The following is a 104,258-nucleotide window of genomic DNA, read 5'->3' on the forward strand; positions in this document are numbered from 1 at the left end:
ACGAAAATGCCATCTATAACGAACGATTTGCATTCCGTATTTAAAATCCTTGTCTGGCAAACAAACTTTTCCGTGGATTTTTGTCCGAAGGGAGTTGGTCAGACTTTTGTTGCCGAAAAGTTTGCCCGTTTGCAGAGCGAACTTTTGTCCGATGGAGCGTACACACGGTCGGATTTTTTGTAAAACTTGCTCATTTTGGAGTTTGTTGGCAAAAAGTCCGACCGTGTGTACGATGCTTAAGAGAAAGTCGATCTTAATATGGATTAGCCGCGTGTTGAAAATTAAACTAAAATACGAGATTACGAATGACCGCGCCGCAATGTATTTACGAAAGTACAAAATTACGAATCCATTAAACGAAAATTATTATCTAACAAAATTACGAATTTCGAATCAACAAAAATAAATTAGACAGAATTACGAACCAGTCAGTATCAATGAAAATAAAATTGTTACGAAAATACGAACGGGTTGGAATAGGAAAACTTGCGTCTTTACGAATCTACGGAACGAGATGAAACAAAACAAAAAAAAATAATTTGTTTTTGTTGTGCACATGTCTAATAATGAACGCCCTTAAGGGGGAACAAAAATAGCAATAAAAAACTAATAGGGGATCTAATCTCTCACCACTGCATAAAAAAATGTAAAAAGAGATTTGGATCAAATACACTTTCAAGGAGTACATTTTTCCCCAGGTATAATGCCACTTTTTATAAATTCCACACTTTGGCAAAGGAAGGTCAAAATGTATTTGGCATAAAAGTCTTAAAGGAGTTGTAAAGGAATTTTTTTCTTCACCTTAATGCAATCTATGCATTAAGGTGAAAAACATCTGATGATGCCGCCCCCCCCCCCCCGACCCCGTTTTACTTACCTAACCCCTCGAAAGTCCCGCGTTCGGTCCTGAGATCCTCTTCGCCGCTCAGCCTGGCCGCTGATTGGCTAGAGCGAATGGATTGAGAGCAAAGCAGCCATTGGCTGGCGCTGTTGTGAATCACATCCAATGACGCGGCGCGCCGAGGGGCGGGGCCGAGTGATACAGTGAATGGCTATGGCCGTTTGCTGTATCACGGGAGCGCACCTGCAAGGACGCATCACCATGCGAGCTCTCTCGCATGAATGTAGTGAGTTCTTGCGGGGAGGACCAGAGACAGCCACCGAGGGACCCCAGAAGACGAGGATCGGGGCCATTCTGTGCAAAACGAACTGCACAGTGGAGGTAAGTATGACATGTTTGTTATTTTAAAGAAAAAAAAATCCTTTATTGACCCTTTAGTAAGACTATAAGAAGGTGATTGTTCAGTAAAAGCCACATATACGTAAAAATGTGCAAAGGAATTATATATATTTTTTGCACTACTGTACATTTTTTTGTATTGTGATGGCTGTATTTTACTAATACTGGCCTAGTAAAATACACTTGCTTTTCATATGCTTTAAGTATTTTACCTTGGAACCCGGAGTGAAGGGACGCACCCAACTCTTTCTTTCTTCTTTTGTCTCCTTCTTTATTTTTGAATTGTCTTGCTATCAGTTCTGTAATGTCATGTGGGAAACATTTTGTATAGGATGCTGCCAGGAGACCAGGAAATTCTCCCCAACTACGCTACATTCTTGATTACTATGTTTTAGAGATTGTTTATTAGGTTGGGAACGCTGATCTTATCGGATGCTGCATCCTGGTTGTAACCATTTCATGATAATTATTTGAACGTGAACGTTTATATGATGACTTAAACTTGTAATAAAGTATTGTAAAACTTAGAGGATAATGGTCATAAAGTTGTCCATGCAGATTGATTTTAGAGCTAGCTGAGATACCAAACAATGTCTATAGCCGTATAGTATAACCTGCTTACATTTAGGGGCCTAAGAAGGTTGGCAAAAAAAAAAAAAAATTCTACATATGGCTACACTTTGCATTTTACCTGTTTTCAAATGTATAAAGATTTGAAATATACAATTTAAATGTATGCAGTGAAAAATACATTTTATCTGAAAGCTCAGCAAATAGATGGACATTATACAAAGAAAAGCATTGTTTTTTTAATGAACTGTCTTAAAGTGGTTATAAAACCTCACATATACCCAATGAAGTGACTGGCCTCAGGTGATATGCAGAGATTAAACAAATTCTCCTACATAAGTTGTACCTGTTTATTTGCAGCCTTCTCTTCTCTACATCCGGTCAAAGTGCAGAATTTATACAGCTTGTCAGAACTTTAAGAAAGCAGGGGGGCAGAGAGCTGAAGTTACACTCTGCAGGTCTCAGTGAGATATACACACCTTCACACAGCACGCAGGAACAGAGTCGAGGCTGTCAATCATAGGCTTTGTGTTGGAGATCCCTCAGACATGGAGCTGCGGCCCCGCCCCCTTTCTCAAATCATTAGCTGACTGATTTTGATTGACAGCAGCAGGAGCCAATGGCACGCGCTGATGTCTCAGCAAAATGGTAGGGGAGTCCCAGGCAGCCGAGACACTCCTGCAACATTGCTGGATCTAGATGGACCTCCGGTAAGTATTAGGGGCCTAACTCCATCCAGAGTGGGGGAACTCTAATAAAGGAGGTGTGTTACTGGCAAAGTCACAGGTGAAAACAGATAGAAAACATCCTCAACAAAGAAAACTAAGCCGCCCGAAGATCCTAGCCAACCGTCTGGCATCCTTCATCAGTCGGTACATCCACAAAGACCAGGTCGGGTTTATACCAGGAAGACAGGGCCCGGACCAGGTTAGACGGGCTGTAGTTATTTCCCTTCTACAGTCCGGCTGGGACCAAGGCCCTAAACAGGATGGAAAGTTGCCCTCTCTTGACTTTCACAAAGCTTTTGACTCGGTGACCTGGCCTTACATTTTCGCCCTCCTGGAGCGCTGGGGATTTGGCCAGCGCTTCATGGGGGTGATCCGGGCCCTCTACTCCGCCCCAAAGGCTATAATACGCCTACAGGAACTCCACTCACAGCCCTTTACTATAGCCAGGGGAACTAGACAGGGCTGCCCCCTCTCCCCCTTAATTTTTGCTATTGCCATTGAGTCCTTGGCGGTCGCTCTGACCCAAATATCCTGGGAGTAACCTGTGGCCCGCAAACTCATAAATGTGGTTTATATTTGCTGACGACATTCTTTTGTTTGTCACCTCACCGACCACGACCCTCCCTAATCTATGCAAACTCCTAAACATTGTTTCCATCATCTCAGGCCTCAAAGTAAATGATTCCAAATCTCAGGCCCTTAACGTCTCCCTCAGACCGGAAGTAGTTTCAGCGTTGCAAGGCGCATTCCAGTTTGAGTGGAGAGGAGATTCCATTAGGTATCTGGGGATCAACCTCACAGCCAAAATTGAGCATTTGTATCCATCCAACTTCCCTCCCATGTACCGAAAGCTTGCGTCTGACCTTGCGAACTAGGACAAAGGGACTTTGTCATGGCTGGGGAGGATTCATTCGGTAAAAATTACTCTCCTCCCCAGACTACTATATCTATTTCGATCCCTCCCCAATAAAACTTGAGAAGGGACCACTTAAAGTCCTTTCAAAGCAAGGTTACCAAATTTGTCTGGGGGGGATCAGGCCACAGACTTCCCCAAAAAACTATTTTTCAAACTAGGATTTGGGGTGGGTTGGGACTTCCTTGCCTCCCTTGGTACTTCCAGGCTGCTAGAATAGCGCAATTATCCACTGTCTACTTCAGATTCGAAAAGCCTGATTGGGTTGGCATTGAGAGACAGACTGTCCCAACGCATACCTTAGACTATCTTCTGTGGACACCCTGCAGGGACCGCCCCTGATATTATCTCCTATCCTTTCACAAACCTTGTCTCTGTGGGACAAGTTGAGATCTGTACCTTCCCTGACCTCAGAAAGTAGACCCCTGGCACATATTTTTCACAACCCTGACTTTCTGCCGGGCCAAGACATCAAATCCTTTCAATGATGGCTGGGCAAGGGGCTGTATCGCATTGGGCACTTCTTCACCCCCTCTGGCCCGATTACCCAGAAATTCTGTGTTTGGAACCTAGACATGCCAGGCCACGGAGGGGGAGGGACAAGTGCCGTCAGATTACAAACAGGAGAATTTCTTGTTTACTCGTGGCCTCTTTAATACAAAGTCCCGCCTCCTATGATGAACAGTCATCCAATGGCATCCCAGGAAACAGGACTTCCTATTACAGACGCCGCCGAGTAAACAGGAGATTCTCTTTATGTAATCTGACAGCGCACGTCCTGTCCCCTCCGAGGCAGCGCCGATAAATACGGTATATATCTTTTGTGGCCCCCAGGGCACAGGGCATATGTGAGGCTACAATGGCTTTATATATATATACAAATCCCCAGGGGGGCCATATTAAATCACCAGGGGGACCACAAATGGCCCCCGGGCCGGACTTTGGACATGCCTGCCTTAAGTGGAAGGATCCTGCAGTATAAAGACAGGTTGCACACAGACTTCAAGATAACCAAGTTAATGCTTTCCTTAAAGTGGATGTAAACCCCAAAAAATGTTATTTATTTTTTGATGTCACAATGTAGAGTATAAGATTTCCTATCATCTGTGCCCAGTATTGCCACACAGAGTTAATCCAGCTCTGAGCAATCCTCTTTTATTGTTCAGTGAAAATTAACAGACTTCCAGATAAAACCCTGTCTAAATAAAAAGTCTGTTCCTCTCTCCTTGCTTTGAGTGACAGGTTATTTACATATCTAGCTTGGACATGTTTATCATATGTTATGTTATGTTTATCATAATATGAGGTGATTCACAGTTCATTGTATATTACCAGGATGTGTTATGTGGGGAGGGGTGGACTTCTCACTTTTCATACTGTGGATCACCTCAATTTTTGGGTTTACATCCACTTTAAAGGAGAACAAAAGAACATGAGTAAACAGTGATACTCTATTTGCAGATCCCTGCAGTATCAGTGGCAATTTTAGAGTTTTGGCAACAGCTAGGCTGCAACGTCAGATAGACCTGTGTGAGCTCACAGCAAGGGGGTCTCCTTCAACAAAACATGTACATTAAAACGCCCTCTTGCCAAACCTCACCCAGCTCTCGCCTTTCAATACAATATAAAACAGTAGAACGGATTAAGTATAACGTATTAAAGAAGTAGAACTGATTACTCGGCCAGCGAGCAATGCAACCAATATAGTGAGTATACAACTCTAACAGTTAGTTCGTAAGTGTTATGGCTATAACTAATTAGAATGGCCTCGTGTCCCAGACCAAACTTCAACACAGTCCCCTGCTAACAGTTCGTGCACTTGTTCGGTGGCATGCGGTGGGGCGCTAAGAACAACTTGTACTCCAGTAAGGTAATAGTAAACTGATAACGTTTCCTGGATAGTCAAACCAATAAAATGGATGTCAGCGATCCGCCCTTCCACAAACAAACAGTACTTTCAGGCAAGTGCCCGTCTCACCCAACTGGTTTAGGCCTTGTCCCTTTACGACACACCGTCCAGTCGATCAGCAGGCTCCGGTCCTCAGACAGGTCGCAGGGTTACTGGGATCTCGTCCGATGGCCCCAGTAGAAGCTCCGTCTCTCTGTCTCAAGCCCACTCCGCCCGGGCGTATGTAGGCCTCAACTGTGGCCTACTCCCCGTGGAGAAACTCCCGCAGAGTCCTCCTAGGTTAAATAGGCGGTCCCGAGAGAGCGCGCCAAACATGTCCTCTCCCTTAAATTACCTCCCTTTGCGGGCGGTGCGTAAAGCTAAGCATCTTGGGATTGCACAGCTGTTCTCTGGGTAATGCAGTTCATTACAGGCCAGGGCAAATGGAGTCTCTTCTACTGAACTCAATTCCCCAACATCCACTGCGGTACCAGAACAGAATGTAAACAGGTGGCTGTAACCCAACTCAACCACTGGGGGGAGCTGGGATCCTTCATGATCAGCAATCGTAGTCTTTGTATCAGATCAAAAGGGTAATACCCGCTACACACAAATGTTTTTTTTTTTTTTTTAAGTTACAGTGCTACCATAAATAAATAAGCGAATTACATTTGAACCTATGCAAAAAATGCATGTGAAAAATATGGGTGGGAATTTTAGGTAACATTTTGCTCTTTGGATAGAACTGGTTCCATGTTATGAGATGTATGCCTAATTTTACACGTGCATTGGTTTTACATTCTTTAAAAAAAAAAAATAATAATAATAATAAAAAAAAAACTGTTTTACACTATGAAGTCTCTCCTTTCCTGTTTTTAGTATTCGTTTGCTTTCCAGTTGTGATGTGGTGAGTAAATATTTTCCCAGTTCAACATTTGACAGACAATGCATTAGGCATTAGGAATACCTTTCTGCTGAGATCCATGAAGTGCAGTTGACTCACTTGTTAAGGCAAGAGGTCACTCATGTCCAGTGAGTGGGGGCAGAAGTCCAGGGTGCCCAGACAGTGCACAAGGTTCACAGATTTTCAGTGTAATTCAGACTTTGCACCATTTTTTTGGTTTGGACTACACAGCACAGAGCACATTGATTTGGACTTCATTATGCACTATTCTTTGTATTTTATTGCAATGTTTGTGCAGTAATGGTAAAGTGTGATGCACATAATTGAAGACCACATTGAGTTGTGGATTATTTATATGATGTCATGAAAAATGTTCACATGCATTAATTGCACAGGTTCATTTGTTTTATTCACTCATTTATTTGTGGTAGTGCTGTAACGTTTTTGAGTATTAGTGTAAATGCCTAGGCATTCCTCACCACAGTAACCACTTTTGATATTGTTTTTTGGGTAGAATGGGAGATCCCTTATCACTTTTAGACCATTTTTTGTTTTTTTAGTTTTTACTGTTATCTCTGTCCTTAAAGGGATTGTAAAGACAGACGTTTTTTTAACCTAATGCATTAAGATAAGAAGCTTTCTGTGTGCAGCAGCCCCCCTCAGCCCCCCTTACATTTACCTGAGGTCCCTCTCTGTCCAGCGATGTCAAATGAGTGTCTCAGTTCGAGATTCTCCCTCCTGATTGGTTGAGACCATTGGCTCCCACTGCTGTCAATTAAAGTCAGCTAGCCAATCAGGGGAGAGAGGGGGTTTGGCCTGGGTCAGGACTCTGTATCTAAATGGACACAGGGAGCTGTGACTCGGCTTGGGTGCCCCTATAGCAAGCTGCTTGCTGTGGGGGCACTCAACAGGAGGGAGGAGCCAGATCACAGAAGAGGGACCCGAGAAGAGGAGGATCCGGGCTGCTCTGTGCAAATGCACTGCAACAGAGCAGGTAAGTATGTTTGTTATTTTTATAGGAACAACAAAGAGACTTTACAATCACTTTAAAATGCATCTCAAGGGGAGAAAAATGTACAGAAACATACTGGCTGGTCTGCCAGAGACACATTCAGCTCCAAATTTACCTTTTGCAGGCTGTTAACACAGTGCCTTTTCTGGACTAAAATAAATAAATGGTGTCAACCTTGCCCAGTTATCTTTTGCTAAACCACAGAATTCCTCTCACTCTCTCATCTCCACAACATCAGGGGGTTTGTTTTGTAATCCAGGATAAAAAAATGGTTGGACTCCTTGAGATAGCAAAGGAAGTGTGCCCAGGACAAGGGACAACTCTGAATTTCTGAAAGGATCAACAGGTATGTCACGTGATGAACTTATCAAACATATATGACAAAACATTTTCAATTATATATTAACAGCTCAAAAAGGAGCAAGTATAGGAAGGTTATTGTTAGCATTTATATACACTTTATTGGGAGATATCCATTCATCATCTGACATAGGGATCACAATCGCTGGGAAAGAAAATTAGGGAAATCTCTCCAATACGGTCTCAATCAGAAAAAAAGCTGTCATAGAACTTTATCTTTTCCCACTATACTAAAAAAAATAGTTCCTTTCATTACTGTCTGTGACCCCATTAGAGTAATTTTCTTCAGTTTTAGTCCTACTGGTCATTGTCACTGGCTCGGTAAGCAAAAGGGAATCTCCAAGGAACATAAACAGAAATAAAACATGAACAGACTATCTAACAACTTCCCATCCTATTAGAAAATGGCTGGGGTTTCACTTTGAATGGGCTGATACACAGTAAATACACCGTGTCTTGAATATAGGAACAGCCTGTATTCTATGACAGCATCGGTATGCCTCGTCTAAAACTCTATAATGAGGCTGTATCTGGAACACTGCGTACAGTCATGTGTTGTGTGTGATTCATGGAATATCAAGCTGTCAGCTACAAAGGAATCTAGAAAGTTCTTTAAGGATACACAAACATGAGATCACGAGTATGTTTTGTACATTTGTATTTTCAACTCCTCCCTGAATACCAGCGTCTATATTTTTCCTGCATGTTTAAAAGAACAGTCACATGGAAAAATAAGGGAATATGCTAAATGGGGAACTTTTGGGATAACCATCTTTGTAATGTACCATTTCAATGTTGTAGGTAATGCATTAGACTAAATATTGTAAAATGTTATCTCACTTGACTAAACAATTGGTCAAAATTACAGTTACCTGCAAATTTTATTTTGGTCTATTTGTTATCTGGAGAAGAAAATGGCAACCCACACCACTATCCTTGCCAAGAAAACCTCATGAACAGAAACAAAAGGCTAACATATATGACACAGGAGGATGAGTCCCCCAGACCTGAATGTGTCCAATGTTCTACTGGTGAAGAGCGAAGGGAAATTTCAAATACCTCCAGAGCCAATGAAATGGCTTGGCCAAAGCGACAAGGACTCTCAGCTATGGATGGTAGGAGTGAAAGGAAAGTCTGATGCTGTAAAGAAGAATACTGCATAGGAACCTGGAATGTATGGTCAATGAATCAGGGTAAGCTGGATGTGATCAAACAGGAGATGGCAAGATTGAACATAAATAGGAATTAGTGAACTAAAATGGATTGGAATGGGCAAATTAAACTCAAATGACTACTGTATCTACTACTGGGGACAATAATCTCTCAGAAGAAATGGTGTAGCCCTCATAGTCAAAAGAGTGAGGAAAGAAGTACTGGGGTACAATCCCAAAACCAACAGTAAAATCTCAGTGGCAAACCACTCAACCTCACAATAATCCAATCTTATGCACCAACCTCTGATGCTGAAAAAGCTGACGTTGACCGCTTTTATGAAGATCTACAACACCTTTAACTAACTCCAAAAACTAACTCCAACATTGAGACTCTCTCATAATAGTAACAGCAGAGGAACATCACCAACAGAGATCCCTGGAAGTATAAATACAAAATAAATGCCATAGAACTTTAGAAAATAGATTTTAGCAATTTAGTATTATAAATTACATCTCTACTGCTTATTATTTTCATGCTATGTCTCCTAAAAGACTGCAGCTTTACATATTTTGAAATTTGTTTATAGAAACCATTTCTATGTAACTAAAAATGAACAGAATTATTCTGTTTGTCAGTCGGAGTGTTTCAATGAAAATAAATGTTATTTTTTTTTTTTTAATTTAGCGATATTGATATGTACTTATATATTTCTCTTTTACTGCTTTGCTTATTGCTAAACTACATTTCAATCTCATGCTAGAGTTGAGATATACTTGCTTTAGGGAGCAGTTAAGCATTGCAGATACTCGCTGTACCTTGCAGATAAGAGCCAAAGTTCCATATTTAGATTATATCTGTGATTTCCCTGCTGTCTGTGCTTCATAAGCCACCGGATGGGACACTGAGATGACAAGTAAAAAAAAGTGACCAATTGTTAGAGCCATATGGTTTGGAATGGTGTTATTACATTGTTAATGAACTAGTTGGAATACTCCAGTCTCCACTTATAAGTTCACATATTTCATATACTGTTGGGAATAGCCTCTTTTTAATGCAAACTTCATAAAATTTAACCAGTTTTGGTACATGTGGAAATGCACTTTTGGTATTTTGAAAGTTCTTTTATTAAATTCACACCCTTCACATCTTCACAATACACTTCTCTTATTCTTCTCTAAAGTTATGGTGGCGAAGCAGCACCCAGCATTTGTACCTTGTCTTGTAATATCTCCATGCAGAGCAGCAAAAGTGAACTGGCAGGAAGAGAAGAGGCTGTAGGATAAAACATCACTAGGGCAGGACACCACAGATAGTAGGAATACTCTGAGAGGGGTTCACTTAAAAGAAGGGGTTATATTGCAGTCTGTGTGCACACCGGGAGATTTTCTACCCATTGCTGTCTCAGAAGTAAGTGAGGGGAATCTCCCCACAGGGATTTTATTGTTAATTATTATTAAGATTATTATTTTATTTAAAAAATGGTTCTATGCCTTCCCCATTCTGTCAAGATAGCACCTATGTTTTGGCCTCAATATGGTTTTAACCAATTTGAATGCACGATGTGCCATAAAACTGGCTTCCATGCATAACTGTATTTTGCACATACAGTAACTCTACAATGCTTTGTTAAATAACCTTTCTAAGCTGAAAACTGCACCCATGTAATCGTTAAAGTATATCTAAATGCAAAATGTATTTTTCATTTTGGATGGAATAGGGGAGGGTTTAAACCACTATCAGTTTTTCTTTTTTGCCATGTGTGTCACCTTAGGGATATTTTCCTTCACCCCCTGTCCTGTAGACTCAACATGAGTAAATGGATACCTTTTAAATTTGAAGGAATTCCCCTCTTATACAGTGGTCACTGAAAAAAGTGTCCCCATTGTAAGATTTCCCCTCTATTCCTGTTTTTGGTGGTAACTCAAAATTTAGGATTTACCCTTAGGCCTCGTACACACGACCGTTTTCCTCGACAGAATCCATCAAGAAACCTGGTGGCAGAGCTTTTTTGCAGAGGAAAACGGTCGTGTGTATGTTTTTCATCGAGAAAACTGTCGAGGAACTCGACGAGAAAAAAAGAGAACAAGTTCTCTTTTTCCTCGACGGGAGTCTCAATTTCCTCGTCGGGCTGGTTTTCGACGAGAAACACGTTCGTGTGTATGCTAAGAAACCCACGCATGCTCAGAATAAAGTATGAGACGGGAGCGCACCTTCCGTAAAAGTAACATTTGTGACGCTGTAACAGTCTGAAAAGTGCAAATCGTCTCTTAACCAACTTTTACTTAACACGCAGTAACATGAGATTAGCAAAAGCAGCCCCAAGGGTTGTGTCAGTGGAATCAAACTTCCCCTGCCGTTGTATGTGTTGTACGTTACCGCGTTTGAGAACGAGGAGATTTGGTCTTGACAGTGTGTACGCAAAGAAAGCTTGTCAAGTTTCTCCACAAGCCTGACAAGGAACTCGTCGAGGAAAACGATGTTTCATTTACGACGATTTTTATTTGTGGGGGGAAAAGGATGCAAATTTCATTTGGGAACGGCATTGCATGAATTGTCAGTTAAAGCAACTCAGTGCCAAATTGGAAAAATTACTCTGGTCAGGAAGGGGGTAAAATCTTCCGGGGATGAAGTGGTTAAACACATTAATTTGCTTTACAGTCTACTTTTCGTAGCTTGTATACTGACACCCACCATCTTGCCTAGAGGGAAGTGACATCACATAATGGAAGATACACAGATGGAAGAGCTACATCAGTCTATGTAGCACTATGCACCTTCCCTAGACAACAGCAGATAAATTCAAAGACAATGAGCCCCTGAGGTCCTGCATGCCACCTGAGGCTTGTACATATGCAGTGCCACTGCCTAGGAAGATTATTTTACAAATGTTCATTAATGCATTTTTGTTAAGCATATCTCCAAAAAAACAAAAAGCATACAATACATAATTTGTGTGGTTACTAATGTGCTTTAAATAAACCTTATAGTCTTCACATAGGCATGGCCAAACTAAATGTTAACCTGTGCAAGAAGGCCACTCAGCCATTATCCTTTATATATGCTTAATCTCTATCTATCTAAGATATATCTCCCTAACAAGCATATTATCATTTGTGGTATTGTGGTATGCCTATGTGTTCATAAATAGATGTTTAAAAGTTTTAGCCTGAAGCATGTTTACTTCCTACTCTTATAAGTTGTAGATGACATCACAATGATACCTATTTGCCACTACACCCATTAGTCACATTAGTAATAAAGAATATGGAAACAGTACTGCATATTTCTTTCTTATGCAAGGACCCTATTTAAAAGTGTAATTATATTAATTTTCTTAGGAGCAGTATAATTACTTTATGGAGCACTTCTAGAAACAAACAAACCTTTCAAGTTTGATAATTTTTTTTTTGCAAATGCTGAAATGTGGCACACTTTAAAAGTGATCTATAATTGAAAGCAGGCTTGTTCTATAATGAAGAAGCAGTATGCAAAGTGAATTATCCTATGTCGGGGGTCAGCAACCTGTAGGTCGCAATCTACCAGTAGATCGCAGACAGGTGACTGGTAAATCGCGATCTGGGTTTGCTGACCCACCATTCCAGAGCATCAAACAGAATGCAATGCTTATCTATCTATGAGATATACAGTAAGTAAATAAATTATTTATACAGTGGAACCTTTGATTACGAGCATAATCCGTTTCAGGAGAATGCTTGTAATCCAAAGCACTCGCATATCAAATCGAGTTTCCCCATAGAAGTCAATGGAAACAAAGATAATTTGTTCCGCATTGACTTCTATTGCATAAAATACAGCACGTGGCCAGAGGTGGGGGGAGGGGGCGCCGGAGAGACCCAGAGAGACTCGTAAATACTCGGAGACTATCCGAATGCAGTTGGAAACACTCAGGAACTGAGTATTTTGAGTGTTTCCAAGTGTTTCTGAGTATTTCCGAACGGCTCTGAACGTTTATTTTCAGTGACAGTTTGTATAATGATCACACTGTATATTATATTGCAGAGTAGGTTCTATTTTGATATCTATATGTGTTTATTACGTTTTTTTTTTTTTTTTTTATTTTAACCACTTCCATACAGGGCATTTTCAACCCCTTCCTGCCCAGACCAATTTTTAGTTTTCAGCGCTGTTGCACTTTGAATGATAATTGCGTGGTCATGCAACACTGTACCCAAATGAAATCTTTATGTTTTTCCCCCCACAAATAGAGCTTTCGTTTGGTGGTATTTGATCATCTCTGCGGTTTTTATTGTTTGCGCTATAAACAAAAGAAGAGCAACAATTTTGAGAAAACACCATATTTTTTACTTTTTGATTTAATAAATATCAATTTAAAAAAATAAAAAATCCTCAGTTTAGACCGATACGTATTCTTCAAAAAATCACAATAAGCGTATATTGATTGGTTTGCGCAAAAGTTATAGGGGCAGATCCTCGTACAATTGCATGGGCGCAGCGTATGTGAGATACGCTACGCTGCTGTAACTTACTTTTTTAAACTTTGAATCCACAAAGAATTTGCGCCGTAAGTTGCGGCGGCATAGTGTATCTCTCGCGGCGTAACGGTGCATAATTGAAATCGGCGAGTAGGGGGCGTGTTTCATTTAAATGAAGCGCGTCCCCGCGCCGAGCAAACTGCGCATGCGCCGTCCCTAAATTTCCCACCGTGCATTGCACTAAATGACGTCGCAAGGACGTCATTGTTTTGACGTGGACGTAAATTATGTCCAACCCTATTCACGGACGACTTACGCAAACAAAATAAAATATTTTCAAATTCGACGCGGGAACGACAGCCATACTTAACATTTGTATAAAGGGGGGAACTAATCCGCAAAACCAACCTAACCATGGGCAACTGAATAATGGTATAATTAAAATAACAATACTAAAATAAGAAAGCAGCAGCCACTACCAAAGCAGTGCTCACGCACCAAATGACATATGTAAAAAGGGGGGTGTAATGGCGCTTGCCAGTGGAAGAATATAATAAAGTAAATGTCAAATAACGCACAGCAACGTATGGATATTGACCAATGGATCCAATAAAATGTGTTCCACTCCTACTTTCCTCAAAAGCCCTTCATGACATCCACAACTAAGATGTGAAGGGTGGGAATAGTGAGATTGATGAAATTTAATCGGGGTCCACCTGAATAATAATTCAGGTGGACCCCGATCGGGTCCACCTGAAAAACAGACAGGCAGACCCAGTCTGTCCGATCATGTAAAAGGATCCTAAGGAGGGCTGTACCCACCAAACCAGGATTTCAGGTTTGTGCACTGAATGGATGAAATGGATTGAATGACGATGGCCAGCTGAATTACCATAATACACCCAATGAACAATTTTATATCCTTTCCTTGTGATGGAAAGCAGTTAACACCTTCTTGCCCGGCCCATGGTAGATTGATGGCAAGGGGGTGCTTTACCATCCTGACTGGATGTCATAGGAAGTCCTTAACATCACGCCGCTCGTGCGTGACCCCGGGGGGCATGCAACGCAGTGATCATTGGTGAGCTGTGTCCCTCAGACACAGCGCATCATTGATCAGGGTAAAGAGCCGATGACATAGGCTTTTTACCATGTGATCAGCTGTGTCCAATCACAGCTGATCACATGTAAATAAATGCCGGTTATCGGCTTTTCTTTCCTCAGCGCTGTTAGTGTCTAAGCAAAGGAAAGCCAATAACTGGCTTCCAGTTACAGGGGAGGTTTACACTGATAATCAGTGCCACCTCATTAGTGCCCATCAGTGTAAACCTACCAGTGCCAATCAGTGCTCATCGATGCAGCCTCATAAATGCCCATCAATGCAGCCTAATCAGCACACATCAGTGAAGAATAAACATTTCTTATTTGCAAAAAAAAAAAAAAAAAATAATTAAGAGATATATGTTTATCTTTCAAAATTGTCTGTATTTTTTCATTTGTTTAGCAAAAAATAAAATACCCAGTGGTGAATAGATACCAGCAAAAGAAAGCCTTATTTGTCTCAAAAAAATTATAAAAATTACATATGGATACAGTGTTGCATGACCACGCAATTGTCATTTTAAATGTTATAATGCTGAAAGCTGAAAATTGGCCTGGGCAGGAAGGGGGTGAAAGTGCCCTGTATTGAAGTGGTCAAAATGCAGCCCGGGAGCTGACACCCCCAAATAATTTGTGTTAGCCCCGCTACATTAACGACTGTAACGACTTAACTGTAATGGACTTACAGGGTACTTTGTGGGTGAATCCTACTGATTATGTAAGTAGAGTTACACAGGCACTAAATATAAATCTGCTGCCTAAAAACAGTAGCAGATCCAGTATAACCGGTATTACTGCTCTGTGAATACGGTTATTATGTATCCATTAATACATCCAGAAGCTGCGTTGGGAAAAATGAATAAGTCAGCATTAAAAAATGTGTTTAGGAATTTCACAAGCTCTGCTTGAAGTATATGTGTCGGGTGATCCATGTGATGTTGGGTACAGTATGTTGTGTGTTTATTATCTACACACTGTACTGTACAAGGATCCACACCTTGGTACAGTGATGAGACTGAAAACTGCAGCTTGAGGGACATATTTTTATAATTACTGCAGAAACTGTACTGTTCATTTATGAAGTAACTTGTAATATGATAAACACGTGGCACAGAGCCCCTACCTACTCCTATACAGATACAAGATGAGGCACGCAATGCTTTCTAATGAGAAATTTGTTTAAAATGATCTGTTTGATCTCGCAATAAGTTGGTAACTACAAATAATATGTGGCAATGACTTTTTAGACTGGAAGAAAGCTACAATTTATAGTCTAAGGCCCCTTTCACATTAAGGAGTTTTTCAGGCGGTACAGCGCTAAAAATAGCGCTGCTATCCCGCCTGAAAAACTCCTTCACTGCAGACTCAATGTGAAAGCCTGAGGGCTTTCACACTGAGGCGATGCGCTGGTGGGAGACCAAAAAATCTCCTGTCAGCAGCATCTTTGGAGCGGTGAGCGGAGCGTAAACCGCTCCTTCACCGCTCCTTCCCATTGAAAACAATGGGAAACCACAGCAATACCGCCCACAATGCGCCTCTATAGAGGCGCATTGCGGGCGGTATTAACCCTTTATCGGCCGCTAGCAGGGGTTAATACCGCTAGCGGCTGATTCCCGCAGCAATCCCGGCGGTATAGCGCCGCTATTTTTTGCGGCGTTATACCGCCACCACGGCTCCCGACCCAGTCTGAAAGGGGCCTTACTGTTACAACTCTTAGTTTATGTCAAGAGCTGATTTTTTTCCTGAACAAAAACACAAAAACGGCTTAAAAAAAATAGTCACTGCAATTAATCTTTAGCAATATATACGGTATATTTTATATTTTAGTCGCCACCTTTGATTCCCCAAGAGTTTGTATCAATGACCAAATGCAGCTTGCTTTCAGTTGCGTTCAAATTGCATTTCAGAAGGGTTGGAGACACTTCTGAGATCATGTAGACCTCATACCCACAGACAAAATTAGGCAAAATATGCCTAGCATTTAAAACATGTTTTCTAGAAAACCCCCTACAATCCAGTTCAATTTATTAAAATCTAAATTATCTTGGATCATGGTTAATGAATGCCAACGGCGGCCCTGAACAATAAACTTTCTTTCTTTGACAAAATGTGTGACCCTTGGATTAAATACCTTTCAGATGCCATATGAGATGTACATACTGTAGTATCTTTCTCCTTCACAGGGTGCACTTCTTCCTTTGTTCCCTTTTCTCCTACTTTCTATCATTTCTTTTTGTGTTTTTGGCCCTCTGACCATTTGTTGTGATGTGCTGTAAAACATGAGCCAATTTTAGACCTGCCCTTGAGGGGTGCAGTGCTGGCTGAAGGTAGCCAGGGGCACAGTTTGCTATAATTGGCCCTTCACTTATTATGTGTGTTACATGTGGATGGGTTGACTAACCCTAACAGCTCTGCAGTATCACCCCACCCCCCCCCCCCCCCATCTCATAAACATCACTGGTGGGGTGGGGCATGATTGGGCTTGAGTGCATGTATTTTCATTGTTTTCCATTTTGGTTTCTCATAATCTGAGTGAAGAAAATTGTGAATATTAAAACATTTTGACATTTCACTTTGTTGCGAAGAAAGGTACCTTGGTATGCAATAAATATACACAGTTGTTGTTTGTGTACCTGGTGCAATTTGTACCTTGTTGAAAATTTCAATAAAAATCATTGGAAACGAAAACCAGTAAAGCCAGAATGAAATAGATTGTGAGAAACTGTAAAAAACATGTTGTTTTCCACAGCTGTGAATCCATAGGTGGAGATCGTACAGCTAGCCAAGTGAATAGCTGTATGCCCCAGTGCTCGTGTCAATGATAATGCTTCTGTGCATCAGCACTTACCTGTGCATGCAATGTATTTTACCAAACACAGAAGAGTTGCAATCAGGATATTACGTTGTATGTGCATGCACGGGTAAACGCCAATGCAGAGAAGCATTGGCACTTACATGAGTACAAGGGCGTACAACCATTCACTTCTATGGCTAGCTGTAGGCCCCATTTGTGGCTCCCCAGATGCAGGAAAATAACACTTTTTTATGCTAGGCCTATTTCATGCCCATGTGCATGAGGGTTTAGAATTCACTGACAGGAGCATGTGTTTACCAGCTGACCGTCTTTCTAAGCTCATCAACTTGTTCAAGGTTTTTTTTGCGTTCCAATTAACTTGCATCACGAAAGAAGAAATTCTGATGCAAAAAAAATACTGTGTACACAGGCTCTATACGTGAAAACAGTTAAAATATTGCTTCGTTTGAAAATGGGAAGCTTCACCAGCCTTTTCCTGTACTGAATGCCTCACTGCTTTTCCCGGATAGAAGTCAAATGTGAGGCATCCCCTGCAATAGGATCTTTATATTTTGCTGAAATATTTTATATGGCTATATGAATGAAGATAATGTTTCTTTCTTATTACAATGTTGAGATTTTCATCTAATGATAATGTAAGTATTTTCCTCACATTCCTTCATTTCCCCATCAGTCTGAAAAAATATATAGATAGCCAAGCATCTTTTTTTCTGAAGAATAAATGTTCTCTTTTCACATGTGTGTACATTGTTTTGAATGGGCTGGAAGTTAAGCTAAATGCACAAAAAACATACCTACATTATTTTCAATGAAGCAGTGCACCGCTGTGCTGGCTTTGTGTGTTGTGGTGCACTGAACTGTAGATACATACAGCAACTGTGGATGTGTGTTGGGGCTCCACTCTAAACTAACAGGGCCGCAAGGCACATAGGCCATGTGCAGGGGTGGACTGACAACTCATAGGGCCCCCGGGCAATAGAAGATTATGGGGCCCCCTGGGCTTACAGATGGCCACCACGCCAGGAGGCAGTGCAGAGGCAGGGCAGCTAAAATCTCAGGATTTTCACATCAAAAGCATGTCGGTTTTGGACATATCAGGGACAGATGTAAAAAACACAGATTTTGACATACTGTCCCTGGTTTTATTGAGCCTGGCAACCCTGATGGGGCCCCCTAGTGGCATGGGGCCCTCAGGCAGTGCCCGAGAGCCTCAATGGTCAGTCCGCCCCTGGCCATGTGTTATTGTGTTATTGAAACTTATAAGTATTACAGTAAGCCAGCCAAAGGCAAGATTGGACAATTAAATTAAACTAATATAGGGGCTGTCATTGAAGAATGCCAGGGAACTAGGATTTGGACAATAATGCCTTGTACACACGCTTAGTCTATGCAGCACTATGAAAACCTTCCCTAGACAACTACAGCAGTCAGCAGATAAATTCAAAGACAACGAGCCCCTGAGGTCCTGCATGCCACCTGAGGCTTGTACATATGCAGTGCCTAGGAAGATTATTTTACAAATGTTCATTAATGCAGTTTTTTTTAAGCATATCCCCCCCCCCCCAAAAAAAGCACACAATACATAATTTGTGCGGTTACTAATGTGCTTTAAAAAAACCTTGTAGTCTTCACATCCAAACTACATGTTAACCTGTTCAAGAAGGCCACTCGGCCATTATCCTTTATATATCCTTAATCTCTATCTATCTAAGATATATCTCCCTAACAAGCATATTATCATTTGTGGTATTGTGGTATGCCTATGTGTTCATAAATAGATGTTTAAAAGTTTTAGCCTGAAGCATGTTTACTTCCTACTCTTATAAGTTGTAGATGACATCACAATGATACCTATTTGCCACTACACCCATTAGTCACATTATTAATAAAGAATATGGAAACAGTACTGCATATTTCTTTCTTGTGCAAGGACCCTATTTAAAAGTGTAATTATATTAATTTTCTTAGGAGCAGTATAATTACTTTATGGAGCACTTCTAGAAACAAACAAACCTTTCAAGTTTTATAATTGTTTTTGTGCAAATGCTGAAATGTGGCACACTTTAAAAGTGATCTATAATTGAAAGCAGACTTGTTCAATAAAGAAGTAGCAGTATGCAAAGTGAATTATCCTATGTCGGGGGTCAGCAACTTGTAGGTCGCAATCTACCAGTAGATCGCAGACAGGTGACTAGTAAATCGCGATCTGGGTTTGCTGATCCACCATTCCCGAGCATCAAACAGAATGCATTGCTTATCTAATTATGAAATATACAGTAAGTAAATAAATGATTTAAACAGTGGAACCTTTGATTATGGGCATAATCCGTTTCAGGAGAATGCTTGTAATCCAAAGCACTTGCATATCAAAGCGAGTTTCCCCATAGAAGTCTATGGAAAAAAAGATAATTTGTTCCGCATTGACTTCTATTGCATACAATACAGCACGTGGCCAGAGGTGGGGGGGCGCTGGAGAGACCCGGAGAGACTGAGAAATACTCGGAGACCATACAAATGTAGTTGAAAACCCTCGGAAAGGCTTGGAAACACTCAGGAACTGAGTATTTCGAGTGTTTCCAAGTGTTTCAGAGTATTTCCGAACGGCTCTGAACGTTTATTTCCATTGACAGTTTGTATAATGATCACACTGTATATTATATTGCAGAGTAGGTTCTATTTTGATATCTATATGTGTTTATAAAAAAAAAAATTGTATTTTTTTTTTCTTAAACACATTGAATTTCTTTGGATGTGAATAAGGCTTCTTTCACATGGGGCAGATCTGTCCGAGCAGAATTCGCCTGTTCAGCGGGGGATTTCTCTGCTGATACCCCGCTGAGCAGGCAGATGTCCTCCGCTGTGCAGAAATTGTTTATGATTAAGCACAGGTTGGATATGTGAAACGCGTCTACATGACAAGATATCTGGTGACCCTGGTGTATCCTGGTGATTTTTAATAAAGACACAGGGCCAGATCCAGAGAGCAAGTACACCGGCGTATCTACTGATGCGCCGGCGTACTTTCAAATTTCCCACGTCGTATCTTTAGTTTGAATCCTCAAACCAAGATAAGACGGCATTTGGGTAAGATCCGACAGGCGTACGGCTTCGTACGCTTTCGGATCTTAGATGCAATACTTCGGCGCCCGCTGGGTGGAGTTCACGTAATTTTTCGCGTTGGGTATGCAAATTAGCGATTTACGACGATCCACGAACGTACGAGCGGCCGTCACATTTTCTAACGTCGTCTGTAGTCGGCTTTTTCCGGCGTATAGTTAAAGCTGGTATTTTGCGGCGTATAGATAGAATTGCCATGTTAAGTATGGCCGTCGTTCCCGCGTCCAAATTTTTTTTTTTTTCGTAAGTCGTCCGTGAATAGGGATGGACGTAACTCACGTCTAAGTTAAAAAAAATGACATCCTAGCGACGTCATTTAGCGCAATGCACGGCGGGAAATTTCGGGACGACGCATGCGCAGTTCATTCGGCGCTGGGGCGCGCTTCATTTAAATGAAACCCGCCCCCAACCCGCCCAATTTGAAATCCGCCGCCAATAATACACTACGGCGCCGTAACTTACGGCGTGAACTTGCTGAGGATTCGAATATACGCCAGGTAAGGTATGGCGGCGTAGTGTATCTCTGATACGCTGCGCCGATCCAAATGTATGTGGATCTGGCCCACATTGTTTGGAACCTTTGGATGTGCAGCTATTCTTCCTTTTTCATTCCAAGTATTCCATGGAGGCGGGCCGGGGCTAGCACTCCTATTTGGTTACATTTGGGTCATTATATATACCTGGAGCAGCAGATTCCTTCTTCCTTGCCTCCGCTATGCAGAGCAGACAAGGACACAGCCCACTCTTCTCTATGGGGCAGTCTGATGGAAACGGACTGCATGTCCATTTCCATCTGATTGTCATCCGATCCGACCCGCTAGAAGGATGGCAAACGTATCGACATACATCTGTTTTCAGCTAGTTTTTGTTGGATTAGATGCCAGGCGGGTGTCAGCGGACACATGTCCACTGACATCCGACCTCCTCATAGAGGACAATGGGTGACCCGATTGGGTCCACCTGAAAAACAGACAGGCGGACCCAATCTGTCCGATCATGTGAAAGGGGCCTAAGGAGGGCTGTACAGGCAAAAGCATAAACTTCAAATATACAGTATATATACACTATTTATACACTTTAATGAATAGATACATTTTAGATAATCCCTTGAAGCCACCACCTTGGATTACCTTTGGTGATATCCATTTTTATTAACAAAATAAACTACAGAAAACAAAATGACACGCCCGCCCCAATCTGTATATTATATCAGCATTGGAATGCATGGATGCACACAAATCAGAAAAATTTACTTTGTATGCAGAAAATCAGTGACAGTTTCTTAGGCCTCTTCCACACTGGACATTATAAAAATGGCAGTAGCATTAGCTGTAGAATGATGCGTTAAAAACGCAAGTTTTGCTGCGTTTTGCAGCGTTTTTTTATTAGCATTTGCGTTTTTTAGCAATACTTTACTCCCACAAAAGCTTGAGGTTTAAAAACACTCATAAAAGCTGGATAGCCTAGTATTTCAGCGTTAGAGTATTTTTACAGCTGAAAAACTCCTCTTCAAATGCAGTAGTTCTGGGGGAGGTTTTCAGCCTGAAAACGCCCCCCTGCCTAAAAACGCTGGTAAAAGTTCATGGACACTTAGGATAACATAAACTAAAGCAAAAATTGTGAGCCACTCCAACCAGTTTATTCCTAGCAAAGCAAAACATGCACTTAGGGAACACTTCACTAGACATTGCTAGATACTTAGGCCCAGATTCTCTAAGGGCTTACGACGGCGCAACGCAATGTGCGCCGTCGTAAGTCCTAATCTTGCCCGTCGTATCTATGCGACTGATTCTAAGAATCAGTTACGCATAGATAACCATTAGATCCGACAGGCGTAAGGCTCTTACGCTGTTGGATCTTAAATGCAATTTTTTTCGCTGCTAGGTGTCGCCTCCGTCGTTTTCCCCGTCGGGTATGCAAATTAGCAAAATACGCGAATTCCCGAACGTACGCCCGACCGACGCAGTGAAGTTACAACGTTTACGTTTGATTTGTGACGCGTAAAGTTGCCCCTGCTATATGAGGGGCAACCAATGTTAAGTATGGCCGTCGTTCCCGCGTCGAAATTTAAAAATTTACGTTGTTTGCGTAAGTCGTCCGTGAATAGGGCTGAACGCCATTAACGTTAACGTCGAAACCAATGACGTCCTTGCTTAGGCATTTAGCGCAATGCACGTTGGGAAATTTTAGGGACGGCGCATGCGCAGTACGTTCGGCGTGGGAACGCGCCTAATTTAAATGATCCACGCCCCCTACCTGGATCATTTGAATTAGGCATGCTTGCGCCGGAGGATTTACGCTACGCCGCCGCAACTTTACAGGCAAGTGCTTTGTGAATCAAGCACTTGCCCGTAAAACTTGCGGCGGCGTAACGTAAATGAGATACGTTACGACGCCGCATTTTTAAGCCATTCTACGAGAATCTGGCCCAAAGTACTGCACAAAAATAAAATATAAACAGTTTCCAACATCTACATTAAATGCATCTGTTTTTGTTGCAAGTATTTTCAAACAAATGTGAAACCAGGCGCCTCTGCAAAGTGTGGTCCCTAACCCTAAACTGTCTGGGCCCATTCACATTTGTGCATTGTGGTAAAACTTCTTAAAACAATGCATGGCAACTGGTGTTCTGCAGTGGGATACATTGCATTACATTACAGTGGGATACATTGCAGTGACAGTTATAATGAATATTGTGTAATGTGTTGTGGTGTTCTGTTTTGCCAAAAAGTCATGTACTGTGGTTTTTATTGTCCATTGCCAGGTGAAGAAAAAGAGAGCAGGTATACCTTGAACAAAGCCTCATCCTTACTTAAAGGTACACCAACATTCAAATGTTCCAACTTGCTCAAAGCAGTTGAAGACCCTCAATGTCTAAATACAGCAATGTTCGTATATTAAATGCAAATAAAAATAACAATATTAGTGTGAAGTCGTAATTGGCTTTGTCCCACCAAACCAGGATTTCAGGTTTGTGCACTGAATGGATGAAATGGATTGAATGACGATGGGCAACTGAATTCCCATAATACACCCAATCAACAATTTTATATCCTTTCCTTGTGATGGAAAGCAGTTAGCACCTTCTTGCCCGGCCCATGGTAGATTGATGGCCAGGTGGTGCTTAACCATCCTGACTGGATGCCGTAGCACGTCCTTAACATGACGCTGCTCGTGCGTGCAGGGCCGATCCGCCCTATAGGCTCACTATGCAAGCACCCCCCGCTTCTCACTTTAATGTAAGATGTAATTTCTGACAGCAGAACACCCCCTCCCCCCACTTCTCAACTTTAATGTGACATGTCACTGTCAGCAGCGCAATCCCCCCCCCCCCCCGCTTCTCAACTGTAATGTGAGATGTCATTTCCTGCAGCCCCCCCATTTTGCTTAGGGCCCCAGGGAGGTCAGGATCGGCACTGCGTGCGTGCCCCCGGGGGCGTGCAACGCAGCGATTGTTGGAGAGCTGTGTCCCTCAGACACGGCACATCGTTGATCAGGGTAAAGAGCCGATGACATAGGCTTTTTACCATGTGATCAGCTGTGTCCAATCACAGCTGATCACATGTAAACAAATGCCGGTTATCGGCTTTTTCTTTCCTCAGCACTGTTAGGCCGCTCACACACGGTCGTTCCAAACCGATGAGAATAGTCCGACGGACCGGTTTCATCGGTTCACCGCTGAAGTGGCCTGATGGTCTGATGTGCGTACACACCATCGTTCCAAAAACCGATCGGGTCAGAACGCGGTGACGCCAAACACACGACGTGCTGAATAAAACGAAGTTCAATGCTTCCAAGCATGCGTCGACTTGATTCTGAGCATGCGCGGGTTTTGAACCAATGCTTTTCTGTACTAACCATCGGTTTGGACCGATCGGGCAGCGGTCCATCGGTTCGGTTTTGTAGCATGTTTTACAATTTTGGACCGAAGGAAAACAGACTGATGGGCTATACACACGGTCGGTTTGGACCGATGAAACTGAACCTCAGTCCATTCTCATCAGTTTTGTGTGTACGGGGCCTCAGTGTCTGAGAAAAGTTAAGCCAATTACTGGCTTTCCAGCTACAGGGGAGGTTTACACTGATAATCAGGGCAATGATCATCAGTGCAGTCCCATTATTGCCCATCAGTGCAGCATATCAGTGTCCATCAGTGCAGCTTATCAGCGCTGCCTATCAGTGCCGCCTCATCAGTGCCTATCAGTGTAGGGTTGCCACCTGTCTGGGATTCACTCAGACAGTTCCCTTATATTAGAGTCCTCAGAGTTCTCCTTACATCAGACAAGAAAACAAAAAAGGGAAGCGCTACCTAAGTGCAATATGTCAGATACTATGTTTAATCTCAAGAGAAATGCACTTACAATACACAATTACAAAACGGGCTCATCAGGGTCTCATGATGCGGGTGCGTTCTGGTCTCAGGTCCATCTGGATCTACGGATCTGCAGGCAGGGAGAGAAATCCATCCTGTGGCCACCAGGAAACAGCTAGGTTCAGCATGGAGGCGCAGATGATCACTTTACCAGAGAGCGGGACCAGGGAGAGCGCCGGAAGGAAGGTGAGACTAGAAACAACAAGCTACGTGCTCGGAGACAAGTTCCTTCTACAGGCCCCCTTAAAGTGCAAGGGAACTCTGCAAGTTCAGATGTAAAAGGGGAACTCTGTGGACTCTGATGTAAAGGGGAATTCCTGTGATTAACTTCATATGATTAGAAATGTTATTTAATTGCAACATATATGAATAGTTTATACTATAAAAAAAAAAATTGCTGTGCGCCGCTAAAGTGTTCGGGTTTGACTAGAAGAAAAGGTGGCAACCCTATATCAGTGCCACCTCATTATTGACCATCAGTGCCCATCAGTGTAACCCCACCAGTGCCAATCAGTGCTCATCAATGCAGCCTCATCAGCACACATCAGTGAAGAAGAAAAATTACTTATTTGCAAAAAAACAACTAAAAGGGGGTTTTTCTTTCAAAATTGTCTGTATTTTTTCATTTGTTTAGCAAAAAATAAAATACCCACTAGTGAATAAATACCACCAAAATAAAACTTTATTTGTCTCAAAAAAAGAAATAATAAATAAATTGCATGACCGCGCAATTGTCATTTAAAATGTGACTGTGCTGGAAGCTGAAAATTGGCCTGGGCAGGAAGGGGGTGAAAGTGCCCTGTATTGAAGTGGTCAATATAGGCATACCCCACTTTTAAGTACACAATGAGGTTTATTTACTAAAGCTGGAAAGTGCAAAATCAGACGGTCCGTGTTCATCCGATACCCCCATAGGGGAGAGCGGATATCTGACAGGGCGGTCCCTGCATAGTGTGCGGGGACCACCTTGTCATCTGCCGGCTCAGCGGGGATCAGCGGAGCATTCCCCGCTGAGCAAGCGGAGGTTCACGGGGTGGATCATCACGGATCCGTCCCGTGTGAAAGGGCCCTTAAACAGACGTTAAATATAAATCTGCTGCCTAAAAACAGTAGCAGATCCAGTATAACCGGTATTACTGCTCTGTGAATACGATTATTATGTATCCATTAATACATCCAGAAGCTGCGTTGGGAAAAATGGATAAGTCAGCATTAAAAAATGTGTTTAGGAATTTCACAAGCTCTGCTTGAAGTATATGTGTCAGATGATCCATGTGATGTTGGGTACAGTATGTTGTGTGTTTATTATCTACACACTGTACTGTACAATGATCCACACCTTGGTACAGTGATGAGACTGAAAACTGCAGCTTGAGGGACATATTTTTATAATTACTGCAGGAACTGTACTGTTCATTTATGAAGTAACTTGTAATATGATAAACACGTTGCACAGAGCCCCTACCTACTCCTATACAGATACAAGATGAGGCATGCAATGCTTTCTAATGAGAAATTTGTTTAAAATGATCTGTTTGATCTCGCAATAAGTTGGTAACTACATATAATATGTGGCAAGGACTTTTTAGATTGGAAGAAAGCTACAAACGTATAGTCTACAATAACTGTTATGCCGCGTGCACACGAACGGATTTTCCGTTGGAAAAAAAACGGATGGTTTTTCCAACGGAATTCCGCTCAAGCTTGGCTTGCATACATACCAAACTCCGACCGTCAGGAACGCGGTGACGTACAACACTACGACGAGCCAAGAAAAATTAAGTTCAAGGCTTCCGAGCATGCGTCAAATTGTTTCCGACCATATGTGTTTGTTTTTCACGTCGGAATTCCATACAGACGAATGGATTTTCCGATGTCGAAAAAAACATGTTCTCTATCTAAGTCCGTTTGAATTTCCGATGGAAAAAGTCAGATGGGGAATACACACGGTCCGAATATCCGATGAAAAGCTCCCATCTGACTTTTTCCATCGGAAATTCCGACCGTGTGTACAGGGCATTACAACTCTTATGCCTCGTACACATGACCATTTTTCTCGGCAGGAAAAAAAACGAAGATTTTCCCAACGTGATTCCTCTCCAGCCTGACTTGCATACACATGTTCATGCAAAAAAAGTCCAACCAAAGCGCGGTGACGTACAAAACGTACGACGGGACTATAAAGGGAAAGTTCCTTTCAAATGGAGCCACCCTTTGGGCTGCTTTTGGGCTGCATACTTGATTCTGAGCATGCACGTTTTTTTCCCCCTTGGAAAAGCATACACATGACCAGACGGGAAACACAACGAGAAAAAAGAGAGCTGGTTTCAATTTTTTTGCGGGCATTTTTTTAAGTCGAGAAAACTACTAGGGAGCATACACATGACCAATATGTCGTGAAAACCAGTCGTGTATACAAGGCATTAGTAGTTTATGTCAAGAGCTGATTTTTCTCCTGAACAAACACAAAAACGACTTAAAAAACTACTCACTGCAATTAATCTTTAGCAATATATATATTTTATATTTTAGTCGCCACCTTTGATTCCCCAAGAGTTTGTATCAATGGCCAAATGCAGTTTGCTTTCAGTTGCTTTCAAATTGCATTTCAGAAGGGTTGGAGACACTTCTGAGCATGCGTTTTTTTCTCCATCGGAGTTCCATACAGACGAACGGAATTTCCGAAATTTTTTCCATCAGAAAAAAAGAGAACATGTTGTCTTTCTAAGCCCGTCGGAATTTCAGAAGGAAAAACTCAGATGGGGCACACACGGTCGGAATACCCAATGAAAAAATTCCGTCTGGCTTTTTTTCATCGGAAATTCCGATCATGTGTACAAGGCATGAGATTGCCTCAGTTTTAGCAGCCTGTATAAAATACTTGAAATGTATGCGCGGCTCACCACGGCTCACCACCATCGATCAATAAGAAGTAAGAATGGCTGCACACCACAGGAAAGTTCCAATGATTTTACTCAACAAAAAGCAAATGACAGCCAACAAAGACAGAGTATCCGAACCCAGGAGGTGACGCATTTCACACTGACCACACTCAAGGTTTGAAGAAGCACTGAGGTCAGTGTGAAACGCGTCACCTCCTGGGTTCGGACACTCTGTCTTTGTTAGCTGTCATTTGCTATTTTTTTAAATAAAATCGTTGGAACGTCCCTGTGGTGTGCAGCCATTCTTTTCTTCCTGCCAAAAACTGATGACATCAATAAGGCGTAATTATGAACAGTGGGATATTTTTCTTTGGGAAGATACATAAAAAGTCCAGTAAAGAGACAATGTCAAATTGTTCTTCGGCTGCATATATTTTCTAAGACCACGTACACACGGCCGAGAAACTCGACGGGCAAAACACATCGTTTTGCTTGTCGAGTTCCTTGTGAAGCCGCCGAGGATCTCGGTGAGCCAAATTTTCCCATTGCCTTCAAAGAAATAGAGAACATGTTCTCTTTTTGGCCCGACGAGATCCTCGTCGGTTTCCTCGTCGAAAAGTGTACACACTACCGGTTTCCTCGGCAAAAAAAAAAACCCAGCAAGCTTCTTGCTGGTTTTTGCAGAGAAACTTGGCCGTGTGTAAGAGGCCTCAGTGTATTACAAACAAATTACTGGTGTACCACATTCATTGTAATCTATTGCAAAGTGCAGAAAAGCCAAAGGTACACTGCGTTGCACCCGCAATGTGGGTAAACCGCAGCGCATCAGTGTGAAAGCAGTCATGGACCCCTTTCACGCGGTCCGTCGACCCTCCATTCACATCCAAGGAGTGGCAGATGTAAACCGACTTGTGTTCTACCTCCAATCCGATCCTGCTGTGTCCATGTCCATATGCAGAGCGGACATGGACCTGCTATCCGCCCCCTCTGCTGATTGTGACCCGCGACCAGTTACCAAGTCGCTTAAGTGGCCATTGCGCTTCAAAAGGTTGGGCACCCCTGCTCTAGAGGCTCTCTTTTCATTTCTACACCATATATGCACTGATGAGCTGAATGGTAATGGCACTGGCTCTTATCTGACCTCTGGGGTACAAGTTACTGCTTATTGCTACTACCCCATAATTAGATATATACTTATATTGAATGGGTTTGTTAGGGCATGGTTGTAATGTAAAGTATAAACACACACCTAATATAGTATATTTATTGCCAAATAGTAATGGTATGTTTGACACTATAGGACATGCCAACACTGATTACATAAGATACTGCCATACAGAATATAAAAAAAAAAAGCAATGTATATCCCCCCATGGCAGCATACTTTTTTTTAATCATATTATTTATTTATAGGAATAAAGCATCCCTCAGAGCAGTAAAATACGAAATAAGTGCAATATCTCACAGAAGACAAACATTATACTTTTTTTACTCTCCAAATTTATTAGTGAAAACTGTCCTGGGTGACACATTCATCTGGAATTATGTTGTCTGGATGCTTAACCTGCCGTGCTAGAAACATAAAGAGGCGGTGCTTCACCTGTGTGTATTACACCAACTATGTAATTAATAATATCTTATTTAAGTCGGCCTCTCAGTCATTTGTCTTCAATGTAAAGGAATATTCTCTTGCCGACTCTTCGAGACTGAGCACAATTACATTACTGGACTACTACTGATGAGCATTCTACTTGCATGGAAGCACGGTCATCCAGGGTAAGGTTAAAATGTTCATCTTTTTCTGCGGTTGTGCGCCTGCATTCTGAATTGGGATCTTGTGGTACTTACAAAATGTTGTTTGTAGCAGTGTTGGTTACTGGCTGAAGCTCCATTCACTGTCAATGTTGAGGTTTGATTGGTGGCTTGTTATATTTTTCGAGCTATTTTCTGTTTAGTTGTGCCATAAGGCAGTAATACAGGTTATGGATAAAGTGATGGCTTTTCAACTATTGATGTCTCTGCTCCCTGTCAGCTACTGGTGCTTATGGCTTGTCGGTGTTCGTAGGAACTCCATGGATTAAATTATGCTGAACAACCTGTAGGCTGAGACCTCAATTGGTTATATTAACCAGATTTTGGGCCTAAAAATAAATAGATCCCACACTAAATCTAGTAGGTACTATTAAAACCACAATTTATCTATGGTACCAGGCTAGTAGTGGCCTACCACTTTGGCCACAACATAAAGAAATTCAATTACTAGATAAATTATATATTAAAGTAACAAATATGACCATTACAATTGCCGTTACATTTATTTCTTCATATTGAAAAAATTGCAATGTTGTCCTACATGACTGAAAGGGGAAATTTTAAAATGTTTGTTTCTTCTCAGAGCAGCAGTGGAGGTAGACTCTTAGGCCTCGTACACACGGCCGAGGAACTCGACGTGCCAAACACATCGAGTTCCTCGGCCAGTTCAGCCCTGAAGCCGCCGAGGAGCTCGGCGGGGCGAAAGCTCCCATAGAACAACGAGGAAATAGAGAACATGTTCTCTATTTCCTCGCCGAGCTCCTCGTCGGCTTCCTCGGCCGAAAGTGTACACACGGCCGGGTTTCTCGGCAGAATTCAGCCAGAAACTCGGTCGGAAGCTGAATTCTGCCGAGGAAACTGGTCGTGTGTACGGGGCCTTTAGGGTATGCAAGACTGAATAGGACAAGAACCTTTCAGTTAAATGTAATCCAATACCATGTATGTGGACCAGGACATGTGAATAATCTATCTGATTAAAAACACCACTACATACTTTACTGCCATTAAAAAACGGATTAAATAACATATTAAAGCATAAAATCTTACCATTAGATTGTGACTTGTGTGGGAACCCTGAGGCCTCGTACACACGACCAGTTTCCTCGGCAGAATCCATCAAGAAACTTGGCGGGAGAGCTTTTTTGCAGAGGAAACCGGTCGTGTGTGTTTTTCATCAAGGAAACTGTCGAGGAACTCGACGAGCCAAAAAGAGAGCAAGTTCTCTATTTCCTCAACGGGAGTCTCAAATTGGCTCGTCGAGTTCCTGGTCGGGCTGGTTTCCGACGAGAAACTCGTGTGTGTGTATGCTAAGAAACCCGCGCTTGCTCAGAATAAAGTATGAGACGGGAGTAAAAGTAGCATTTGTAATGGAGATAACACATTTTTCAAGCTGTAACAGACTGAAAAGTGCAAATCGTCTCTTACCAAACTTTTACTTTTACGCAAACACATGAGATTAGCAAAAGCAGCCCCAAGAGTTGTGCCAGTGGAATCGAACTTCCCCTGCCGTTGTATGTGTTGTACGTCACCGCGTTTGAGAACAAGGAGATTTTGTCTTGACAGTGTGTACGCAAAAGCAAGCTTGTTGAGTTCCTCGACAAGCCGAACAAGGAACTCGACGAGGAAAACGATGTGTTTCGCCCGACGAGATCGGGGGTGGGGTGGGGTGGGGGAAGCATTTTATTGAATTAAAGTGGGCCTGTCTGGATGAAGTCCAGGGACAAATTTTTGTCCCAGTCCAGCCCTGGTAAAATAGTTCTGAGGACGCAAGTGCTTAATGGTCCTTAATGGTCCTTAATGGTGCTTAATAGTCCTCCACATAAGCAACTATTTGATGGTTGCAATGTTAATAAGAAAACAAATTTTATTAGCTTACTTTTATTAAGCAGTCGTATTAGTTGAGTGATCACTGCTGTGTTTGTATGGCTTGTACCAAACATTCACTACGTCCAGTGGATGGATAAAATCATAAAATATGTGAATGATTGAAAATGGTTTGAAAAAAGTTTATTAAAAGCACAGAAAACTTCATCAGCACATGTGAAATATTTTATTCATGGAGGCTCATGTGTGGGCACATGTGACTGAATCACTTTAAGCAGCTAATAACAAGATCACGAGTACAGTTCATTGTCACACTTGTAAAATTAATCCTGCAAGTGCTTCCTTCTAATTACAGGTTTCAAGTATACGTAGGAATTACACTGTAATGCATACATTTATAACATACAATCTTACTAATATAAACCGCAGGTAAGGTTAGTACACAGACATCCGCAGTAGCGCAAGTGGGCGAAACGCAAAGTCAATAGGTATTTTTCTGAGGTCTCAGCGGGCAGGACACACAGGGGTTGATTTCCTAAAGGCAAATAGACTGTGTACTTTGTAAGTGCTGTTCAAGTAATTTTCCTTAGTAAATGTGATGTGGTAGATCTTCACATTGTAAAGTATACCCAATCAGGTGCAAGGGAAAAAAAAAATTGGATGATGGAAATCATCAGAGCTTTACCACTCTTACTAAGCTTTGGGGAAAATTTGTACAACTGTGCTTGCAAAGTGCGCAACTGTTTGCCTTCTAAAAACCACCCCATTGTGTTCATATAGTGTTGCAAATCTGCTGTTTAATATTGGAGCAATTTGCATCTACACGGTATTGGCAGATAGAGAAAGAGGGATTTTCATGTCATATATACACTAAGGCCCGGATTCACAAAGCACTTGCGCCGACGTATCTCAAGATACGCCGCGTAAGTGCAAATATGCGCCGTCCTATCTGTGCGCCGGGCCCACAAAACTAAGATACGCCTAAAAACAGGCTTCATTCCACCGACGTAACTTGCCTACGCCGGCGTACAGTGGGCGCATATTTACGCTGGACGCATGTGGCGCTCCCATGGATTTTCGATTCAAATATGCAAATGAGGGAGATACGCCGATTCACGATCGTACATGCGCGCGACGCAGGCTACGACTGGTGCGCATAAGTTGTATGTCCGGCGTAAAGTTAAGCCCCATAAAGCAGTTGTAACTCAGCAGCAGACATGGAAAGGTCTGCACCAGGGAACTCAAGCCTGCGTATTTTACGTAGTTTACGTTGGACGTGAATATGACTAGGCGTAGGTTACGTTCACGCCATAGGCAGTGATCCGGCGTATCTTAGGCAGTTGTTCTGACGTGATTGTGAGCATGCGCACTGAGATACATCCACGGGATGGCGCATGCGCCGTTCGTTATACGTATCTGTCTGGCGCTCGGCCCATCATTTGCATGGGGTCACGCCTCATTTGCATGGCTCACGCCCACTTCCACCTATGCCAGCTTACGCCTAGGAAACCCAGCACAGTTTTGGGAGGAAGTGCTTTGTGAATTCTATGCTTGCCTCTCTGCTCTGCGTCAGCGCAGCATAAAGGACATACGCTACGGCGGCATAAATGTGCGCCTTTGTCTGTGAATCCGGGCCATAATATTTATTTATTTCATCAAAGTGAACTATGTAGAAGGAACACGTTGGTTTGTTGGTTAAACACAGTCCATCCAAAACTGATATTACATTTTTGGTACATAGCGAAGAGGTAAATTATTTGTAAACGTCATCACACAAATCTTACATGTGAATGGGCCTTAACCACTTCAATACAGAGCATTTTCACCCCCTCCTTGCCAAGGCCAAATTTTAGTTTTCAGCGCTGTCGCACTTTGAATGACAATTGCGCGGTCATGCAACACTGTACCCAAATTTCCCCACAAATAGAGCTTTTGGTGGTATTTGGTCACCTCTGCGGTTCTTATTTTTTGCGCTATAAACAAAAGAAGAGTAATAAGATTTTTTTTAAAAACACAATATTTTTTACTTTTTGCTATAATAAATATCCCAATTAAAAAAACAAAAACAAAAATGTTTTCCTCAGTTTAGGCCGATATGTATTCTTCTACATATTTTTGGTAAAAAAAAAAAAATATCACAAAAAGTATATATGGATTGGTTTGCGCAAAAGTTATACAAAATAGGGGATAGATTTATGGCATTTTATTTTTATTTTACTAGTAATGGCGGCAATCTGCGATTTTTATCGTGACTATGACTTTGCGGCAGACATATCAGACACTTTTGACACTATTTTGGGACCATTCACATTTATGCAGCGATCAGTGCTATAAAAATGCTGTGTAAATGTCACTGGCAGGGAAGGGGTTAAAACTAGGGTGCGATCAAGTGGTTAAATGTGTTACCTAGGGAGTGATTCTAACTGTAGGGGGAGGGGACTCACAAGGAGAGGAGACCGATCGGCGTTCCTCTGTACTGAGAACACACCATCGGTCTCCTCTCACCTAACAGGACGTGGATCTGTGTGTTTACACACACAGATCCACTTTCCTGGCTTTATTACCGGCAATCGCGGGTGCCCGGTGGACATCACGGCCGCCGGGCACGAGCACCGGCTCCCGAGTGACGTAGCGGGCACGCGCGCGCCCCCCTAGGTGGCCGGTTAGTACAGGACATCATATGACGCCCATCCAGGATGGGAGATCCCTCCTGGGGACGTCATTTGACACTGGACGGGTAGGGAAGTGGTTAAAATTAATTTTTCCCTATATAAAGTGCAAACAAAAGTACGTGCTGATACAGTCCCGAACTGTTCGTTTTCAATACAAATCATTTTACCACTTGAGTTCCAGCTTGTAATACCCCTTTATTACCATTTTTCATTTTTTATATAAGCACATTTTTACACAAATCGAAATTCCTTTTGGTGGTATTTAATAACACTGGGGGTTTTATACTATATAAAGGAAAAAATACCAACATTTTTGAAAAAATAGTTTCCCTTACCTTCTTTTAAAATAAAAAGGTCAGTCTAGTACAAACACCCCCAAAATGACCCATTTGTGGAAACTAGCACCCCAAAATGATTTCATTTTTGCCACAGTGTTTTGGAAATGAAGAAATAGTGGGGTAGCTTCAGATAGATTAGCGGATCTTTAGATCCGCGTAATCTATCTGATTTACGATCCGCCGGCGCAAGTTTGAGAGGCTAGTGCTGTATTCAGAAAGCACTTACCTCGAAACTTGCGCCGGCGGATCGTAAATCCCCCGGCGGAATTCAAATTCTGCGGCTAGGGGGAGTGTAGTATTTAAATCAGGCGCGTCACCGCGCCGATTTAACTGCGCATGCGCCGGCGGCTAAATTTCCCAGCGTGCATTGCTCCAAATGACGTCGCTAGGACGTCATTGGTTTCGATGGGAACGTAAATTACGTCCATCCGTATTCGCGACCGACTTACGCAAACGATGTAAAATTTCAAAACTCGGCGCGGGAACGACGGCCATACTCAACATAGGATACGCCGCATATAGCAGGGGTAACTATCCGCCGGAAAAGACCGAACGCAAACGACGTAAAAAAAAGCGACGGGCGGGCTTTCGTTTCTGAATCGGCGGATCTCCTCATTTGCATATTCGTCGCGTATACAAATGGATATCGCCACCTAGCGGCCGGCGGGAGATTGCAGCCTAAGATCCGACGGTGTAAGTCACTTACACCTGTCAGATCTAAGGGAGATCTATGCGTAACTGATTCTTATGAATCAGTCGCATAGATCCAACCGTCGGATCTCAGAGATACGACGGCGTATAAGGAGATACGCCGTCGTATCTCTATCTGAATCTGCCCCATTGAGTTGGTAAAAACATGAAGTTTAGTAATTGTGCACTTAATGCATTATTGTACAGGTCATACGCAGTGGGAGGAGGAGGTGAAGGGGTTAAAGCGGTAGTAAATCGGTTTTTTGTTTTTTTTAAACCTGCCAGGCAATGTCATTATGTGCTAGTGTGCATTACATACTAGCACATTATGTGAAACTTACCTTAGAATGAAACCCTCCAGTGTTGCACTATCACCACTAAAGGCGCTTCCATCTTCACCCGGCCTTCGTTCTGGGTTCGCGGTCTCTGGCTGTGTGAGTGGCCGGAGCCGCAATGACGTCACTCCCACACACGTGCACAGGAGCCGCTGTTTATGGCACAGGACTCTGAAGGAACGGCACGGTTATGCCATTCCTTCAGAATGCATGTGGTGGTAATGTCATTGGCTGCATCTACAGTAAATGGTGCACATTTAGGAGATATTTACAGTACCTATAGGTAAGCCTTGTTATAGGCTAACCTATAGGTAAAATTCATGCATGGGCGTTTACTCCCACCTTAATGTACAGGTCACATACAGTGGGAGAATAGAGATAAAGGGATTCATTTTCAGAAGTACAGGCTAAGGGAGATGAAGGGTTAATATACAGGTCATATTGAGACAAAATGGAGATCAGATATACAGGAGAGAAGGGGGAGGTGAATAGGTTACAAAACAATCTCACAATTACAACCCCTTTACTCTGAATTTGTTGCTGCCTGTGATCTAGAGCTCATGAATAACCATCCATTCATCAGTTATGTCTTTGTGTGCTGTGAGGCCGCGTACACACGGTCGTTCCAAAGCGATGAGAATGGTCCGACGGGCCATTTCCATCGGTTCACCGCTGAAGTGGCCTGATGGTCTGATGTGCGTACACACCATCATTCCAAAAACCGGTCGGGTCAGAACGCGGTGACGTCAAACACACGACGTGCTGAATAAAACGAAGTTCAATGCTTCCAAGCATGCGTCGACTTGATTCTGAGCATGCGTGGGTTTTGAACCGATGCTTTCTGTACTAACCATCGGTTTTAAAATTTTGGACCGAAGGACAACAGACCAATGGGCTATACACACGGTCGGTTTGGACCGATGAAACTGAACCTCGGTCCATTCTCATCGGTTTTGTCCGACCGTGTGTACGCGGCCTAAGGGGAAGGGGTAGGCTAGTAGTTTACATTTAAGTAGTTGTTACATTTGTGATTGCTCTGATGGGTCATCACAGTGATCACACAGTACAGAGCCACTTAGATCGGCTCTGTATGCTGTGTCTGCAATGTGAGACATCTGATGAAGGCTAGCATAATTGAAAGAGTAAAACTCATAATGAATACCCTAGATTGGTTCTAATTGAACCAGTGAAATTCCCAGATCGCGGTAAAATCTCATGGTGGATCACATGGGGTGACAAAAGGGTGAAGAAAAGTGAGATTGGGGGGAAAGAGAGAGGGGGGAAAAGGGGGGAGGGGAAGAAAAATAGTCGGGGGAAGGAAATGGGGAAAAGGGGGGGGGGTCGGGGAAAGAGAGGGAGAGGAAAAGGGGAGGAGGTAGACAAAGGTGAAGAAGTGGTTAAGTAGAAGATCCATCTGTATGATTGTGACCTCCATATGTGTTTATTGTTTATTTGTTTATCGTTTTTTTTTTTCGTTTTTTTGCAACATGAACAAAAATATATTGAATATATGCAATAAATACAAAAACAAACCCAAAACCAAGGCAGTCAGATATTAAAAGAATGCAGCCATAAACCGTTTTGGACAAAACCTGAAATATACAGTATGTAGTATGTAATATATGACCTCTGCTTCTGACGCCAAGCATCTGTATTACACTGGGCACAAAAGCAGCAGTGATTTGATGGCCATGTAAACTATGATGTGGTTATCATACAGTCATACTGTCATTAAAAACGATCGTGTGTGGGCTTCAGAGAATTTTTCGGGTTCTGAAAAATGGGCAAAAAAAAAATTCGAACATGCTCTATTTTTTTAACAACGTTTTTAACGTTGTCGTTTTTGAGTTGTAAAAAATGGTCGTGTGTGGGCTTTAACGACGTGAAAAATCCGCGCATGCTCAGAAGCAAGTTATGAGACGGGAGCGCTCGTTCTGGTAAAACTACCGTTCGTAATGGAATAAGCACATTCATCACGCTGTAACAGACAGAAAAGCGCAAATCGTCTTTTACTAACACAAAATCAGCTAAAGGGTGACGTCATCCGAATGGAACTTCCCCTTTATAGTGCCGTCGTACGTGTTGGACGTCACCGCGCTTTGCTAGAGTATTTATTTTTCATGACCGTGTGTGGGCAAGCCCGTTTTAACCACTTGACCACCAGGCACGTAAACCCACTTAATAACCAGACCAATTTTCAGCTTTCGGTGCTCTCACAATTTGAATGACAATTACTCAGTCATACAACATTGTACCCAAATGAAATTTTCATCCTTTTTTTCACACAAATAGAGCTTTCTTTTGGTGGTATTTAATCACCGTTGGGTTTTTTATTTTTTGTGCTATAAGAGAAAAAAACTAAAAATTCTGTAAAAAAAAATGAATTTTCTTTGTTTCTGTTATAAAATTTAGCACATTTAGTATTTTTTCTTCATTCTTTTGCATAATGTGAAAGATGAAGTTACGCCAAGTAAATAGATGCCCAACATGTCACCCTTCAAAATTGCACACACTCGTGGAATGGCGCCAAACTTTGCTACTTAAAAATCCCCATAGGTGACGTTGCAGGGTATTGTGAGGTATTGCAGAGTATTGTGGGGTATTGCAGAGTATTGTGGGGTATTGCAGAGTAGTGTGGGGTATTGCAGAGTATTGTGGGGTATTGCAGAGTATTGCACAGTAGAGTAGTATTAGTTTGGGGCAGGGATGGCTGAGCAGGGATGGATGGCTGGATCTGTGACTGCATTTGTCACAGATCCAGCCCACAGCACTCGTGCTGCATCCGCTCTCTCCCCTCTCCTCTCACACTGTACCGTATGGTACAGAGAGGGGAGGGAGGAACCGGCGTCATCACATGACCCCGGTTTGTTTACAAGTGATCGCTCCGTCATTGGACGGAGCGATCACGTGGTAAACCGCCGCTATCAGCGGCGATTTACCGTGATCCGTGATGCGCCAGGTCCGGAGAACCCGGCAGTCACAGACATTCCTGTGTGCGCGCCGATGGTGCGCGGGAGCGCGATTCTGGGAGGACGTCCATGGACATCCTCCCAGAGTTAAGCAACCGCCTTGTAGACGTATATCGTCTATAGGGCGGTGAGCAATCGGTTAATGATCAAGTTGAAAAAAAACTTAGTTTTTTCTAGAGCCTAAAAAACATAGTTTTTTACAACCCGAAAAATGATCATGTGTACGCGACATAAAGCTCAGTGTCCTTTCTCCTTGCGGTGGTTTGCAGATGACATAATTCATAATACACATAGCAAATTATGTGTCAACAAGTTGAAGGTTTCATATTGCATAACAAAACCTAAAATAACTTGAAAGCTGCATTACTAATAGATTAATGCTTAAAGGTTGACCTGAAAACTTCCTTTAACTTTAGTAATCATAAATATATTTTAAAGGCAATACATACAGTAAGGTTTTGCAGGCTATTTTCATTCATGTTTAAGATTAAATTATAACTAAAGACACATTTTTTCTTTAGTTTTGGATAGAGTGGAGATGGATTAGAATACTTATTAGGTTTTTATTGCTATCTGTGCCCCCGTTATGGAGCGTCACCCTCTCTATTTGTCCTGTTTACCATTATCATTGAAAGTAAAAAAAAAAAAAAAAATATAGGTTGTCCTATGAAAAGTAATAGAGGGGAAATCTTTCAATGGAAACATTAGTTCTGGTGACCTGGGGGGCCCCAAGGGGTTGCCTTAATTTGCAGAGATTTCCTCTCACTTCCTGTTAGGACTATGAGACAGGAGTTGAAGGTAAATCTCCCCAAAGGAGCACAGATTGCAAAAATAAATAAAATAAAAACCTGACAGGGGTTATAAACCTTCTATTACTCTACCCAACAAAAAAAAGTATATCTACCATCAAAATTATTTAGATAGAGTAAGGGACAGGTAAAACTCTAGATTGTTAGTGCATTTGATCAGGACCCTTCTAGCCCTCTTGTATCAAATTGTATTGTAACTATTGGTGCTATATAAATTCTGTATTGTAATAATAATACTAATAATAATTTAGGATTTTTTTTAAATATCTGGTCTCATTGGGAAGGTTTTCCATCACTTCCTGTCCTGGAGACACAGCTGGAAGTAAGAAGAAATCCCCTCTTAGAAAACTGTCACCAGAACAGACGTTCCCATTGGAAGATTATTCTTCTCCTTCTCTTCCAGTGACAGTTCTAATATACAGTGGAACCTCGGTTTAAGAGTAATTCGGTTTGAGAGCATTTTGATTTGCGAGCAACTTTTTTTTTTAAATTCTGACTCGGTTTGCGAGTGTTGACTCGCAAGACGAGCAGAATTCAAGCTAAATAGGCCTGCAGTACCTCATTTGGTCTGAGGTACAGAGGCGCAGAAGCCGAACAGAGCCGAAAATAGGCCTGCAGTACCTCATTTGGCCTGAGGTATGGGGGCGCAGGAGCCAAGAAAAGCCGAAAATTGGCCTGCAGTACCTAATTTGGCCTGAGGTACGGGGCGCAGGAAACGAGCCGAAGTGTCCTCAGGCATTTTCGGACGTTTTCGGCTCTCTCTGGCGCCCCCCACCTCTGGCCGCATTCGGTATTACATCCCATTGAAGTCAATGCGGAACAAATTGTTTTCGTTTCCATTGACTTCAATGGAAAAGGAGGGCTACGAGTGACACGACAATGATCACGACTCCCGATGACAGGGAGCAGTAGATCACTGTCCTGTCACTAGGCAGAACAGGGAAATGCCTTGTTTACATAGGCATCTGCCTGTTTTGCAGCTCTATGACACGATCGCGGGACACCAGCGGACACGGTCACGGAGCTTGCAGCAGGGGCGCATGCGCGCGCCCGCACTGCGGCAAATTCAATGCAGCGTACAGGTGCATTGCTTTACGCAGCCGTACCATTCTGTCGACGTGTATCTACAGGCGGCGGTCGGCAAGCGGTTATTAAATAAACTCTGTAGATTATGTATGGACTCCAGCGTTTACTTTTTTTGAGAAGATTTAACAGTCTAGTGTTGAGCGGAATACGCCATATTCGATTTCGCGGTATATCACGAATATATAGACGAATAATTGTGAAATATTCGCTAAAATCGAATATTCGTGATATTTTATCAAAACATTTTTTTTGCGAAATTTCGCTAATGCGAATGCGAAATTGATTGCGAAATTTTGACAACTGTGGTAGGAGAACTCTGATTGGCTCTGATGCAAAAGAAGGGCGGAGAAAGTATTCGCCAATATTCGGAAATCGAATATTCGCAATTGCGAATATTCGGCAACATAAAAGGATCGCCTCAGCTTAGCTACTCGGCCCAGGGTCTCTAATCATACCAGCAATGCTTTTAGACATCGATAGGATGTGATCTGTTTTAAAAATAAATTTGAAAAAATACGAATATTCGGAATAGCGAATTTTGGCCGCGAAATTCGAGTTATTCGCGAATATTCGAATATGCCATATTCGTAACGAATATTCGCAATGCGAATATTCGTGAGCAACACTATTTAACACTATCAAGAAGGAGATACTGAAATAGGACATTGGGATGAGGTGTTCTAATAATAGTGTTGGATCATACAGCACAAGAAATAAGACCATGGTATAGGTTCTGATGTACCATTGGAGATTGTGGATATAGAGGATTGAAAAGGGGAAATAAGGAACAGCATTACATTATAGGCTTGATTTACCAAGGGCAAATAGATTGTTCCTTTTGCCAGGGAATTTGAACTTTTCTTCAGATATTTGTGAATGTGATGAAACTCTGCTGACTTCCATCATCCAATCATGTGCAAGCGAAATACAGGTTTTTCTTTATTCTGCTTACAGTTGACTGGGTGTGCTTTGGAAAGACCATTTTTACCACATTCACAAAGCTATAGAAAAATCCCCTTGCAATGTGTGCATGCCTTTGCAAAGTGAACAGTCTATTTACCTTAAACCCTTTGGTCTGTGCTTCCAAGTGTGATTGACAGGCTTAATGAAACTGAACGAGACTTTATATTTGTGACTGTAATGTTTCTAGGTGAGCGCTGTAAGGATTAGTTTACTTTTCGGTAAGACGTACTGCTGGAGAAAGTGCTGCAATCAAGCAATTCAGAGAAGTGGTGCGCCGTATACTGTATGCTTTTTTTTTTTTTTTTTGCTGTTTATAGCTTTTCTGTATGTAATTGGCAAGTCTTATGAGTGAGTAAAGCTTATATATAAAATCGGAGGGTGGCAGGTAATGACTTCCACTTCAACAATGTGTTTGCTATATCTCCGAAAAACAATAACCTGACGTAAATATGTATTTGTACAAAATACAATAACAGCTGCTTTTCATGAATGGAACGCTTTAATCATGCATTTTGGTATCCAAAACAAGTTTTGGGTGTCATTGTTTCTGTCCTTATTGTCATTCTGTCACACTATGAGTAAGACGAATTCAATGTAAAAGGCTCCTCTGTATACAAATATGTCTGTATACTATTGAATCGAGAGCCGTAGTGTCATGTATAAGAATGTGTTTAGCTTAAAAAATAAATAAATATATATATTGCAGCTTACTAAGATATGGTGGCTGCATTTGTTTTATTTTTTTTAGGCTTTTTTCAACCTCTGTTGTCACCTGGTAGTCTGGCCTGTAACATACCTCCTGTATTTGAGTGCCGCCCACTCTGGATAAGAGAGCACAGGGACACCTTTGGGCAGCAGCATTGACAGTCTAGGGCAGGCATATGCAATTAGCGGACCTCCAGCTGTTGTAAAACTACAAGTCCCATCATGACTCTGCCTCTGGGTGTCATGCTTGTGGCTGTCAGAATCTTGCAATGCCTCATGGGACTTGTAGTTCTGCAACAGCTGGAGGTCCGCTAATTGCATATCCCTGGTCTAGGGGAAGGGGAGTGTTAGATATACTAGCAGTATAACAAATTCACTAACAAATTGAGGCCAAATCTCAGTTCACACTTAACTGCTTGCCAACCAGCGCACAACGATATACGTCGACAGCATGGCACAGGAAGGCAGAAGGACGTATATATACGTCCCCTTTAAGAAGCCGGCGTTGTGGACGTGTGCGCGCCCACCCACTGGGAGCTCCCTGAGTCAGCAAAGAGATACACATCCAGTAAAGAGACATCCCCAGTCTAGCAAAGAGACAGCCCATGTAAGTACAGGGTGCAGGGTTCAGGAGTGTGCTATGTAAATAGTGCAGGGTTCAGGAGTGTGCTATGTAAATAGTGCAGGGTTCAGGAGTGTGCTATGTAAATAGTGCAGGGTTCAGGAGTGTGCCATGTACAGGCCGCAAGGCTCAGGTGTGTGCTATGTACAGGGTGCAGGGTTCAGGAGTGAAATATGTACAGGGTGCAGGACTCACGAGTATGCTACATACAGTACAATTGACACCTTGAGACCCATGGTGACATTTCAGAAACGTTCAAACAATTCTTCAGACTAATTGGTCGGCAAGCTGTAACCATTGGTGACCTCTTAGGGCTGATTCACACGGGAGGCCAGGGGGTGGTAAAAGCAGGTGGTCAAGCCATTGTTTTATAGCACCTGACCACCCACCTGAATGCAAAAATGCCACTGCTCAGGGCTGTACATCTGCCCTATAGATGCTTTCAGCATAGTGAGATTTAAAACAGGTGGTGGGGAGGTCACAATTCACTTCCTTACTATCTGTCACACCACAGATCCACCACAGATCACTTTTCAGAGGGTCAAAAATAATAGCTGCACATGTGAATGGGCCCTTTTACACCATTAAATACCACCCCCAAGAGAAAGCAATCAAGATCAAAGTCTATGCTGAGTCTTTTGGGATGGAACATTGATATATTCACTTCCCCTCCTTCCAAGATGGCCATCTCACAATACCCCCCCCCCCCAATCCTGAGGGCCAAGACAATTGGTGGGCAGAAGGGATGACTGCCCAGGACACTGAGATATAATGTGAGGTGGAGCCGCAAAGAGATTGGGGGGGGGGGACTTGTATTTGGGGTGGGGGGGGTGACAAGTATTATTCTAGAGGGGAATTTTTTTTTTGGGGGGGGGGGTTGTGCTAAGAGTGGTGATTTAGGGGAATTTGTGTTGGGAGGGTGGGTGGGGGGAAGAAGATTTGTGCTAGGAGTGGGGATTTGGGGGGAATTTGTATGGGAGGGAGTTTGAGTTGGGGGGAGAAGATATGTACTAGGAGGGGGAATTTTAGGAGTAGGGGATTTGTGCTAGGTGGGGTGATTTTTTTTTGTTGGGGGTCATTTGAGCTAGGGAATTTGGGGGATGGGGGGGGGGGGCAAAGGTTTGTGCTGAGATGGAGGATTTTAGCAAGGGGGTTGATTTGAACTGGGAGGAGTGGGAATGTATGCTTTGGATCAAGCATGCAGATTAGTGCTCAGCGTTTGTGCGTGATTTTTGCTGACACACATCACTCATAATTCTTGGGTGGGAGGGGGCACAGTTTGGCATGTTTGCCCTGGGCTGTAGATGATCTTGTCTAACCATATCTGTTCAATGCCCATAAAGCAGGGGTGCCCAACCTTTTGAAGAGCGAGGGCCACTTAAGCGACTTGGTTACCGTTCGCGGGCCACAATGAGCGGAGCGGGTGGATGGCATGTCCGTGTCTGCTCTGCACATGCAGAACGGACATGGACACAGCCCATGATACTTTTTAGCGGATCGTATTGGAGGTGAATGGAGGAGGGTCCTTAGTGGATACTTAGAGGTGAATGGAGAGTTCAATTGGTCGGACTGACCGTGTGAAAAGGGTCACACTGAAGCGCTGCGGTTTACCTTTGGCTTTCCTGCACTTTGCAATAGACTTCTATTCTGCAGGTTTGGTGCACTTTCAGAAAGCTCACCAAACTCGCAGGTAATAACAGAAGCCTATGGCTCAGTGCAGGTAACCCGCAGGTAAACTGCTCTGCACCTGCGGTTCAGTTTGAAAGCAGCCCAGTAACCACTGCAGAACAGATATGCCCATATATACACTGTGATTGTAGTAATAAACTGACCTTTAATAACAGTATTCTATTCCATCCCAGAGCAGGAGTTCGCGGGCCACATCAGAGGGCTCCGTGGGCCACATGTGGCCCCCGGGCCACTGGTTGGTCACCCATGCTATAAAGGTTAAATATGCTGGATTATTGTGCTGACATACTATCCATCTGCACCCACATACGTAACTTGTCATATTGGGCCCAGCGGCTGTAGTTGTGCAGCTGTTGCTCCCTAATAGACTTCAATGGGCTGCCTGCTTCAGTACCTAGAAGTTGCATAAAATGGCCTGCTCACGTTATAAAACATATCCCTCTGTGTGTAATGAATCTGTATAATATATGAGTTTCACTTTTTTAATTGAATTACGGAAATAGATTAACTTTTCAATGAAATTCAAATTTTTTGAGATGCACCTGTATGGTCATCATTACTCGCGTGAAGGAGCCACAAAATGTCCTCATCGCCTTCCCTTCTAACCTGTTATTACCACAAGCTGCACACTTCTTACAATAGCAGGATTTTTATCTCAGTATCTTTTTCTCTCATACGTAGCTTTTAAATGGATACCCATAGTTGTGCTTTTAATCCTATATTGTCATTTAGTTAAAACTGTTTAAAATGTCACTGTAAAATATGGCAATTTTCTTGAGATTTTATTAACTTCTTCATTTCCTTTCCCCCAATCCATTATAAAAGAAATACTTTTTCTTTAAAGCTGAACTCTGGGCACATATTCCTTAAAGGATAGGTTCACCTTTTCATAAAAATAATAAATGCCCATAGTTTTGCAAAAGAAAAATGTGCATTTATTATTTTTCCTTGCAGAAGCATTAAAAGCATTGCACCTGTGATCAGAGGATCGGGGTGAAGTGGTCGGGTTTCTGCAGACAAGCCCTGCAGCTTTCTGACCATACCTCCATTCAGGCTGATTGTTTTCAGCCGTAGGGGTTGCCTTATCAGCACTCTCACAGTTCATTCAGAGCGACAAGCTGTCAGCTGCAGTGGATGATGGTAGTTGTAGTTCATTCATTCACATTCATGTGTTGTTTTTGATTTGTGATAGCATGTGTGGGGGGAATATCCCCCACCTGGTGTCACACTGAGGGGGGGGGGGGGGATTGTCAGCAGGAGCTGGAACATCTTGTATCTTTTACTCTAAATACGGGTGGAACATGTTCCAAAAGGCGAACTTATACTTTAACTGCCACAAAGGATATAAATCCACTTTGCGTGCGCCAATTGCCTTTGCAAACCCAGGTACTACAATTCAAATGTAGCAGTGACATCATCACTGGGCTGCACATAGCCTGCGCCAAGAGCAAAGCTGTGGGAGGGATCCAGCCGATCCCACCGACTATAGGCTGCCTGCAAAAAACTACAGGCAGGGGCGGAAACAAGAACAGTCACCCTGCACAAGGAGAGAGAACAACAGTGACTGGTCTTTAACTAGTTGCCACCGCGCCAACGGTCAAATGACGGCGGTGCGGTGCGGTGCGGATCTCGTTCTGGGACGCCGTCATACGACGGCGTCCCAGAATGGCCACTCTCGTGAGCAGTGCAGCGGCCTCGCTGTGTTGCTAGGACACAACGTGACCCCAATCTCTGTATAGAACCCCTTCCGCGGCTCTTTAACCATGTGATTGGCTGTGTCCAATCACAGCCGGTCACATGTAAACATGGAGATGCCGGTAATTGGTGCTCCTCGTCTCACACTGACAGAGGCATCAGTGGCATCTCCTCGCAGGGGGACATCTACACTTGTAATCAGAGCACTGATCATCAGTGTCCTGATTACAATATAGTGCCAACAGTGTCACCAATCAGTGCCAGCAATCAGTGCCCACAAGTGCCACCAATCAGTGCCCATTAGTGATGCCAGTCAGTGCTGGCTATCAGTGCCACCTATCAGTGCTGCCCATCAATGCCCATCACTGCTGTCCATCAATGCCCATCAGTGTCGCCCATCAATGCCCAGTGCCCATCAGTAGCACCTATCAGTTCCACCAATTAGTGCCCATCAGTGCCACCTAACAGTGCCCATCAATGCCGCCTATCAGCGCTCATCAGTGCCACCTGTTAGTGCCCATAAGTGCAGCATATTAGTGCCTCCTCATCAGTGCCCATAAGTGCCGCCTCATCAGTGCCACCTCATCAATGCCCACCAGTTCAGCCTATCAGTGCCGCCTCATCAGTGCACATCAGTGAAGGAGAAAAATGACTTGGTTAAATTTACTGACAGAAACTGACAGAAAGTAAAAAAAAGTTTTATTTCCACATTTTTGGGTAAAAAATAAAAAACTCAGCAGTGATTAAATACCACCTAAAGAAAGCTCTATTTGTGTGAAGAAAATGATAACAATTTTATTTGGGTACAGTGTAGCATGACCGCGCAATTGTCATTCAAAGGCCTCATACACACGTTCGGATTTCCGTCGGACAAAGCGTAGGACTTTTGTTCGAAGGGCATTGGCCGTGAACTTGTTCTGCATACAAACGGCAAAACGTTGTCAGCCAACAAATACGAAACAACGTGTTTTTTTCCAGCTCTTTAGCGCCACCCTTTTGGGCAACTTCTGCTAATGTTGTGCTATGGTTAGCATTGCTTCTGAGCATGCGTGTTTGTAATTTGGATTCTATTCTGACGGACTTGTGTACACACGATCGGATAATCTGACATCACACAATTCCCGTCGGAAAATCCGATCGTGTGTACGGACTTATAGCTGGATTCAGGTAGGGGCGCGCATTTTTGCGGCGGCGTAGCGTATCGTATTTACACCACGCCGCCGTAAGTTAGATAGGCAAGTGCTGTATTCACAAAGTACTTGCCTCCTAAGTTACGGCGGCGTAGCGTGAATAGGCCGGCGTAAGCGCACCTAATTTAAATGAGGATGTGGGGGGCGTGTTTTATGTATATTAACTGTGACCCGACGTGATTGACGTTTTTTTCGAATGGCGCATGCGCCGTCCGTGTACATATCCCAGTGTGCATTGCTCCAAAGTACGCCGCAAGGACGTATTGGTTTCGACGTGGACGTAAATTACGTCCAGCCCTATTCACGGACGACTTACGCAAACAACGTAAAATTTGACGCGGGAACGACGTCCATACTTAACATTGGCTAGGCCAGCTTTTTGTTTGTAACTTTACGCCTGAAAACGCCTTACGTAAACGGCGTATCTTTACTGCGACGGGCAAGCGTACGTTCGTGAATAGGCGTATCTCGCTGATTTATGCATTCTAGGCGTAAATCAGCGTTCACGCCCCTAGCGGCCGGCGGAACTAGACAGCTAAGATACGACGGCGCAGGCCGTCGTATCTTAGCTACATTTAAGTGTATCTCAATTTGAGAATACACTTAAATGTGCGACGGCTAAGATTCAGAGTTACGACGGCGTATCTACTGATACGCCGGCTTAACTCTTTGTGAATCTAGCTATTACACTGCAATAACAAATACTGAATGGACCTTCAATCATAAATAAAATACAACGTTCAAATAATGTCCAAATTTCAATAAGTGCAATCACTACAAGCTGCAAATGTGCAAATGAATTAAAAAAAAAAAAAAATTGTCCTTTTCTCACCTCTCACCTCCTTCCACACATACTGTGAAGTGACTCAATGTATGTACAGATAATGATTGCTGGAGTTTCCTCTCTGGAATCCCCCATCTGAAAAGTGCACCGCTCCTCTCTCCAATTAGCGTCTCCATTTCTATGGATGCTGATTGGAGAGAGGAGGTGTGCACTTTTCAGCTGGGGGATTCCAGGGGGAGGAGCTTCCAGCAATCTTTATCTGCACATGTATTGGGTCACCTCACTGTATCTGCTCTTTTAAGAAACTATGGTACATTTCTGTCAATGCGAGAGGAGGTGAGCACTTTTCAGCTGAAAGATTTGCAGGGAGAAGAGATTCCAGCGATTATTATCTGCGCATGTATTGAGTCCCTTCACAGTATCTTTTATTTTTATTTTTTTGGGAGGTGAGAAAGAGGATTTTTTTTTTTATTATTTCATTTTTTTATTTACTTGCACATTTCCACCTTGTGGTGATTGCACTTATTGAACTTAAGACATTATTTGAACTTTGTATTTTACACTTTATTAATGGTCCATTCAGCATTTGTTATTACAGTAGATATAAATATAATCATCATTATTATATAATCACTCATTTTATTTTATTTTATTTTATTGAATCTGGGCCACTTTATTTAACTTTTAAGGTTTCAGAATAATTCTTTTTGCACACATTTAGCCAGATTCAGGTACAGTTAAGACGGCGTAACTCTGAATCCGCGCCTTCGTATATTTAAGTGTATGCTCAAACTGAGATACGCTTAAATATTGCTAAGATACGACCGGCGTAATGTCTCCTACGCCGTCGTATCTTAGCTGTCTATTTACGCTGGCCGCTAGGGGCGTGTACGCTGATTTACGCCTAGAATATGTAAATCAGCTAGATACGCCTATTCACGAACGTACGCACGGCCGTCGCAGTACAGATACGCCGTTTACGTAAGGCGTTTTCAGGCATAAAGATAAACCACCAAAAAGATGGCGCAGCCAATGTTAAGTTTGGACATCGGACAGCCGTCTAATTTTTCACATTTTACGTCGTTTGCGTAACTCGTTCGTGAATGGGGCTGAGCGTAAGTTACGTTCACGTAAAAAGCATTGACTTTTTGCGACGTGATTTGGAGCATGCGAATTGGGATACGTCCACGGACGGCGCATGCGCCGTTCGTTCGAAGCATCATTTAGGTGAGGTCACGAATAATTTCCATAAAACACGCCCACCTCTTCCACATTTGAATTAGGCGGGCTTACGCCGGCCAATTTACGCTACGCTGCCGCAACTTACGGAGCAAGTGCTTTGTGAATACTGCACTTGCCTCTCTAACTCACGCCGTACTTGAATCTACCTAATTGAGATTCTTTTCAGCTCGGTCTTTATTAACCACTTCCATACAGGGCACTTACGTACCTTCCCGCCCAAGCCAATTTTCAGCTTTCAGCACTGTCGCACTTTGAATGGCAATTGCGCGGTCATGCTACACTGTACCCAAACAAAATTGGCGTCCTTTTTTACCCACAAATAGAGCTTTCTTTTGGTGGTATTTGATCACCTCTGCGATTTTTTTTTTTGCGCAACAACTAAAAAAAGACCGAAAATTTTGAAAAAAATTAAGTTTTTATTTTTTTCTGTAATTTTTTTGTAAATAAGTACGTTTTCTCTTTCAATTACGGGCACTGATATGGTGGCACTGATGGGCACAGATGAGATGGCACTGATGGACATCGACGAGGTAGTACTGACGGGCACAGATGAGGTGGCACTGATTGGCGGCGCTGGTATGCGGCACTGATGGGCACACATAGGCGGCACTCATGGGCACTCATGGGCGGCACTGATGGGCACTCATGGGCGGCACTGGGCACTCATAGGCGGCACAGATGGGCACTCATGGGCGGCACAAATGGGCACTGTTGGGTGGCACAGATGGGCACTGTGGGGTGGCACTGATGGGCACTGTGGGGTGGCACTGATGGACACTGTGGGGTGGCTCTGATGGACACTGTGGGGCGGCACTGATGGACACTGTGGGGCGGCACTGATTTACTTGTTGCCAGTCAGTGCCCATTTGTGGGCACTGATTGGCATCTTTTTTTTTTTTTCCCGACTTTTTTGTTTTGCCCTTCCCTGGTGGGCAACCCTGGTGGTCCATGTGGCAATCCGAGGGGGGGCTGCGCTGATAAACAATCAGCGCGAACCCCCCCCTGTCAGGAGAGCCGCCGATCGGCTCTCCTCTACTCGCGTCTGTCAGACGCGAGTGAGGAAGAGCCATCAACGGCTCTTCCTGTTTACATCGTGATCAGCCGTGGTTGGACACGGCTGATCACGTGGTAAAGAGTCTCCGTGAGAGACTCTTTACCGAGATCGGTGTTGCGGGGTGTCAGACTGACACCCCGCAACAACGATCGCCGCGATGCGCGCCCCCGGGGGCGCGCAGAGGCTCAGAATCCTGAGGACGTCATATGACGTCCAGTCAGGATTCTACAACCACTTTGCCGACGTCAATTTGTCATTGGCGGGCGGCAAGTGGTTAAAAAGACAGGTATTTGAGGAACTGGAGAAAATAAAAGGGTAAGGCTCCATTCACACCTAGGCGTTTTAACGCCTGAAGCCCGACGCTATTGCAGCCTAAAATACGCTGGAGGGGTGATTTAACATTGTTCTCTATGGAGATGGTTCACATCTCCACGCCGAAACGCTGTACGCCTGAAGCTCAAAACAAGTCCCTGACCCTTTTTTTCAGGCGGCTTCCGTGTTCGGCAGAGCCGACAATGTGTAAATCACCCCTCCAGCGAAAACAAGGTTAAAAAACTATGCGTTTTGTCGCGGAAAAATAGCGGTACAAAACGCTGCAATTTGTCGCGGCAAATCACGGTAAAAAACGTTGTGCTAAGGTGTGAATGCAGCCTTAGAAGGGAATTTTGTAACTTCTAGGAATGACGTTAAATGTTTGATAATAATGTATAGTGATCGTTGCTAGTAGGGATGAGCTCAGGCATGTTTGGATCTTAGTCCCAACCCACCTGAGCAATCCCGCCAGGAAGCCGACACTGCACACTGCCATTCATAAGCGACTGAGGCATTTCCCGATCTGCAGCTGCACATATACACACCCCCTTGTATTGGTGTGGCTGTGAGCCATGGAAAGACTAGGCTGCTCATGATTGGAAGCGTGCAGTGATGGCTTCCTTTTGGGATTGCTCAGGTGGCTTGGGACTAAGGATGAGCTCCGGCGTGTTTGCACAGTCCACGTGCAGAGCCCGCCAGGAAGTTGGCACCGTGCTGCGCTAATCACAGGCAGGGAGACATTGTCCTGATGCTTGGCTGCAGAGATCGGGAAATGTCTCATTGCCTGTGATTAGCGCAGCGCAGTGCTGACTGCACGTGGACTGTGCGAACACGCCGGAGCTCATCCTTACTTGGGACTAAGATCCGAACACGCCTGAGCACATCCCTAGTTGCTGGTAATTTAAAAAAAATCCCCATTTGCATTTTGGTATACCATGGGCTCTAAAGATTTGCATAGACAAATACACTATATCACCAAAAGTATTGGGACGCTCGGTCAGCGCTCTGGATATTGCCAAATGTGTTAATGACCACTCCACTGTTCTCTGCTTACGAGGAATGTCTTGCATGTATTTTCTATTTTCTTTTGTATTGAACAATCTCTAAATAAAACTGTTATTGATAAAAAAAAAAGTATTGGGACGCCTGCCTTTACACATACATGAACTTTAATGGCATCCCAGTCTTAGTCCGTAGGGTTCAATATTGAGTTGGCCCTCCCTTTGCACTTCAACTCTTCTGGGAAGGCTGTCCACAAGGTTTAGGAGTGTGTCTATGGGAATGTTTGACTATTCTTCCAGAAGCGCATTTGTGAGGTCAGGCACTGATGTGGACAAGGAGGTCTGGCTCACAGTCTCTGCTCTAATTCATTGTAAAGGTTTTCTATCGGGTTGAGGTCAGAACTCAACATGGATTAGCTAATTTGGGGTGGAGGAACTTAAGTGGCCTGCACAGAGTCCTGGCCTCAACCCGTTAGATCATATTTGGGATGTATTAGAGCAGATACTACGAGCCAGGCCTTCTTGTCCAACATCAGTGCCTGACCTCACAAATGCACTTCTGGAAGAATGGTCAAACATTCCCATAGACACATTCCTAAACCTTGTGGACGGCCTTCCCAGAAGAGTTGAAGCGGTTATAGCGGCAAAGGGCGGGCCAACTCAATATTGAACCCTACGGACTAAGTTCATGTGCGTGTAAAGGCAGGCGTCCCAATACTTTTGGTAAAATAGTAAGTTATAATGTAAGGTATAGATTTATAGATAACTTTAACCTTCTCACTTATTGTGCTTAAAATGAGGTCCCTTTTGTCTTTATAAGCTTTATAAGCTCTTTCCCCGCCTCTAATATGTTTTTACTCTTCTTGCTCCATGATAATGCATCTTACTCCTACTACTGCATTTATATGTAATGTAAAGTAAAATGTAAAAAAATAAAATAAAAATGAAAAATAGGATCCACACTGTAATAACCTTTGTGGCTTGGGAAGTCAGATACAGAGACCTCAACACCAAAATCAAATGCCGCGTGCACACGATAATTTTTTAGCATGAAAGAAAACGTTGTATTTCAGCATGTCTAAAAAACGATGTTTTCCCAACTTCATCATTAAAACGATGTTGCCTACACACCATCGTTTTAAAAAAACGATCTAGCAAAGCGCGGTGACGTACAACACGTACAACGGCACTTTAATGGGGAAGTTTCATTCGCCTTTGGGCTGCTTTAGCTGATTCCTTGTTAGTAAAAGACGATTTGCGCTTTTTTGTCTGTTACAGCGTGATGAATGTGCTTACTCCATTATGAATGGTAGTTTTACCAGAACGAGCGCTCCCGTATCATAACTTGCTTCTGAGCATGCACGTTTTTTTTTTCGTCGTTTTAGCCCCGATCTTTTTTTACAACCCGAAAAACGACATTGTTAAAACAACGTTAAAAAAATGCAGCATGTTCGAATTTTTTTTTTGTCGTTTTTCAGAACCTGAAAAATGATGTGAAGCCCACACACGATCATTTTAAATGATGTTTTTGTAAAACTACGTTTTTTTCATGCCGAAAAATGATCGTGTGTACGCGGCATTAGTGATATATAAAAATGAGGTCAATTTTAAAGAGTTAAAAAAAAACAGCAGAATGATAAAAAGCCTGACAATCTGAAAAAACAAAAACAAAAACATATATATATATATTGAAGATATGCCCTCCGTGTATTTTTACTTTGTGAGTGTAGTTAAAGAGCTGGATTTTTTTTCCGTCCAGCTGTTACATCACCCTCCTATGTCAAGTGACTAATTCATTGTGTGTTTTTTTCTATTATCCTTTTGTGAGAACTGTCACATCAACAGCAACAAACTACAGCCTGCTCCCATCCCGGACTGCAGTAACTCTTGTACATCATAACCTGTCCTCTTCATTGCCTATAATGTCACAATCACATTCTTAGATGACTCTAGGCATTCCCTTCTAATTGATTCTAGGCTGGTTACATAGCAGAGATGCATCACAGTATAGATTTACATAAGTCGCCTGAAATTAGTTTTTATTATAGTTTGTTTCAGATGTACAAAAACATTTCCTGACTATAGGGACAGTGCAATACTCGCACATTAGATTTTGTATATATATTTCTTCTCTCATTGTTTGCACTGTACTGTATAGGATCAAGTGTTGTGTATGTTAAGAATACTTATAGGCGCACCTTTCTACGAGGCATTGTTGTATAATAATACACATATACATGCACAAAACGTAATAGGTTCCATAGAGAATTGCATATCATTAGTGTTTTATGTATTGTAATGCATTGTATTTTTTTTTTTTTTTATAATATTGCAATTTGATGTGAATGTGATGCAAGAACAATATTGGCAGTTATTTTGTGTCTTTTGCATATTCTCAAACTGGCATTGGAGTTTTATTTATCGTTGGCATTTATGGATTTATACATTATGTCTTTGTTGCAGAAAAATGAATAAAAACGAGGGAGTGGCGCTTTTGGCCAAGGCCGGGATTCCTCCTGGAACACCACCCAGGACACACAAGACTTCGGACAATGGGCTTAAGAAGAGGTGAGATCTCAGTAACAACACATATGATTTTTTTACTCTATGGAAATGGCTTCCTTTAAGTTATTTTGGTCACTCTCTTTACTGTAGGATACATCATTTGTGGGATATATCATTTATTCTTGCTATTTACGTGACTTTTCAAGCTTGGCCCTACCCTCCCTGCCTCAACTATTCCCAAGTATACTCATTGGTTGTCTAAAATGATAGGTGCATTCACAGACCAATAGGAGTATTTATGAGGTTGGAAGGGGTATCAGTGTTAATTTTGGCAGAAAAATTTGATTTCGTTTTAGCCCTAAAGATGCTGCTTGCAGGACTTTTTTTCAGGCTTTCACACTGGGGTGTCTTGCGAGGCGCTTTTCAGGCACTTTACAGGCACTATTTTTAGCGCTAAAATGCCTGAAAGCGCCCCAGTGTGAAAGGGGGCTTATAAATGTATACAGTATCTGCAGTAAAGCTTCCATTCACACTTGAGAATGGGGTTGTTACCAATTACATGACAGAGACCAAGTTGCTGGTGAGTAGCTGCGGGCGGCAGCCGTATTGAAAGCACAGCTACCCAAGCCCCCACAGCTTATCAATACTGCTAATGCTCATCATCATACTCCATGCAGTTAAACACAAGCAATCTCCATAGTGCAAATATTTTTTTTTTAAAACATGCTTTTATTAAAGCTTTCTGACGAAACGTGTTGAGACAGATGTGACATCAGATGCTAAGGGAACCCAGAAGTAGTGGATGTTTTCTGTGTATGGGAGTGATTATTGAAGACATGAGCATTTACTAAGGATTTATTGTGAGTAGGCATTTTATAGTTAATAAAAGTACTTTATTAAAAACAATATTTGAACTTTGGAGATTGTTTGTTTTTAACTGCATGGGAGATGAAGATGAGCGGAAAAGGAGAATGAAACCATTGACTGTTAACCAGAGGAGAAATTGGAGAAGATAGAAGGACTGGATGTGCTTAGTCTGTTTAACATGCGATTTATGAACTTACAAATAAGTGGTCATGGTTATCTGGTGAGCCTTTTGAGTATTTGAGCTCTGCACGAGGTGGAACTTATTGGAGGAGCCGGAGGAGATGTGTCTTTAACAGTGATATTTGGACCCTTAGACAGTATATGTGCACAGGATTTTTGGAATTTAATATAAGTTTGATGTAATTTATGGGGATTATACACTCAGGGCCAGATCCACTGAGAAATAGATGGGCGCAGCGTATCAGAGATATGCTACGCCGCCGTACCTTACCTGGCGGAATTTCGAATCCTCAAAGATTTCGCGCCGTAAGTGTATCTCTGGCGGCGGAATTCAAATTGGCGATTAGGGGGCGGGTTTCATTTAAATGAAGCGCGTCCCCACGCCGAATGAACTGCGCATGCGTTGTCCCAAAATTTCCCGCCGTGCATTGCGCTAAATGACGTCGCTAGGACGTCATTTTTTTTAACTTAGACGTGAGTTCCGTCCATCCCGATTCATGGACGTCTTGCGCAAAAAAAAAAAAAAATTTAAATTTCGACGTGGGAACGACGGCCATACTTAACATGGCAAGTCTACCTATACCCCGCAAAATACCAGCTTTAACTATACGCCAGAAAAAGCCGACTAGAGACGACGTAAGAGAATGCGTCGGCTGCGCGTACGTTCGTGGATCGTCGGAAATAGCTAATTTGCATACCCGACGCGGAAAACGACGAGAACGCCACCCAGCGGACGCCAAAGTATTGCATCTAAGATCCGAAGGCGTACGAAGCCGTACGCCTGTCGGATCGAACCCAGATGCCGTCGTATCTTGGTTTGAGGATTCAAACTAAAGATACGACGCAGGTAATTTGAAAGTACGCCGGCGTATCAGTATACGCCGGCGTACTCTGTCTGTGGATCTGCCCCAATGTTTTGAGAGTGGCTTTTCATTGCACTTGTCTCACTGATGTGATTTATGCATTTGTGATTGAAGCATGATGTTATTAATTTGTGTATTAGTTGCAGGAGGGTATAGCACTGGGATATTTGACAGATTTTTTTTTTTTGTATTATCCATGGGGATAAAAAAAAAAATTTCAGCTGCTTGTGTAGAGGGCAGATGAATACAAAGGGCAACAGTTAAAGAAAATTGATTTGCTGACATATCTGAACTGAAATTCCAGGTCTACATACCTACTATGGCCACTTTGTGGATTTGACATGCTTTCTTTTGGAATTTTAAAGTGTTTGTGAAGCCAAAACCTTGTATTCTAGCTGTGAATAAAGTGGGGAGTTAGAACTCCCTTTTAGGTTTTTATTGCTATCAGGAGCTCAGTTAGAGAGATTTAAGCCTCGTACACACAATCAGATTTTCAGACAAAGCACCAGACTTTTGTCCTAAGGGCGTGCGCCTGGATTTTGTCTTACACACAATTGACAGACGCACTACGTGTTTTTTTTCAGCTCTCTAGCGCCAACCTTTGGGCACCTTCTGTTAATGTGTTTGGTGAGCTTTGCTTTCGATCATGCGTGTTTGTACATTGGACGGACTTCACACTGTACACACGATCAGAAAATCTGACATCAGACCGTTGTCCGCATAAAATTTTAAAGCCTGCCATCCAACATTTGTCTGCGGAAAATCCGACAACAATTGTCCGATGGAGCATAACAACGGTCGGATTTTAGGCCAACAGTCTGTCAACATACAATTCCCGTCGGAAAATCTGATCGTGTATACAAGGCTTTAGGCTCCATTTACATCTAGGCGGACGAAATCGCGGCGTTTTGTCGCTGCAAATCACGGTAAAAATAGCGGCGTTTTGTACCGCGATTTGCGGCGACAAAACGCCGGTATTGTCCGCCTAGATGTGCCCCAAGATGACCCCCTCTATGGAGATGATTCCCATCTCCTAGCCGAACGCTCGAAGACGCCTGAAAAAAAGGTCCGGGACCTTTTTTCACGCGGCAGGTGACAGGCGTCCGGCGTTCGGCGTGGAGATGTGAACCATCTCCATAGAGGGACATCTGTTTTTAGCCCTCTGGCGGCAGCGGCGTAGCGCTACAGGCGTAAAAACGCCTAGGTGTGAATGCGGGCTTACTCTCACTACCTGTTTTTTTGACAATGTTTTGCCAAACAGGAAGTCAGTGAAAATCTGCAACAGCAGCTTTCTGTCACTAAATAAAAACATTTTCATTCCTGTCTAGGCGTTCTAATCTTTCCCGAACCCATATAAAACTAGAATAAACATCTGTGGCTTCATATACACTGTAATTTTATATATTGGAATATGTAAAAGGTGAGGTAGGAATAAATAAAGGTGGGTATAAACACCCAGAAGCCCAATGTAGACTGGAGCAGAACCAAAAGCTTTGTTTTGGAGATCTAACAGGCCAAGCTTGACACAATCCACCAGATTTCACCTATATCTGAAATAGCATGTTTGTGTGGAATGACCTTAAAAAAATCCTTTTGTCACTGTTGAGTAATCTTTAGTGGAAAATCAGCCGTTTAAGTGTCATGTATTAGAAGTAAACCTAAATAGACCCCCACAACTGGTGCCTAAACGTACCTGAACTCTTCTCTTACCTTCCTTCAAAATCCCAGTACGTCCCTACATTGTGGCATGCAACATGCCCTCTGCCTCCCTACAGTGCAGAAACCCAAAAAGTGGAACTTCTGCTTATGTTCCCCTCCCCTCCAGTGTCACATTTGGCACCTTTCAGTGGGGAGGGGAAACAGGGATCCGTTTATGACAGGTCCCCTTCCCCATTTCCGGAAGACACAGCCCGATCTCACGGAAGTTTGGCCCCCCCGCCGGGCCAATTGGAAAGCACAGCACACTTCATGCATTCACAGTAGGGAACCAGCAGTGAAGATGAAAGGCTTCACTGCCTGGTTTCCTTTACCAGGAATGGCGGCGGAAGCAGCACCTGGGAGTCGATAAGAAGATCAGCTGGGGTGCCGACATTGCATATAATATTAAAGACCAGCAGCTGCAGTATTTGTAGCTGCTGACTTGCCCCCCTTTTTTGGGGGGGGGGGGGGGGTTGGGCCTCCTCTTTAAGCCAGTACATTGTTTGTAATTGCTATTGCCATTTAAGTAGCAGAAGAAGGCATTACAGTGGCACTAAGGCTTGGTTCACATTGCCACGACCTGAAAGTCGGTGCGACGTTGCCAGGCAACTTAAGTGCGACTTTGATGCGACTTCGGAGCTGCTTTGAAACAACTTTTGAAGCAATTTCCGGGAATGCCCAGGTATTCTTCCTGTAATGTCAGATCAATTAAGATGAGGATGCAACTTGACGGCGACTTCCATTAAAGTCTATGAAGTCGGATAGACGTCGCCTTGAAGTAGTACAAGAACCTTTTATAAAGTTCGAGCGACTTCAGTAGTGTTAATTAAGACAGCTCTCATTGACTAAAATGGGATTTCACATATCACGGGACTTGGAGTCTCAGGCCCCGTACACACGACCGAGTTTCTCGGCAGAATTTAGCCAGAAACTCGATCGGAGCTGAATTCTGCCGAGAAATTCGGCCGTGTGTACACTTTTGGCCGAGGAAGCCGACGAGGATCTCGGCGAGGAAATAGAGAACATGTTCTCTATTTCCTCGTTGTTCAATGGGAAATTTCAGCTCGCCGAGATCCTCGGCGGCTTCACAAGGAACTCGACGAGCAAAACGATGTGTTTTGCCCGTCGAGTTCCTCGGACGTGTGTACGGGGCCTCAGACCTTGTACACACGATAGGATAGCCAGAGGACAACAGTCTGAAGGACCGTTTTCATCTGTCCAAACCGATCGTGTGTAGGCCCCATTAGGATAATAAAATGAGAACTTGCTTTAAAATGTAACCGATGGACAGGTCAAAACCGATCGTTAGTATGCAAAAGCATCGGTTAAAAACCCGCGCATGCTCAGAATCAAGTCGACGCATGCTTGGAAGCATTGAACTTCGTTTTTTTCAGCACGTCGTCGGTTTTTTTTCGTCACCGCGTTCTGACACAATCGGTTTTTTAACTGATGGTGTGTACGCACGACGGACCATCAGTCAGGTTCATTGGTTAACCTAAGACAACGGTCCTTCAGACTGTTGTCCTCTGGCTATCCTATCGTGTGTACGAGGCCTCAGAAGTCGGATCCTAAGTTGCGGCAGTGTGAACCGTGCCCAAGGGTCCAGAGGATGACGTTGGGGAGTAGGGTTGATGGGTTTTATTTAAAGTGCAAGCCAAAACTTTTTCTTCGTTTTTCATAGGGTGCGGAAAGATTAGAACTCCTGCCGGGTTTTTACTGCTAACTGGGGCTCCATTAGTAGACATTTCTGCTCACTAACTTCATAGTGACAATTGTTCTAGCAAACGTGGAGTGAGGGAAAATCTGCAACAGAGAGATTCTGTCAGTCAGACTTCATGTACTGTGGGACAATTATAACAAAATTATGATAAGGAGAAAGAAGGAAATGGATTTACATATGTACATATAATTATTGGGAGGACTCATTAGGCTGAGTAAGATTTGTTTAATGCAGTTTGACAACTTTGGATTAGGCTGGCAAACCCATTTCATATTTTTAGACACAAATCTTGTATGTCATTCCACCAGCCACACAACTGGTTTTGGAAGTATCGGACTGGCTCTGCCCTTATTGGCACTAATTGTACCTGTTTATCTCAGGAGACGCTCAGTCCTACAGCAGAGATCCAGCACCTAGGATAGGCAGAAAGGGAATTTTACAAACATTATCCTATTTATTTATTTTCTTGTGTCAGTTACATTTTTATCATGTCAATCCCTCATCTTGATCGCATACTTACAGAAACTTCTCTTTACAGTGACACCACTGATTTCCCAGTGGCACCCAGCAAAATTTCATTTCCTGTGTTTTCCAAGCCTATGGACTCCAACATAAAGCCTAGGTATGTACCTGTTTTTATTACAGTAATGCCTAAAAATGTACAGTACTTTGGTGGTAATATTTAATGTAATTATTAATATAGATTTGTAATCTAAAATTATACAAACAAGTCATATTGTTATTGTCATTTACTAAAGGCAAAAAGACTGTCTGAATTTTCACTTTGTTGGGAGATTTTCCCTTAGATCAGGGAAGGCGGTGAAATTCAGCCAACAATCACGTGCAATCAAAAATAGTGTCTTTTTTATTTTTATTTTACTTGCACGTGATTGGGTATTATTTACAAAATGTTCACAACATACACAAAGATAAGAGAACATGAACGGCCTATTGGAATAACCCCACTAAAAAAGTTTAAAAGTGACCAACACAAGATCTAAGTAATTTATAAAAAAAATAGGTGATAGTTGTAAATAAGCTTATGTAATATGTGATTTTGGAAACCAGAAAGCACAGAGCTGTGTCTCGTCTTATTCTGGGAATGGGATGGATCGGGTCCTGTTGGTTGGAGTGTCGATAAGCTGTCTTCGATGGGATGGAAGGTCGTAAACGGTGGTGACCGTTACAGTGACCAACACTAGATCTAAGTAATTTATAAAAAAAATAGGTGATAGTTGTAAATAAGCTTATGTAATATGTGATTTTGTACCTCCACTAGCGATACAAAAATTTCAGTAATGATTCATAGCACTGAACTTTTTAGATATTCTTTTCTCAATGGTACAGAAATATCTATCTATCTATCTATCTATCTATCTATCTATCTATCTATCTATCTATCTATCTATCTATCTATCTATCTATATATATATATATATATATATATATATATATATATATAAGTATCATTAGTAAATTAGTATTTATACATACTGGCTTTACCTTGACTTAATTGTAAACTGTATTTTTAGAAACACTGACTGTGTTCAGTAAAAGCTTAAGCATTGCAGTGTCTGAGGCCCCGTACACACGGCCGAGGAACTCGACGTGCCAAACACGTCGAGTTCCTCGGCGAGTTCAGCCCTGAAGCCGCCGAGGAGCTCGGCGGGCCGAGAGCTCCCATAGAACAACGAGAAAATAGAGAACATGTTCTCTATTTTCTCGACGAGTTCCTCGGCGGCTCCATCGGGCCGAAAGTGTACAGACGACAGAGTTTCTCGGCAGAATCAGGCTCTGACCGAGTTTCTCGCCGAATTCTGCCGAGAAACTCTGTCGTGTGTACGAGGCCTGAGACTTTTGCCTCTGCATTTTTCTGTATTTTTTATTTATTGTCCTGGGCAGGCGCTTTGTCATGCATCCCATCTAAAGCCCCTAAAACTGAACCTTTTCCAGGCCACTGAATGTCATCACGCTGTGCAGTTAACTGCAGTTAACTAGCACCAATGGCAAACCTGTATACGCATAGGTATGAAGTGACCCTCAATTTAGAATGCTCAGAAAATTGAATTGGATGTTATGGAACAGAATTCCATGGTGTCTTTTGCTGTGCTTGCTTGACTTCACATTTTGGTAAAACTCCATGTTTACTGCAACTCCCCTTGTACAAGTCAAAGCAAATGCAAATAAAAGCAAGCCAATCATATCAACTCAAAGACAACCTAAACATCCGGAAACCCTAAAGGCCCATACACACGATCTGACTTTTTGACAACAACGGTCCGACGAATGTGTTTTATCGGACAATCCGACCGTCTGTATGCTCCATCGGACAATTGATTATGGTTTTTCAATGGACAAATGCTCTCAAACTTTCTGGCAAAAAATGTCCGATGGAGGATAACCTGATCGTATGTACACAAGTCCATTGGACTGAAGTCCAAAGAGCAAGCACACATGCTCAGAACCAATGGTGGAGAAGTTGGTGGTAAAGAGCTGAAAAACCATGTGATTTGGTAATTGTTGGATAAAAAAGTTCTGCCGTGTTTATGCATACCAAGTTCACGGCCAACACCCCTTCGGAACAAAATCCACGGAAAAGTCAGATGGAAATCTGATCGTGTGTATGAGGCTTTAGTGTAGAGTTTGTATACAACTGTTTTCTACAAAATTGTGACAAAGGGCCCTTTCACACCTGCGGACCGTATGTCCGTATTTCATCCATCCGTTTTCGGATGAAATACGGACATACATGTATCCCTATGGGATTGCGGATGTCAGCGGATGAACATCTGCTGACACTCAATCTCATCGGTCCCCGCTATGGTCCTTTTCTGCAGACAGAGGAAAATCCTATTTTTCCATCTGTCTGCAGATCGGATGAACACGGACAGACGGTCCGTGTTCATCCGATCCCCCCATAGAGGAGAGTGGAGATCTGACAGGGCGGTCCCTGCATCTGCCGGATCAGCGGGGATCAACGGAGCGATTCCCGATAAGCAAGGGAATGATAAAGGTACGGATCCTCACGGGATCCGTATGTGTGTAAGGGCCCAAACTGTCATGAAGATGACCCTTTATGTCTCCCTTTTAAAGCAGAAGGGACTCTGTTTTTCTTTCAGAACTGCTGTACAGGTCTCTATAAATGCACACAAAAGTATTTTTTGGACACAAAGTACACAATGTATATATATATATATATATATATATATATATATACAGTGAGGAAAATAAGTATTTGAACACCCTGCTATTTTGCAAGTTCTCCCACTTGGAAATCATGGAGGGGTCTGAAATTGTTATCGTAGGTGCATGTCCACTGTGAGAGACATAATCAAAAAAAAAAATCCAGAAATCACAATGTATGATTTTTTTAACTATTTATTTGTATGATACAGCTGCAAATAAGTATTTGAACACCTGAGAAAATCAATGTTAATATTTGGTACAGTAGCCTGTGTTTGCAATTACAGAGGTCAAACGTTTCTTGTAGTTTTTCACCAGGTTTGCACACACTGGAGGAGGGATTTTGGCCCACTCCTCCACACAGATCTTCTCTAGATCAGTCAAGTTTCTGGGCTGTCGCTGAGAAACACGGAGTTTGAGCTCCCTCCAAAGATTCTCTATTGGGTTTAGGTCTGGAGACTGGCTAGGCCATGCCAGAACCTTGATATGCTTCTTACAGAGCCACTCCTTGGTTATCCTGGCTGTGTGCTTCGGGTCATTGTCATGTTGGAAGACCCAGCCTCGACCCATCTTCAAAGCTCTAACTGAGGGAAGGAGGTTGTTGCCCAAAATCTTGCAATACATGGCCCCGGTCATCCTCTCCTTAATACAGTGCAGTCTCCCTGTCCCATGTGCAGAAAAACACCCCCAAAGCATGATGCTACCACCCCCATGCTTCACAGTAGTGATGGTGTTCTTGGGATGGTACTCATCATTCTTCTTCCTCCAAACACGGTTAGTGGAATTATGACCAAAAAGTTATATTTTGGTCTCATCTGACCACATGACTTTCTCCCATGACTCCTCTGGATCATCCAAATGGTCATTGGCAAACTTAAGACGGGCCTTGACATGTGCTGGTTTAAGCAGGGGAACCTTCCGTGCCATGCATGATTTCAAACCATGACGTCTTAGTGTATTACCAACAGTAACCTTGGAAACAGTGGTCCGAGCTCTTTTCAGGTCATTGACCAGCTCCTCCCGTGTAGTCCTGGGCTGATTTCTCACCTTTCTTAGGATCATTGAGACCCCACGAGGTGAGATTTTGCATGGAGCCCCAGTCCGAGGGAGATTGACAGTCATGTTTAGCTTCTTCCATTTTCTAATGATTGCTCCAACAGTGGACCTTTTTTCACCAAGCTGCTTGGCAATTTCCCCGTAGCCCTTTCCAGCCTTGTGGAGGTGTACAATTTTGTCTCTAGTGTCTTTGGACAGCTCTTTGGTCTTGGCCATGTTAGTAGTTGGATTCTTACTGATTGTATGGGGTGAACAGGTGTCTTTATGCAGCTAATGACCTCAAACAGGTGCATCTAATTTAGGATAATAAATGGAGTGGAGGTGGACATTTTAAAGGCAGACTAACAGGTCTTTGAGGGTCAGAATTCTAGCTGATAGACAGGTGTTCAAATACTTATTTGCAGCTGTATCATACAAATAAATAGTTAAAAAATCATAAATTGTGATTTCTGGATTTTTTTTTTTGATTATGTCTCTCACAGTGGACATGCACCTACGATGACAATTTCACACCCCTCAATGATTTCCAAGTGGGAGAACTTGCAAAATAGCAGGGTGTTCAAATACTTATTTTCCTCACTGTATATATATATATATATATAACATTTTATTTTTATTTTTTTCTAATGGGATGGGCATTTTAGAGGTTAATGGGGTCTCTTTTTTTCCGTCTACAGCTGTACATAAAATGCAGGTATACCTAAAGAATGCAGAAGTAAGACTAAGGCCTCGTACACACGACAGAGTTTCTCGGCAGAATTCAGCGAGAAACTCGGTCAGAGCCGGATTCTGCCGAGAAACTCTGTCGTGTGTACACTTTCAGCCCGATGGAGCCGCCGAGGAACTCGTCGAGAAAATAGAGAACATGTTCTCTATTTTCTCGTTGTTCTATGGGAGAACTCAGCCCGCCGAGCTCCTCGGCGGCTTCAGGGCTGAACTCGCCGAGGAACTCGATGTGTTTGGCACGTCGAGTTCCTCGGCCGTGTGTACGAGGCCTAAGGCCTCGTACACACGATCGGAATTTCCGATGGAAAAAGTCAGACGGACCCCATCGGAGAAATTCCATCGGAGATTACATGTTCTCTTTTCCTCCGATGGAATTCTGTCGGAATTCCGATGTGAATTTGGTTGGATAAAGGTCCGATTGTGTGTACAGGGCATAACATTTCCATACCTGGACCAACCTTGTCAAAACTGAAATTACATGTATTTTGTCTGTGCCTTAGGTTTGCCATGGTCCTTTTTTCAGACAAGCTGTTGGAAGCTAGCCTTAAAACAGATTTTTCTATCAAACTATACTCATGAGAGTTCAGTTTCCTCAATCTGAAAAATGCTTCAAATAAATATTGAACCTGTAGTCTCCTGTTAGCCAATATGGCCCTGTAAAGCAACTTTTTACATTTCATTGTGTATAAAAGAGCATAGTAAACTGTTTGCAATATTTTCAGATGTAGACATTCCATTAGCCCGCTTAGAAGAGTAATTAGAAGAAAATGAAAAAAATAGGACTAGGCTAATATTTTACTTTCTTCTATGTCTAATGCGTTTCCTTACCATATGAAAGCCAAGTATAAATGTGTATAAAACAAATTTATGTACATTGCATGAACTGTTTGACATTTTTTTCCTCAATAGTGACCACAGGCCAAGTGAGGATATTGATTCTCCACAAACTGCATCAGATGTGTCAGAGTACCTGTTAAATAAATATAATAATGGGTAAGATTATCCTACATACAAGTCAGTAGACTGTCGTCCCTTATTCAGTACCTAATGCCGCGTACACACGATCGTTTTTCGGCATGAAAAAAAAACGTTGTTTTTCAGCATGTCCGAAAAACAAAGTTTTTCCAACTTCATCATTAAAAACGACGTTGCCCACACACCCTCGTTTTAGAAAAATGATGAACAAAGCGCGGTGACGTACAACACGTACGACGGCACTCTAAAGTGGAAATTCTATTTCTCCTTTGGGCTGCTTTTAGCTGACTCCTTGTTAGTAAAAGACGATTCGTGCTTTTTTTATCTGTTACAGCGATATATATTTGCTTACTCCATTATGAATGGTAGTTTTACCTGAACAAGCGCTCCCGTCTCATAACTTGCTTCTGGGCATGCGCGAGTTTAAAACGTAGTTTTTGCCCACACACGATCATTTTTTACAACCCGAAAAACAACATTTTTTAAAACGACGTTAAAAAATGCAGCATGTTCAAAAAAAATTGTAGTTTTTCAGAAGCCGAAAAACTATGTGAAGCCCACACACGATCATTTTAAATGACGTTTTTGCCGAAAAATTATCCTGTGTACGCGGCATTATAATCAGTGCCTGCACCCTTTAGTATGATCACATCACTTTTAGGGTGCTGCCCCGCACTTCTGTCCCCTTTCCTTCTCCTATGTGTAATGTGCGCCCCTAGCAGGTGAAGGAGTTCTGAGCAGTTTTTTGATCTAGATTAACGTGACCAACCATATTAATGTTTTTTTTACTTGATTATATGTACTGTATTTTAGGTTGTGCTTATGCAGGGGCGGACTGACCATTGAGTCACTCGGGCAGTGCCCGAGGGCCCCATGCCACTAGGGGGCCCCATCAGGGTTGCCAGGCTCAGTAAAACCAGGGACAGTATGTAAAAATCTGTGTTTTTTTTTTTTACATCTGTCCCTGATATGTCTGAAACTGACATGCTTTTGATGTGAAAATGCAGAGATTTTAGCTGCCCCGCCTCTGCACTGCCTCCTGGCGTGGTGGCCATCTGTAAGCCCGGGGGCCCCATAATCTTCTATTGCCCGGGGGCCCCATGAGTTGTCAGTCCACCCCTGTGCTTATGTCCATAGTACTGTGTTAAAACATTTTATGAGTACTTGGGGACAGGTAGATTTTCTTATTAGATGTAGGCTCTGCTTTGTAGTTAGCAAAGTAGTACAGTGATTGTTCTTCATTGCTTCTCCCTCCACTCTTCTCAGACTTCTTGGAAACAATGTAGATCTCCATTCTTTTGTACATAGCTAATTTCAGTGTCTGACATACAGACAGAAACAAGATACGATCATATCCAAATTGCTTGTACATGAATATAATCTACTAGGTGCTAAAGGGGTGTGACCACATATTAACACTAAAAATAATAAATGAACGCTCTGCCCACTGATACACCCTTTAAGGCAAATTTTTCAATTAAAAATAGGGATATTTAGTTCACACATATTGCAATACATATTTAACCACTTCAAGCCCTGGAGGGTTTTACCCCCTTAATGACGAGGCTATTTTTTGCGATACGGCACTGCGTTACTTTAGCTGACAATTGCGCAGTCGTGTGATGCTGTACCCAAATAAAATGTATGTCCTTTTTTTCCCACAAATAAAGCTTTCTTTTGGTGGTATTTGATCCCCTCTGCGGTTTTAATTTTTTTGCACTATAAACAAAAAAAGACTGTACATTTAGAAAAAAATATATATATATTTTTTGCTATAAAAAATACCTAATAACATAAAAAAAATTGAATTTCTTCATTAATTTAGGCTAATATGTATTCTGCTACATATTTTTGGTAAAAAAACAAAACAATAAGCGTGTATTGATTGGTTTGCGCAAAAGTTATAGGGCCAAATCCACAAAAGGGATACGACGGCGTAACTGCTGTTACTACGTCGTATCCCTGTTCCTAACTATGGAACTGATCCACAGAATCAGTTTTCCATAGTTAGGGAGAAGATCTGGCATGTGTAATTGAATTACACTGCCGGATCTTAGGATGCAGTACCGCATCCGCCGCTGGGGGCATTTTGTGTCGAAATGCCGCCTCGGGTATGCAAATTAGCACTTACGGAGATCCACAAAGCTTTTCAGCTTTGTTTTTTCTCCGTAAGTTTTAGTTTGCATACGCAAAATTAAGGCTGCTTTTACAAGGTGTAAAGTTAGTACACCATGTAAAAGCAGACCTTTCTGTCCAGCGACGCGATTTTTTTTAAATTTTGATTTTTTTTTTTTCCGCCGTATCTTTTTTTTTTCCCGACGCAACTTTATTGACCCGTCACAATCCACAAAGCTCGACGCAACGTAATTTTGCGCTATGCACGTCGGGAAAATGACGTCACAAGCATGCGCAGTACGGCCGGCGTGGGAGCGCGCCTCATTTAAATGGGAATCGCCCCCATTTGAAGAGGAACGCCTTGCGACGGCGGAATTTAAGTTACACAGCCCAAAATTTCTAGGTAATTTTGTCTCTGCGGGGAACGTTTGTGGATGGCTGGCAGACATCGGGTCCGTCGGACCCACTGATTGGCTCCCCCGCTGGCCAAACAGCGCGCTCCCCTACAGAAGCTAGTACAGGAACTGCCATACCGGTACAGTGATTCGTGCAGCCGAGCCACCTTGCTGCAGTATAACTGTGGCGGCTGGGCGGCAAGTGGTTAAGCTGGCCAACTGCTTAAGTAATCCCTCTTTAGCCAGTCCTATTGCAGGTCAGTGGCCAGACCTAAACTGTCTATCTCTCCCCCATTTTGTGTCGGTTTGCCCCAGGTTAGCATTGTGTCTACAGTAGCATTTGTAGTGACAAAGTAGAGTAAGACTGGCTAAAGAGGGATTATTTTGATGCAGTTGGCCAGCTAAAACATGTGTTGCAATATGTTTGAAGTTTGGAGTTACCTAAAGGAGCGTAAAACACCAACGGCCATGAAGTGCTTTTTGTGCCATGCACCCAACCTCTACATGAGATTCTGAATCAAATCCAGTAATCACTCTTTCTAAATGACCACTAAAGCCCACAACAGAACACACTGAGAATGTAGTTGAGAATGTAGATATTCCTCAGCACACCAAGGATCATCAATTTTGTCCAATTTTTTTTGTTTATTCGAGTAAGATCACATCACAAAAAAGTGTAGTGCAAGGTTTTAGAGCCACGCAGGACCTCTTCGTCAGGCATGTGATCACATGCCTGACGAACGGTTCCTATGTGGCTACAAAACGTTGCACTACACTGTTTTGTGATGAGATCTTTCTTGAATAAAAAACGTTTGGACAAAATTGATGACCCTTGGTGTGCTGGCGAATATATCTACATATCGCATAAGTTCCAGTATCCACCTGGCAGTCCCTACAGCACCCAGTATCCTAAAGAGCTTATTCCAGGAACATGTGCGATGGGAATAGGACTGTAGTTGAGAATGTTCACAGTATATATTGTGTGAATATTCACTTCAATTATCTGATCATGTGAAACGAAAATTCATGTTTACTTACTTCATATGCCACAACTTGTGAAATATTGCTGTGCATTAATATAATGTAAAATGTAGAGGTATATTAGATCTTCATACTCTAAGCATTATAACATAAAATTGTGTTAAACAACATCACAGATTTTTTTGTGACTAGTATCTTACAAATTTACTTTTTTTTTTTTAAGTGTTAACCCCTCAAGTCCAAAGAAAACGCCAAAAAGGCCACCTAAAAATCTCCTGTTCAAAGCGGTCTCTGAAGGCGACATAGAATCATTGAGCAGATTGCTTGAAGAGGCCAAAGAGTGTGCTGACACATATACACCGAAGCAAGCTCAAGGTAAATATGATAATACTTTATGTTTACTTATTTCTTAATAAACTGTGTATGGAACAGGGGCGGACTGACCATTCGGGCACTTGGGAACTGCCCGAGGGCCCCATGCCAATAGGGGGCCCCATCAGGGTTGCCAGCCTCAGTAAAACCAGGGACAATATGTAAAAATCTGTGTTTTTAAAAAAAAATCCCAAGATTATAGCTGCCCCACGTCTCCAGTACCTTTTCAGTGTGTGTATTTTGTGTGTATGTATACTCTGTGGGCCAGATTCTCGTAGATCAGCGTAACTTTGTGCGGGCGTAACGTATCCTATTTCCGTTACGCCTCCAACTTTTACAGGCAAGTGGCGTATTCTCAAAAGAAAGTTGCGGTGGCGTAGCCCGTAAGCCCGCCTAATTCAAATTGTGATGAGGTGGGCGTGTGTTATGTAAAATAACCATGACCCGACGTGATTGACGTTTTTCACGAACGGCACATGCGCCGTCCGTGGACATATCCCAGTGTGCATTGCTCCAAATACGCCGCAAGAACATATTGGTTTTGACGTGAATGTAAATTACGTCCAGCCCCATTCACGGACGAGTTACGCAAACGACATAAAATATTCAAAATTCGCCGCGGGAACGACGTCCATACTTAACATTGGTACGCCGCATGTACGCCACCATATAGCAGGGGTAACTTTACGCCGGGAAAAGCCTAACGTAAACGGCGTATCTGTACTGCGTCGGCCGGGCGTACCTTCGTGAATTCGCGTATCTAGCTGATTTACATATTTTGACGAGTAAATCAGCGTACACGCCCCTAGCGGCCAGCGTAAATATGCAGTTACGAGCCGACGGCGTAAGAGACTTACGCCGGTCGGATCTAATAGAAAATTAATCCGTAATTGATTCTAAGAATCAGGCGCATAGATACGACGGCACAACTCAGAGATACGCCGTCATATCTCTGGAGATACGCCGTCATATCTCCTTTGTGAATCTGGGCCTAGGTGTGTGTGTGTACTGTGAGGCCCCATAATCTATTGCCTGGGGGCCCCATAATCTCCTATTGCCCGGGGGCCCCATGAGTTGTCAGTCCGTCCCTGGTATGGAATTATAACTCCATATACAAAAGCTGCTGTGCAAATGGGCAAAATATCCAACCCAACCCTTTAGCAATAAGGATGATTATCTAGGCTTAATTTTCTCTTTTGTGACTGTTTCTAGAATTTGTAGAATTGTGAATTTTCAGCGTGTTGCCAGTGAGTCTCAAGCTGGCAATACATTGTTAGATTTTTATTTGAACATTTTTTTGAAAAATTGTTCATCAGAACATTCTTTCTAAGCACCAGTGAGTCAACTCATTTTGTTCAAATTTATCTAGACCTGCTACTTGGACTTGGATTACAATATGTATATATTTTTTCCAATTAAAGAAATAGGCTTTCAAAGTTAGAATTCTGTTCATATGAGAAAAAAAATTCCATCCTGCGCCTTCAAATTTCCTTTTGAAGGAAGAATAATTCAAAATGAATGTTGATTTGACACCACTAACAATTAGAAAATCAAACCTTCCTGAAACCAACATTTTGTAAAATAAATTCTACTGGTACCGTATATGGCTAGCTTTAGCATCAGCTGCACAACTGTGACATAACCTGAGCATTACATAGAATCTAAACATTTTCAATAATGGTTTCCAATAACACATATCTGACCAGTTTCTCTGTTACTTGGGTATTATACAATACTCAATCAGGTTATTTATTTTATTTAACGACTTCCGGACCCCCATCACACATATACTGTGGCAGGGTGGCCCAGTTGCGTGAAACGACATACCTGTACGTTGTTTCATTCATGAGATACTATGGGCACACTGGGGGAGCGTGTGCGTGGGTCCGGCGGATTCGATGTCTGCCGGCCACCCACAATCGTGGTACAGAGAGGCAGAACTGGTATCTGCCAATGTAAACAAAGCGGATTCCCGTTCGGACAGGGGTTAACATGGAGATCTGCTGTTCCTAATGATGGGGAACAGCGATCTCTGTGTTGTCAAAGTGAGCCCACCCCCACACAGTTAGAACACACCCAGGCTACACAGTTAACCCTTTGATCGCCCCCTAGTGTTAACCCCTTCCCTGCCCGTGTCATTTATACATTGATCAGTGATTTTTTTTAGCACTGATCACTGTATGGGTGTCACTGGTCCCCAAAATCTTTACAATGTCGCAGTCCCGCTAAAAATCGCATATTGCCGCCAGTACCAGTTAAAAAAAAAACAAAATCTATTCTCTATTTTCTAGACACTATAACTTTTGCGCAAACCAATCAATATACACTTATTGGGATATTTTTTACCAAAAGTATGTGGCAGAATACATATTGGCCTAAACTGATAAAGAAATTTGATTTTTTTTTATATGTATTAAAGCAGAAAGTAAAAAAAAAAAATTTTTTCCAAAATTGTCGCTCTTTTTTTGTTTATAGCATAGGTCAGGGATATGCAATTAGCGGACCTCCAGCTGTTGCTGAACTACAAGTCCCATGAGGCATAGCAAGACTCTGACAGCCACAAGCATGACACCCAGAGGCAGAGGCATGATGGAACTTGTAGTTTTGCAACAGCTGGAGGTCCGCTAATTGCATATCCCAGGCATAGGTGATCAAATACCACCAAAAGAATGCTTTATTTGTGGGGAAAAAAGGACATCAAATTTGTTTGGGTACAATATCACATAACTGTGCAATTGTCAGTTAAAGGGACGCAGTGCCATATTGCAAAAAATGGCCTGGTCATTAAGTGGTTAAATCTGTATAAAAAAGATTACACCTTACAGTAAATGTAAACCCTAAATAAGTGACATTTACTTTGCTAAAGCACTGTATATTATAAACAATTGCTATTTATTTTCTCATCCTTTCAGTCCTGTCTACATGCACTCACTCTAGTGGTGGCTGCATGTCATTGCTCAGGACAGGCTTCCTGATAATGAAAATGGCAGACTGTTGGGTACCGGCACAGTACTGGAAGCTGGGTAACAACCCAGTGGAGCAATTAGGAGACAGGCACAGATCATTGTCGCTTCATAGCAGGAAGTGACTGAATATGAACCTTGACACCAGGATCATCAGTAATTATTCTAGTAATATTAAAACGGACCTTTTAAATTACATAAACGTGTAAAAAAAGTTATATGAGATTTCAGTAATTGGGTATTGATATACTTTAATATTACCGAATTGCTATAAAAAAAAGAAAAGCACTGTATCATAGACACATTAACACAAATGGTCAAACATGGTTTACATACACCAGTAAGTTGTGTTCACGTCTATTATACAAATATACACGCTAATAAATTATGTGCTGTATTTTAGACTTCTACATGAACAAGTTAACATCAAAAGACACTGGAAAAACCTGTTTGATGAAGGCGTTGCTGAACATTAATGACAATACTTCTGAGATTGTTTGTATCCTGCTGTCATTCGCTGAGGAGAATGGATTTTTAGAAAGACTTATTAATGCTGCATATACAGAAGAGAATTATAAAGGTAAGGATGAGTAGCATCTGCACTGCACAATACAACCCAGACACATAGGCCCCGTACACACCACCGAGGAACTCGACATGCCAAACACATCGAGTTCCTCGTCGAGTTCAGTGTGGAAGCCGCCGAGGAACTCGGCGGGCCGACTTTTGCCATTGAACAACGAGGAAATAGAGAACATGTTCTCTATTTCCTCGCCGAGGTCCTCGTCGGCTTCCTCGGCCGAAAGTGTACACACGGCCGGGTTTCTCGGCAGAATTCAGCTCTGAACCGAGTTTCTGGCTGAATTCTGCCGAGAAACTCGGTCGTGTGTACGGGGCCACAGAAGAACAGAAAAGATTAAAGGGGTTGTAAAGGAATTTTTTTTTCCCTAAATAGCTTCCTTTACCTTAGTGCAGTCCTCCTTCACTTACCTCATCCTTCCATTTTGCTTTTAAATGTCCTTATTTCTTCTGAGAAATCCTCACTTCCTGTTCTTCTGTCTGTAACATACCACCGTAATGCAAGGCTTTCTTCCTGGTGTGGAGAACGCCTCTTGAGGGGGGAGGGGTTGAGCAGGAGTGTCAGGACGCCCACTAACACCCAGCTCCTTTCTCTATCTGCAAAGTAGAGAGTGTCCTGACTTGCCTGCTCACCCCCTCCCCCCTCAAGAGGCTTTCTCCACACCAGGGAGAAGGCCTCGCATTACGGTGTGTAGTTACAGACGGGAAAACAGGAAGTGAGGGTTTCTCAGAAGAAATAAGGACATTTAAAAGCAAAATGGAAGGATGAGGTAAGTGAAGGAGGACTGCACTAAGGTAAAGGACGCTATTCAGGAAAAATTCCTTTACAACCCCTTTAATACAAACTGTTATTCAGCACAAATTACTTCCTTAGTATTCATGTTAATGGATACCACAGTCAAGAATTTTTTTTAGGCCTCTGGTAGTATAAATGGCTAATTAAAATGGACTTGGCTTTCTACTAAAAACAATGCTAGGTATTATAAACTGTTCAAACATGAAAACCCTTAAGCCTCGTACACACGACCGAGTTTCTCGGCTAAAACCAGCAAGAAATTGCTGGGAGATATTTTTTTGCCGAGGAAACCGGTCGTGTGTACATTTTCGTCGAGGAAACTGTTGAGAAACTCGATGAGCCAAAAAGAGAGCAAGTTCTCTATTTCCTTGACGGGAATGGAGAAAATTGGCTTGTCGAGATCCTCGACAGCCTAACAAGGAACTCGACGAGGAAAACGATGTGTTTCGCCCTTCGAGTTCCTCGGTCGTGTGTACAAGGCTTTACATGCATTTTTTTGAATGTCTACCAGTAGTTTGTAACACAACAAGAATTTTATTTGAAAACAACCAATTTTTCCCCACACTTGGGCTGCTCACAAAATGTCTTTCCTTTTTGCAAAATTATTAGAAGCCAGATTATGAACGAACCATAAGATCTTAAATATTCACAAAATCATAAACAGGACACATATCTAGCTGATCTGGAATACCTGAATCTAACTTGGATTAGATTTAGAACCTCTAGTTTATCTCTAGAAACCTCTGTTTTTGTCTATTACTTCTATAAAATAAGATATTATATTTAAAGTATGTTGAATCTATTTCTAGGTCAAACAGCACTGAACATAGCCATTGAGAGACGTCAGAGTGACCTTGTCAAGTGCTTAATAAGAAAAGGGGCTAATCTAAATGTATGGGCACAAGGACGTTTCTTTAACCCAAAGAATAAACACGAGGGATTTTATTTTGGTAAGTAATAACAATTAGAGATTTTTAGGATTTCGTTCTAATTATAGTCCTATCTAAGCTTCACTATAAAATGGCTGAAACTTGTACTTCCCATCTTTTTTTGTGTGTGACATGATCGGCATGCACATTTCTTTGCTGATCCTGTTCACCTAAAGATTGAAAAATATAAAAAGCTATGATGCACTTCTGTAAATTGCATCACATTTCTTTCCCAACATAGTAGAAAATATCTGTCATTTAATAGGCTGAGCCACTGAAATTGTAATGGCCAACCTACTTGGACTACAAAATTACTACTTCTCAGTGCATCCAAATGGCCAAAGTGGTTCATTGCGACCTTCTAGAGCAGGGGTGTCAAACTCAATTTCATTGTGGGCCGCATCGGCATTATGGTTGTCCTCAAAGGGCCAGTTGTATTTGTAAGACTGGATGTCCAGAGCACCACACCCCCCTTACACTAGATGTTAAGTGTCCCCCACCCTCTCTTGCATCACAGTTCCCCCCTTTACCTTGTGCTGCTGCTGGGAAGAAGCTGGGAGGTGGAGCTGGGAAGTAAAAAGTGCAAGGTCTGGAGGAGGACCAGAAGAGGGTTGGATCCAGCTGAATGGCGAGACCAGGAGAGGCGGAGACCAGGGGGTGATGCTGCTAGATTTGTAGGAGGCACAGGATCGGTAGGAGTTCTGGCCTCCTCTCTGCTGCCAACTGCTGAGACGGGGAGGGGGCAGACATGAGCCTCTTTGCAGCTGCACAGAAAAGCACAGGTTCTGGCAGAGGAGTTCTGTCCTCCTCTTAGCTGCTGATTTGTAAGAAAAGGTGGGGGCAGGAACAAGAGGTTGTCACAGCTGCAAGAGAGGTGCGAGGGCCAGATGAAAAGGCCTGGAGGACTGGATTCGGCCCGCGGGCCTTGTGTTTGACACCTGTGTTCTAAATGCTTATTGAAAATTTGGTGTAGCTGAAATATAACATGTACGATGTCTGCTTCATTAAGGCTAGTTGTCATAACATTTGCCATGGGTATTAGAATCACAAATTGGTATACTAAACTAAAGTTGTGCATAACCGATAATATAATGGAAATTACAATAAGGCATATTATCAAATAGGCTTTTTTTTATGTTAATGAGCTAAAGAGGTTTTTACCTAAAAAAACATGTCAAATAAACCAGCACAATGTTTTTATTATTAGTCTGGAATCAGGAATCAGACATGCAGCAAAATGAGGAGCTTTATAAGCAGTCACAGTGAAATCTCGGATTGCGAGTAACGCGGTTAACGAGCATTTCCCAATACAAGAATTTTTTTTGTGTTGTCTCGCAAAATAAGCAGGATTCAAGCCAAATTGGTGTGGAATACTGCATTTGTCCAGAGGTGCGGAGCCTTTCGTAAATACTTGGAAAAACTCGGAAATACCCCCCACCTCTGGCCACATGTGGTATTGCATGACATTGAAGTCAATGCAGAACAAATTATTTTCGTTTCCTTGACTTCTATGGGGAAACTCGCTTTGATATGCGAGTGGTTTGGATTAAGAGCATTCTCCTGGAATGGATTATGCTTGGTACCCTATTCTCAGGTACCCTATAAATGATGGAGCCAAATATATTGGCTGAACCATTCAAGTCCTGTGTCAGGTGGCAGTATGCTACGTAGTACACCAAGTAGGCTCCGTTTCATGCATATCTTTAAAAAGACTATACTTCCTCTTTAAAAACTGTATTGATCTTAATGGTTCTGCAATTGAAAGCATTTTATTAAGATTGAAGATTGAAAAAAAAAAACATTATGGGCCGGATTCAGAAACAACTTACGACGGCGTATCTCCAGATATGCCGTCGTAAGTCTGAGTGTGAGGAGTCGTATCTTGGCGCCTGATTCAAAGAATCAGATACGCCTCACTGTTGCCAAGATACGAGCGGCGTAAGTCTCCTACGCCGTCGTATCTTGGGGTGCATATTTACGCTGGCTGCTAGGGGCGCTTCCGTATATTTCCGCGTCGAATATGCAAATGAGGTAGATACGCCGATTCAGAAACGTACTTGCGCCCGTCGGATTTAGCTACGCCGTTTACGTAAGGCATCGGGGTATAAGCAGGGGTAAGTCATGTTAGGTATGGACGTCGGAAACGTCGGAACAGCGTCGTATTTTACGTCGTTTGCGTAGGTCGTCCGTGAATGGGGATGGGCGTAGGTTACGTTCACGTCGCCTAAACATTGAGCCGACGTATCTTAGGGAGAAAGTTCGACATGATACTGAGCATACGTGCGCATGCGCCGTTCGTAAAGCGTGTCATTTACGAATCATTTACATACAACACGCCCACTACCAGCCTAGTTTGAATTAGGCGAGCTTACGCCGGCTCATTTACACTACTCCGCCGTAATTTAGAGCGCAAGTTCTTTCTGAATACGAGACCTGCCGCTCTAAGTTACGGCGGCGTAGTGTATCTGAGATACGCTACGCCCGCCTAAAGATAGGCGATTCTTTCTGAATCTGGCCCTATATGACCAGAATAGTAGCGTAACCTTCAAAGTATATTAAAAAAAAAAACTGAGACATTTTTCTGATACGCTTACAAATGTTATTTGTTGCTTAGGTGAAACGCCATTAGCGCTTGCTGCATGCACCAACCAACCAGATGTGGTACAACTGTTGATGGAGAACAGCCAGACCAATGTTACCATCCAGGACTCTCTGGGGAACACTGTGCTTCATGCACTAGTGACTGTAGCAGAGAATTCAGAAGCACAGAATGCCTTCATCATACGAATGTATGATACAATCCTACGAACATGCAAAAACAAGTCTTTGGAAAGTATTGAAAATAACGAAGGACTAACTCCAATGCAACTAGCAGCTAAGACTGGCAAAACTGAGGTAAGATTTTAAACAACTATACTGTTGTATGTAACTGATTATTCTCCTGGGCAAGATGGTTTTTATACCAAAGTTCCAATATTCCCACTATACTAAGCAAAAAAAAAATGACTGATTTCTTTTTTGCCTGTGTGGTCAAGATATATCGATTTATGGACAAATGTGACAGATTTGTCCCTTGACAAATTGGTTAACCTCATATGGCAGCCAGTTCAAGACCAATCCTTACATGCTGGATTATTAAAGATCACGAAGGTAACATATAATTTTTCTGTTTTGTAGATACTACATTACATACTGAGTCGAGAGATAAAAGAAAAGGAAAACAGGGTTCTGTCCCGAAAGTTCACAGACTGGGCCTATGGACCGGTTTCATCTTGTCTGTATGACCTTAAAGATGTGGACACCTGCTCTCATAATTCCTTATTGGAAATTGTGGTTTACAACACCAACATCAATGTAAGTATCACAGGACTTGTCATTGGGTATTGTTATATACAGGAATGCCACTAGATTTAAAGGGGTTGTAAAGGAAAAAAAAATTCCCCTAAATAGCTTCCTTTACCTTAGTGCAGTCCTCCTTCACTTACCTCATCCTTCCATTTTGCTTTTAAATGTCCTTATTTCTTCTGAAAAATGCTCACTTCCTGTTCTTCTGTCTGTAACTACACACCGTAATGCGAGGCTTTCTCCCTGGTGTGGAGAAAGCCTCTTGAGGGGGGAGGGGACGAGCAAGCAAGTTAGGACACTCTCTACATTGCAGATAGAGAAAGGAGCTGTGTGTTAGTGGGCACCCTGACACTCCTGCTCACCCCCTCCACCCTCAAGAGGCTTTCTCCACACCAGGAAGAAAGCCTTGCATTACGGTGTGTAGTTACAGATAGAAGAACAGGAAGTGAGGATTTCTCAGAAGAAATAAGGACATTTAAAAGCAAAATCGAAGGATGAGGTAAGTGGAGGAGGACTGCACTAAGGTAAAGGAAGCTATTTAGGAAAAAAAAAATGTTTTCCTTTACAACCCCTTTAAACACTGGAAAGAAAACAGCTTGAACATTTTTATTCAGATACCAAATTCACACATGCCATATTTTAAGTATTATAATTCGTGCAAGTTGTGCTAGAAGGTTTATAGTTTTGTATGACACTAAAGTAATCAGCATCCAACAGATCTTTGTGTTGCTGCAATGTATGGTAGATTGCATGTTTACACGTTACTGCAACACATGTAAACCCTAGTACTTTTTGTTTCCAATTAAAATTAATGGGGATTTGCTCAGCAATTGATTATGACACACTTTTGCTTTAGCAAACCAAATGTCATTTATTTCGGTTTTAGATCTACTTTAATATTGCTATTACATTCTCAGAATTCACCATACAAGGGGAAGCTTCTTTCTGTGCACACCTGTAAAACATGGGCCATTGAAAACAATCCATTTAAAGCAATGGCCAATATTGCCTGAAAAGATTACCATTTTTGCTGGGCACCACTGTTATGAATCTCCTACCATCTTCTTTAGTCTCTTATGCCGCGTACACACGATTAAAATTTCCGACAAGAGAAGTTCAACGTGAGCTTTTAGTTGAAAATTCTAACCGTGTGTAGGCCCATCAGGCATTTTCTGTCCTAATTTCCAACAGCAAAAATTTTAGTGATGGTTCTCAAATTTTTCAATGGGAAAAGTTTTTGGCGGAAATTCCGATCGTCTGTATGCAATTCCAATGCACAAAAATCCTACTCATGCTCGAAATCATTGAACTTAATTTTTCTTGGCTCATCGCAGTGTTGTACATCACCGCGTTCTTGACATTCGTTTCCGACAACATTTGTGTGACCGTGTGTATGCAACACAGGTTTGAGCCAACATTCCGTCGGAAAAAAATCCAAGTTTTTTTTGTCGGAAATTCCGATTGTGTGTATGCGGAATTAGAGAGTGATAATTTGATATTTCCATATAATAGTATGTATGTACCCTGTGGTGCCCATTATGGAAAATCAGTTGGGGGATGCCAGCACAATCATCTGGTCTTTGTAATGGCAGGTGGATTGAATTAGGAATTTCGGTGGGGATGGGGATTCCTCAACTATGGAGTCCTAAGAAGAAGAATAAACAAGCATGTGATTCAGCTTACCAGAAATCAGACCACACTGAAATATTAGATTTGGCTGGGCACAGTGTTTATTTCCCAACACATTACACTATTAATAAAATGTGTCATGCAGCCTGCCCACATTCCATACAGATCGAGCTTTAGGTCTAGCTTGAACAGCACAACTTATCTAATAAAAGATTGGTTTTATGCATTGCAACAAAATACATAAAAATTTGTGTAATATGTTTTTAATAACGGAATTGTACTTTTTTTGTAGAACCGTCATGAATTGTTATCTTTGGAGCCCCTCCATACGCTGCTTCAACTAAAATGGAAGAAGTTTGCAAGATACATGTTCTTAATGTCCTTTCTTCTGTCTTTGACATATAATATTGTCCTGACATTAATTTCCTATTACCGCCCACGTGGAGAACAGGTAAACCATCTCATATTTACTAGGTAACCTTGCTAAGCTCATTCGTTTTGTTGTTATAATTGTTATTATTCAAAAATGAACTGAACTCGTTCAAGTTGTTCTCGCAGCAGCTTAGGTACCCTTTGTATCCCCTATTGGCAGGAACTCCAAAGCCTTTTCATTCAAATATGTTTATATTCCTAAACAATCTGTAAATAAATTATATAACAAGCCCTTACTGACCCATATAGCAGCAAATACTTGGAGCACTTCTTCCTCAAAGTCCACAAGAAATGCAGAGAAGTTGTTCAAGCCTAGAATTTCCATTCTACTCTCCTCCCTTTCTTATCAATCTGTTGTGTTTACATTAGAAGGCTGACGTGAAAGGAAGAAAAACAAAAGTGAAAGCACTGCTCTGTAAATTTGATGATGAATTACTCCACAATGCCTGCAGCTACAGATGTCATTGAAGGGTCCTTTCACTCTGACTTTGTCTGCTTCTGTTCAGCTGCAAATCAATGAACTGATTCCCTGCTGAATGGGATAGATGTCACTTTTGTGTCCCCAATTTAACAGTGGCCCCATGTTCAATCTATGTCCAGTCTGTCACATTTAGGTCCGGAAAAAATGGAAATGGATGGAGATTTTCCTTTTATGGACATGGGCATATTTAGTGGTAGGTGGATGTAAACGGATGTATGTCTGTGTACATTCACCTGCCTTTAGACTTACATGAAGCTTCCAATGAAGTCTGTTTTAAAAACTGATAGGCAAACCTAATTGAAAAGCTCTTAGGAAAGGACGCTAAAGCTTATTTACTGATCTTCAAAAATATGTAAATAATTGAATGCCCATAGTCTGGTCACAGTTCTACTTTAATCTTCAAATTTGTTGTAGCATATAAGATAGTACAGAAAGATGTTGTAAACTAAATAATTAATACAAGTTCATAGTTCTTTCAATGCATTTATTTGATTTGTGCCCAGCTAGATCCTCAGAACTCTAAACAATATTCTGGCACACAGTAGTCCTGAAACTGGTGGCTGAAAACCACTGTCTAAGGAAATTGGTAAACAATAGGTTTTAGTCCCAGTAAAATCTACAAATATGTAGACTTTATACTTTATTTGTAAGTGGTCACTACAGTTTCCAGAACAAAATTGTGCAAAAGCCTAGAGAACTCTCTCTTCAAAATGTCATTGGTAACCCTTAACTACACATAAGCCTCCACAATCAGGTCTTTCATTTTGCTTCCAACCTATAGAAAAAAATCACCTAAACATACCCTTGAAGCTGCCATTGTTGACCTTTCCTTATGATATGCTAGCTGCCTGGCTATCAGGCAGATCCATTGGTTTTACATATCGACCCAGAACAATTAAGCAGATTAGTAACACTAACTTCACTCTCATAGCCTGATCTTCCTGCTTCTTCCAGGTCCAAAGTATTGAAACCAGATACAGCCAAGCAGCTAGCATTTTTCTAAGAAGGTCAGCAATGGCAGCCTACACGTTTCCCTCAGTATAGCTTTTCCCTCAGCATAGCTTTTCAGTACACACTATTTTAAGATGCTGGAGATCTTTGACTTAAGCCAACCTAATATCTCTCTCCTCTTATCACAGGCTTTGTATCCGCTTAGTCTCTCATATGATCGAGGATGGCTGCAACTGGTCGGACAAATGTTTATTATTGTTTGTGCTACCTACCTCATGATCAAAGAGGTGAGTAATCACAATGTTTTCCGATTACAGGGTGTAATTATGGAAACGATTCATTCTTTTCATTGTGTATCATAACACTCATTAATTCTTTGCATAGTTCTTTATTTGATGTCATGTGGCCCCACCCTTATATCGTTTTAGACTGAGAAAAAACATGGGTGTGCTAACCAGTGTACAATCTGCTTCCATCTTCCATCTAATGATATAGATCTTTATATGCACTAGATTTTCCCAATTGTAATGTGCATTGAAAGTGTTAATATATTGTATGTGCCTATATTCAATTAGCACATGTAGATTATAGGCTTATTAAATAAGGCACTGCATACGGCAAACACAACAGATTTACTTTCCTGTCATCTGAGCACAGTATCCTGAAATCTGATTGGTTGCAACCTTATTTCATACTTTTTAATGTCGAATTAAAATGACCATGTCACTATACATAAAAGAAGACAGTTCATGCTCACCTTTTCCTGCCGGCTATGCTGATGAACTTTGCTCTGATGCTGAGAAATCTGTTACTAAAGTCCACACTAAAACTGACACTTCTCATTTCCTGTGTACCCCACAACTCTGATTGGTTCCTCCCTCTAATCTCAGTCCATTGTGGTATATAACAGCAACATGGAGGTCAGCAGTTGGAACCAATGAGAGCTGCAGGGGAACCTTGAGATTGGCACTTTGGGAAGTGTTGGTTTCATTGTGGACCTCTTGAATTTCTACGGCACAGGCAGCAGAAAAGGTGATTGTGTACTTTCCTTAGTTTACAGGTATAGCTTGCTTAAAAAATATATTGTATAGACATGTATACACCCAATGGATTATCTTTCAGCCTTGACAGCTGGAGCAGCCAATACATTGCAGGTTATCTCTGCAGATAGTCTTCATATGTAAGGAAACCTTAATGTTAAATATTAGTCTATTTTTTTTAAGTGTGGGGGAATAAAAACCAAAGTCAAGATGTCAATTCATTTTCCATCATGTATTTTGTATGGTGATCATGGTTACCAGGACAGAAAGTGATGAGGGGAAAACTTGCAATGAAGGCTCACATTTTTCCTTCCTAATTCCGTTAGGCTCACTATGATGAATGGAAAGCTCTCCAAAAAGACAAAGAAAAACAAAATAATGGGTTTTAACTATTCCCTGCCCTATCCAAAGCTACAAAAAAGTTTGAACTTTAAATATACTTCACAATTTAAGTTTGGAAGGGCTACACACTTTTCAGATTTTCATTGCTGCACGGGCTTCTTTTAAGGAGCTTTCTCCTCACTTCATGTGCTGATGACATAACAAGAATGAAAAACTTAAACTGAGACATCCCACCTTTGTAACTGTCATTAAAACAGGATTCCACATATGGAGATGTCCCATCACCTATTCCAGTCACAATTGTCATTGTTTAGATTTCTCCTCTTATTCTTCCCCGGCAACAGTAGACAGCAATAAATACGAGGCAGAGGTTTTAACCCTTTCCTAATCTGTCAAAACCTGAAAAAAATACTTTGGCTGTTGTGTCACTAAAAGTCTCTAGATTCCACCACTTATATTGAGTAGTTAGGATAATGTCTACATTCTTGACAGAAACTTGCTATTTTTGTGACCAGTTTTCTGTCTTCTCTCTAGGGTGTGGTTATCTTCTTAGTGAAGCCTTCGGACCTACGATATGTCCTGTCAGATGCTTGGTTCCATGTATTATTGTAAGTACCATGTACAAGCAAATAAGCATAAAAATATCAACTATTTTCAATGATAAATTATTTCTGAATATGTCACTACCCTTAGGTTATATAAACAAGAAGAACAAAAAAAAAAAACTGTTCATTCTAATAGTCATTAGGAAACATATTTTTTTATCTTAGAAAAGTATTTTTAAGCTTGCAATAGACAAAGGACTGGCACAACTCAAACATCCCCTGTGTAGGGGAGCTGGTTCTGTGGGGGAGAGGAGGGGGCACCAACAATGCATGGGCTATAGTAGCCTTTGGGGATGTCATGGCTCCCGGAATTCAGAGTTGTTGTTGAGCGCTCCCTTACATGACTGAACCAGTTGGCCAGAATGGGTAGGAAGAAGGGGAGTGGGAACATTTGTATAGTTGTATAGTTAGCGTTTTCTTCCACTTCAAGTGATATATAGGAGATACTGCTCATTGGTAAATTATTAGGTTGAATTGATTGATTCAGTAAATATAATTTGAGTTTAAATAATATGTAGCCAACTGGTTCACACACACAACATCTTACTGAAAGCACTAAACTACTGACAAGATATGTTCAAAAGTGCCAATATAAAGTTAAGCGAGGGTGCCAGAGGGAGGACAAGAAATGTCACAACCAGTCAAAGATGGACTTGTCAGAGTGATAACATGTCACCCTCAGGAAGATGGAGGGTGACCATCACATGTTATTACCCTGTCAAGTCCATCTTTAATTGGTTGTGACATTTCTTGTCCCCCCTCTGGCACCCTTGCTTAACTTTATATTGGCAGTTTTTCTTCTTGGTCTCTGTGTGCCCTCTGTGGCCGCAAGGCTTGTCCTGTGTCTTTTGTGACACCTCTGTGGCTCTGGGTAGGCATGGTTGGGAGACCTCTCTAGTGACTTTTTAAATGAATCCCCTGAGGAAGCTCTTACGGGCGAAACAGGTCAGGATAAGAACTCTACTTGAAAATGATATCTATGACGTGACAAAATGTCAATATGCCAGTTATTTTTATGCTGCACAATTTTTAATGACGTTAAAATAAAATTTGTTACATTTTAAATTTCTTCTTTGGTACTATTTGTTTAAGGCATCGCCAAAAATCCCATCAACAAATCCCTTTTTGTATGTATGCCTTATTAATGGATGTTGGTGCCACCAGTTAGTATGTCACTAGTCCACAATAACACTTTTTTCTATATGTTTAAAAGTGTTTTCAAAAGTTTTAAATTGAGCTTTTAAAGAGTTATTGTGTTTTTATACTTCTTACAATGGAAAAAATTAAATTAAATAAACACCTCTTAAAAAAAGAGTTACTGGTATTATAGCCACATAAAAACACTATCAGTAAATAATATCCCATTTGGGCTTAATACGATATGCTTAGCCACACCTTCTGCGTCTTGTGTGTAACGTGAACATAGTTACATAGTCTAGTGATGCATCAGTCACAATGATCTCTTCCATACAAAGAAAAAAATAACTGATTATACAACTAGGCATGCTTTATACTGAATAGTTTTCATTTTGTTTTCCAGTTTCATACAGGCAGTGCTGGTTGTCTTGTCTGTTTTCTGTTACCTTTTTGGAGTCAAAGAATATCTAGCCTTCCTTGTGTTAGCCATGGCGCTAGGATGGGCAAATATGTTGTATTACACAAGAGGATTTCAATCATTGGGAATTTACAGTGTAATGATCCAGAAGGTAAGTGTCTCTTTCTTTTAACCGCTTTTATATATAATATTTTCTTGTTTTGGAAAAGCAATCCCTTAGGCAGGCCATACACACTTTGATTAGAAAAAACAGCATGGATTCTGCATTAATAGATGCATCTCCCAGCTGGGTTATTGTATACGACAGCCGCTGCCGGCAGCTGTAAGAATGGCAGAACAGTGTCTGCATCTGGTTGAATGCAGCCACTGTTTGGCCAACAATTTTCTACCTGGCTTGGCCAAGAAGGGGCCAACAAGGCCACCCAATAAATAAAAGTTTGCCCGTTCATCAGGAATAGAACAAAATTCGAACAGTGTATGACCAGCTTTATTGGAGGGTAGGAAATAGCAGAGACAGTTTCTCCTTTTTTCAGAGGTGATGACTGTAAATCTATGTACTGTACATTGCTGAGATGATGATGCTAGCTCCTAATGAAACAGTTTTTCAAAAGGAATTTGCATTATCAAATATTATATGACAGGTACTCTTTTATATAAAGGTCACTCATCAGTTTGTAAAGTTAGAAGCTGCTATTTTTACATTTATGTAAACTTGGAGAATTTACATTTATCTTTCTTCCAGGTCATCATGAACGATGTTCTGAAGTTCTTATTTGTGTACATCTTATTCTTGTTTGGGTTTGGAGTAGGTAAGTGCATCTTACAGATATCAATGTAAATACTACCAAAATGTTCTAAAAAAAAAAGTGGTGATGATTTAAGCCACGAAAAGCTCTTTATCAAGCTAAGAGCAACTGTTGAACCAAAGCTGGCTCTTTATCAAGCTTGAAGCAATATCTTACAAATATCCAAACATTTGGCAGGTTCTTTAATAAACCAAAGCCTTACTTTATTCATTCAAATTATAAAACAAAACAATAAAACCAATTCTACAGATTACTATCCAAAGCAATTCACCTCCGTTATGTAAGATGCTCATTAAAGTGCACTTTGTGGTCTTGCAGACCTTTCTATACCTGGGTCTATGACCCAGGTAACTACATTGTTATTTCATATTTCTCATAAAAGTACCATCCAGCTGAAATAATATGGAGTAACCAATGCTGGAAAGAATAAGAAGGCTGGATCACAATTCCAGTGCATTTAAAAATAAAAGTGTTCAGTAGTGTTGAGGTCAGGACTCCTGAAGGCCACCTGAGTTCCTCCACACCAAACCCATCTAACCCGGGATTTATAAAGCTGGTTTTGTGTACAGGGGCACAGCCATGATGGAACAGATTAGAGGGCCCTACTCAAACAGACACCAAATGTTTGAAAGGTGCACAAATTGTCTAAAATGTATGTATGCTGTAGAATTAACAATACCTTTTCACTGGTAACACATGAACCCAATCATTTAGTTGTCAAAAAACGTTTAGCCATTCTATTGTCTCTATATCATTTTGAAACCGGAGTTTATTACAAAATCTATTTTGAAATAAAAACCTTTAGACCCCTTTCACACTGAAGGCGTTTTGCAGGCGCTATAGAGTTAAAAATAGGGCCTGCAATCAGCCCTTAAACTGCTGCTCCGAGGGCTTTCACACTGGAGCGGTGCGCTGGCAGGGCATCAGAAAAAGTCCTGCCAGCAGGTTCTTTGGAGCTCATTAGGAGTGGTGAACTCACCGCTCCTAATGCGCTCCTGCCCATTGAAATCAATGGGCAGCGCCGGCAATACGCCGCATTGTGGGTGGTTTTAACCCTTTCTCGGCCACTGGTGGGAGTTAAAAGCTCCCCGCTAGCGGCCGAAATGTGGCGCAAATCCGACAGTTAAAATAGCGGCGTTTTACCACTATTTTACAGTCGCCGCTATGGGCGGCAGAGTGTGAAAGGGGTCTTAGGGTACTTTTGCACTGAGGCGCTTTTTAGGCATTTTTGCCCTAATAACGGCGACTGAAAAGTGCCTCTCATGCCACCCCAGTGTGAAAGAGTGCTTTTACATTGGGACGGTGCGCCTGCCGAACAGGAAAAAAAAGTTTTGCAAGCAGCATCTTTGGGTTGGTGCGGGAGCGGTGTATACACCGCTTCCAAAACGCCCTCCCCATTGAAATGAATGGGCAGCGCTGCGGAAATGAGTGCAAAACACTTTGGAAGTGCCGCAACACGGGCGATTTTAACCCTTTCCTCGGCCACTAACGGCGGTTAAAAGCGCCACAATAACAGCAGTAAAGCACCGATAAAACTTTCCCGCTAACGATGGCACTGCCCCAGTGTTAAAGTATGCAGAGTTTAGCTATATACCAGTTACAGTAATGTTCTAAATTGGTGCACCCATGTCTGTTTATCCAGCGGGGGAAGGTAGATCTGAATGTATATTATGTAGTTAAAGAATCGCCATTGGTATTTGAATTGGACTTACCCAGAATAGCAAAGTAAAGATTTACCGTACTTTTATATTTTAAATAATAAATTAAAACAATTATTTGTATTTTTTTTTTTTAAATAGCTCTTGCCTCGTTGATTGAAAACTGCACAGATGGTGATGAATGCAGCGCATACAAGAGTTTCAGCACAGCCATAGTGGAACTGTTTAAGCTCACTATTGGACTAGGAGACCTGGAGATACAGCATGACTCTAAATACCCAGTCCTGTTCCTCCTGCTTCTTATTGCCTATGTCATTCTAACATTTGTCCTTCTGCTAAATATGCTGATTGCATTGATGGGAGAAACTGTTGAAAAGGTTTCAAAAGAAAGTGAGCACATATGGAGATTGCAGGTGTGTATATGTAGATGCTTGTGTATATCATACATTTACAGTATATGTCTATACATTAATTATAACAACCAAACTAAAAAATGTACAGTTTTTACAAAGAAGTATGAATATCTGTATTTATATAGCTGTATTTATATATGCTACATTTTAAACCATTAAAACTTGAAGCAGTGAAAATAAGAAAATATAGAGGATAGAAAATTACTGTGTTGCTTCTTTTTTCACATTAAGCCCTGGTTCACAATGGTGCATTTTGACAAGTGATTTGACATGTCAAATCGGCGGTATTTGCCAGCAATGGCACCGTCCAAATTGGTGCGACGTACTACTTTTTCGGCCCGCGATTTACATTGACATCTGTGCAGAAACCTGCACAGATGTCTCTGTAATTGCGGGCGAAATCGGGACTGACAAGCGGGAGTGAAATCTTGCGAGTTCATCTGAACTCACACGGCTTCATTCCCGCAGCCCAGTGTGAACCTGGGCTGAAACCTTTTTTTTTATTTTCTTTTTTTTTAGGTTTATTCCTTTAATAATCAGCCAACACCATACCTCCCAACTATACCTAATTTGGAATTGAAGCCCACTGTCCTTCTTTCCTTTCTCAATGGTCCCCCATTTTGGATAGATGTGTGGACCTCTATAATGAATGCAATACTGAAATACCTAAAATGTGTTACATTACACTGAATTTTTCACACAAACCTTTTTATTGTTTTAAAAAGGCAGTATAAAGCCAACAAAATTATGAAAAAAAAAACTTTTGGGTTGAGCAATATTTTTTTGCTTATGAGGCCGGGTTCACACCTATGCAAATTGAATTTGCGTTTCCCCGCATTCAACTAGCATAGCAGGAGAATGTGACTGGCTCTCTATGGAGCCGGTTCACATATCTCCGCAGCGGGTCCTGTGCGCTGTGCTTTTTTTTGGTTCTATTTCAGCCCAAAATTTGGGCTGAAATCAGACCTGAACCGGTGAACCAGCATGCACCGGAAACCCTGCTTTGAGCCGCATGCGGGGACGGTGTGAACCCGGCCTTAATCTTCATGGGCCACATAACTAGAAGCATGGCAGAGGATGTGTCCTCTGCCTTCACACTTTTTTCTAAGAGGTGTCCCTCTTTCCTATCTCAGAAAGTTGGGAGGTATGGCTAACACAGATCTACACCCTAATTTGATGTACTTTCCTGTACTAAGGCATATACCTATGGCTTACGGCCTTTTTTTGACTATTTAAGGTACATAACTGGATGTAATATGCACTATATGCTGTGATCAACCTGTTGATATGAGCTGAAATTAGGCTTTAAAAAAAATTCACGGTATGGATATTTTATTAGTAGTTACATTGATCCAGCTTGAACCAATGTAACTATGCATATATACCGTACTTGGAAAATGCCCCATGAAAGTAAAAATCACTAAAGTAGACCAGTGATTTCCAATTGCTTCTAGGTTCTGTGTTGAGCAGCTTCCCAACTGCATTCTAAACACAGGAGGTCTGCCACTTGGCACAGGTGCCATTCAGAGAATGCTTTGCATCTTCTGAATGAATGCAAAATGTTTTCTACCTGGACAAGGTGGAGAATGTAATGTCACCACCCCGCCTCTCCATCTCATCCATTCGAAGACCAAGCTGGACCAATGTAATTATGTATAAAATATCAATACCTGGAATTCTTTAGGCAGTATTTCAAAAAATATTTTAGTATTAAAAATATTGGTTTACCTTTGCCCCTTAAGCTTGGCAAACACTAGAAGTTTTTTTTCCTTCAACCCAGCGGGCTGAACGGAAAGAAAACGGAGAGATTGCCGTACTAATATAAACAATGTTAGCGCAGCAATATCACCCGCAGCACTTTTGTATTCTGACAGAGGGACTGCATCCCAACCAGAACACACTGATCAGTGCTTACTGTCATTGGCTTTGATTATTGATTAGATGCTGGTTATCCCAGCATGCACTACACTGTGCCCAAACCCACTGTAGTTGTTGGGGGGGGGAGAGAAAAATAAAATAATTAAAAAAATGTGTTTAAAGGCCACAAAGGCACAAAATAGCATGATTGTTAATGATTAGCAAAAAAAATATAATACATTTAGATTAAAATGATTTAATAGCCTTTTTTCTTTTATTTTGCACTTTTAGAGAGCACGGACTATACTGGAGTTTGAGAAGAATTTACCAATGTGGCTAAAAGCTAAATTTCAGCTTGGAGAGTCCTGCACTGTCTCCAAAAATGACAACAGAGCCTGTTTAAGGTAATTGTTAATATGCCTCTATAATAGTATAGTTACTAATTATTTTCAAGATATTTGATTTGCTTAAATTGGAACTTAAATAGGTTAAAAAGCTTTGTTGTTTTTTAAATGAAGAAAACAAACATGCCTATACTTACCTGCTCTGTCCAATGGTTTTGCACAGAGAAGCTCCGATCTTCTACTTTTGGGGTCCCCCATTGGCTCCACAGGCCCCTCCTCTTCATCAGGTGCCCCCAGGCAAAGTCACTTTGCCTGGGGGCACCCGTGCATGCTCACTTCCGAATCCCACTGCTGCGTCCTTTGACCTGCCCCCTGCTCCTGTGTCACTGGATTTGATTGACAGCAGGGAGAGCCAATCGCTCCCACTGCTACCAATCTGTCCAATGTGGAGAGAGACAGCAGCAGGAGCCACTGCACTTGTGCACATCACTGGATCAGATCGGGCTCAGGAAAGGAAATGGGAGGGTCTGGGGGGAAGCTGCAGCACAGAAGGTTTTTCACTTTAATGCCTAGAATGCATTAAGATGCAAAGCCTTAAGGCTTTAGAACCACTTTAACGATATCCGAGCACCACAAACGCTATTTAATTTATTTTTGATATTCAAAGCACACTCACCCCCATCCATTCATGTTTCCACTCTTTAATTGGCTGAGAAAACACCCAATCACGCAAGCTGAGGCAGGGGCGGACTGACAACTCATGGAGCCCCCGAGAAATAGGAGATTATGGGGCCACACAGTATACACACATACACAAATATACACAGTATACACACACACACACAATATACACACACAATATACACACACATTATACATACACACAAAATACACATACACACACTGAAAAAGTACTGGAGAGACGGGGTAGCTATAATCTTGGGATTTAAAAAAAAACACAGATTTTTACATACTGTCCCTGGTTTTACTGAGGCTGGCAACCCTGATGGGGCCCCCTAGTGGCATAGGGCCCTCGGGCAGTGCCCGAATGGTCAGTCCACCCCTGAGCTGAGGCCATCTTGAGTAAGGGCAGGTTGAATGAGAGCTTTGTTCTACTTTAAGCTGGAGTACTTATCTTTACAGAAGTTATACAGGCCCCCCTTGTTTGTAGAAATTTCCTTTACGTGTTTAAAATTTCAAAGTTGGATAGTTAATTAAGTTATCAGTCATAAAATTCCCCTGTGCAATTTTTAGCAAACAAAAAAAAAAAATATTTATTCATCATACGCCTCTGACAAGTCAAAGTAACATACAAAGGATTTCATGTCTGTTATGTCTCCAATGCCTGTGCACTAATATAAGTATTAGAAGACAATGGAATGACCTGAGTTTCAATGACAGAATAGATGCTTAGCTTTTACATACAGTAGGTAATGAGTATGACTTTATACTTCCATTGGTGATTGGGAATTTATATGATTAATGTGTTGTTGTTTTTTTCATTCCTTAAACAGGATAAACGAGGTGAAATGGACTGAATGGCACAATCATGTCACCTGTATAAATGAAGAACCTGGTTTTGAAATGTTTCCTGGTATGTGAATTTGTTACAAATACATAGAGATATAAAGAAACAAATCTTTCCATAATACTAGTGGCAGTAATAGAGAGATGATAAAACTGGGGATATTTAGGACCAAAAAGACCTTCAATTACACAACTTGTCTTTACAGAAATTCATTTTTTTATCATTCTTTCCAACAAAAATCCACAAAATAAAGACGTACCGATAATTAATCATTTAAGGAAAGTGGACAAAGTAATATGCCCCAGTAAACATGCACAGAGAACCACTGGATTATAAAGAATAGCCTAATATTATACAGCCATTCCAAACAGTATGAAGCTAGATCATTTTTGTTGGTCATCCCTAGTGACATGCATGGATATCATCTTCTATGGAGTAGGTCTTGGGGTCAGTGGCGTATCTAGGATATGGCAGATATGGCAAGTGCCATGGGAGCCATCTGAAGGGGGCACTCATGAGTGGCTGGGCAGCAAGGCACTTACCAGGGCATACTTTCCAACAGTCACAATTTTGCTGGGACATTTCCAGGCTATGGCCGTCCTGGGTAGTTTCCCCCAAAAAATGTTTTGTCCTAGGCAGGGATGGACCGAGTTGTGATACCCCCCCCCCCCCCATAAAAAAGATGAACCGCTCTGACTCGTTCGGTGCCGCCCACACAAAATGCTGAGAGGGATGCAACAGACAGCTACAGAGATAGCAGGGGCTGCACCGTGTCCTAGCCAATTAATGACTGTGGTACAGAAGGCCCCGCCCTCACAGGTGTCAGCTGACTGCAGTCACATGACAAGAGATATGGCCGCCATCCAGGTTTACTTCCTCTTTAAACTTTCTGGAATACACATATTGATATTGTGGTGTAGGATCTGGGCCCGCTGTCCTTCCATCCTTCTTTCTTTCCCTCTCAGACTCTAACAACACCCCCTTTAGGTTATCTAAGAAATGGGTTTCAAATGTTTCAGTGCTTGCCATAGGTGCCATTTTTACTAGATAAGTCTCTGCTTGGGGTGGATTATAAGACAACATAACAGGTCAGGTTATGGTGATATGGCAAAACCAAAGGCATATATAACATAACATAACATTTATTTATTAAAAACAGATTGCATAAGATAATTTACCCCAGAGTACAAGAATTCCCAGTTATTCCTTTATCATGAGACACCAATTTCATGTAGAATAATTTGAACACATCCAACCCATTGTGCTTCCTATGTGTTTCATTATGATATTGTTGTAAAAAGGTGTTGATCTCCCCAGTATTTAAGATGTCAAATGAACAACTAATTCACACAATAAAACATATATAAAGTGCAAAATAAGAAATAAACATGAATACTTTCAAACATACATGTCAGTATGTTAATTTTCAGTGCTTTCAGTATAGGTCTGGTAGTTATTGGAGAAGAGCTGACTTAGAGAGCAATCCTCCACTCCAATACCCCTCACAACAAATTCCCTTTAAAGTGATTATAAATCCTTACATATACCCAGTGAAGTGTCTGGCCTCAGGTGATACAGAGATAAAACAAATCATCTTACATAAGTTGTATATGTTTATCTGAAGTCTTCTATTTTCTACATCCGTTCAACGTGCTGAATTTTAAAGCTTGTCTGAGCTGACAGAAAAAAGGAGGAAGAGAGTTAAAGTTACACTATGCAGGGCTTAGTGAGGAGAGCTCTGACAGCTGAATTGAGGGGAGGGAAGGGACATTACCCCCCCCCCCCACCATTTATTCATAAGTGCTTCAGTTTATAGTCCATATAAAAAGATCATAGCAATGTGATAAGTTGTGTAACCATAAAATGTCCATCCACAAATGGAAGCCTCCACAAGGGGATTAGAAGCAAAATCCAGCAGGAGCTACAGAGTATAAAAGAAGAGAGGCGCCTCTAAAGCCCTGTACACACGATCGGTTTGTCCGATGAAAACGGACCGTTTTCATCGGACAAACCGATCGTGTGTGGGCCCAATCGGTTTGTTTTCCAACGGTGAAAAAAATTGAATATGTTTTAAAATTTTGCTATGGATAAAAAAACGATAGAAAAAAACGATCGTCTGTGTGGAACTCCATCGGAGAAAAATTCATGCATGCTCAGAATCAAGTCGACGCATGCTCGGAAGCATTGAACTTCATTTTTCTCAGCACGTCGTAGTGTTTTACGTCACCGCGTTGGACACGGTCATATTTTTGACTGATGGTATGTAGGAAAGACTGATAAAAGTCAGCTTCATCGGATATCCAACGAAAAAATCCTCTCTTCTCTTTTATACTCAGTTGTGACATGACTCTACTTGTATATGAAGACCTTGTTTGTAAATCAAGTCAAAATGTATTTGAAAACTTTAAAAACTTTGCTTGTCTTGCAAAACGCTCTCAAACCAAGGTTTTACTGTAATCATGTATCGCATAACATACATACATTACATTTTTTTGTATTTTATTTTCTAGGAATCAGCTACGCCAATTTGAATACTGAAGATGAACATGACAGTTATGATAATGACCAACCAGTTACCATTGAATTGAGAGATATGATGGAGCCAAGTATAGAGACTACAGTTTAATGTCTGGGACGGTGGCATGTTAATAGATACATCTGCCATTTACAGTATATTAAATTCAGATTATTTATTAAGACAATGCAATAGGCGATGATAATATGCAAGTCCATAGACATCAGTTTACTGTAGTCCGGTTAGTAAATGATTCATTTCAAATGGGTGCTATGAACACTTTGGAAAAACCTTTTTGTATAGTAATGTTACCTCGACAATATAACACAAGCCCCATTTTCACCAGTGCCAGCAACATTTATATTACTGATGATGGTAACTCCTTAAAGAGGGACATAGACACATATTTTAAAGCCCAAATGATCTTGCAGTTAAAATGAGCTAAATACATCCTAGGCGTATCAAAACAAAAAGGTATGCAAGTCTTCCAGTTTGATTTACTTAAAAACCAGCTACAGCCTTAGTGGAAAAGTCTGTACCCTGTCAGCATGCCACAGAGTGGGTCCATTGTTCTCTGTGGGTAAGCAGTAGTCTCTTTGCAGAGGTCTGACGGCACCCCCTGCTGAGGCACAGCCAGAGCTCTCCAGTCAGCAGGCAGTATGAGCTTTACTTATTGCAGGGTCATAGGTTTGACTCCATAGAGGGGGTATTGGACCTTTGCCCTTCTTCCTGCAGAGAGTAAGGGTCAAACTCTGCAGCTACTCTGGTTTGTAGCAGTTTTAGAAAAAAGGAAACTGTAAGACATTGTATCCCTTTTGTTTTGGCAATTAATTTAGCCGATTTAAATGAAAGACCCAATCAGGCTTTAAACTATCAGTAGCAAACTTGGATAACTAATGGCACCGTGTATACTGTGAAACTACATTTTCCAGCATTGGCTGGGTATTTTGGAGAGCCACTAGTTGTCTTTGTATGCACAATGGTCCTCAGCCTTTAACAGCTTGCAGGGCACAATTAGAAAGGAAGAAAAGAGTATTGCGAGCCACATTAAAAGTAGGAGATTGTAATACCATTGGCTTAGAACCTCCGATACCACTATGAGCAAACTGTGATGGTTCATGTTGGGGCTCTGCAGTTCCTAATGCACTAGGACTTGTAGGTCCGTTTGAAAAAAAAAAGGAGCAGGAACACAAACATCGAAATACTGATTAGCTTTTTTTTCCATTTCCATTTGTAGCCCAGAGGGGTAAAGAAAAGTCACTTGCTCCAAAGATAATGGACCATTTGAATATATTGTAAAAAATGTTGAGGAAATTGGGTTGAAATATGTGCATTGTTCTATAATGAATGGGATGGAAGCAAGCTGTAAAGTTGGATGAACAGTCATTGTTGAATTTATAGGCCTTGGGTCAAGTCTGACCTTTTTTTACCCAAATCCTACTTTATACCCTACGTTGTGCTGCTGCTTTTTTATGATTTGGGCTAAATGGAGGGTATAGGTCCTGTTGGCACCCAATGGTCCAAGAGCACTTGAGTGCTCTTTTTTCTTAGATTTTGCATGATGCCCAACTCTAAATTAAGTCAACATGTAAAGCCTTCTAAACTGTGAAAAGACTTCACTCTATCCCCCACTAGGGGTTTACTACTCTCCAAGACCCCAGGAGGGAGATCTCCATCTCCGCCTTTTCAAACCATGATACTTTTAGCTTGGCTTCAGCTTAAGGTGTCCGTTTATGAAGCAGTGATCTGAGAGCTTCACTGGTGATCTGAGTCAGAATTCACACTCCCCGATTCACCAGCTCAGAGGTGGTGAAGCGGGGAGTGAAGAGGGAATCCCGGGGGGTCTGAGGAGGAAGGAGGAAGATTTTTAACTTCCTTCTACCTCATTCAGACCCCCCAACACTGTAACTATGTCCCCCTGTAATATTTATGTGTATACATATATATATATATATATATATATATATAATGTTTGTGTATATACATGTATATATAGTTTATGTGTGTGTATACATATATATATTATGAAGTGGGACTCGTTATTTTAATTACATGACCCACGTCGTCTGTCAGTGTACTGAGCGGTGATCATTTATCACTGCTCAATAAACTGACATCTCCGTGTTTCGGTGAATTTCTGGTACTGTAATCTCGTAAAGTCTCACGAGATTCCAGTATTAGGGGCCGCTCTCCACTGTTTGAAGAGTTGGTAGATCACTTCACTCCTCCGAGGGTGAAGCGATCTTCTCTGCTTCATAAACTGGCACACAGAGGAGAAAAATCTCCTCTGTGAATGCCCGAGAAAGAAGCAGTGAATACATTTCACTGCTTCATAAAAGGACACCTAAGAAACGTATGTTTCTTGTATTCCCTTGGAAAAAAAACACTAGAGGGTCAGTGGCGCAAAAATGCATCCCATGAGCCCCCTAGTAGATTGTGCAAAGGAATGCATGGACAATCGTCTCCCAGAGAAAATACGTGGAATACCAGGAAGCATGACTCTGGAAAGGAAGAGAGATCTAGTCGAGGTCAAAAATTTAAGTAAATATTAAATGGAGGCCCAACCCAGCTAATTTCACACACACAAAAACATACTTTAAATGAATAGAAAATATATTAGTTTGATGTTTGAAGAATAAAGATGTAGCATTAGGACTGTCAATTTTTTTGCACTATTTTTATATGTGTTATCGTTTTTGAAGAGAATGGTTTGTACTGTATTTAAATTCTACTCATACTGAGTCTATTATAAAAGTGGGTACATTCTGTAACGTTTTAATCACTGTAGACGCATTCAGCCAAGTTATATATTCACTCAGGTTTCTTATTTAATACATAAAAGTCATTTTAAGAAGTTAATATTATTAATCAATATAGTTTTAAGAAGAAATGGTTAATAAACAATTTAGCTGTATGTATACAATGTTAAAATGATGCAATACCCACATTTTTTTGTAAGGGATCTGCTGGAACAAAGATTATAATGTATATGCCAGTTTTATGGTATGTCTAGGCAAAATAAAAAAAATGCTGTACAACTGTGTAATACATGTGCATTCCCCCATTGTTTATGCCTTTAAACTGCTTTTAAATATTTATTTAAAAAGTACAGAAAAATACCCATCATCCTGCCAGAAATCCCGTGAACACCTAACTTCCTATTTGAACTGACAACACAAAGCCTTTGCTGAGCTGAAATTCCTACCAGCGTTGTCAATTCTAAACAGCTCTCTCTTACAGGACCACAGAACACCCCCTCTCCTCATCTCCATAATATAGGGAGAGGGTATCTTTAGGCCAACAGGGAAGAACTGAACAGAGTTAACAACACGCTTTAGGATTTCACTACAGCAGAGAAAGTGTTGTCAGCTTAAAACAGGAAGCTAGCAACTAATTTCAACAGGATCAATTATTTTCATGCACTTGCAGTGTTTTAAATACATTTTTCATTTTGCTCAGACATACATTTTAATGGTAATAACCTGCAACACCCTTCTTCTAAAGTTGTAACCAAAGAAATCAAATTTTCTTAATTTTTTGGGGAAATAGATTTTCCAAGGCTTAGGCCCCATACACACGATAGAATCCATCCGCAGATAAATCCCAGCAAATGGGTTTCTGCGGATAGATCCTATGGTGTGTACACGCCAGCGGATCTGATTTCCGCGGAGAAATCTCCTCTGGGATGGATTCCAGCAGATCGGATATTTGCTGACATGCACAACAAATCCATCTGCTGGAATCCATTCCAACGGATGGATCCGCTCGTCTGTACAGACTTACCGGATCCATCCGTCCAAAGGGATTCCCCGCACGCGTCGTAATGATTTGACGCATGCATGGAATTCCTTATATGACAGCGTCGCGCCGTCGCCGCGTCATAATAGCGGCGACGGCGCGACACGTCATCGCCAGAGGATTTCAGCGCGGATTTCAATGCGATGGTGTGTACACGTCATCGCATAGAAATCTTCTGAAATCCTCTCGCTGGACCGTATCTGCGGATAAATCCTCTCGTGTGTATGGGGCCTGAGGGTGGCAGAATCAGTAGTGAATGTACTTACAGGGTACAGCTGGCATTACATTGTTTTACGGCTCCAAACAGTAGGCTACAGCATTTGCCACGTGGCCTACACTAGAAGTATGGGCCTTCAGTTTGATAAGGTATATTTTGTATTGCACTTTATATATGGTTTGTAATAATGTATGGTAATTTTGCAATGAAGTGCATTTTTTTAGATTGCTAACTAAGCAATCCCTGCTGTTTTTACATTTTGTACTCAATTTTAAGGTGCTAGAAAATAGATTTATTGATCCATCCGCACAAGCTGACCTGAAAAAAATGTTCCACGGTTGTCCCCTCTTCCCCTTCTTATACTGTGCCCACCGTATGTGTCTTCTGACGCACTGGCAGCCAGTGTTGGAGGCATTAAGGAAATATTACATTGTGACGGATCTTCCAGTGCAGTGTATAAGAATGTTTTCACATCTCAGGTGCCCCAATCAGTCTCCATCCACATTATTACATATTTCTGGATTTTAATTAAGAATCAACAGATTTTGGAATGATTGGACTATGATAAATAATATATATTATTAAATGTTATCATTTTGATGCAACATATATTTTAATAAGTATTTGTGTTGAAGCCAAGCTGCAGTCAAACTTTGTTGGGTATTTTGTTGGTCTCCCTGTTCATGAGATTTGTAATGAGAGTAGGTAAGGGTTAGAACTTCTAGTGACACCCTTTAACACTGTGACACACAAGGTGTCAACTGAAGCGAAGTGGTGTGAATTGCACCAAGCAGGAACTAAAAGGGAAATCTCAATGAGGACACAAACAGCAACACGAAACTCTCATGCCGCGTGCACACGATCATTTTTCGGGTTGTAAAAAATGAAGTTTTTCAGGCTCTAGAAAAAACAGTTTTTTTCAACTTCATCATTAAAACGGCGTTGCCTACACAAGATCATGAAAAAAAAATGCTCTAGCAAAGCGCGGTGATGTACAACACGTACGACAGCACTGTAAAGGGGAAGTTTCATGCGGATGACGCCACCCTTGGGGCTGCTTTAGCCGATTTTGTGTTAGTAAAAGACGATTTGCGCTTTTCTGTCTGTTACAGCGTGATGAATGTGCTATCTCCATTACGAACGGTAGTTTTACCAGAACGAGCGCTCCCGTCTGTTAACTTGCTTCTGAGCATGCGCGGGTTTTTCACATCGTTAAAGCCCACACACGACCATTTTTTTACAACCCGAAAAACAACATAATTTAAAACGTCTTGAAAAAATAGAGAATGTTCGAAAAAAATGTGGGCCGTTTTTCAGAACCCGAAAAATGCTCTGAAGCCCACACACGATCGTTTTAAATGATTTTTAAAAAACGTTGTTTTTTACAACCCGAAAAATGATTGTGTGTACGCGGCATTAGAAGTACTAAGATTGAAAAAAAAGAAAATTGTTTAGGCTGCAGGCTGGGAAACATATTTAAAAAATGTATACAAAAAAAATCATGCCTGCTTTGTTTGAGATTGGATTTTGTTTTATGACTTTAGAATGTTTTTGGATTGGAAATATTTTTTAATCTTACTGACTGAGAAAACTTTGCTGTGCTGCTTTTAATTTTTTTTTGGAGCACTGAACTTTAAGTGAAGGGCATTGTGCGAATTGCAGTAACCAATCAAAATTCATATTTCATCAAACTACAGAAAAGTGATTGGGTCACTGCACTGTGCAATGGGCTACCAAGTCTTATAGCGTGCATCTTTTGAAGAAGTTGTTTTTTTACTGAGCATTTCCAAATGTATTTATAAAAGTTAATTTTAATTTCTACTTTGTGCCATTTATATATTTACTTTTTAAACTACCTCAGATTTCTGTATGATGTTAATGCCTTATAAATGTGATGTTCTTGAGAAAAAAAAATTATACTTTCACTTTGTATTTCTTTGTTTAATATATTTATTTTGAAAACACAATTGTTACATTATTATATAAAATGAGTAATTTATTTTATTGCAATGACAAAAACAATAAAAACATATTTTCTAAGTACCTTTTGGTGTTAATGATTTGCATAGTAGAAGTAAAAGTTTGTACGGCTTTGCACATCACTTGTAAAAATTGGGACGTCCTTTTTTTTTGTTTTGGAAAGTTTGGCATTCTGCCTCCTAGCTCAGAGGAATGTTAAAGTGGTTGGGATGGCAGAAGTTTTTTTTTTCCCCCGAATACATTCTATGCATTAAGATAAAAAAACTTTCTGGGCCATATTCTCGTAGATTTGAGGCGGGCGTAGCGTAAGCCATTTACACTACGCCGCCCCAACTTACAGGAGCAAGTGCTGTATTCCCCAAACACTTGCTCCGTAGTTTGGGGCGGCGTAGTGTAATTGGCCCGGCGTATGCCCGCGTATTTCCAAGGGGGCTGCTTGTATTTAAATTAAGCGCGCCCCCGTGCCGTTCCAACTGCGCATGCGCCGGGGCTTAAAATAGCCCAGTGCGCATGCTCCAGTTCAACGGAAAACGACTTAGTAAAACGACCTACCCGACGGGAAAAGACGACGCGGACACGACGCCATACTTAACATGGCATACGTGGGACTGGCGTAAGGTTACCCTTCATATAGCAGGGGTAACCTTACGCTTACGCAAACGACGTAAGCGACGGTTACGGCGTATTAGGCTCATTTGCATAAACAAATGAGACCTGAACGTAAACGCCATCTAGCGGCCGGCGGTGAATTACATTTAGGATCCGACAGTGTAAGTGACTTACACTAGTCAAATCCTAGCCTAAATCCTAAATACAAAACAATGATACGCCGGCAGGAAATTTGATTTACGCCGGTGTATCAGTAGATACACCGGCGTAACTTGTTTGAGAATATGGCCCATTGTGTGTAGCAGCCCCCCCAATACTTACCTGAGCCCTAATCTCTATCCAGCAATGTAGACGAGTGCCTCAACCAATACAGGACTTTCTCATTTGCTCAGACACAGCAGCAGCGCCATTGACTCCCGCTGCTTTCAATCAAAGTGAGTATAGAGGGGTGCGGCCAAACCACAGCTCTGTGTCTGAATGGACACACGGAGCTATGGCTCGGCTCGGGTGCGCCCATAGCAAAGCTGCTTGCTGTGGGCGCACTAAACAGGATGGAGGGACAAGGCGCACCAGTGAGGGACCCGAGAAGAGGAGGATCTGGGCTGCTCTGTGCAAAACCATTTCAGCTACATTCTCACAGGCCAAAAAGGGTATACAACAGATTCTCGTGGCAAGAATGTGCGCATTTTTGCATCTGAGGTCACAGGTGTGTGCAAACAGCTGTGGCTGGAAAGCCCATACAAAGCAATGACAGGCTGACAGGAGCTGCTGCTTTTAATATATATCCAGTGCCACCATTGGTTACCTATGGTGAGGGACAGAGGAGTGGAAGCAGAAAGATTGCGTCCAGGGTCGGATTTCTATCCCTGACCACAGGTAATCACTGGATATGTGGATATGCGTGAACAATAGTGGCTCCTGTCATTGCTTTGTACAGGCTTTCCAGCCACAGCTGTTCACATACTACACCTGTGATCCTAGCAGCAAGAATCCACTGTATGCCCCTAATAACCTGTGTGAATGTAGACAAAGTGGTTGTAAACCCTTACTCACTAAGGGCTCTTTCACACGGAGCGGACCATTTCTGGGTCCGCTCCGTGTGTCTCCGTCGGCTCAGCGGGGATCCCCGCTCAGCTGTCGGCGGATAGGGCGGTCCCCGCACACAGTGCAGGGACCGCCCTGTCTCAGCTCCGCTCTGCCCTATGGGGAACCGGATGCAGACGGACAGACGTTCCGCCGGACGGAAGAAAAATAGGGTTTTCTTCCGTCCGAAAACCGGATCCCGACGGACGTGGACGCTAGCGGATGCTCCATCCGCTAACGGACGCGATCCCATAGGGATGTATTACAAGTCCGTTAACGGACTTGTAAAAACGGACAGGCGGAGCGGACGTCTGAAAGGGGCCTAAAGTGACTAGGGATACAAAAATAAAATAAAATCCTCCTATATAAGTTATACTTGTTTATCTGCCGCCCTCTCTCATCTATAAGATGTTCAAAGTACAGACTTTGCACAGCATTACACAGCTCGAAAAGTCAGGGGGAAGGAATCTGATGTCACACACAGCACATCAGAAAGAAAAATAGCTGAGTGTATCCTGAAACCTGAGTGGAGGAAAGGACATCCCCCCCATCATGCAGATAGCAGAAGAGACAGAGAGGGGACAGAAATCACACTTGTTGCTTTGGATAGAGACAAGTACACACTACAGGAAGGTTTTGCTTTGTTTACCTTTAATTTCAGAGGTTTACAACCACTTTAAGCTGGCCATACACTGTTAGCTTCTTCGTTTAGCCAGCGGGCAGAACAGAAAAAAGCCCCATAACAACTGATTCCTCTAGCCACACAAACTAGGTAAATGGAGAAATCCCCCTTCCAGGACACTGTAATCTGACAGCAGGACCTGCAGCTCTCAGAATACACTGATTGGCTGTTGCAGCTGACTAGGTGCAGCTTGAGAGAAGATATCCAGCACATCCCTTCAGCAGAATCAGACAAATAAAAAAATCAGCCAATGGAAAGCATTAGAGTAATTCCTGTTACACATGTTTTACTTCTTTACATGAAAAGCTTTATTTGACTGGTCAATCCAGAAAACACTGATCTCAGGTTTGCTACATGCTGGACATTTAACTCCCCTTGGGGTCAAATGTATCTAGTGCTGTGGCAACGTAACTCCAATGCCTAGTAAGAATGCATTGATGCATCAGATTTAAAGTGTTACTAAACCCACATCAGGAAAATCAGTCTGTATATGCAGTAAATATATGCTTGTTATACTCACTGTGGAACCTAAGGGGTTAATCCTCTGCATGGTTTATAAAGGCTGTGTATAAATCTGGTCTCTCTGATCCTCCTTTAACTGACTCCAACCCATCTACTGATAGTACAGAGCTTTAGGAGTCAGACTGCACTTGCTCAGTTTAGCGCGTTATGCTAGAGAGTTTTTTTTTTTCTTGGGAGCATGCATGTGATCAGCAGAGGGCCAGGGGAAAATGAAAACTCCTACTACAAGCTTTAACCAGACACTGATAGAAGTCACAAGCCTGCTATACACCACTTATAAGGTATTTAGCAGGTTATATTTAATAAAACTATTGCATTTCCATACGCTTTTTTTTTTTGGGACCAAAATGCACTGATTACTATATAAATCACACTGGCAGGGTAGGGGTTAACACTAGGGGCGATCAAAGGGTTAAATGTTCCCAGGGAGGTGCTTTCCAACTATGGGGGGAGTGGACTGGTAGGGAGTAGAGAGAGAGAGAGATCGCTGTTCCTAATCACTAGGAACAAACAATCTCACTCTACTCCCTTGACAGAATGATGATCTGCTTTGTTTACATGGGCAGATCCCCATTCTGCCTCTCTGTGGAGTGATGAGATGGCCGGTGGACATAGAGTCCGTGGGACCCGCTGATTGGCTCCCCCGCTAGTGAATGGGCGCGCGCGTGCCCACAGATCGTCGCGTACACGCCCGACGTACAATGATGCCGATTCCCACAGGTAAAAAAACTTACCACAGTACAACTTGCGGTGGCTGGTCGGGAACTAGTTAAATCAAACCTGTGTTGACCATGCAGAGCAAAGCATGGTCTGACGGGGACTCTTTACCACGTGATCAGCCGTGTCCAATCACGGCTATTAACAATGTAAACAGGAAAAGCCGGTAATCGGCTTTTCCTCACTCACGTCTGTCAGACGCGAGCAGAGGAGAGCCGATCGGCTGCTCCTCTGACAGGGGGGGGTTTGTGCTGATCGATTATCAGCACAGCCCCCCCAAGGATACCCACACTGGACCACCAGGGATGCCACTAGACCACCAAGGATGCAAAACACACACTAGACCACCAGGGATGACAGAAATAATAGATGCCAATCAGTGCCCGCAATGGATGCCAATCAGTGCCCACAATGGGCATCACTGATTGGCAGGCATTGTTTGGCACTGATTGGCATCCATTAGTACAACACATACGTTAGTGCCACCTATCAGTGCCCATCTATGCCCATCCGTGTCACCCATCAGTGCCCATCCATGACACCTATCAGTGCCCATCTATGCCGCCTATCAGTGCCCATCCGTGCCGCCTATCCGTGCCCATCCGTGCCGCCTATCCGTGCCCATCCATGCCACCTATCAGTGCCCATCCATGCCGCCTATCAGTGCCCATCCATGCCGCCTATCAGTGCCGCATATTAGTGCCCATCAATGCCACCACATCAGTGCCACCTCATCGGTGCCCGTCAGTGCAGTACCATGAGTGCCCATCAGTGAAGGAGAAAACATACTTATTTACAATGTTTTATAACAGAAACAAAAAAAAAGTTTTTGTTTCTAAATTTTCGGTAATTTTTTTTGCAAAAATAAAAATCCCAGAGGTGATCAAATACCACCAAAAAAAAGCTCTATTTGTGGGTACAAAGTTATAAAAATTTAGTTTGG

The 104,258-nt window shown here is 42.0% G+C and overlaps 1 protein-coding gene across 1 annotated transcript; it reads left to right on the top strand.

The window, feature by feature from the left end:
• The first annotated feature begins 29,191 nt into the window (after positions 1–29,191).
• TRPV3 (transient receptor potential cation channel subfamily V member 3) lies at positions 29,192–94,885 on the top strand. The gene is made up of 18 exons (XM_040338642.1): positions 29,192–29,287; positions 53,767–53,871; positions 59,675–59,758; positions 65,011–65,094; positions 68,791–68,942; positions 72,306–72,482; positions 74,087–74,227; positions 76,821–77,101; positions 77,384–77,560; positions 79,473–79,631; positions 81,233–81,331; positions 82,961–83,034; positions 84,572–84,737; positions 85,329–85,395; positions 87,192–87,463; positions 89,612–89,724; positions 91,179–91,258; positions 93,703–94,885. The coding sequence occupies exons 1-18, from the start codon at positions 29,250–29,252 to the stop codon at positions 93,816–93,818; spliced, it is 2,385 nt and encodes a 794-aa protein (XP_040194576.1). The 5' UTR covers positions 29,192–29,249; the 3' UTR covers positions 93,819–94,885.
• The last annotated feature ends 9,373 nt before the right edge of the window (positions 94,886–104,258 follow it).

This window comes from Rana temporaria, chromosome 2, assembly GCF_905171775.1.
Source record: "Rana temporaria chromosome 2, aRanTem1.1, whole genome shotgun sequence".
In the NCBI taxonomy this organism is placed as follows: domain Eukaryota; kingdom Metazoa; phylum Chordata; class Amphibia; order Anura; family Ranidae; genus Rana; species Rana temporaria.

What these genes read in the sequence shown, in the direction of transcription:
- TRPV3 (XM_040338642.1), top strand. Translation starts at nt 29,250, where the DNA reads ATGAGCATTCTACTTGCATGGAAGCACGGTCATCCAGG. An exon ending in TTTACAACACCAACATCAAT is followed by an intron (nt 77,561 to 79,472) that starts GTAAGTATCACA and finishes CTTTTTTTGTAG; the next exon opens with AACCGTCATGAATTGTTATC. An exon ending in CCTACCTCATGATCAAAGAG is followed by an intron (nt 81,332 to 82,960) that starts GTGAGTAATCAC and finishes TCTTCTCTCTAG; the next exon opens with GGTGTGGTTATCTTCTTAGT.